The sequence below is a fragment of the Onychomys torridus genome, chromosome 3, assembly GCF_903995425.1.
Source record: "Onychomys torridus chromosome 3, mOncTor1.1, whole genome shotgun sequence".
Classification (NCBI taxonomy): domain Eukaryota; kingdom Metazoa; phylum Chordata; class Mammalia; order Rodentia; family Cricetidae; genus Onychomys; species Onychomys torridus.
In genome coordinates this window covers 150,426,738-150,570,916 of record NC_050445.1, presented here as the reverse complement: position 1 = coordinate 150,570,916, position 144,179 = coordinate 150,426,738, and positions in this window count along the sequence as shown.

The window sequence follows — 144,179 nt, the reverse complement described above, 5'->3', positions numbered from 1 at the left end:
ACTATTTCCCTTGTGTTTCTTTATGTGATATTTCCATTCATACAACACCTAACATAGTAAAGAAATATTAATGAAAACCATGATAAATGTTGATTGATTTGAACTGGATTACTCCCAACAGACATCACTAATCTTAGAAAGGATGTTAACTGACAGAGAGTATTTGTCTTTAGTGAGCATGTTAGTTCCACTAATTTCTGATTATGTTAGACAGAAGGAAATAATGACTGGCTATTTGTCAGGTACTGTGTTACATGCTATGTAGTTATTATGTGATGTGCTTCTTACAAAAATGCTGTGAGATAGGTATTCTTCATTTTCTAAATATAAACAAAAGTGATATTTTATATATATATGTATATATATATATATATATATATATATATATATATATATATATAATGTTTTTCCATACATTATTCCAGTGTACAATAGTATAACCCCAGAGCACTCAGGCACCAACATGGCCTCAGGTGGTGGCCCAGACCTGAGGCATTTTCATGTTTTCAGTGGTCACATGGGCCAAGGACATCATCAGAAGTTGCAATTTTCACATACAGAAAAAGAAAAATTAGAGTGAATTTAAAAAGTGAAACAAACAAAAACAAAAATAAACTCAGAAAGTTTTGAAAACTTTTGCATTGAGAAATTGGCTGCTTAAAAATGACACCTGGAGATGTAGAGAGATGGATTAATCTACAGAAAAGTATCATTTGATATGTACTTACTGTGGATAGAAATCATAGAATAATAGTTAATGGTGACACTTACATGGTAACTGATGGAATACTAGAGGCTGGGCATGCTAATGTCAAGTGTTAACAACCTAAAGAAGTTGCCAAGAGAACCACCATGTTCCATGGGTTTTCCTTATAGAGGGTCAGTTTGGCTTTGGCAAGTAGAAAGGAAGAGGAAGAACTATGAAAGGCCCAGATTTTCTCTCCATAACAAAGGTCTATCATGTCAAAATGACCCCTTATCAGCACAACTCTTAACCCCTTTTTATTCAGGCAAAAAGAATCCCTTACTACTTAAATTCTGTGCAGCCATTTTGTTTCATGTAAGGTAAATAATAACAGTCAGTAGGATTCGTGAATTCAAGTGAATTGATTTCAAAATCTTCAGCTAACGTGAATGGGTGGCAACTCTGTCAATTGAGAGACACTGAGTCACATCACAGAGACAAAGGTCCAACTTAAGTCAGAGGTTTGATTATGAGATTATGGAATATCCCATTAACACCCAAATCTCCTACATAAAAGCTTAGAGAAGGTTCTGAATATGGAGTCTGGTAAATCAAAAACAGAGGCTAAAAGTCAGGAGGGAGAGAAAAACACAGCTAGAGGTGAGGACTTGAGTAGCAATTGACAGTTACAGGGAGCGCTGTTAGAAGCCACCCTTACTAGATGAACATAGCTGCTGACAACAAAGGGGTCTTCACCTTGGTTCCTTTTATTCAATCCAACTGTCTTAGTTAGGGTTTCTATTGCTAAGAAGAGACCCCACGACCATGGCAACTCTTATCAAGGAAAACATTTAATTGGGGTGGCTCGCTTACAGTGCAGAGGTTCAGTCCATTATCATCATGGTGGAACATGACAGCATACAGGCAGATGCGATGCTAGAGAAGTAGCAGAGAGTCTTACATATTGCAGACAACAGGAAGTGGTCTGTGACACTGGACAGTAGTTTGAGCATATAGGGGACCTCAAAGCCCACCTCCACAGTGACACATTTCCTCCAACAAGACCAAACTTAGTCCAACAAAGCTACACCTTCTAATTGTGCCACTCCTTTTGGGGCTTTGTTTCTTTCAAAACACCATACCAACACCACAGTTTATACGGCAAAAATTTGGGACACCATGAAAAGACCAAACCTACGAATAATACAGATAGAGGAAGGAGAAGAATACCAACTCAGAGGCACAGAAAATATATTTAACAAGATCATAGAAGAAAACTTTCCCAACTTAAAGAAGGAAATGCCTATGAAGATACAAGAAGCCTATAGAACACCAAACAGACTAGAACCCCCAAAAAAGTCCCCTCGCTACATAACAATTAAACAACTAAATGTACAGAATAAAGAAAGAATATTAAGGGCAGCAAAGGAAAAAGGCCAAGAGATTTATAAAGACAAACCCATCCGAATAACACCCAATTTCTCAATGGAGACTTTGAAAGCCAGAAGGACATGGACAGATATAATGCAGACACTAAGAGACCATGGATGCCAGTCTAGACTAATATACCCAGCAAAACTATCAATCATCATAGGTGGAGTGAACAAGACATTCCAAGACAAAGCCAGATTTAAACAATTCTTATCCACAAACCCAGCCCTACAGAAAGCACTAGAAGGAAAATTGCATCCCTCAAAAACACAGGCAATAGATAACACCACAGCAGTAAACCCCAAAGAAGAAAAGTATACACACACTGCCACCAAAAAATAAAAATAATAACAAGAATGAACAATCACTAGTCATTAATATCCTTTAATACTAATGAACTTTAATTCACCTATAAAAAGACACAGACTAACAGAATGGATACAAAAACAGGACCCATCTTTCTACTGCATACAAGAAACACACCTCAAATTCAAAGATAGACACCTCCTAAGAATAAAAATCTGGGAAAAGACTTTCCAAACAAATGGTCTTAAGAAGCAAGCTGGTGTAGCCATCCTAATATCCAGCAAAACAGACTTCAAACTAAAATCAATCAAAAGAAAGGATGAAGGACATTACATACTCATCACAGGAAAGATACACCAAGATGGAGTTTCAATTCTGAACAATTATGCCCCAAACACAAGGGCACCCACATATGTAAAAGAAACATTACTAAAGCATAAATCACATATAAAACCCCACACATTAATAGTGGGAGACTTCAACACCCCACTTTCACCTCTGGACAGATTGGCCAAATTGAAACTTAACAGAGACATAATGGACTTAACTGATGGTATGGCTCAAATGGACTTAATCAATATCTACAGAATATTCCACCCAAACAAAAAAGAATATACCTTCTTCTTAGCACCCCATGGAACCTTCTCTAAAATCGACCACATACTTGGCCACAAAGCAAATTTCAACAGATACAAAACAAGTGGAATAACCTCCTGTGTTCTATCAGACCACCATGGTTTAAAGTTAGATTTGAACAACAGACAAAACTACAGAAATCCTACAATCTCATGGAAACTGAATAATGCTCAACTGAATCACCAATGGGTTAAGGAAGAAATAAAGAAAGAAATTAAAGACTTCCTAGAGATTAATGAAAATGAATACAGCACATACCCAAACTTATGGGACACTATGAAAGCAGTGCTAAGAGGGAAATTCATAGCACTAAATGCCCACATAAAGAAGTTGGAAAAAATCTCACACTAGTGACTTAACAGCACACCTGAAAGCTCTAGAACAAGAAGAAGCAAAGTCTCCCAGGAAGAATAGACACCAGGAAATTATCAAATTGAGAGCTGAAATCAATAAAATAGAAACAAAGAGAACAATACAAAAAATTAATGAAATGAGTTGTTTATTTGAGAAAATCAACAAAATAGACAAGCCCTTATCCAAACTAACCAAAACACAGAGAGAGAGCATCCAAATTAACAAAATCAGAAATGAAAAGGGGGACATAACAACAGACAATGAGGAAATCCAGAGAATCATCAGGTCATACTTCAAAAACCTCTACTCCACAAAACTGGGAAATCTAAAAGAAATGGTTAATTTTCTGGATAGGTACCACATACCTAACCACATACCTAAGTTAAATCAAGACCAGATAAACCATTTAAATAGCCCAATAACCCCTAAGGAAAAGTCTCCAAACCAAAAAAAGCCCAGGACCAGATGGCGTCAGTTCATAAGAATTCTACCACATCTTCAAAGAAGACTTAAAACCACTACACTTTCAATTGTTCCACACAATAGAAGCAGAAGGACTATTAAAAACTCCTTCTATGAGGCTACAATTACCCTGATTCCTAAACCAAACAAAGATGCAACAAAGAAAGAGAACTACTGACCGATCTCCCTCATGAACATTAATGCAAAAATACTCAATAAAATCCTGGCAAACAGACTCCAAAAACACATCAAAACAATTATCCACCATGATCAAGTAGGCTTCATCCCAGGGATGCAAGGGTGGTTCAACATATGAAAGTCCGTCAATGTAATTCACCATATAAACAAACTCAAAGAAAAAAAACCACATGATCATCTCACTACATGCAGAAAAGGCATTTGACAAAATCCAACACCCCTTCATGATAAAGGTCTTGGAGCGATCAGGAATACAGGGAACATACCTAAACATAATAAAGGCAATCTACAGCAAGCCAACAGCCAACATCAAATTAAATGGAGAAAAACTCAAAGCAATACCACTAAAATCAGGAACAAGGCAAGGCTGTTCCCTCTCCCCATACTTATTCAATATAGTACTTGAAGTTCTAGACAGAGCTATAAGACAACATAAGGAGATTAAGGGGATACAAATTGGAAAGGAAGAAGTCAAGCTTTCCCTGTTTGCAGATGACATGATAGTATACATAAGTGACCCCAAAAATTCAACCAAGGAACTGATATAGCTCATAAACACCTTCAGCAACATAGTAGGATACATGATCAACTCAAAAAAAATCAGTAGCCCTCCTATATACAATAGACAAACAGGCTGAGAAGGAAATCAGAGATACATCATCCTTTACACTAGCCACAAATGGTATAAAATACCTTAGGGTTACTCTAACTAAGCATGTGAAGGACCTATATGACAAGAACTTTAAGTCCCTGAAAAAAGAAATTGAAGATCTCAGAAAAATGGAAAGATCTCCCATGCTCATGGATAGGCAGGATTAACATAGTAAAAATGGTGATCTTACCAAAAGCAATCTACAGATTCAATGCAATCCCCATCAAATCACCAATACAATTCTTCACAGATCTGGAAAGAATAATACTCAACTTCATATGGAGAAACAAAAAAACCCAGGATAGCCAAAAGAATCCTGTACAATAAAACAACCTCTGGAGGCATCACGATCCCTGACCTCAAGCTATACTACAGAGCTACAGTAATAAAAAAAAAGTTTGGTACTGGCATAAAAACTGACATGTGGACCAATGGAATCAAATTGAAGACCCTGACATTAATCCACACACATACAAACATATAATTTTTGACAAAGAAGCCAAAACTGTATAATGGAAAAAAGAAAGCATCTTCACCAAATGGTGCTGGCATAACTGGATGTCAATTTGTAGAAGGCTGCAAATAGATCCATATCTGTCACCATGCACAAAACTTAAGTCCAAGTGGATCAAAGACCTCAACATAAATCCAATTACTCTGAAACTGATAGAAGAGAAAGTAGGAAGTAGTTTTGAACTCATTGGAATAGGAGATCACTTCCTTAATATAACACCAGCAGCACAGACACTGAGATAAACAATCAATCAATGGGACCTGTTGAAACTGAGAAGCTTTTGTAGAGCAAAGGACACAGTCAACAAGACAAGGCGGCAGCCTACAGAATGGGAAAAGGTCTTCACCAACCTCACATCTGACAGAGGGCTGATATCCAGAATATATAAAGAACTCAAGAAATTGGACATCAAAATGCCCAGCAGTCCAATTAAGAAATGGGCTACAGAACTAAACAGAGAATTCTCAACAGAGGAAGCTCAAATGGCTGAAAGACATTTAAGGAATCGCTCAACATCCCTAATTATCCATGAAATGTATTCAAAATTACTCTGAGATACCACCTTACACCTGTCAGAATGGCTAAGATCAAAAACACAGAAGACAGCTTATGCTGGAGAGGATGTGAGCAAGGGGAACTCTCCTCCACTGCTGGTGGGAATGCAAGCTTGTACAGCCACTTTGGAAATCAATATGGCGCTTCCTTAGAAAATTGGGAATTCATCTCCCCCAAGACCCAGCTGTGGCACTCTTGGGCATATACCCAAGGAATGCTCAATCATACCACAAGGGCATTTGCTCTGCTATGTTCATATCAACATTGTTTATAATAGCCAGAACCTGGAAACAACCTAGATGCCCTTCAACTGAAGAATGGATAAAGAAAATATGGTACATATACACAATGGAGTACTACTCAGCAGAGAAAAACAATGACATCATGAGGTTTGTAGGCAAATGGGTGGATCTAGAAAAAAATCATCCTGAGTAAGGTAACCCAGACTCAGAAAGACAAACATGGTATGTACTCACTCATAGGAGGATACTAGATGTAAAACAAAGACGACTATACTGCTACACAACTCCAGGGAGGCTACCTAGAAAATGGGACCCTAGGAAAGACACAGGGATCACCCAGTGACAGAGAAATGGATGAGATCTACATGAACATCCTGGACGTGAATGGGGGTAATGAAGGGCAAGGTTCAAGGGAAAGAGAGGTTAGGGGAGCAGGAGATCCTAACTGGATCAAGAACAGAGAGGGAGAACAAGGAAGAAGAGACCATGATAAATGAAGACCACATGAGAACAGGAAGAAGCAAAATGTTAGAGAGGTCCCCAGTAATCCACAGTGATACCTCCATGTAGACAGAAAGCCCGAACTGACCTAGTCTGGTGATCAGATTGCCAAACACCCTAACAGTCGTGCTGGAACTCTTATCCAATAACTGATGGAAGTGGATGCAGAGATCCTCAACCAGGCCCCACGTGGAGTTCCAGGAGTCCCAATGTTGAAAAAGAGAAGGGATTGTAAGAGTGTGTATTGTTGAGACAAAGATTGGAAAAAGCACAGGGACAAATAGCCAAATTAATGGAAACACCTGAATTATGAACGAAAAGCTGTGGAGTCCCCAACTGGAGCAGGCCCTCTGGATAAGTGAGACAATTGAATAGCTTGAACTGTTTGGGAGGCACCGAGGTAGTGGGACTAGGACCTGTCCTTAGTGCATGAGCTGGCTGTTTGGAACCTGGGGCATATGTGGGGACACTTTGCTCAGTCTGGAAGGAGGGGACTGTACCTGCCTGTACTGAATCTACCAGGTTGAACTGAATCCCCAGGGGAGTCTTGGCCCTGGAGGAGATGGGAATGGGTGTGAGTGGCTGGGGGGAATGTGGGGTCGGGGCAGGTGGGAGGAGGACAGGGGAACCCATGGTTCATATGTAAAATTAAAACACAAATATAATAAAAAATCATATAATTCAACAAAGAAACAGTCATGTATGTGAATGTCTTATTTGTGCCCATCAGCAGAAATGAGAGAGTATGAGTAGATTATTGAAGGTAGAAAAAACAAAGACATACCGAGATAAAATGCAATGATTTTTTAAAAGGCCATGTAATATCAAAGTAGAACAGCCAGTAACTGAATAAATATAATATAACTGAATTTTTGCAACAAAAATTAAAGAGCAAAGCCAAGTAAATATTTTCACAAATAATGACTGTGATATTCATAAATTAATGATAACTACTAAATCCCAGAACCAACAGGCAAAGGGAGCAGAAGTCCCAATCTATTCAAGTGAAACAAACCCAACACTGTTCATGTATACTGTATTCAAAGTATAGTTATAGAATGCAAAGACAGAAAGACGATTGAAAGGAGATCAATTTACTAGCTAAATGACATGAAAGACTCAACAAAATCATCAGATTATGCAATTGGAAGCTGGAGAGATGGCTTGCCAGTTAAGTGATTATATTGATCTTTCAAATTACTGGAATTTATATCCTGGCATCTACAAAATGTAGCTCCAGATTCAAGAGTTCTAACACCATTATGGCCTCAGTGGGCATGGACATGCACATGTTAACACACACACATACACACACACAAACACACACAAATACATACAGAAATAAAATAAATCAACCAGTACTCATACAATTAAAATAAGTATTAAAAGAAAGAAAACACATAACTACAATTTTGTATATAGAAATAATTCTGCAATTTTCATGAATCATAAACACTACCTTCCAAAAGAAGACAAATATAAACAAAACAAAACAAAAAATTAATTGTAGTTCTTGCCTGAAAAAAAAGTACTGAAAGCTCCTTATGGAAAAAATAAAATAAAGATCAATTACTTGGATCTGCATAAAGAAAAAAATTATCATAGAAAGATTAAATGAATGTAAAACAACATCCGTATGCCAAAATAAATGTATATGTTTCCTTTATTAATTTACTCCTGTTAATTTAAATAACAACAGACTGACATAGAGTAACAAAATATACTCAGTGATTATAGTCGATTTCAGGAAAATTAATAGCAACAGAGTCACAGATGACAGAGGAGGAAGTAAGAAAATTCCCTGACAAGTTTTCTATACTATTCAAGAAATTGCATAATTATTTAAAAGTTATTTTTAAAAATATAAATATAATTTAAATATAAATTTAAATTTAAATATAAAACACCAAAAGAGCATAACATATTTTGTGAAGTTTAAATTGTCAGATAATAACAGTTGACAATAACTCATATAGAATAATTAATTAACATCCAATGGGTAGGAAATCACTTGAGAAAGGCAAACAAATAATAATAGGAGATGGTCTTTGTGCTATCCAGTCTCTGGATCCTGGCTCTCCATGCAGTGTCTGGCATGGGCTCCTTCTTGTGGTGTGGATCTCCAGTTGGACTAGTCGTTAGTTGGAACTTTGACAAGTTATGTGCCATTATTACCCCAGCACATCTTGCAAGCAGGACAAATTGTACATCATAGTTTCTGTGACTGGTTTGGTATTACACAATCTTTCTACTAGAAGCCTTGCCTGGTTACAGGAGATGGTCAGCCCAGGTTCTACATTCCCCATTACTAGGAGTGTTCACTAAGGTCACCCTTGTAGATTCCAAGGAATTTCCATCACATTGGGTTTTTTATCTTGCCTCAGAAATGCTTCCCCATCCCAGTTGTCTCTCCTAGTACTCTCTTCCTCCACACCCCACCTGATTCCTCCTGTACTCATGTCCACCCACCCTCAGTTCACCCTCTAAATCTATTCTATTTCCCCTACCCAGGGATATCCATGAATAGCCAAACATAACTGATTTAAAAAATCCTAATGATATTCTGCTATACTCATAGAGCAGAACCAAGCATAATTATCATCAGAGAGACTTCATCCAGCAACTGATAGTAGGAGAAGATGCATAAACCCACAACCAAACAAGAGGCAGACCTTCAAGGACCCCAGAAGAAGGGAAGGGAGGATTATAGGAGCAAGAGGGATTAGAACACCACAAGAACATGGCCCACAGAATCAACTAAGCAGGCCTCATTTAGTCACTTAGAGACAGATGCAACACTCATGGAGCCTGCTTGGAGCCTGCATGAGTCTGTGCTAGGCCCTCTGTATACATGCTGGTTTTTTGTGGAACTCCTAACAGTGGAAGTGGGGCTGGCTGTCTCTAACACTTTTGCATACTTTTGGTACCCATTTCTGTCTACTGGGTTATCTTATTCAGCCTTGATATGAGGTTATGTGTCTAGTCTTATTGTATTATGTTATGCCATGTTTGTTTGATATCCCTGGGAGGCCTGCTGTTTTCTGAAGGGAAATGGAGGCAGAGTGGATCTGAGGGAGAGGGGAGGTGGGGAATGTTGCTGGCTTCTAAGGGCTCCCTTGTAGGAGGGGTTCAGAAGGCAAGGCTTCAAGGACAAAGACACCAGGAGTCACTGTCACCAGTGTCAGTAGTCTCAACTCCTCCCTGGAGGGAGCCCTTAGGATCCAGCAACAGGGGAGGAGATACTGGGAGGAGAGGAGAGTAATATAGGAAATAAGAAAAATAAAATAAAAAAGAAAAGGAGATAGTTATGACAAAAAAACAATGAAAAAAAACCCCAAAAAACTAACAACAATAACAAAAAACAACCTGTGGTGGTATTGTGTTCCCCAAAATACTGTGTGTTCCCCGAAATAAACTTACCTTGGGTCAGAGAACAGGACGGCCACAATATTAAACATGAGGATAGGCAGTGGTAGCACACGCCTTTAATCCTAGCATTCCAGAGACAGAAATACCTCTGGATCTCTGAGTTCAAGGCCATATTAGCAACAGCCATGCATGGTGACACATGCCTTTAATCCCAGAAATCCAGCCTTTAATCCCAGGGAGTGATGGTAGAAAGTAGAAAGATATATAAGGAGTGAAGACCAGAAACTAGAAGCATTTGCCTGGTTCAGAATTTGGCTGTTTAAGCATTCAGGCTTTGGAGCAGCCCAGTTCAGCTGAGATTCATGTGGATGAGGACTCAGAAGCTTCCAGTCTGAGGAAATAAGACCAGCTGAGGAACTGGTGAGGTGAGGTAGTTGTGGCTTGTTCTGTCTCTCTGATCTTCCAGCATTCATCCCAATAACTGGCCTCGGGTTTGATTTTATTAATAAGACTATTTAAGATTCCTGCTACAACAACCCAGTAAAAACAAATCAAATGTTCCCTAATGGATTAATTGTTAAGTAGAATGCACTATAATCAGAAACAGATTTCATTAGGAAATGAAAAAAGGAAGAAATTGATGACACATGCTCTATCAGTAATAAACCTTGAAAGCATTATGCTAAATGGAAAAATGTCATGAAAGGTCAAATATGGTGTGATTCCATTTTATATGAAATATTTGGCATAAGAACATCTGTAGAAAGAGAGCAGACCTGGGGAATTAGCTGGAAAGAAAAAGTGTTTACTGGTGTTAGTAGTTTGCTATTGTGATAATCAGCATATCCTAAAACTCACCATGATGAAAATCACATGACTGTGTTTAAGAAATGAACATGATTTTCTAATATACATTTTGTGATTTGTACAACATATTTTAATAACTCTATAAGGAATGCAAACAGAAGTTTTAAAAGGGGAAAGTGAATGTCTTCTAAAATAAATAAAAAATATTTTGAATAAAAAATTAAAATATGTTGGATATAAATGCAAATATTTGGGTCACCATCATTAGTGTGAAGTCTGTTAACATCAATACAATATAAAGTATTGTCAACTGAATGAAATATCTGGGGTTTGTTATATTCTATCTATAAAATATGCTTTAGGGACTGGAGTTGCAGCTCATTGGTAGAGTATGTAACTAGGAAAAATGCCCTATGTGAAATCCTCAACATACCAGAAATAAATGAATAAGAAATCAATAAAATCAACATAACACAAGAAACAGCTTTAAATGTAAGAACCCAGGTAGGGTAAAAGCAAAGTGAAGGAAGCAGTGTAAGTTAACACCAATCAAAGAAAATGTGGAAATATGACATAATTGATGCAGAGGGTTGTAGTCAGACTTGTCTTTGGGCCACCAGCTCACAGATAATGATTCAATGAATTATTAACTCTGAACCTTGGCCTTAGTCTTATAACTTTAATTAACATGTTTCTTTTAATCTACATTTTGCCACATTGCACAGTTACCTCTGTACTGTATGTCTGAATTCTTCCTTGTCTCGCTGGTGCCTCTCTGCCTTTCTTATTCCCAGAGTTCCTCTCTTTTTCCAGAAGTCCCACCTTTGTTCTCCTGCCTAGCTATTGAGTATTCAGCTCATTAGTAAACCAATCACAGTGTCACATCTTCACAAAGTGTAAACAATTACTCTGCAATATTTCCCCCTTTTTTTCTAAATAAAAATAATAGTATTTAACTCTAACACAGGAAAACTATATATAACAAGAATAATTATTAGGTAAGAATTACATTCACAATGTCCAGTCCATTAGTATTTGGCAAATTCAGGGAAAATATTCTATTATCTATAGCTATCCTATCTTGATGAGCCCAACATTTTATACCTAAACCACTATCTATCATATGCTGTATAACCATTCTAAAAATATCTTTTTAGACCTTAATACATTGTCTTAGAAAAACAACTTAAGCTTTTGCCTCTCAACCTTATAAACTTTACATTTCATTTGTAAGTTTCTTTTCTGAATTTGGTAAAAATATGGTATAACTATCTAGTCTTCAATCCCTATCAGAGTACTGAGAAGGAGAAAATTTTACCTGGGCAAACAAGAAGTGAAGAGGAAACAACTTCCAAAACTATAGAAATGATGGAGACAGCTGGCTTCCTGTGCTGTCTGCAAGGTTACTTTGCAACATTGGGTCATCCATCTTCAGCCTACAGGTGTATAATATCTGAAAGACTTTTCTGTGAAGCAGGAATTTTTGAAGGACTACCCTACCATGCCTTGGCAAAGTTCGGCAGTCATCTTCTTTTGGCCTCTGCTTGTCCAATTTGGACAGCATATTCCCAGCAGTCAAGGCAAGGGCAATTTCTTGCCCAATGGCTAAATTTGCCACAAATAAAAGCAAACTCCACATGTAGGTTCTTCAATGCCTATCATTATTTTTTGAAGTAGATTGGTGTTGTTAGGAGCAGAAATATCTCACTGTCATAAAAGCCTTATGTTATTAAAGCATCTTAAATGCCATATTCTGTAGGTCTCTGAAGTATTTGAAGACCATCTGTCTACCTAAAATATATCTCCATTTTGCCTGAAAAAATACATATATGGCCACAAATTTGATTGTTAGGTGACTAACCACTAATCAGTATTTTCTAATTATCCTAGTTTGCAACAATAACTTTCAAGGACTAGAACTTTACATTACATTATTAAATGAGCTGCATAGGTACAATACCTTAAACAAGAGTGGAACATTTATACAATATAACAAAAAACCTTCAATTTGTATCAATATACAGAAATCTGTATTTATGTAAAATATTCAAGACTAGTAGTTGCTTTATTATTTTAAAAGTAGATTCAGTAATCTACCCTTTTATCCTATCATTCCTGTATCACCTTTTTTTTTTCTTTTCCTCTAGAGAGACCTGATCTAACCTCCTTTGTTTAATTTTTTCCCTGACCATGACCAATAACAACTTGTAACCAATGTCCCCTAAATGATGATAAACATTCATAATCCACAGATTGATTAAAAAAAAAAAAAACACCCACCCCATCTATAGAGAATGTAAGTTAGTGTTCTTAAAATTACTTCCTGTTGTCTGCAACATTTTTAGGGGACTCTGATGAAAATTAAAATAATAAGTCCTGAGAAGCTAGCTGTATCATTTGTTGTTTAGTCTGTGTGCAATGGGAAAGTACTTATCTGAAGTCCTGTGTAGAGAGCTGTGTGTAGCCGCACCCTAAAGATGGCTCTGGCTTCTACCCTCTGCCTTCCTGATGGCAAACACTCTTTATGGTAAACAGCTCCTTATTTGGCTATGGCTGGATTCGTGTGCTGCTGGCATATGCGTGAACCTGTGGACAGTGCCCACGTGGCTGCTTGGGGTTGGCAGCCCAGCCCTACTTAGGTTCTGGGAGAGGCTTGCCCCAGGAGAGAGAGACACAATGCAATTAATCAAGGGCCTGATTAAACTGTGATAAGAAGGATCCCGGTGTTGCATCTTCCTTGCTGGTCGAGGCGGGCGCGACAGTCCTGGCTAGAGTATTGCATGATGCTGGACCTTCTCAGCTAGCAACTTTGAAGTTTTCTTGGATGTAGATTTTGGAGGAAACTACAACATAAGCATTCTGAGAAGTTTGATCACCTGGACTACATGTCTCTTTTTGTATTCCCCCCCCTTTTTTTTTTTTTTTTTTGGAAACACAAACTTTTTTTTTTTTACATTATATAAAATATTTATTGAAAAGAAATTCACATAGTATACAATCTTCCTGTTTACAAAATTTGATAGACTTTAGTCCACCATCCTCATAGGCCACTGACACCATCACCACTTTCTATTTTAGAACATTGCTGTCTTCAGTTTCCTACACACACATAATGTGTGGTGATTACATTCCACATTAGTTTTTTCTAATGAACCTAATATTTGCAGTTGTAAGCATTTTAACGTTAATAATTCAGTGGCATGAATTACATTCCAGATATTAATTACACTCATAATATTCATTAATTACACTCATGATATTAATTACATTTGTGGTATTCATTGATTACATTCACAGAATTCATTAAAAAACACAAACTTTTAAAGGTAACATATACATCAGCATTAACACAAATATGAAATGTGTGGTGTGTGCAAGTCAGTAAAAGATGGTTCTGTGTTTGAGCAGGTAAAAGGTATCTGTGAACTTTATAAGTCCATTTGGATTGCATAACCAAACTGTAATATAAATTTCTATTCATGCCATATGAAAGGATGAATGAGTCTATAGCCAACAAAATTTATTATGTTTCATCCAGTCTGAAAGTTCCCATGTCGAGGGATCAGCTTATACATAACCTGTCTTGTAGTTTTTCCTTTACGTTTGCAGCCAAGATTTTCAGGAGGTATTCCTCAATCAAATCTGTCTTTACTACTTTTGAAGAAATCCATAGGTTTTTGTTTCCTGTGAAAACAAAGACATGACCTCTCTCTTAATATAACCTATTTCCTGACTTCCATTCTGAATTTAAGATATTCTTAAAATATATAGGTTGGGTTAAATTAGCAGTTTTTTCTACAATCCAATGTCTCTCAGCAATGTTTGCCCTTTGCTAATCAGCATTCAAAAATTTAACATTAATAAAGCAACGTGCAGGATCTAGATACCCTGTGTATTTTCCATTCTTACATTGCTTTTTTCTTTTCTTTAGTTTACTTCACTCCTTTTAAAAAAACTTTATTATTTTTAAACTATTTATTTATTTATTTATTTATTTATTTATTTATTTATTTAATATATGACTATATCTATTCTTTTCTTCAGCAGCTAAGCACATTGTAACCTTTCCAGAGGTTTTCTTAGCTTGAACGTGTTTATTATTATTATTATTATTATTATTATTATTATACTATTATTATTATTATTTTCCATCTACATAATTTCTCTGACCATTGTATGTCTCTGCTTAGCTTTTGCTGGCAGCTAGATCAGCTCACTTTGAGTATAGCAGGCAGTGGCAGGAGCCCCACCTCTGTTCACCAGGAGCACTGAGCTTATCAGAGAGACAGAAGTTGCTAGGAAGCCATGTCTGACTATTTGGAATTCATTTTTTCAGCTTTCTCATGCCTTATGTGGATATATGTGGCCAGATGTTGGGTACCAAAGGTAGTTGGAATTTTTTGTAATTGCTTTTCATTTTTCTTATTAAGAAATTTTTTACTCACTCCACATATCACCCCCCCACACACCCCTCCTCCCTCTTCCCACTCCCCTCCCAGGCCTTGTAGTTGGACTTTTATTTGGGCTGCCAGCTCACAAATAATGACAGATAAACTTATTATTAATTATAACTGCTTGGTCTTATCTTAGGCTCCCTCCTAACTAGCTCTTATAGATTAAATTAACCTTGTTTCTTTTAATCTGTGGTCTGACACATAGCTCTCCTCTATACAATATGTCTGACTTCTTCAGTGTCTTGCTGGTGTCTCTCTGTCTCTCTTCTTGCCAGAGTTCCTCTCTCTCCCAGAAGTCCCATCTACTCTCTCCTACCTAGGTATTGGACATTCAGCTATTTATTAAACCAATCACAGTGGCACACACTGTAAACAAATATTCTGCAAGAAAGGATCAGTCACAACTGGAAGATTTGAGGTGCAGAGTCATCACTTAATCATGAGGAAAGCTTGTCTCTAGAAAGATGTTATGTAAGAAGGTAGGTATTGGAAACATGTCAGTACAGGGAAGGTACAGAAAAGAAGATATACTTTCAAAGTCATCATTGATCACAAAGAGAGTAAAGACCAGCCTGGACTACCCAGGTCTCTATATGAAGCAGAGGAAGAAAAAAGAAGGCAGAAGAAGGAAGAACAAAGGAAGAGAGGGAGGAGCAGGAGGAGGATAAAAAGCATTGCCCCAGTGGTTGTAGAGGAGGAGGAAGGAGGAGAGCAGAAGAATGAAAAGAAAGAGGAGAAGAAGGCAATAGCAGGACCAGCATCTGAAAACTGCATCTTATTTATCTTCTCCTGAATATGTGAAACTAAATGCCTGAAATTTTCTTTCACAAAAGGAAGTCAGAGATTTCCTATCATCTCATAATGAAATACATATGGGACAGGGTTGTGGGGGTTCATGGTCCAGGAGTGCATCCTAAAGTTTGTGAGCTAGTAGACTCTGTGTTTCTCTGGACACAGTGAAATTACCTTTGCAGCACAGTTGGTATCACGATATGTTTGTGGTATGTCCCTCGTGTTGCTGTTCCTAATAGGCCCATGCTTACTTCTGAATGGAGAGTATTCACAGAGAGCAAGGAGGGCAATGAGTGACAGAAGATGCACTACCCCAATAGTTATAGAGTTCCTAAACCAGTACTTTTTCAGATTATAAACACTGTGTAAAGATCAACCTTCCTGTGCACACTCTGCAGTGTGCCCTCAAAAAAAATTTAGCATTGTATATCCTTGAGATACTGCTAGTTATTTCTTAGATTAGCTAGAAAATTTCATGGGGTTAAGTGGTTTTGTGCCATTCATATTCACATTCATGTTGAAACCCTGATTCTCCTCAATATATCATTAATAATTATTACTTATTATCTTTTCTCTTCCCTTATCTCAGTTTTGAATGATGCCCTTGTAAAAATTCAATGTGTGCTTAGGTGTGGGTTTTTTTTTTCTGTCTTAACATTTTTCCCCCCAATGCTTTCTCAATTTTTATCTGACATGGAATGTCTAGGATATATTTCCCGCTCTTTTAGGCCTGCCATGAACTAAAACAAGTTTGACTATCTCAAGCATTTGGTCTTTGCCCTAAATATGCTGAGGAAAAAGAACCATTCTTTATTAATAATTCTAGCTTTTAAAGCAAATCATTATACAAGAAATTCAGTACATTAATTAATACATGCACCTGAGGAAAATTAAACAGCTGAAATAATAAATGTGTGCATGCCTCTGAATATTTGAATTCAATTTCATTATTTAAGTTACTATCAAATTTAATCTGTAGTCTGAGGCATGATAACATTGTAGAGGGATTTATTCTTAGAACAGATAACACTGGATAGCTAAAAATATATGCTTTTTCACTTTAAAATATATCTCAGATTCTTGGGGTGAAAACAGTTATAGCAATGATCAATCTGTACTTTTAAAACAGAATAGAGTACATTCTTGACAGGCTACTATTTTGCGCATGTATGTTGATATTTGTGTACATTTTGAGAATCTTTCAAGAGGGCTTCCTTTATCCATTTAAAAAAGTTTTTAGAATATTACATTATTGAAGGTGCTATGAAATTGCTGTTAACAACACCAGGAAAATTAAAAGGTGGGCTGTGCTTAGTTTTGTGCATGTTCTTTCTGTCTTTTAGAAAAATTAGAAAATTCATTTGAGTTACAGGGAAACAGGTAAGGCACAGGTGTCATTAAATCTATTAACGTGCTGCTTGTGTTAGACGTACAACTCACAGCCAGTCACATTTCTCAGCAGAGAGAGGTACTTACCACCATGGCTTATTAGTTGAGTTCAGTTGCAGGGACCTACTAGTGGAAGGAGAGTATCTGCATCCAAAGGGCAGGCTCTCTCTCTCTCTCTCTCTCTCTCTCTCTCTCTCTCTCTCTCTCTCTCAATGTGTGTGTGTGTGTGTGTGTGTGTGTGTGTGTGTGTGTGTTCCCAAAAGGCTGTTTCATGTGTATCCCCTACTCCAACAATAAATAAAGTTTAATATGTTTGTATTTATAACTTCTTTACAAATAATAATTGTTATGAGTATTTGAGTAAAATTCAGAAAAATATTTTCTGGTAAGAAAAGATTTGACAAATCTATAATGTATATTAGGAATAAGGATATTAATGATAAACACTGCAAACCACTAATAAGCAAGAAATAGAACAGTGAATATTTATATAACTACGAGTGAGAGAGTCATAGGGAGAAGAAATATGTACTCTCCATCGGTTGTTAAGCATAGTGATTTTATTAAGGCAATAGTATATATATTTCAAAAACATACACTTCATTTTCTACCTTTCCTTAAATCCAGGTAGGTATTAGTTTTATCACCAAGTTCAGTGAACATCTCCCACCAAAGCCACTAATTTTACAGGTTCATGTATCTAAGGGCAAGACTCAGTCAGTCTCCACGCAGGAGCTGGCGATTGAATCCAGAACCGTAGGCATTCTAGACAAATTCTTCACTTCTGATAGCTATCCAAAGCACATAACAGAATCCTGCCTTGGTTCCAGACATTTTATACTGTTGTTATATGTCTACATTAAGTCTCCCCCTCCTCTTTCTCTGTGCATGCAGGAGTGTACATGTGCATGTTCATATTTTTGAGAGTGGCCACATCTGTATCACTCCTCAACCTCTGGAGACCTGAGATAGAGACTTCTGTTTAGCAAACCAGGTTACCAGGAGATTCTGTGGATTTTCTTAAGGGCTTTTGGATTACAGACTTGCCCTACTACACCATCTTTGCATGAGTCCTCGGGATTTGAACATATTTTCTTCCTCATACTTCTGCAGCAATTCCTTACCTACTGGGTCATCTCCAACAATCATGCAGGATTGATCTCTTATCTTCCATACTTGTTCCTTCTGTGCTGTTTGCTGTCTCAACACAAATTCTACTTTCAGCCATGACAGCTAATAAATACCTTACATGAATCAAGACTTTTCTTTCTCCTGTGTCAGATCTGGGTCTTCAGAAATTACCATTGACTCTACACTTAAGACAGGTTAGCCATAGACCACTGCTGGAGACTTTTGGCTATGCTTGAACCACCCTCACCCGACACAGATGTTATTAACATTGGGGTATCTTGTTTCTTGTATTTTTGCCACTTTCTGTTGTCTGTTGTTCACAGAACTTATTCAAAGGCATGGCAACTGGCCATTGTTTTATTTCCTTTTGGGTAAAGAGAGGATATTATTAGTACAAGTCTAAAGACATGTTAAATTGGGGGCTCTAATGATTTTTAAAGTAGAGACAACAGGAAGAATTGAATGATTGGGCAGATGTTGTTAAAAGAATTGAGTGAATACATAAATCAGCTCGGCATTAGCTGAGGAGGGAAGAACCCCGGGGACAGAGGGCTTCTGGAGGGAAACAGGGAAGGAGGCTGGAACTCCATGTATGGACCTTTTAGCTTTTAAGAGTTGTGTTAAAAATACAAGTAAATATGTCAAGGATAAAAGTGTGAGAGCTGAAAGTGGAGATGTGGTAGGATTTATAGCTCCCGGCTTTGCTTGTAAAGGCAGCTTTGAAAGTCAGGACTCTGGCACCAGGCCACTCCTTTCCTGAAAGCTCACAGTGACACTCCCTGCTGCCCTGACTCACCTCAGCCTGGCTTCTGTCTCCTTCTCATCCATAGCTGTTTCCCAAGCTGTTCAGCCACCGTCATGCCTGCTAGCTGTTCCTCCACACACCCACATTGTTCATTCTTTTAAAGGCCACCTCTTTTTAAGCTTCTCTCAAAAATTAAAACAACAAAACAAAAATCACCAGATCACCCTCTGACTGCCCATTTCACCCTGCTTAGTTTCTCTTATTCAACTTAGCACATAGCACTTTCTCATTTTTTTTAAATTTTAAAATTCTTTTTATATACTAACCACAGATCCCCCTCTCATCCCTCCTCCCACTACCCTCCTCTGCCCCACCCCTCATCTGCTTGGGGGTGTGTGTGTGGCAAAGCTTGGTGCAATCAGTTGAGGCAGGACAAACCCTCTCCCTGCTGTATCAAAGGTGAACAAGCTGTCCGACCATAGTTAATGGGATCCAGAAAACCAGCTCATGTACCAGGGATAGATGCCACTGCCAGGGGCCCCTCAAACAGACCCAGCTACAGCACTTTCTTGTGTAGTTTGTTTATGTTTTATTTATTGCCAGTATCTATTCTTATTATAAAGAAAACTCCATGATAGAGTTGATTTTTTTTTTTTTTTTTTACTATGTATTTGTTTCACGACTTTATCAACTGAATATAGCTGCAAGTAAACTTTCTGAATAGACATGGCTTGGGTTTGTTGATTGGCCTAGAAGCATATTTGGTGAATAGCTATTGTAGCTAACAATGATAAAATCCTAATTATGTTGATATTATACAATCATATTATATTATTGCAGTGGAGAGAGTGAGTGATGAGAAAGAGAGAGAGACCGACAGACTGAGAGAGACAGAAAGATTTTGTGATTTCGAGGTGTAGCTGGAAATGGCCTGTCTAAGCTTGCTGTTGTCCTGCTACCTCTGAGACCTAAACTCTAGAATTGCAAATGAAAGACAATGTCCAGCGTAGAACAATAAACTTTTGGTTGAGAACTACAGCTAGAATTATATTCATGATAATGAAAAGGATTGGTCAAATTCATAACTAATAAAGAAAAAGTGTCAGCTTTTGTAACTTTTAAAGTGTTTGGTGCTTTACTAGATAGGTTTCTTTCTCTTTTCTTTCATTCTTTTCTTTTTTTCAGCTTAACACAAGCTATGGTTATTTGGGGAAAGAGAACCTCACTTGAGAAAATGACTATCTAATTGGCAATAAGAAAGTCTATGGGGGGCGGATGGGATCTTCTTGATTATTGATTGATGTAGGAGAACCCAGGCCACTGAGGGCAGTGACATCCTTGGATAGGTGGTTCTGGGCTGTCAAGCTAAGAAAGTCAAGAGCAGCAAGATATTAAGTAGTATGCTTCCATGACTAAGCTTCCTCTGCTTGAGTTCATGCCATGACTTCCCTCAATGATAGACTGTGATCAAGTCATGTAAGCCAGTTAAACCCTTTTCTCTACCTTTTGATTTTTTTCCCAAAGGAATAGAAAGCAAATCAGACAGACAGTTATCAGAAGAATTGTATTTTTAAAATAAAATTAGATGGTATATTTCTGTTATCTCCCCTAGGTAGTAACCTCCATATCTGTACAATAATAATGACACACTGTTATTCTGAAGTGAACTATCAGATAGTTCCTTAGATTAAAATCTTGAAATGAGAGGAAGTAGGTTTCCAGAGGCTGGCACAATGAGCTTACACTTGCCCTCAGATCTATTATAAAACTATATGATTAAATAACAGCATTCGAAATTATTAGATTAAGAATTAAATCTTTTTCTTCTTGGTCAAGGCTGATAAACTGAGGAAGATAGGCCTATTTTTCTCCCTGAAAGCGTTTAAAAATAGATTCTCATCTTTCTACATGGATAGTTATGATGGTCTATTTTAAGATAAAATGAACTTGTGTTTTCAAGTGCTGCGATTGTGACTTTCTATCTTGGCAACAGTTATGGAGGGTGTGGTATTGCTCTTCAGGCAGTATCAAGCAAACGTCACTCATGTAGGTAACCTCTGACTGTCAAGAGAATCAAATGAAGTCCTACTAAAAGTTGACTTTCTTGCCTACATTTAAATGAAACTAGCCTTTTGCATCTCTTTGAGATAGTGATATAAAAGCCTAGGCCTGAGCAAAGTCAGTAATAAATACATAAACCTTTCCCCACTGTTTGATAAATTATGCTTTAACACTTACAAAAAGGCATAAGTTTTATTCATTTGATTCAATAATCTGACTATTCACACTTCTTTTCTGAGAATTAAGTAGAACATTTGTACTCAACACACTGATAATCAGAGATAAAAAAGAGAGATAGAAAAAAAAATCATTTTTTTCTGGACATTCTCATATACTTCCTCCTCTTGGGGTTTGATATTTAAATAAGATCTTAACTTATTTTAAAATATCAGTGATGAAAACATTTTCCTTTACAAGTTTTAAAATTAGCAAATAGATAAATAGGACAGTAGGTTAAGAATCAGATGGTAAAATGATTATTTTCCTATCAAGCATATATACAGAGTCTTACTTAGTATTTCCAATCCTGCACTGACACATATATACAGATCTTTCACCCAGTTATATCCAGAGCTAGTTCACAGATGAGGCATGGTAGTCTGTTCATACATAACTGGGCATTGTGTGCCTGTGTGACATTAAACACTATTTTAAAAGAACAGCTACAAAAATCTGAATTGAGGGGCAAATTTTAATTTCAGTTATCCAAACCAACCTTAAAATGTGAATTTAAAAATTCAGAATCCAAAAGTAATATCAACACTCTCATAATAGAATGCATACTTTCAAACTTCCCGAAAAACCTGGCAGCATAGAATCTGATTTATAAGAGAATTTGGGGCAAATTTCAGACTTTCAAGCTGGGATTTGTTTATTGCATTTTCTACTTACTAAAGGAAACATACTAAGCCTGAACCAAAGACCCATGCTATACATACTCAAGGTACTTGAAATGCTGTGAGCAGTAGGGACACTTTTCCCTCTTCTATCACTGATGACACCAGTGCTACTCTCTCTTCATGTTTATTTGTGTTAGTGCAAGAAATTTTGAGCTGTGGAGACTGAAGTACATGCAGGCTTGTTCTCCAAAGTCCTTAAATGAAATAACAAACTCAAGAAGCAGTTTAGCAGCCAGCTGCTTTTTACTAGAATGTGAGAAAAATGTCATGGCTTTATCTTGTACAAAAATACAAGGACCACATTGTTAATATAGAGAAATGAGTAAAAGAAATCACTGCTAATCTATCAGATTAGTTTATGTTTCTCTCTGTGATCATTGTGTAAGTCAACTGATTTCATTAAATAAAACATACATGCTAGACGCCCTTTCTCATTGGGCATGAAAATTTTGACATTATGAAAACATTGCGGTTAGATGAAATGCTAATTGAAGATAGAGTAAAATAGTAAAGAGCCAACATAAGTAACTCAAATTTCCACCCCAAGTAAAGACAATTCCATTCATTAGCTCATAAGCTACAAGGCTTTTGATAAGAAAAACAACAAACATCTAAAGAAGGCTCTTGCATTCAACATTTATTACCCATTTTTATGCTTCACACCAGTTCTTTGTATTATTATTACATTCACGGGAAAAATCTGCTAGTCTAACAGGTTAAAGTACAAACTATGAATTCATACATTTGAGCATTGGAGGGGAATTCCATATCCTCTCTTGACAGTAAATCCTATTCTTTGGTGCCCAAATAACATGGGTACCTTGAAGTTCTTTGTGTCAGAATTTTTCATATTTCTAATTGTTAAAAATCTTCTTAATTTGTATTAAAAGCCTATGACAACTACCAAGATATTGAAGAGGTACTGTGCTGTAATAGATTCAAGGAAGAGCATTCCCAGATCTCCCTGCAGATAATTTGTCCCCCAGTTTAAGAACCATATAGTTTCATACTCACAAATGAGGTCAAGAGGAGTTGGAAGCATGGCTTTCTGTCCTGCCACAGAGACTGCTGCTGATGGATATCCCACTGTTGGGACCTTCTGTCACTTCCAGGTAGTTATTGCCTGGAATCTCTTTGCATCTCAAAACCTGACTAAGTCTCTGCTTTTACAATACATTTGTCATTTTTATTGTCAGTACAAAAAGGAATCTCAAGGTTTTTTTTGTTGTTGTTGTTTTTTAAGACAAGGTTTCTCTGTTCTCAAAGATATTTTTTATTTCTGACTTGTTTAAAAAAAAATCTTTGAGACACAATAATAAATAGCCCAGGCTAGCCTAAAACTCACTTTGTATCCAAGGAAGATATTGGACTTCTCAGCCTTCTGCTTCCACCTCCTGGGTTCTAGGATTACAGGCATGGGACCCATGCCTGGTTGATGCCATGCTGGGGATTAAAGCAAAATCCCTCTGCAAACTAGGGATGTACTGTACCAATTTAGCTACATGCTCATCCTGACAAGCATTTTAATCACTAAAGGATTGCAAGCTCCATAGTGAAAGTCCTCCTTGCCTTGCTTTAGTGCAGATAGGTAGGTTCAAAGGCAGAAAATACAGCCTCCATGCAGAGAGGTTGGCTAAGACTCTTTGGATTTACTCTGCATACCAGTTCTGCTCTCTTCAAATACTCTCATTATGTGAGAATCCTTCCTTACTCAGCTGCAAGATGTTTGTTATGCCCAGTTGATCAGGGAGGCTGGTCTGCTTGGTCTGCTGGTTGAAGGACATAGTACATTCTTTGTTCCTTATGCTTCTTGTCCAGTGATTATAAAAATCTCCATGTAATTCAATGAGAAAGCATGTGGAAAAGTCCTGACTTCAACCTCCATCACCAAAAAGATGAGAGAGAGAGAGAGAGAAAAAGAGAGAGAGAGAGAGAGAGAGAGAGAGAGAGAGAAACAGAGTAAGACAGAGAGATAGAGAGAGACACTCAGAGAGACAGAAACAGAGAGAGACAGAAACACACACACACACACACACACACACACACACAGAGAGAGAGAGAGAGAGAGAGAGAGAGAGAGAGAGAGAGAGAGAGAGAGAGAGAGAGATATTAAGCTTGCAACAATAGAGTGCTAAGGTATGACCAGGTTGGGCCAAGTCTACTCTGCACAGGGTCCTCCAGTGCAGTTGTGCAGATGCTGGTGTCACATGAATAGAGCCAGCTGTGGTCACACAGACCTAGCCAGCAGCTGCAGCAACTTCATCTTCATACGCTTCTGTTATAGCCCTCACCTTGTTCTTTTCCATTACCCACTCTTCTGACCATCACCTCTGGGCTTCACCCTTAATTTTATGTGCTATCATCGTTTTTCCAATTCTATTTTTTGCCACCTCTTAAGAAATGAAAAATCTAAAAATGGTCATTGACTTACACGTTAATATAGTCCTTGCTGAGTGCAAAGGGGATGCCATTTGTGAGTGTTGGCATGCTCTGTGCCTGTGCCTGAGGGAGGCACAACCCCAGTGGACCCCCATTAGCCAGTCTGAACTTCCTACTGCTGCCCTCTCCTGGTGACAAAGTCAGCACTTGTGATTTCCCTGACTTTCTCACACTTTCTGAAAAAAACAAACTGTAATTAAACCTCACTTCCCACTTAAGCAAGACTGGATGCTCTACACCTGGACATGCTTGCTTTCTCAGTTTTAATTCATAATCATTACTTTCAAGTAACCATTAATTTTCTCCTCTACTGGGTCATCAACCCAGCATAGCCTGGGTATATGTGCTGCATTTCCTTCCATCTTAAAAAGAAAATCACCCTGGTAAGCCTTTATTTCCTTTATTTTCTCACTTTTAAAACAAAATTCAGAGTTGCTTGTATTTTATTTCTACCTTCCTTTGATCCACTTTACTCAGGCTTTTGTCCTCAAGATTTTACTGAATTTATGAATGGGATCTTCATTATTAAAGACCAAAATTTTCCTGAAATTGCAATGCTCTTTCTTTCCTAAACCATATCTTGTAAGTTATCAGATATTCTCTATAGTAAATAGCATTTGGTTTTCGATATCCAAAAGGATCTCCTGATCCAATTTGTTATCATCATTTGATTGGGCAAGTCATAAATCTCTCTAACTAGTCTTTGAAATAACCCAGTTAAGAGATTTTTCGATCCAGAAGTCAAAGTCATCATGTTTAAACCAAAGTTAACCTGTTACTTCATAGTCGAGATACTCAGATGTCCTCCGTCTCACACAGAGAAAGTGTTAACACTCCTCTAGTCTTCGGGAAGTCACAGACATCCTGAACCCCAACACATGCTTCCATGCCCCCACTCACTCTTTTTCAGCCACTCTCATTTATCCCAGTGCTTCAGACGAGCTGCCCATGCCCCTGGATCACAGCTTTTGTGTTTGTCACTTGCCACACTGCCTTCCAACACCACTAAAATTAAAGTAGCAATGTTCTTCTCAATTCTTCATCATAACTTCACAATCAGTAGGCTCTTTGGAAAACATCTTTTAAAAAACTTTTTCTATTAGATGAAAAAGAAGGGAAAGGATAGATAAAGGATAGATAGGTCACAGGTAGGTGAGTAGATAGATATACATAGATAGTTGGATGGAAGGATGGATGGATAGATGAATAATTTGTGTACTAGTAATCCAATAATGGCTGGCAACATCATACAAGTAGGATACACAAGATTACTCTAACTAATTAATCAAAGTATATCTTCTGATAAAGCTCTTACAAAACTTTATTTAAACAAATAAATATAAATATATAAATATATAAAACAAATATTTAAAACTGCTAAGACACATTTGGCATCATATTAATGACTTGTCAAAAAAGGGAAAGTTTTGTAAGACAAATATACATACTGAAACATATTTGAGGAAAGCTAAAGAAGGAGGAAGTGAATTTTCTGAAAACACGGAAATTACATGTTAATGAAATAAATAACTAAAAACATGAATTTTTCCTTAAAAAGGATGATATATAATGATTTTAGAAACCAACACAAAAAAATAAATAAAAATGAGATGAGCTGAATTTGGTCCTTAAAAAAAGTGTTTGTTAAATACTGATGAGTATAAAGAATCTGCCCATGGTGCCCTTAGCATAGCCGGCTGCTCCTGGATGCCCGGTAAAGAAAGTGCGATGACATTCACTGTGCTATTACAGTTTGTGGTGCTCTGTGCGTGTGTATGCATGTCTACAAATATGTGGAGGCTTGTGAACGTGTGTCTGAATGTTCATTTCTTACTTGTATGCATATGTGTGTATGTGGGTAGGAGACACACTTGTTCACATGTGTGTATCCTTGTAATTAAACAAGTAGTTCATAAAATATTACCAAGTAAACTGGATAAATCCATGTTCTTGCTAGCATGTTGTAAAACACATGTCCTTGTCCACATTTAGAAACAACTTCCTCTTGCAGGTTGCGTCAAAGCTCTTTTCTATTGTTTTGGCTACAGTGTGAAAAGTCTGATTGTTGTAGTTTGATATTAAAATATGGACACTTCTCTCTCACAGTGTTCTTTATACTGAAGACAGTCCTAGAAAAAAAGATGTTGCACTTTTTTAAGTAACTTCAAGGCAGGATACCTCACAGCATTCAATTATGAGCTTTTATCCAGTTAATCATCAAGCATTACCTACTTTCATCAATGTTCAGGAGCTTAATTCCTGGATTACACAGCCCTCAAAAAGCTAAATATGAAAATCAGAATCACAGACCCAAACAATAGAACTCTTATACCATGATAATTAGAAAAGGAACCTGTTACCCAGGATGATAATTAGTGACTAACATATTAAATGACCTTTAACATTTACCTTAAGCCCTGGATTTCTGGAAAACCAGCAAGGTTATGAATGCCATATTAGTAATCTTTAATCTTTATTACTGCTGTGGACAGAATCTTAATGATTTTTAAACAGGCAGTGGTCACTAACATATCCCTATTAAAATAAAAAAAATCTCATAAAAAATTAAATGGATTAAGACTTCAAATGTAGCATCATCAAAAGTATTATCTAATTATGAAGTTCAGTGAGCAGGCCAAGTGAAATGGCTGGTGATATCAGTTACTTGCCACATGGGAATGCCTAGGATTTATGCACAAATAGATTCTGCTTCTTTTGCAACATAGTAATTAAGAATTTGTCAGGGAAATTTGACCCTCTAGGGTAGAAATTACTTTGTAAAATAAGAATGGCAGTGCACTAGTCTCCTTGCTGCCCATAATTTAACTTGATTATTTATACATCAAAGAGTGTGCAGTAACTGCAGTATAATCTTTAAGTGGAGGGATATTAAAGAGAGAAACACCCAGAGAAATCGTCTCCCAAATCTCCGTGAGAAAATAGAAGAAATTTTCATAAAGCATTTCATTTTGCATATAAATTGGGGCCTAGATTGTGCCTGTGAATTTACTGCTGTCAAATTTAATTTTTCTTTAATTCTTCAGGCCCAGATGTGAAAGGCTCAGTGTGCAGGCTGCAATTTTCAATGCTTACAGGTAGCTCCCGGATCGATAATGTGTCTTTATGAGAAATTACCGTTAATGTTATCGAGTATGCATTTTGTTTTATAGGATAATAAGGTAATATGAAATGCCAATTCATTCATTAGAAGAGAGCTAAGTGCTCAAATGAAATGGGTGACAGGTCTGAAAAAAGATGTAGCAATGGTCAGGAGAGTAGGAATGGATTTTTAATGACCTAATACTTAACGGTTTGAATGGGATTTAGCATATTCTTTTAAAGTATGATTTAATCTATGAGCTAAAGACATTTTTTTATTATAAAATGAGCTTGAGATGAAAATACTCTCCAAATATAAATAGTAAAATAAATAAGTGGTCAGAGCAAAGGATTTTTTTTTCTGATTCACAGTCCCCAAATTTGCTAAAAATAAACCCTGGACATGAATTAAACTTTAATTTGCATTCTAGTGAATGTAATGTAAAATGTAATGAAAAGCTATAAACAAGACATCTTTCACCTTGTAATAACATGAAAATATACTTACTAAAGTATGGTGCTTTAGAGCTAATTTTTTAAAAAATAATACAATCTGTTAGAAGTTCAGCCTTCTTACTGGCTCTGGGTTTCTCATCATCTGGAAAGATGGGCAGACTCATTCATTTTGTGCCTGTGATTTTGTAGTGATAAGTATTCTAGAAGAGAGTCATGCCACTAGTTCAGAGAAGCAGCATTTTTAGCAAAACAAAAACATATCTCTTACTGAATGATTTGTATTAACCTGTTTTTGATTACTTGCCAGCTTACCTAATTATTTACTGGTAATCCTGAAGCTTTATTGTATCATGAAACAAACGTCATCAGATTGTGCATTACAAAAATGGGAAATAATGCTAACATCTTTGAAGACTTTTCTACATTACAACATTCAGACTCAGAAAAAATGAGTACAACCATTCATAGTTATAAATTGAACAAAATGATTAGGACAAATGAGTGTCAGAATCACACTGAACCCCCAAAGAAGAGGCTTGTAATTATACAAGTTCCTTCCCTGCAGTATTTAAAAACACAATTTGTAAGAGCCAATGACGTTTAATGAAAATGCAGAGGCACTGGAATCAGTAAGATCAGGGGTTCTTTAAACACAGGTAAAATATTTATCCTCTGTCATTCTTGCTTCTTACTTTCAGTCAGGAAGCAAAGTTGGTGGGCATTCGAATCTTAGAAGCTGAATCCAAGTTACTCCACACTTGAGCTGGGAAGTGCTGATGCATTAGGTGTTGATTTGTACTTTTTCTGGGCACCCTTGCTAAACAGCTTTCCACATCAAACAGGTCCTCAGTTCTACCTCTTCTCTTCAAAACTTACTGTGCTCAGCCTGGAATTCAGGAGTCAACACATGAACTATTTCAGTAATAACCTCAGTTCTGTTCAGTTGTCCTCAGAGACATCCACCAAAAGTTTCATGGAGTTGTTATTTTCTCATTACACTGCGGAGGAGCAACCCTGCTATGGAAGAGCCACCACTTAAACATCCACGTAGTCACAAATTTACAGTATCAAGTTTCTGTTAATTCCTTAGACTTTGACAATCTTCTGCCTCCTACATTAATTCCCTTTCCCCTTCTTTCAGCAACTCCTCTATCTTTATGCTCAAAGCCCCTTATTCCCATGATCCTTGATCCTCATCATCAGACATCCTGAATTATTAGGAATTTGAATCATGAAGCATGAATGCTTCATTTGATCCTCTTATGTGCTGACCTTCAGACTATTCTACAGACACCTTTAGCTGACAGTTATATTTTCCACTTAGGACCAGTGATTCCCTAAACATCGTGTTTGTTTTTAATTTTCTGAACAAATTGCCAAGGATTTTCTTCAGATGCCACATCCTTCCCATGTCCTCCTTCTTCATTTCCCTTGGCTTATTCTTGTTATATTTCACACATGCACATTCTCACTAAACAACTTTAGGAATAAAATAATTAGAAACCACCATATTTGAAATTTACTGGATGCAACCCTCATGTTGGATCAGATTTCTCTTGGCCCTTCAGCACTGTGTTATTTGAAAGGAGCTTGTATCTGCCTTTCCCATTCATTGTTCAATAGTGTGTAATTTACAATTTACACACTTTTTAAAAATATTCTGGAGCCATTTTGTCAAAGTAACCAATAGCTTCCTGATTCTAAGCCTGGTGGACCTTTCTCATATTTGATTGGCTCCTAGAAGAGTGGGTGGACAAACAATTCTTCCTGATACTTTGACTGATACATAGGAGCAAGTTTGATTGCTACTTTTTCTTTTTGCTTTGCTTCCTAGCCTCATGTGTACAAAGTTTCCTATTCTGTTCCCTCTTTAAATATCTCTCAGCGTTGAGCTCTGGCTATTTGCAGTGGTCTTCTTCCCTGGAGGATTTGTTTCTAATGTTACCTCTAAGCCAATGTTTATGACTTTGTTTATGCCTTTCTGGACTCCCTATGTGTTCTGAAGCTCTGAATTGTGTATGTGGTTCTCTGGTAAAACTTTACAAAAACTTTACAAGCGGTGGTAGTGACGCCTGTAATCCTAGCACCTGGAAGGCAGGGGCATGCAAACCTCTGAGTTTAAGGCCAGCCTGGCCCAGGGCTCCAAAGAGAAATCCTGTCTCAAAAAATCCAAAATAAAATAAAATTACAAAACTATCTCATACCTATCTTGAGCTCTTTTCTTCAGATTCATTATTCTGGTTCTGTTATAATCTACTTCTCATAAAACAATTTCCTATTTAAGTTCTTTCTTTGTCTTACAGAAACTTCCAGCTCATCAGTCACTAAATTCACCTTCTGGGCTATTTGTGCAGGTATATTCTCCCCAAGTCTCCCCATCCTTCTCTGAGATCAGACCGGCTTCATTGCTATCTTTTAATAATGGGTGCTTAACCATTTTTTTCCACCTGGGGTATTTCTCCAATCTATCCTTCATGAAATTACCAATCACATTTCATCTAAACTTGTATCTGAACGAGCCACTTGCCTGCTTTAGAAATCTTCAGTGCAACCTCTCGGTCTCTAAAATCCTCACACTTTGCTATTATATCTTGCCTGGCCTTCTGTGACCTATCTAACTCTCCCACTTTATCTTCTGCCATGTCCTGCCTCTTACTGTATGCACTTGACATCCAATGGCTTGCTGCTTTTCTCCTGCACCACGCTGCTTCTCAGCTCTGTGCGTTAACTCACGCTGTTAACTGCCCTGAATGTACTTTACCACATTCTTTGCCTGGCTAACTCTTACTCCTCCTGAAAACTTTGCCTCCCACTATGTGGTCTTCTTAGGAAATTTTCCTGTCTCCCCTCCCAGCATAAGTGTAAATACTCTCAGCTCTCCAGCAGCTGCTGCATCCCCATGCCTTACATCTCATGCTGAAAACTTTGTCTTTTTCCTCCTGCTAGATAGAAATATGTCTTAAGTAAGTGTTGAGTCTTTTCCTTTGAGATGAATTCACTTAGGATTTTTGAGTTGCCAAAGTGAGAAATTTAAAAAACAACAACAACAACAAAACTTTTATTTTTCTAATCACTGTCATGAACTAAGTCAACACCTCCTTCATTCTCCCTTAGTGGTGAGAACGCTAAGAACACTGTGTTCCCTTCTGCAACTTTTCATTGGGTTTTACCATTAGCAAAGCAAACTTCTAGTTTCTAAGACCTGGACATAGCTGTTTAAAATGTTAATTTTTGATGAAGTTTTCCTTCTCTTCCCATTCTGTTGCTGTTGCTCTTGGTAACAGTGATATTTATGCCTGTTGCCTGTGGGGCAAGAGTCTACATAGGACATATTTTGATGACAGTGAAGCAAGATGTGAGTGGACTTTAGTGTACCCATTTAATTGCTCATCAAGGGAATGGATATGTTTTAATTTGTGTCTGACCTTTGTATATGTACATGTTCATGTTGCAACTGATGTTAGATTTTGCAAAAGTTTGTAAATTCTGTTATTTGGAGAAAGGTTACAAGGATATAGCAGACACTGTATGGAGCATCATCCTTTCTTAGAAGCTTCAGAGCAGATTCAACACTAGAGATTTCTCTATAATCTATGCTCCCATTCCAATACATTTTACATTTCATCTTTCTTAATAGGGAGGGATGAGTGTTGAGGCAGTATCTCACACTATAGGCCAGGTTGGATTTGAACTCATAGTCTTTCAGCTCTAGCCTCCCAAGGGCTAGAATTATATTCAATAAACTATAATTGTATTGTTCTTTTAAAATTTGTTCTTTCTCTGGCCCTGGGAGTATGAAGAACTCATTGTCTACCAACTTGGATACCTTCAAAGGTAAGACAGTGAATGTCATTAACCAGCCTCTTCTATGGTTTCTTTCATTCTCTCCTTTAGATTTTGTTTGAAGGTAGAATTTTAATTTTTTAATACTGCTGTATCCTAAAAACATATATTCTCTTCTCACAGCCACATTAGCTTTACTGATTAGTCTGAAGAGGCCCTCTCAGCAAAAGTAACTTAAAATTTGGGTAGCTACTAAACACATTATCTTTGAATGTATGCTGAAAATATCACTGGGAAGGTGAAGTTGAATTTAACAGGAAAAAAAGCAGAATATTTTATCTGGTGGCAAATGGGCTTTGATTACATACAGTTGGAGTTGCTGTTAGTACCCAGAGGTCCCCAGCTACACCAGTTCAGGGTAGTGGGAAACACAGATAATAATCAGTAACTTTCAGTGAGATGAATGCAGGCAAATTACCTGACTCACAGTAGGGATTAGGTAACCACAGATTTTCTTAATCCTGCTCGAGGAAGATGTTAATTTTAAACTATCTTCAACGTCAGTTGAACTGAATTGCATTCCAAGGCAAAAGAACCTATTTTAAAACTTTAATGAATGTATTTACCGTAAAAATTCATTTTGTTCCAGAAACAAAACAAAACAAAACAAAACAAAAAAAAAACCACCAATATCAGTCTTGATTACTTCAAACTAGAGTCTCTAACTAAAGCCACACTGACTGTTGGGATAAATACTACACAGAACACTGAACAAAAAGGGTTGAGATGCTTCTGGCCACCAATAGAGGCTACAGATGATCAGCTTACAGCCAATTGAGCGGAGCTAATCATGATCCATCAATTAAAAAATATAAATATGTTCATTAAATATCCAAGAGGCTAATTACTTTCCCAGATTTCTTTGTTCATTTTATATATTTATCTTATTGCTGTGATAAGATATTATGACCAAGGAAACTTAGAGAAGAATGACTTTATTAGGCGTCTGCATTTTCACAGGGTTAGAGTCCTAGACTGCGGTGTTGAAGATCAGGGTAGCAGACAGGCAGACATGCCACCAGAGCAGTAGCTAAGAGGATCATCTACAGGATGATCCACAGAGGGCTACCTAGGAATGGTGAAATCTCAAAGCTCCTCCAACAAGGCCACACTGCGCAATACTTCCCAGACAGCTCCAGCATCTGGGGCCCAAACATTCAGATTTATGAGCCCATGGGGGCCATTTTCATTCAGACCACGATACCAAGTTTCACCGTGTCCTCAGTCTCCTGGTGACCTTGTCCTGTGTCTCTGGCACTATTAAGATTACAATGTAAGAAAAGACAGGCATTAAAGATTGAACAACGATCTTATAGTGTCCTATAAAAACAAATCTAAACTCATTCTGTTACTTCAATCATTTTGTTATTTCTGTGTGAACAAACAGGCTACTGAGTAGAATACGAACTCTTATTTGAAATGGACACAAATGCTAAAATTCATATAGGAAGCAGGTGAGTTACAACAGGGGTGATCAGTATGAGAATTACTAGCATTTTGTCTGTATCATTCTTGTTTGGGGAGGAGGCTCCTATACATCTTGAAATGTTTAGGGGAGTCCTTGCCTGTGCCCGCTAGATGCCACTATCACTTCCTACATTTTGTGTCAACTAAAGTTGTATCCAAATGTTGTCATTTGTCCCTTGCCAGGGCAAATTTCCAGGGGACAAATTACTGCTCTCAGAGAACCACTGACCTAAAGCACTTATTAAAATGCTGGAGTATTCTCTGCTTTTCTCATTGCAGTGGCAAACGCCTAACAAGATGTAACTTACAGGGGGATGTATTTTGACTTGCAATTTAGGAAGGGCTACGATGAGGAAGGAAAAGGAACCTGGAAGTGAGGCAGCTGAATACATTGCAGTAGAGGTCAGGAAACGGCCAGCGGGAAATGGGGGCTGCCTAGTGCTCTCCTTCCCTTACAGAGAGAGAATCAACTGCGTAAATGTTCCACAACCATTTAAAACAGCTTCCCCGGCTGTGCAAACACCCACCTCTGGAGAATATGTCACACTGAAACCACAATAGCTGCTATGAAAATACGGTGACCCTCATATTATTTATTTTCCGTTACAAACCAGTAATGTCATCGCTTGGATTCTTCATTACTAGAAGAACCTCTCATGCCTCTGGAATTTTGTGGCATACAGCCTCTGGATCAGAGCCCTCTTCCATCATAGCAGAAGATATTAATGACCAAGACACTATCAAGTCACTTTTCATTTCTGGAACTAGTATCATAACTATTTTTGCTTGCTTTCCTCAGGAGCCACAGGAGCTTATGTATTCTTTGCAGTGTGCTCACTGTGTCCCCCACTGGAGGAAAACAGTAAAGAATAAGTTTAAGAAGTGTTTTCAGCTAGTTCTATTAACGATGAAGAGAAACCTACTCAAACTATCTTAAATCTTAGAGAAATGTGTAATCTCAGAAAGCAGGACTTCCAGACGAGACTGAGCTCCATTATTGGAGCATCGTTTCAACGATGTCAGAAGTCCCCTGCTCTTTTCATTTTTACAGTCTAATACCATTAGATATCACTGGGAGTGAGTGGCTTCATTCATTTTAAGTGTTATAACAGGGCATAACAGATCAAAAGCAAGAATAGAGAATGTCTCTGTGGCTCTTGAGTAGAAGTAGAAAACATCATGAGACAGCTGGTGCTGGACTGGGAATTAGCAAGCCAAGGTTACTCAGAGATGCCCTGAGTCTTGGAGGAAACAAATTACTAACTCTGGGATTCAGTCTTCATGTCTGTTAAGTAAAGATTAGATCAAATTGTCTTCAAAACAACAGCAACACCTGTCTTGATTGCTGTAAAGCTGTTTGATCACATGTGGATGCTTGCTTTCCTAAGCTTAAATATATAATTGGGAGAATTAAATAAAAAGGAAGCAGGCTCTCTTTCCCATTGTAGGGTGGGATTTATTTCTCTTCAGGTGACTTCATTGTTAACATTGCTGTGCTCCCTTTTGTAAAGTAAATGGCTCTCAGCTCCTGAAGGTGTTACCAAGTGGAGGAAGGGAATTTCCTCTGAGTATCTCTAAGGTCCCAGAGGCACTACCCATCTCCAGCTCATCCAATCAATAGCAAGTTAGAGCTAGGGAGAAACAGTGAGTAAAAATTACTGAATCGATCTGCCCTGCCCCACGTGGACCATCATTCACTCTCTGCGCTTCCAAGGTTGTGAAGGGACCACTCAGGTTAATGGGAACACAGTGGCAGACCTGATCTTGTGTTTTCTCATTTCTCCTCTCTTGCCCTGAAGTAGATGCTCAGGACTAAGAGAGTCAGACAGGCCAGGCAAAACCTGATGGAAATTCCTATCAAGAATCCTTTCAAACTATACCATCACTAATAATGGCATCTGTTCAGTCTCCTAGGAAAAAAGAAATCTAAATGGAGAATTGTGGGGAAATTTTACCCTACTAATACAGATAATGTAATCAATATCTAAAAAAGTGAAAGGACTTGAGAAATGGACACTCTACCCCTAAAAGAACATCTACATAAAATTCTGATGACCTTGGTGCACTTGAATATGGGCATTAAGTGTCACTCATAGAAAGTCCATCATTATGTTTGAACATTAAACAACTTTAGTGATAATTGAGGTTCACTTTCAGTTTTGTAAAAATAATGAAAATCATCACATATCGATGAAAATCTGAAAGTAAACATAAATTTTTAGGATGTTCAACAAGTGATTTAAAGGTTGTAGTCATTCTCATGCTTGCAGAATATTTATTTATTTATTTGTATGTAAGTGGAATATGCACATGTATGTGGGCTCCTCTGTGCAGGCACATGTGGAGTTCAAATGTGAGAGGTGCACTTGGGGATTTCTTCTCCAATGTTTATGCTTACATAGTTATTTGCTTATCTAGAGACAGGGTCTCCTACTGAATAAGAGGTTCACTGTTTGGACTAGTGACCCCCCACAATCTACCTGTCCTTAATCCAGCACTATAGTATACTACAGGCTCCCAATGTTTTATTGAGCATTTGTATGAGTGCTAAGGATTTGAACTCAGATCTTCATATTTGAGCAGCAAGCATTTTACCTGATAAGCTGTCTCCTACCTTTAGCTCTTCTTCCTTTAAGAGATTAGCAGAGGAGCTGGGGATTTATCTCAGTGATAGAGTGCTTGCCTAGCAAGCACAAGGCCCTGGGTTCGATCCTCAGCTCAAAAAAAAAATGATTAGCAGAGTTTTGTATATAATCTTTTCTGGCTAAAAATTTCATAATCTGTGATTGTTTGATTTAAGTTGAAAGAAATGGTTAGGGTGTCATTTCTATTTCTTTACAGAATTAGATAATATGTAATATGTATTGCAGCTTGCTGGATATTAACAGCTGCCGATTCTCAAATAAGAAATCTGCATCAGAGGTTACCAGTGTCCAGCTGTTCGGAAGGCATCAGAATTAGAAGGTGGTTACATCCACTATTAAGGAAGGCTGTGGACAATTTCCTTGGGACCAGAAACAGATGATGGAGGAATACTGGACTTACAGTTGTCTTGATGCTGTTTTCATCTATCTTTCAAAGTATGGTGTCCTGGCCTGGATAGAATGCTCAATCATTTTGAGCACTGCCTGCTCTTACAGTGGACTTGGGATGGATTCCCATCATCCACATGGAGGTTGACAGCTACCCATAACTTTAGTTCTTGGGCATCTGACGCCCTGTTCTGGCTTCCTGGGGCACCAGGCATGCTTGTGGTGGACAGACATATATGCAGCCAAAACACCCATAAACATATAGTCAAATATTTTAACTATAAATAAAGAAAAGTAGGATGTCCTCTTCTAGGTGATAAAACATTTTATTTCTGCAGTGCTAAGAAAGAGACTGTAAACAGTAAACTAGAGACATTGCCATCATAAGATAAATTTACTATAAATTATACCTAACTAAGGATATATTACAGATGGATTTATGTGTGACAGTATAAACCACTAAGAGATTCAGTAAAGCCGAAGTGCAACAGTGCAATTCTAAACCTTGTGCTTGTAGCTCCTCCCTTCCCATTCCAATCTCTATGGGAGAAAGTATAAAGCCACAGCCAGAAAAAAAGTGGTGAAGGGGAAAATAGACAGAAAACACAAGATGTAAGTGAGAGGGGCCCAGGGATATCTCTTCTCATTATATAATCATCTCCAACAAATGAAGCCAGAGAACAGAAAACATTTTGCATTAAATAAAGTTCAAAACTCTGAAAATTGCAAAGTAGTGATTGCATTAATGATAGAAAGCAAGATTTTCAGCGTAAGCTAGGGTAACTAGAAAGTCAAGTTTAGCCTGAAAGTGCTTCTGGGAGAGTGGAAGAGTAGAAGAACTAGCCCCACAGAACCTTTAATGGTGGCACAAGCCACTATAGATTAGACACAAAAGCCACCCATATATTCGCACTCTAGAAACAGCAATGGCTTGCTGCTTATAATATACAGTCAAGAGCTTCTCCAGGGTCTCCTCTATTTTCAGGCTCAAGGGATGCCATATGTTCACTCTTCTTTATCACAGCAGTGTGAGCTTTTAGGGAAAATTACACCATGTAGCTTGCAGAGTCTTTTCAAAGTGACAAAAGTAACTCCTACTCAGATTCCATGGGTCAAAGCGGGAATCTATACACCTTGACATTTCAGAGGAAGATATCTGTTTTCTTCTGCATCCTAGTGAAGACAAAATATTAATTATCTCTGAGCAATGCAAACATATCTCAAAGTAAAGTAAGAAGACTAAAATGGATCTTAATGAGAATTGATATTTGTGTATCTTACATATATTGTATAAAATCCTTCAATGTTCTTGGATACTATTGGTTCTCTACCTCTGTATTTTCTACCTTCAGATTGACCAACATCAGATTGAAAATATTAAAAATAATCAGAAAGTTCTCAAAGGAAAAATTTAAATTAGCTGCTCATCAAAAATTACACTATATTTGTGGGAAGGAAGAGAGGTAATGTCAGTCTTCCTGTGGCCTCCTTTGCTTCACAGAACCTCTGTGTCTCTCTGTCACTCCTGCATCAAACATTGTTTATCTCTCAACCATGGTTCATATGCTATATCATTAGAAGGTAGCACAAGCACTGAGATATACACACTATTTTCTTGTCATCATCTTCCAAACAATAAGCTGTGATAACCATGTTCATGACATTTGCATTTTATTACACATCATTAGTGATCTAGAGTTGATTTAGATTATACAGGAAGCTCTGCAGACAATTTGGCAGTTTATATAAAGGCCATATTATAGCCTCCACAGAGCATCCTGGAGCCAGTTTTCCATAGATACCAAGGGACTGGCAAGAAACTACAATAATAGGTTGTGTGTTTTTTGCAGCTACAATAATTTTATTGTGGTATGTCTTAGTGGTATTTGTCAAATATTCTCTATTGCATAATTTTTACTCCTGGTCCTAGAAGAAAGATTAAGTCTTCAAAATGCAATTATGTTTTTCTATTGAGAAATTCCTAAGACTGTGCTAAAGCGTGGGTGTTTTTGTTGAGAAAATTTCAATTGTTAGTACTTTGGGAAGCTTGTCATCTAATTAATTCATCTTCTATAAGATGAGAAACTAAGCAAAAGATTCTACTAAGCAGTAACAGATGCCATTACAAAAGAGTTCACCCACAACAGACTGGAATCCATTCCAAGATGAGAAGAAATGGACCATCTCCAACAGTCCCCAATCTTATTACACAAATTTTGTATAGGAGAGAAAACATTTGATATTTTCTCTCCTCCATTCCTCACTCATTCTCCTCCTTCCTCTGGACTTACTCATCCTCTTCATAAACCAGGTTTTACTCTCCTTTACTTTATTTGTATATGCAGGTGTGTACATATTTAAATCTGGATTCAGAATGAGAGAAAACATGGCATTTGCCTTTCTGAATCTTGCTTACTTTGTTTAACAAATTCCTGCAAATGACATTATTTCATTATTTGTTGGTTAATAAAATTCCACCGTGTACACTAACATTACTTTTTCCCTATCCACTCACTGTTGGGCAACTGGACAGTTCCATTTGATTGCTATCATGAAGAAAGCTTCAGTATACACAGATGTTTAAAAATCTCTGTGGTGTATCGACTTAGAGTCCTCCAGGTGTGTACCCAGGAGTAATGTACTTGGCTGATAATATATGTGTTAACAGACAATACAACACTAAAATGGTTTTTGTATCATCAAGAAGTATTAATCAGCTGGATTTTGTTAATATTCCTTAAATAATTTTGAGTATAGTTGAATAATTTTTGGAATACTTAGCATTTTCCAACTATTGAAACTTCATATGAATATTTATTGTTAACTTATCTTAGATTTGAACACATTCTCTCTGAACATTAATATGGATACAAAGCTGCTTAAAAATTCTCAGAGGTCCAATATATTTTGCATTTCCACACTTGTGGACTTGGAATACCTCATTATTATTTTTATTTTGTCTACAATATAATATAAACACATACAAATTTACACATAAATGTATTATTTTGACTCTTTCACGCATGTATATAATGGATCTCAGTCATTTTTACTGTGTCCCTCATTGAACTCACACATCTGGTGCCTGAACATCCAAGAGGCATGTGTGGGGTCTGATGACGGCACTAGATGACAAGAAAATGAGCAGGAGGGATGACATCACTGAAACCTGTCTTCCCAACATGCTACACCCTTCAATCCATGTGTGTGTGTGTGTGTGTATGTGTGTGTGTGTGTGTGTGTGTGTGTGTGTGTGTGTGTGTGTGTGGTGTGTCTGTGTCATGCAAGTGCATGCACTCACTCATCTAGTGCACTAATATTAGTTAGTGTTGCATCCATAAGCCTGAATGGGAGATTATTTACTGGGGCATTGGCAACTAATTTGTGGTTATACCACATGGGGTACTTCTGGGCCTATCTACCTTGGATCTTTCTGTTGACAAAAATACATGTAGTGTAACCACACATAAGTTGCATGTATACATGTGGTGATACTTTATTTGTGCTGAAATGTGGTGATATTTTATTTGTGCTTTAATAAATAAAGCTTGCCTGGAGATCAGAGGAACTATCAAGCCATTTTAAGTAAATAAAGAAGTCATGAAGCAGTATCACACACCCTTAATCCTATCACTTGGCAAGCAGAATCTCTGTGTATTCAAGGCCACACTGGAAACAGAGCTAGGTGTGGTGGCACATGCCTTAAAATCCAAAACTAGTTAACCATGGAGTTCTGGAGGTTTGTACTGACAGACAGGAAGTGACAGAGCTGTGTAGGAAGAGGAAGTGATATAGCTGAACAGAGAGAGCAAATCAGATGGCAGAACATAAAGGTATATAGGCATGGGTAAACAGGAAGTCGCTGCATTTGGAAGCTGCAGAGTTGGTGTGGTAAGGTTGGCTGGTGATTTTCCCTATTTCCCTGATCTCTCTAAGGCTTTCAACCCTATATTTAGATCCATGTTTTTATTTAATAAGACCATTTAGCAGTTCATCTACAATTGGTACCCAACATGGGTCAAAAACACACAACCCTGAGATTAAGAGTCTCATGCTCAACTGACTGATCTATCTTGGCACAGAGGAAGCAAGATGACAAGACAGAAATGAGAAAAGGTACCAAGCCATATGGGTAAACAAAAATAAGAATTATGGGTTAATTTATATGTAAGAACTAGTTAGTAATAAGCCTGAGCTAATGGCCAATTAGCATTTTATTTATCAACGAATTAGAGCAATACACATTCACAGTATACAGAATGACATTTCACAGCATACATATATATATGTGTGTGTGTGTGTGTGTGTGTGTGTGTGTGTACACATATATATTACTTTGCTAAAGATATAATAATGTTCTTTACCACCATTGATTCATATATTTCTATAAGCATTCATTATGTTGAATGTCAACATATCTTTGATGCCATTATGTAAAATTTCATTTAAATATTATTGCTTCTAAAAACCTGGGATCTCTCTGAAAGAGTATTATAATTTTTTGTTTGTCTGTTTATGTTTTGTTTTTTTCCTGTACAACTCCAACACAAATTGTATTCAAGAACACAGTTTGTAATAAAATATTTGTGGAAATGAATCAAACTTGGAGAAATATGTTCACTTTATTTGCTTTGTCGCTGTGAACCTGTGAAAGGACCACTCTGTAAGAAGTGGGCCTGGTTGGACATATTTTGACCATTTTGGTGCATGCACTTGTGGATCATGTGACTTCATTTTCTCTCTGGCCTTCAGTCTTTGCCATGTAGTCATTCTTGAATGTGTTTCTGTCAACTGCCATGAGGCTATCACCAGCCACCAGCGTTATCACCATGCTTCTTGACATTCAACCTTCAGAAATATGAGCTGAATAAATAAGTACCTTTTCCTTTTATTACCCTGCCTCAGGTAATTTATTATAGTTACGAAAATCTGACTAATATACCATCTATACTTTCTCTGTACTTTAGTTTAAAAATTATTAATAATGTTTGCTATTCATTATACGAAGATAATTTAGTTTTATTTTCTTTGCTTCAGGATAGGATAACAACATATATCAACCCATCTTGAGAATTGTCCATAAGCATTATGTTCCTTTAAGTTAAAGGGAAGCAAGTTGAGAATGACAGTGAAGAAGTGGTGGTGTGTCTATCAACCAGGTGTGTCCACTGCGTTGCCCTTCTGCAAACAAAACATTAACATGGCTACCATTTCAAATAATGTGCTCCTCCCCAAATTCTGGAAAAATAATAATGACAGTTTTTAGAGGAACACTGTTACTCGGGAAAATTTAGTCAAACTTCAATGCAAATGTTATCTTCAAGAAGTCTTAATACAAGTCACACTCCTCCATCTTATCAAGTTCAGCTTTTCCTTTCAGCATTTGACAAGAAGCCTGGGCTATTACCACTTGATTTCCTTCTGTCACCTTTGATACTAAGATGTTGATCTTTTCATGGACTCTTGTTTCTCTGGTTGTCACCTATGAGTCAGTATATCCACAGTTTGATTTGTGGCCTTTTCTCTTCTCTTTATGCTTACTGTCAAAGACCATGGAACCATGGTTTTGATGGCTTCTATATGCTTTGACTTACAAAGCTGTGCACATAAGTGTGATCACTCCTCAGAAGCACAGTCCCATTCTTCAAGGTTGGCAATGACATTGTTCTTTTGATGTCTAAAATGCATTCCACATCCTTGCCCATCAGTGACTTTTTAAAAAATTCATTTATTTTAAGTATATGAGTACATCTTTATTTCAAAGAGGACATCAGATCCCCCTATAGATGGTTGTGAGCCTCCATGTGGTTGCTGGGAGTTGAACTCAGGATCTCTGGAAGAGTAGCCAGTGCTCTTAACCACTGAGCCATCTTACCAGCCCCCATCAGTGACTTTTAATCTTCGGCCTACACTTAAGCTTGTATTTTTTATGTTTTGTAGTGACATTTGGAACTTGTTCTTGATTACTCTCCTTTTTCTCCCCTCCCTAAGCCTCCAACCTATTTTCAAGCTATATTTACTTATTTACCATATTATATTCCACACATGATCCTATTTTTCTTCTTTCCAAAACTAGCTTGTTTTCCAGTTTAACAGTTAACTTTTTTTTTTTTTTCATTTAGAACTCCACACCTTATGCTAACTTCTCCCTTCTGTCACCCAGTTATTCAATATGGTGGGTAGCAATGTCATTAGATGAAATAAGATCTTACATCATCATGCTAACAACTATCCAGTTTGTTACATTCTGTATGAGAAATAAAACTTCATATTTGCTTGTACTCCAACATCCTATCAGGGATGGGGTGCCATGGCTATAGTTTCAACTTTCAGGAGGATTAAAAGAACAAAGATACATAGACTACATAGATAGACTACATAGCAAGACTGTATTAGAAAAATAAATAAGTTAAGGCTGACCAGACCTGGTCTTTCTAATATCATCTGCTGTTCTTCATCATAAAATTCCATTTCCGGCAGATTGACATTTTTCACCCTCTTCCTTGAGTACATCAGGCTTGTTTTGCCCCAAGGACCTCTGTATTAACTCTAGCTGGAAAGATCTTCAGCTTGAAGTTCACATGGCTGGATCTTAGATTAAATTTCATCTCCTTAGAGAGGATTTTGACTACTTAATTTAAAGTAGATTACCATCATTCCACCATGTATCATTTTTACACCTACCTCCAAATAATGTATTTGATACATTTGAATTACACACTGTGGATAATTGTTTGGTTTCTATTTGCATATCCTATTTTAAATTTCAGTGCCTGATATTAAGGATTTTGTGTTATTCAATGTTACACACCCCAGATCCTAAGATATTATCTATTTTTTACTACATATTCAATAATAAGGTGAAAGAGTTATGAGTACGATGTTTAGGATATTCATGTTCTAATTTTTAGTACAAGCTTCCTTTAAAATAAAGACTATGACTTAGGTGAGTTATAATTTTTGAATACTAAGACTTATGTGAGTTATAATTTTATTTCTATTGCTAAATACGGACACTGTATTTTTAATTTGGAGATAACCAACCTCACTAACACACAATGTTTGTAATAATGATAATTGAGACAATCTCGTTATATGCATTTGTGAGGGAGTTGGCAGGGAAAGGGAGGGGGATATAGGGAGGGAAGGATAGGATAACTCACACATAGAATTCTCTAAAAATACTAAGACACTTAAATTAATAACAGTACAACAATTTGTATATCTGAGTCATGTTGACTTTGTGCATCCTATTATTAGTTTAGCCTTTTAATTTCTAACATCTCCTTTTTCGTCAAAGCCACTTGCTAAATGCACAACTTCCAAAGCAAGTATTCTCTGGGGTGGAGCGGGAGGATGAGATTCTCTATGCACATTCTTTAGGGATTCAAGCTTATCTTTTATTTCCAAACTTTGTTTGAACCCCAAAGATGGATGTTGTTACACTTTAAGTTTGTGCTCCTCTCACTTAAAACCCCCCAAAAAGATTTTAGACATCGTATGAGCATAATAATCTTTTTAGTACTTTTTAACATTTTAAAATTTACATCAAATATTTTTATTAATTATTTGAGTACAGTGGAACAACAAAAGAATTCTATAAATCAGTCTTTGAATTTTAAAATGTGTAGAATTTAAATATCCTGTATACCTGTGGAGGACATCACTAATTATTTATTATCATGTATTCTCCCATGTGTGGTAGCTGAACTTCAATTTCTCCCACATTTATCTGTGGGAATTATGGTTGCCTGCCAAGTCTTTTACTGTACACCAACTTGCAGTGTCTTTCTCCCTTTCCTATTTGTACAGCAAACAAATGACACTGGGCTATGCCTTTGATCTCAGAGGCATCAACATTCATCTCAGACAGCAGATCGCTCTCTATTACAGAACACTTTTCCATTTCACGGGACAAATGAAACATCTAGCTTAATGAAGGATTCTTATTGGAGTTGTTTGGTTATTATTTGCCCTAATTGTGCCCTAAACAACAGGGCCTCATGTGGCATGTGGGTTGTTTCCTCATGCCAAATTTCAAATACGTGAGTGTGAGTGAGTGTGTTTTAGCTGAATACCTGTAAGTAGAGATGCCTTCAACTATTGTGTTGCTTTAGGATTGAAATAGTGTCAGTTACTTCGTGGCTGCAAATAGAAGTTGAGAGAGCTGGAAGAAATGGAGGAAAGGATGAAAATTTAAGTGAAGGTCACAGTGGCACAGTTCTAGGTGTTTACTATTAATTGCTGAATTGCACACTTTAAGATGAATTCTTTGAAAAAAATGTATACTAATAGAGTCAAGTTCAAGTTTTTTTTTTTACTTTATTTTACTACACACAAGTATATTAATAATATTTAAAAATAGAGTTAGTCCATTTGAGACTAGGGAAGGACTGCAATTAAAATTTGTGGATTCATTTATCCTGAAGAACAAAATTCAGTCATCATTACATACAAATTATCTTCCACTGTGGAAGTCATTCTTGCTTTACTGAATGCATCTCCCCCATACACCTGTATTTACTCACCCAATGATTGTCTATTGAGTTAAACCATGTAGCACTAATTCCTATATATAAATCAATTAGAGAAGTTTGACTTGGGGGCTTGATGGTAAAACACTACACAAAAGCAATAGATAAAACGGACAAGGCTGTTGGAAGAGGCAGGATGAACAAGTGATTTGGTGAAACATTCCTGTCCACCTTAAGTGTAATTTCTCATGGTTTTGTACATCAGTTTTGCATTTACAAAACATAGCTCAACTTTCTCAAAGGGCAGCCTCAGGTCATCCATTAAAAAAAAAGACAGTTAAAAACGGTGTCATTTTGCTTTCATGCACATGGGCAGAAATAGTGTTCCCACTGGCTCAGGAAAACACCCACAAAAAGTCTTCCAAAAAATCCCACCAAAAATGCATCATTGCATCTAACTCTATCCACATGCTTACATGAAAGTTGATAATTATGATAATGCCTCTTCATAAGATGTGATGATTATTTGCTAACCTGTCCACTTACTTCATTATATATGCTCCTAAAAGAGGAGAAATCAAGGGCAAGTGATAGTGTACCAGGTAAGACTGCACGTGACACAAGCATTAAGAGGTGAGTTCACATATCCAGCATCCATGCAGAGTCAGATGTGGCCATCCACCTGTAATCTGAGTCCCCTTGGGGTCAGTGGACAACAGAGTTGTTAAGGCTTTCTGTCTGCTAGACTAACTCAACGTTCAGTGAAAAACTCTACTTCAAGAACACGACTTAGAAAGTGATCTAGTTGGAAACCCAATGTCTTCTTTGGCACACAGATGTGTGTATGCATCACACACACATATGCCACATTCATAATGTAAATACAAATACACACAAAATAGAAATAGAAAAATATATAAATAAACTGAAGAATCATTTATTTTGTTTAGCTTGGACTTGATCTTTGAGGCTCTATGTATACTACAGTACATGCAAAATAGTTTGCACATGTAAATCATTACCAATGTTGCATAAAATTTTCAGGAAAACAAGCAGAAACTAGCATGTTAGTTAAGTGTTAAAGTCTGTGTGAGGTCAGTTCTACTCAAATGCACAGAATTCTACATGCTAATTTAAGACTTTTAATAGTATAAAGAAGATATTGATACCACTACAGTTATGTGCATTGTCACCAATTTTCTTTAGACAATGAATTAAAGCAGGATCTCATTCATTGAGCACCATCTAGGTTTTAATTTCACTTCTAAAGAATTAATACAATCAAGAAAACACTGATTTGGACATGTTAAAAGTGTTTTGGACATAATGATAAGTAGTATTTGTAAATAGATACAAAACTGTTTTTAAATTTCACCAGGACAAATAATAATATTTCTATTTATACACAGTAATGTTTTATTTCCATTTTTGTTTAAGAAAAAACCAATACTATTTTCGGTATTCAGAACTTCAATTCTGTTAATTGCACAGATTGTTTGAAATATACATATATCCTTGTGTGTGTCCATGTGAATATGTGCACAAGTATGGTACATATTTTCTTGATTATGGAAGCAGGGGATTTGGCTATTAGCAGCAGAATGATAGGGGTGAGCCTGTGAGCAGCACGAGAGAAGTGCATGTCAGCAAAGGGTCATCACTGGCGTCATCTATCGCAGTGAAGAATATAATTTTTATCAATGTTCCTTGTCCCAGAGTGGCAATTCAATTGTAAATCATACCACTGATTAGAGTCTATAAAAAGATTTTGGAGTCTTCTAATGGGAGTAATTATTTTTCCTTGTTCTTCTGTGTAACAGAACTCAGACATACTGATTTTCAGTCATACTAACTTAGAAATAATATATGTTCAGCTAAGTTATAGCTCTTGATCATATCCCTTGAAATATGTGCCCTTGATGACAGCCTATTGGAAGGATTTGCCTGCTGTTATAAAATTCAATACCAAATTATAGGAAATGCATTTTGCTTTCATTAAAAATAAGTTATAATATTTGAAACAAATAATACATTTTAACTCCCACATAATGTCACCAGGGACGGCAAGAAAAAAAAAACTGTCAGAAACACTAAGATTTCCAGAAGAGTTAACTAATTGTAATTTTCTCTTTATGTTTCTTAATTCTTGTGTGTGTGTGTGTGTGTGTGTGTGTGTGTGTGCATGTGTGTGTGTATGTATGTGTGTGTATGCATGTGTGTGTAGGCCAGTGAACAATTTCAGGTATCATTCATCAAGTATTGTCTACCTTTTGTTGAATCAAGGTTTCCTAATGGCCTAGAGCTTTCCATGTGGCTAGATTACCTAGCCAGAAAGCTTAGGTGATCCAACAGTCTGTCTCTCCAATCCTGAGATAACTCTATAAATACACACACACACACACACACACACACACACACACACACACACACACACAGAGAGAGAGAGAGAGAGAGAGAGAGAGAGAGACAGAGAGACAGAGAGACAGAGAGACAGAGAGAGAGAGAGAGACAGAGAGAGAGAGAGACAGAGAGAGAGAGAGAGACAGGCAGACAGAGACAGAGATACACACATAAGTAGGGTCTGAGGTTCAAACTCAGAGCCTCATACTTGTCAGGCAAACATCTTAGTGACTGTGCCATCTTGCCAGCCCCAAGCCCCAAGGTCCTAAATCTATGGAGATGCTTCTTAGTTTGGGTCTTGCTGAAGTGTACGGCTTTTTCAATGAAGATAGTCGCCCACACACCCATAACTGACACCAAGCAACCCAGACACCCAAGATACTGATCTGCAAAGAAGTCAGCATCAAATTTTGGTGAATATTTAATTGGCATGAAATATAATTATAAAAACTAAGTAGATAAGAGAGAGCCAGGGCCGTTTTCTCGTTAGGATCGGTACCAATCATCTGAAAGAACCTCTGTCTGTTCTACTAGCCTCTGGAGCACTGAAGATGTAGCCTGGGACTGGAAAATAGAAATAAAAGGATAAGGGTCCTTGAAAATAGTTTCTGAGCATCAAATATCATTGAGATACTTGGTGCCAAAGCCTAAAAGCTAATGCTGAATGTTATGAAACATGGGGTGCCTAAACATGATGGAATGAAATCATCCCAGTTTCTGTTGACTCAAAAGTGGATTTGAGGCTAAACAAATGTACCTTCCTGAAAGAGACAATTTTCAACCCAAGTCTGTAACTGAATGTGCCTGACATCTGAAGATGAAGGGCCACTGAGGTCTAGGGGAAAGATATGCTTGTCTTGTTAAGAGTCAAATTGTACTCACTGTCCAGCTGGGTACTTTTGAATTGATAATGAAGTAGGAGAAAGAAACATAGAATGAATAAGAAAGAAAAGAATTGTAAAGTAAAATCTTTCCTATTCTGAGAGAGAAAGAGGAGAGAGAGGGAGAGAGAGAGAGAGAGAGAGAGAGAGAGCGAGCAAGCAAGCAGGAGGGAAGGAGAAAGGGAAAGAGAGAAATATCCATTGCCCACTATAATATTTAAAAACCTCTTGGTCTTCAAAAGTAAAACTCAAAGGACTGATGCTTATTTATATATATTATTTCATTATTTATTGAAATCACTTTATTTCTGTTTTAAATTTGAGAAATTGCTTTCAGATTGAAGGAAAGCAATTTTTCTTTTTTCTATTTTTTTAGTCTGACTGAAATATCAAATGTCTCGATGTCTATTTTCCCTTATGGGAATTAAAGGAATCTTGCAGTTTTGTTGCAATGTTGAAATTTGAGATTTGAAAATTCAACACCACAGATGTAATCACAGCCAGACACTAATTAAGCATCCAGCCGAATTTGGTCCAAGAATGCACTGCGTATTTCTTGACTTTGGTGGGTGCAATCTGTGTGTTTTCAAGGGCAGATTTTGGTAAAGCATTTATCTGACAAATCTAAAAAGAAAATTATTCTAAAAACTATGACATTTTTATTTAATAATCTTCTTTAATTGCAAATTGCTTTTAATTTTGGGTTAATATGTATCATGGGTAAAGCTGTAGCAATTTTCTTATATTCCCTGTGTTCAGAAAAGGCAAAGCTCATCATTATAATATTTCTCCCTTTCTTCCCTCCGTTCTTCTTCTTCCCTCTCTATCCCTGTCTCCATCACACTTTCTCTTCCATTACCGTCCCTTCTCCTTTGCTATGGAGTAAGAGAGACTAGGCATAGGCAGGAGATACAGTCCTCTCCATAAGATTTTATTTTTCATATTTTTACTGCTTCTAGATTTTTCTCATGGTAGATTTAGGGTGATGAAGGCATGTGTGAAAGAAAACAGGGCAGTAGTTCATAACCAGAAACTTTCGCTGGGACACATAACCTAGAAGAATTGTTCCATTTCTCAAAAAATAGTTTCATTTTTCTCTCTATGGATTTTCTTTAGTATCTAGAGGCATATGAGGCAAATCCAAAGCTTGCAAAAAATTCTATAGAAAAGATTTGAGAAGTTGTATTTCATTTTATTTATAGAAAATCTGCAGCTCTGTCTCTTGTCTCTGAATCCAAGCCAGGCAACACTTCTGAGAGAGTTGCTCTGCACACGGAAAGGATCTGAACAGTTAGTTAGTCTCTACGTGAAAGCCAAATCACAGAGCTAGCTTTGCACTTCACTAACTTTCCTGATGTTTCTAAGCCTTCCTTTCTTTATTTAGCAAGAACAAATAACATGTAAGAGACTTACCATAATAGCCAAAGCAGCAACAAAATTCTACAAGTGCCTAGACTCATCTTCAGCATACAAGGTTTCCAAATATATATATATATATATATATATATATATATATATATATATATATATATATATATGGTTTTATGAGTGCAAATGCAAACATCAAAAATTAAAACATCACTTTCATAGCCTATCACGTTAATGGTACAACAATAATAAACTCAAATAACTTAAAGCTGTTCTATTAAATCATATATAAAAATTAATTTTCCACATTAAAGATCTCTTTTACATGTCGAGTTTTTTATAGCCTGTGATCAGAAAATTCATGGTTAATGCTTTCCTACACACTTTCTCATTGAGAAATTAATGGTCTTTTGGGATTCACTGAGTCTCAGCTGTGATTTTTGTGAAGCTCCTATGAAAGTGTCTTTCACAGGCCTGAAAAGATGGTTCAAAGTTTAAGAGTATTTGCTTGTCTTGCAGAGGACCAAGGTTTTGTTCACAATAGCCATACCAGTTAGTGCACAAATGCTTGTAACTCCTGATGTCTCAGGCTTCCAAGGGTACTTGCCCTCATATACACACACTCACATGCACACAGATGCCTACACACAATTAACAAAACAATAAAAATGACTCTTTAAGGGAAAGAAAAGCATCCATTCACAAGTAACACTCTCCTAAGAAAGGCTGGGGTTGCATAGCAAATAAGTGGGTAGAGTGGCATGCCACAGCCGTGAAGAGGAAGATGGCAGCTATCCTTGAGTTCTGAAAACTTGGTCTTGGGACCCATTTAACTGGCAAAAAATTGATCTTTCTTCTATAGTACTGAATGGAGTATTAATCTACTAGTTTCAATATTTTGAACACTTTTCCTTCTTCCTATTTTCTGCTTCAGAAGGCACACTATAACTCTCATCTTTTCCTTAGTGTGTAGCTAAGAGTACATTCCTACAAAACTTCTACTAATAGGGAGACAGATGCCAAAGACAACTTTTAAAGCCAAGGCTAGAGACATGGCTCAGTAGGTAATAACTCTTGCTGCAAATCATAACTTTCTGCTGCTATGATAAATGCCATGACCAAAAGAAACTTGGGAGGAAAGGGTTTATTTGGCTAACAGTTTATGGCCCACCATAAAGGTAAACCAGGAAAGAAGTCCAGCTGAGCAGCAAATGAAGCCAAGTCTATATGGAACACTGCAAAATGGACTACTGTTCATGGCTTGCTGGGCTTTTCTTCTTATATCACCAGGACAAACAGCCTGTGGTGTCACCACCTATGATTGGCTGCACCCCACAGCATCAATCATTAATCAAGAAAATATCCCACATACTTACTTTCAAGCCAAGCTGATGGAGGCATTTTCTCAACTGAGGTTCTTCTTGTATGACTTCAGCTTGTGTCAGTTTGACAGGAACCAACCATGTCACAGTTCTTTCATGGAATAAATTAGGTTACCAGCATTTATACTCAGCATCTCAAATGCCAGTAACTCTAGCTGCAAGGGATTTTACATATTCTTCTGGCCTCTGTAGGCACCTGTACATATGTCCATGAGCACCCACATACTGACTCATACGCATGTATATATGTATAACAAAATAACAAAAATAAAACCTAAAAATTTAAACTCTATAATGACTGTATGTTTAGGCCACCACATGAGTCAACATAACATGACCATTTTGATCAATACTACAATAACTTACTACTGTGTCCATACATACCTATCATCAATTAGTCACTTCTCAAGAGAATACATTTATAAATATATGTTCTCAGAGGCCATATACCAGGAAAACACAGAAAAATAAATATGGTGAATTAGATATTCCATATTATAGACCATTCTGCTTACTCCAAACAGCAAATACATTTTAAAATTAATTTTTGTTATTGTTAATATGACTATTGTCATGTGTTATTTTTCTCTAAACTTTTTATTTATAATTTAGATAAGCAAAAACAAAGGCATCCTAAGGAAATTGGTAGTCTTTTGCCAAAGTGTAACTGAAAGTTCTGTTAATCACTATCAAGAATTAATTAAATTACTGCTTGCTGGGTCTTATCTTTAGCTTTTACACCATGTAGATAACATCACTCATTTTTCTGTTAATGTTATAATACCGGAGATTTGAGACAGGAAATGTAAGGGCCTGGCTCTATCCCTAAATGTCACACACTTAAGTGGTTTGACTTTTATTTTCTATTTACTTTGGTCAGTGTAAATTTCTGTGGGTTTTGCTGGTTGGGGGAAGAAGGATTTAAGGATCTGTAGTTCTTGGTTATTAATATTTGACTTTGTTAGTTCTATCTATTTACTATATGACTTGTGAAAAAACACAACAAAATTAGATATCTATTCACAGTCCTCAGACACATGGGGAGTGTGATCACACTTTCCACTGACAGTCTTTATATCTTGCTTGTGTCTTCAGCTTCCCATTTGAATAACAACAGCCTTTGAGCTTTTGTAGGTTTCATTACTGCTTACCATCATCACACATGTGTGTTGACTTTGTCTTTCTTTTTTTTTTGTTCTTTGCATCTTATACAAAGAATATTTAGATTTGTGCTTAAACAATCTCAAAATCCTCAAAGAAGCATGGGAAATTCATCCCAGGACCACCACACCCTCTGCAACTGTCCTGTAAAGCTGAGCATGAGTTGATTTCTAAGACATCAACAACTGAGATAAGTGCAGAGTCTCAGTTCCCCCTAAACTGAATGAAATTCTACTGCCAAGCCTTTCAGGAAACAGCCCAAAGAATAGTAAACATGATATGCTGGCATCTGCTATTCATATATTAAGTCAGTGTCCAATCACAACGCCTTAGGCCAAGTGTCTTTAGCATTGACAGATGTGTCCCACAGAGAGCCATGGTAAGAAGAGCCCATGGGCATGTCTAAGGTTTTTCCACTATGCACCAGGTCTATTGGGCTTGTTCATCTTCAGTTGACAATCTGTACTTGCTTGATGATACAGCCTATTCATGAACTACAATGAATAAAGAGAAATTACTTTTTCTCTGTTTTGCGAATTATTTTCATAAGAATCATCACTTTTCAGTATCTCCCTTTGTACCAAGCAAACAATCCACCCTCTGCCTACTGAAAACTATCTGTGGTACACATACCCAGACAATTATTCTAGGTTTTTTAAGTGGGAGGCAGAACTTTTGAGACCTCTGAGCTCCCAAGCTAAGAGAACCCGGCAGTACCCAGTATCTCTAGGTTGATTGTGGAGTCTCCATGGGTATTCTGACCAATGTTCTCTATTACTACTGGCAGGCAGAGATATAATTTCCTTCTCAAAGCTTGAGAGGTGATTGTTTCTCCCGTTGCAACATTTGCACATTTCATGGTAGGGACCATGTCCTGAGCCCTAATATTCAGTATGTTTGGCATACATCACAAACAATAGGAACTAAACACCGTATCCTCTGAGTAGCAGATATCACATCACCATGAATACAGTGCATTAAATTATGTTAAATGGTCATTAAGTTCATGACTTATTTTAAATTATAATGGTACAACTATAAATTCAAGTATGAATGTATAAAAGGAATACACTTATATAAATGTTTTATAAAAAAAAATGTACTGTGTCTGGCTAGAACCCACAGTGAGTGGTGGAGAAGAAGCCCATTGTGGTTCTCTATCCATTGTATGTGATACTCCTAGTACTTCCTGTGTAGTGTTGGATGTGGCTAGAGGGGACATTATTTAGTCCTTGATAATGTACTACACCTAAGTCATCATTCACAATCTTCCTAGGTGTTGACTAGACAGGGCTGTTAAAGGGAAACACAAAATACACTGTACTTCCTGTATTGCCAATTCCTTATTTATGGTGTCCAAGAAAGATATGGGCAGGTACTACTTTGCATTTATCATGAGTGTAAAAAGTTAGAATCCAGCTGGGCAGTGGTGGTGCATGCCTTTAATCCCAGCACTCAGGAGGGAGAGCCAGGCAGATCTCTGTGAGTTCGAGGCCAGCCTGGGCTACCAAGTGAGTTCCAGGAAAGGCACAAAGCTACACAGAGAAACCCTGTCTCCGGAAAAAAAAAAAAAAAAAAAAAAGTTAGAATTCCTAACTGACACATTCAATTGAATTCTACTGTGCATTTAATAGCTGGAATACAACCACTGGGTATTGAATATTCTCTGTATTCTCACTGTCAAAATCTGTACCAGGATCATCATTGTCTCTATCTTCTACCACAGAATCACTGTTTCATTTAAATGCACTACTAACTGTGGTGGTATTGTGTTCCCCAAAATATTGTGCACCCTAATAAACTTATCTGGGGTCAAAGAACAGAACAGCCACTAGATACTAGATACAGAGGCTAGAAAATGGTGGCACTCACGCCTTTAATCCTAGCATTCCAGAGGTAGAAATCCCTCTTGATCTCTGTGAGTTCAAGGCCACATTGGAAACAGGCAGGCATGGTGACACACGCCTTTAATCCCAGGGAGTGATGGCAGAAAGCAGAAAGGTATATAAGGAGTGAAGACCAGAAACTAGAAGCTTTTAGCCTGGTTAATCTTTTAGGCTTTTGAACATCAATTCAGCTGAGAACCATTCGGATGATGACACAGAGGCTTCTAGTCTGACGAAACAGGATCAGCTGAGGAACTGGTGAGGTGAGGTAGCTGTGGCTTGTTCTGCTTCTCTGATCTTCCAGCATTCACCCCAATACCTGTCTCAGGTTTGTTTTTATTAATAAGAACTTTGAAGATTCATGCTACAACTAACCTTTCAAAATGCTTGCTTCCTGTACTTACTACTTTTTTTGTGGCTGTGGTAAAGTACCAACACCAAATGAAACTCTTAGAAGAAAGTGTTTATCTTGGCTTGTAGTTCCTGAGGAATAGAATCCATAAAGATCAGGAGTGCATGGCATGGTGGAAGGAGCAGGAAGCTGGGTAATTACACCTTAACTACACAGAAAGCCAAGAGAATAGTCTCTCTGCCTTTCCCCTCAACCATCTTTTCTCCTTCCCTTTTCTTCTCCTCTGTCCTTGCCTCCCCCTTTCTTTCCTTTCACCCTCTCCCAATCTCTCCCTTCTCCCTTTCTCTTGTCCATTCTTTATCTCTTTTCCTCCCTTCCCTTCCCTTCCCCTCCCTTTCCCTTTCTTGTCCTCTCTTTCTGCTCCTTTTGTGCATAGCTAATTATAAATCTTTATACCAGCCATTATCTGTATGAAGAACACTGGATTTGGCATGTTTCTCTGACAGGAACCAGGTCAGTCTTGAGATTTCTATTTACTGTTTGGATGCACTATTCCATTTGTCACAGAGTGTGTACCTTTGCTGGTATAAGCCTTCAGAAATCTCACCTTTATCTGATTTAACACCCCATTCCCTCCAAGTTTCCTTCTCTTTCACACTGGTGCATCCTGGTGGGATATTGACATCTCCGGTGTATGAGTGATATAGACAGAACTATTAATCACAAAAAAATGATCATTACAATTTTACAACATTCCTGATTTGTATTCTAATTAAACAACAATGGGACACTTACCAGTTTTCTGGCCATCTACAATCATTAACCCTTAAATTTTAAGTGTTTAAAATAAATTTAAATTTCCTGACAATTGTAGTCTAAATCAAACTCATATATCTCCTTAAAGTATTTTGGAGCTAAATGCTCCTGGTTTTTCCCCACTATTTCAGTCAATAATTCTTGAAGAGATCTGGCCCAAAACCAGTGAGATAATTCAGTGAGTAAATCTGTTTTCCACCAAATCTGAGGATCTAATTTCAACCCCAGAACCCATGTTTGTAGTAGAAGAAGAAAACCAACTTCCAGAATTTGTCCTCTGACCTGCACAGGTTCCCCACGGCACACCTGTTACCCACACGTGCATAATACCTATGTGAACAAACAAATGTAGTTTAATAAGATGTCTAGTCAAGTCATGTTCTACACACATCTCTTATGTTTTTGTGAGTAAAAAGAAGCCACACACTTTTTCCCTTCTTCCCCTTCTTAGTAGATCTGTGCTTTGATTATGTGGTTCTAAATATTACCATGGAGAGCAATTTTGACTTTTAAAGCAGAAGTCACCATCTTTATAACAATTTGTAAATCTCATAATAATTTCAAATAGGGAAAAACTGTATTTTTTATCTTACATATATGTTAGCAGCTACAACTCCTGTTTTAATGAGGAACATCACTTGGCTTTCATGCACAAATGACACTTAGCTGCAGCAATCATCTTTCTTTTATTTATTTATTTATTTATTTATTTATTTATTTATTTATTTATTTTTAGCCAGGATTACCCATTATAGCTTTGCACCTTTCCTGGAACTCACTTGGTAGCCCAGGCTGGCCTCGCCTCGAACTCACAGAGATCAGCCTGGCTCTACCTCCCAAGTGCTGGGATTAAAGGCATGTGCCACCACCCCCCGGCCATCTTTCTTTTTACCAGATCATGTTGGTTACATCAGAACCTGTCTTAGTTAGGCGTTTTATGGCTGTGAAGAGACACCATGTGACCACTGCAACTCTTATAAAGGAAAACATGCAATGATGTGGCTTACAGTTTGAGAAGTTTAGTCCATTATCATCAGGGTGGGACATGGTGGAATGCAGGCAGACAAGGCTGGAGAAGGAACTGACAGTTTTACATATTGATATGCAGACAACTGGGAGTGAACTGAGACACTGGGTATGGCTTGCGCATATGTGAGACCTCAAATCCTGCCTCCACAGTGACTCACTTCCTTTAACAAGGCCACACCCACTCCACAAAGTTACACTTCCTAATATTGCCACTCCCTTTGGGGCCATTCTCTTTAGAACCACCCCAGAACCCATCAAACAGTTGTCTTTGGTAATAATCTTTTTGATTAACAGAGTAGATTCTGACAACATTGTAAATTGGTAGATGAATGTGGAACCCATTTCTACTTCCTTATACTCACATTTTTTACTTCAATTTTGAGACATTGTTTTATGAGCATCTCATTTTTCCTCAATGTGCTACTAAATGGCAGAAATTCCAAATGTTTTGTGTAGTTTTTCTCTAAGTGTCTTGTGTCAAAACACCAGACCTAGGGGTATATCATACTCAAGTAAGTTAAATAAAGTAAACTAAATGTCAACCTTATTAATTCTACAAGTCAAATATTTTCCCAATCCTTTAAGGACAAAGCCTTTGAACAAACAGGATGTTTTGGCATCTTCTTCTGCACCCTCCCTACAGAATGGTCTCTAGTAAGGTCTAACCTGCAAGAATGCCCCCACCTACTCCTTCTAGCCTTCCAGGCCTCCAGAGCCTCCATCTAGCCAGGCTCACTGCCATGCTTGTCCTCACAGTTGAATCTTTTGTTTCCTGATCAGGCCTCTTGTAGGCTTTCTTCCCAGCCTGCTTCACACAGCCTTTATGGCAGGAATTCTGACCCCTTTGTTATTCTATCCTTCCTTCATGATTCCACGCCTCCTTTGAAGCCCTAGCTCTCCTTCCTCTTGTTGCTCTTATCTAGACCACCCCTTAGCTTGTTTGATCTAACATCTATTTCTTTCCATTTCTCATCTCTGTCTGTTCTTCATTGGAAGATACTCATATTAGCAAGCTGCATCTCCTGATTCATTTCCCCCCTGACTTCTATGATTCTCTATTCCACTGGAGCCCCACTCCTGTGACCCCATGGATTGGTGGGCCAGGATAAAGGGAATATCAAAGTTTTCCTATATCTTTTTCTAGTATTAGGTGTATTTTCTCCTAATATTCTCTTTTTTGCCTAGATAGGTTCACTGTGTAGAGCTTCAGTTTTCTGGCCTTTGGTCTCTTCTTTTGGATAACATTGAACATGTCTTTAGTGATGAAATACAGAGTTAGTATTGTACTTTCAATTGTTAATCTTTGGCTTTGGGTTTCTCATGTAGTCTATCACATGTATCATGATCTCCATGTTGATGTCTCTCTCTATTTTGCCTTAATTCCGTACTGCCCATGTACTTACTGAGTTACCTTTCTATTCTCATTTTATATCTTCCATTAATTTTTAAGTCATGTGATTTCAAGACCATATTGTTAGAAAAAAGAGTCACACACTGTGAATATATACAGCTATATTTGCAAAACAACAACAAAACAAAATGACAAAAAAAAAAAACAAAAAAAAACCCCAAAAAACCCAAACACAATACCTGGTGGATGTATCAGAATTTCATGATTTGAGACAGAAATGACAGGGAATACTGGAATTCTGAGAACACAGTCCCTGCTCTGTTGTATATAGTGTATCAGACCTTTGCTTTTGTGTTCATTGTAGATGTAACCTTCTTGTTAAATAAGAAACACAGAACCAATTGCAGAGTTAAAAACCAAGAGGTCAGAGCAGGAGTGGAAAACCTTACCCTTCACTGCTTCTGCTGTCCTTCCTCTCCACAAGAGACCTACTTCTGTGTGTCCTGTCTGTTTATAGACTTTCTGTTCTGTTTTCTCATTGGTTGTAAACCCAGCCACATGACCTCCTCATCACTGTCTGTTTGTACAGACCTCCAGATCTTCTATGGTTGGTATTGAGATTAAAGGCATGTGTCTGCCATGTTGGCTGTGTCCTTGAACACATAGAGATCCACCTAGCTCTGCCTCCCAAGTGCTGGGATTAAAGGCGTGCACCACAAACACCCAGCTTCTGCTCTGGCTTGCTCTGACCTCAAGGCAACTTTATTAACATACAAATAAAATCACATTTCAATACAAATAAAATATCACTATAGTTCATTTTGTCTTATATTTTTCTAAACTTCCTTTCTGGGATCCAAATGCCAGTCTCCCTTCATGGCAGTGGTTTTGTATTCCCTAAGAAATGTAATGAATTTGAATCCTGTCTTTAAAATTTCTCTGAATTTTCCTTTTTTTTTTTTTTCCGTCTAATCATTTACAACAGTGTTGGCTCTTTTTTTCCACCCAGGGAGCTAGTACTTAATCCTCTCTGCTCATTGTGGAATATAACTAGAAGATGGGAAGAGGCAGCGATGGGACCCCCACCTTCACTACAGGACGTAGACTCTAACAGGCACAGCCCAGTGAGCACCTCATCTCTTTCTGCTTCTACTTTGCCCTCTCCATGTTGTAAGGTCCACGCAGATGGTTTTACTTTTCTGAAACTTCCCTCAAAGTTTATCGGACTCTCTCACTCTCCTTGATGAAGGACTTAGTATTGATTTCCGTAGCAGATATATTTCTTACTCTTGTTAAGTGGCATTTCTGATGTAAACACAGCTAAGGCACCTAGAGGATCATTTTGACTGCAGGCTGCCTTGGAAGCCCCTTAGAGTTCAACGCGCAGAAATAAGCGGGTAGATTTCTTCGCACTTGCCACTAGGTGGCAGCAGCAAGGTGAAAAGCACCGAAATTGGAAAGTTGCAGAGGCTTAGGGCTCAGGCTTGCCTGAGCTAGACTGCACCTGAGTGTTCTGGCCATTTCATTTTGCCTCCTTGGGTTGGGAAAGAAATCAACAACAACAACAAAAACAACAACAACAACAATAATAAAATAAACGACCTGTGAAAGGATCTATTTAACATAACTTATTTGAATGTGTTCCACTTCTGTGAATCAGGACGCTGGTGGGAACGCAGCTCACTTGGGGATTGGCCAAGATGATGCCTGAGGCCTCTAGACTGAGAAGGACTAAGAAAAAAAAAACCGGAAACAGAACATTACTCCTTATCCCACGGATTGTGGCTCAGGACTCAGCATTCTGATAATCATGTGTTGAGGACACTGCCAAGCTGAATCTAGTGTTTTGACAGAAAGTTGTTAGAGCCACCTCCTGGATGCCAATGCCTTTAGCACTATTCCAGGGACTTAAAACAATGTCAGGAACCATTGAAAAGTTATATGGTACACAATACTTGAATTGTTTATTTAATGTAATAGTACACATGGCAAAAGTAAATGTCAGTGGTATTCCATTCTATCTCTACGTGTACCAAATTAGACACTGAAAGTATAAGATTTAATGTTAAATTTCACAACTTTTGTTTCACATACCTATTCTAACTGTGTATAAATTTATGAAGTTGTTTAAGATCTTGTTAATTTTGGTGTGGATGTTTGTATTTATTTTCAAGTTCTCTAAAATAATAAAGTTTATAAATACATGTGTCAGTGAATTTGAAAACACAAATGATAGCTTCTTTTTATTATGTTAACATATAGACTTTATAAACTAATTAACAAAATACATATGTCACAAAACATTGAACATGTGAAATTTGTGAAAGTTGACTTTGTTATCCTAAATTGTGTTATAAGCACTTATTGGCTATTATTTTTTAGTACAAAAATACATGAGTAACAATGGAATGAGCTGCAGAGTTGATTCTACGTGATAGATGTTTTGTTTTATTTTTACAAATTGACACATTTTATAAACTGTAATTCATTTTCTGAATACAGAATTAAAACTGGCAGTTTCACACAGGCCTATCCCATTTGATGTTGTGTTGACAGTCCTAAACATCTCCAGAGCTTCTGAGATGTATGTGGCAGGTACACTGAACATACTGCCTGTGGGTATTTTGGCAGAGGCAGTGTTATAAAGAGCAAAGGATAGGTAAATGGATTGATTCTCACCAACTTTTTTCAAATATATTTTCAGCACAGTAGAAATATATTAACACACAAGGTCAGTAAGGTGCTCATTCGTATGCAAACACTGAAGAATCTCCTCAATTTTGACTTGAAGTCAGTAGCCCATGGTAAGTATAAGTTCTTGGAATTCACAGGAAAACGTTAAAGTTGAGCTTTTTCCTTGGTTTCTTTTCCTGGTGCTGTGGTGTGATGCCTTGGCAAAAGCAACTCAAGGTATAAAGGGTTTATTTAGCTCATGGTTCAAAGGAACAGTCCATGGTGGCAGAGGTGGCAGGATCTTGGAAGAAGCTGGTCACCTTGTATCTGCTCTCAAGAAGCAGGGAGTGAAGGGCCAGTGCTTCTGCTCTCTCTTCATGTTCCTTATGCACTCCAGGCAGGGAAAGGTGCCAGCCACTTCTGTGGAATGTCATTCTGTATGCTGTGAATGTGTGTTGCTCGGATTGGCTGACAAATGAAATGCTGATTGGCCAGTATCCAGGCAGGAAGTATCGGCAGGATAAGCAGACAAGGAGAATTCTGGGAAGACGAAGGTTGAGTCAAGAGTTGCCAGCCAGACAGAGGAAGCAAGATGACAAGGCAGAACTGAGAAAAGGTACCAAGCCACATGGCTAAACATAGATAAGAATTATAGGTTAATTTAATTAACTAGTCAGTAATAAGCCTGAGCTAATGGCCGAGCAGCATTTATTTACCAACCAATCAGAGCAATACACATTCACAGCATACAGAATGATATCCCACAGCAAGCCACAGTAGGTATTATGCTTACCTCAAGATAAATAAGATGGTCCCTCACAGTCATGCACAGAGACATATAATGTGCCTAAGGCTTGAGTCCAATATCATTCTAGATAGTGTCTGGTCAACAATTAATATCAATATCCACAGCTTTTCTCAGAAAAAGCTCTGTATTGCTAGCCTTTTTTTTTTTTCTAGGCATGCTTGTGGATTTGAAGACATACCTGCTTGTGCACCCCAGCTAAAACTTCCTTCAAGGTGAGTCAGGCTGAGCTATGTCTCCTCATTCTCTAGAAAGATAAGCATCCACACCACATCTCCCAAATTATGGTTCATACTATTGTTTCTCTAGAAGTCTAAATAACCATCCATTCTTTTTACCTCCTATGGAAAGTGATAAATAGGACAAATACAAGAAACAGTAAAACTTAAGAGTTTCAGAGATGGGAATATACGTTAAATATCAGGGTGACTTTCTTCATGTTTATCTTATACCAATTAGAAGAACAAATGCCACCACTGTCTCAGTTAGGGTTTCTATTGCTGTGAAAAAACACCAGGATCACAGCAACTTTTATAAAGGAAAACATTTAATTGGGGTGGCCTCCTCACAGTTTCAGAGGTTCAGTCCCTTATCATCATGGTAGGGAGCATGGCAACATGCAGGCAGCTGTGGTGCTGGAGGGATAGCTTAGAGTGCTCCATCTTGCAGGCAACAGGAAGTCAACTGACAGTAACACTGAGCGAAGCTTGAGCAAAAGAGACTCCACAGCCCACCCCCACAGTGACACACTTCCTCCAACAAGGTCACACCTCCTAATAATGCCACTCCCTTTGAGGACCATTTTCTTTCAAAACACCACATTCCACTCCTTGGCCCCCAAAGGCTAACAGCCATATCATAATGCAAAAAAAAAAAAAAAGTATTTAGTCCAACTTCAGAAGTCCCCATAGTCAATAACAGTCTCAAACTTATTTCAATGTCCAAAGTCTCTTTTAAGATACTTGACAATCTTTTAACTGTAATCGCCCTGTAAAAATAAAAATTAAAAGCAAATCACATACTTCAAACATATAATGGCACAGAATATACTTTAACATTCCAAATGTAGGGAAGGGAGCATAGTGAGGAAATACTAGATGCAGCTGGGCAAACTCCAAACACCGCATATCTGCATCTAATGTCAAAAAGTTTTTCAGATCTCCAACTTCATTCAGGTTTGACTGCAACACACTTCCTTCTCTTGGGCTAATTTCACTCCCTGTTAGCAGCTCTCCTCAATAGCGATCCCATGACTCTGGCAGCACTAACATCTTGGAGTCTCCAAGACAATCCAGGCTTTAACTGCACAGCTTCACACAATGGTCTCTCTACTAGTACTCTATTCAGGGACACCCCTGACACATGCCTGGCCTCAGAAGCTTTATTTCACAACTCCTTTCTTCTATCCTTAACTCTAAAGCCAGAACTACATGACCAAAGCTGCCAAATCATCTGCTTCTGGGGGCTGGAACATGGCCCGTTAATTCAATTACATCTTCACCAGCTTTCTGTCTTTCACTGCCCAAGCTTGGCTGTCCTGAAACTTGCTCTATAAATCAGGCTGGCCTCAGACTCAGAGAGCTGGCAGTCTCTGTCTTCCTAGTGCTGGAATTAAAGGTGTGCCCCACCACATCGGACTCTAAGATTTTCTTCAGTTCCTTTTCACAAGTTGGAAACTTCTTAATCTAATTATCTCCTTGAACAGTTCCATTTTGCTTTCTTGTGCTCTTTTTCTCCTCAAATATTTTTCCTTTCTCAGTTTGCTCCTTTTCCTTATATATCTTCATTAGAATTAACACTAATAACCACATGGCAGAGTCTATACTAGGTTGTTTTGAGTTTTCCTGTGGCAATGGAATTTATCCAAAACTCTTCACTTTAGCCTCAAGCAGACTCTTAAGGTGAGGGCAAAAGTCAGCTGCTTCCTTCACCAATATCGGAAGAGTTATTTCTAGGCAACATATTAAAATTCTTCTCCTCTGAAACTTCTTAGTGAGCCCTGTTCCCTCCCCTCCCATAGTTCAAATAACTCTTAGCTCCACTCTCTTCCATGCTCTTATTTGTATGGCCCATTAAGCAGTGTTTAAAGCATCCCATTGCTTTTGAAACCCAAAGCATCAAATCTGAAATTCCTCCAAACAAACACATGGTCAGGTCTATCACAGCAATACTTCAATCCCTGGGACCAATTTCTATCTTAGTTAGGATTTATTGGTGTGCAGAGTAACCATGACCACAGCAACATTCATAAAGGAAACAGTTAATTGGGATGGCTTACTTACAGTTTTAGAGGTTTGGTCCATCCATGTTAGCTTGTGGGCAGACTTTGGTGCTGGAGGTGCTCCATCTTGCAGGCAACTGTAAGTCAACTGACAGTCACAATGAGGGAAGTTTGAGTAAAAGATTCCTCAAAGCCCAACTCCACAGTGATATACTTTGTCCAACAAGGCCAGACCTCCTAATATTGCCACTTCCTTTAGCGGCCATTTTCTTTCAAACCACCACAACCATCTACTATTGTTTATTTCTGTCAATTTCAAAATGTACTTGTAACATAAATGTGGTTGAGGTAAATCAAAATTTCTAAGTACGTGCATGAGTCCATGAGCCAAAACTGCTTAGATTGGGGAAGGGTATGCCAGGTTGTATTCCACAGTTTTCATTAACAGATTGCAATTGGGGTAGCGATCACTTTCTTGCCTGGATTGATTATTAGAAATACAGCCAGTTCCTATAAAAATGCTCCTTGAGATAGGTATCATTTGAATGTATTAACAGTGAGGTTCTCATTAAAAGAATTGAAACAAGCAGTAAGACAAAAACAATAACACACATACACACATACACATACATACAGAGAGAGAGAGAGAGAGAGAGAGAGAGAGAGAGAGAGAGAGAGAGAGAGAGAAACAATCAGATGGAGGAGAAGAGAAAGCCAGGCATTGGTAGTAGGTTTTAAAATGACATGCAAAATATAACCACAACCATGAAGAAACAAGTAATTTTGCTGATGGCCAAGAACTCACTTGGGCACTCATTACTCCATATATAAATCTCTTGGTGCTTAATGAAGATCTCAATATCTTTAAACAGCAGGAGATACTTTTTTGATATTTATGTTACTTAAGGCAAAACTGAATTAGCATAGGTAGTCAGACCCAGTAAGACAGAAGTCTAACTCAAATTAGCCCAAACCTTCAGAAGAAATATGAAAATGAAAATGTTAAAGTATTTTGAGAAAGGATGACTTGGATTACTTTTTCATATCTGCTTAGTTTCTCTTTTAAAGACTTATTTATTTCATTTTGCATGTATGAGTATTTAGTCTGCATGTATCAATGTGCACAATACACACTGAGCTCCCTGAAGTCAGGAAAGCTTGTTAGGTCCTCTAGAGTTGGAGTTACTAATAGCTGTGAGACAGCATGTGAGTGCTGGCAATGGAACCCAGTTCTCTGGAGGAGCAACAAGTACTCTTAACCACTGAGCAATCTTTCCATTCCCAGTTTCTCTCTCTTTTTAAACTAGCAATTTTTAAAACACTAAAGCATACTTATAATAACAAAATCACCATGCTATATGGTTTGTCTCAATGGTCACATGGAGCCTAGAAACTATCCTTCTGACATGTTTTGTTTGTAGTCCAAAAGAGAAAATAGAAAGCAGAGCATTGATTTCACAGACCCTGCGTTGCAAAGATTGCCTGGCAGCATACATGTGGGTTCTCAGGTGACTGGGAGAAACTAATTGCACAAATCACTGCATTAGGAGAAAGTCACGTATCTTAAACCCTATAAAACTCTAGAAATATTGTCCAATAGATTTTCAGGATTCTCAATAAAAGTGTTAATGAATCAGGAGACTGTGGAGTGTGGGGGTTACTTCAGAGATAGAAGGTATTTCAGTCTGAGTTTAAAGTTTGTAGTTCATTTAGCCACAGCAAAGTGTCCAGACTTCTCAGTTACACATATAAACAAAACCAGAATATGATGATTTGTTTTGTTTTGTTTTTATTTTTTTGAGACAGGGTTTCTCTATGTAGTTTTGGTGCCTGTCCTGGATCTCAATCTGTAGACCAGGCTGGCCTCAAACTCATAGAGATCCACTTGCCTCTGCCTCCCAAGTGCTGGGATTAAAGGTGCGCACCACCACTGCCTGGCCCTTGAGAATATGATGGTATTTTATTTGTGCACTCCAATAAAGCTCATCTGAGAATCAAAGGACAAAGCCAGCCATTATATTAAACATAGAGATCAGGTAGTGGTTGTAGCAGAGTCCTTGCTGTTGTTCCCTTTGGGGGCAGGGCCACGTAGGTGCAGAGTCAAACCACACAGACTCTGGGAGAATGTCGAAACAATAAGCCCAGTTTATTCAGGAAGAGGCAAGCCTTATATACCCTCCACTCCACCCTGGGGGGAGGTCTGATGAACATGCATCTGTTGGTATGACATGGCTGCCTTTCATTGGTCCAGGTAATCTCCAGATCATGTTTCAGCTGCTGTTGCTAAGAACATCAGGCTGGCTCTCAGAAAGTATCTTTTCTACCTGTTTGAGCCCTCTGGCCCTCAAACCCATTAGGGATGAATCATCCCACAAGTGGTAGCACATGCCTTTAATCCTAACATTCGGGAGGCAAAGATTCATCTGGATCTCTGTGAGTTCAAGGCCATACTGGGAATAGAGCCAGGCATGGTAGCACAAGCCTTTAATCCTAACACTATTTAACCATAGAGGTCTGGAGGTCTGTAAAGACAGACAGGAAGTGATAGAGCTGGGCAGAAAGAAGTGATGTAGCTGGGTGGAGAGAGGAAGTCAGATGGCAGGGCACAGAAAGGATATAGGTGTGAGTACACAGGAAGTAGTTCTCACTGGAGGCTGAGGAGTTGGTAAAGTGAGGCTGGCTGCAGCTTGTTCTATTCCTCCGATCTCTCAGTTTTCATCCCAATATCGGGCTCTGGGTTTTTTTATTAGTAAGACCATTTAGCAATTTGTCTTATATGAGAATGATGAACAGCCCAAAGAATAGGTCTGAAAACATATCTTGACTATAGTAGAGCAATGTCTGAATCCTGGGATCATGATAAATTCTGATTTTCTCAATGGCATGTAGGTTTATATTAATAAGAAACACATGAATTCATTGTGTAGCCCAACTGAATTAAAAATGGGGCAACAGGTAAGAGTTACTCATCAGCAGGTATAGGAATAAGTATCAAAAAGTAGTTGGAGATTATATCATTTTGGGAAAGTGGTAGTAGCAGGTCCTCTTCTAGGTTCTATGGACTTTCTAGTTTGCAAAATATCAGGGAAGCATAATTCAAAGAGGGGTGATGAAATCAGCTAGAAATGGACACATTGTCAATAGTGATGGGAGCCAAATGAGTAAAAGGACTCCAGGGCTCAGATTATTCTTTGAATGCTATTTTTGTGGTGTTGAGGAGGGGATTGTAGTTTCTAGATGACTCTACTCTGAAAAGCTGGGATTATGTAACCCTTTCTCGCTGAGTGAGTCACTTCTGATAATGTTTCTGATTTTAATCATATGCACCCCTGCTTATGTATAGGCAAAGATGGTAAATAGGAGTTTCTCCCTAAAAGTACATTTAGAGGACATAGTTTATCTTACCAAGCACATACCCCAACATAGATTAGGTTAGTTTGGCTCATTCCTCTTCCTACCCAGATCAAGGCTGAAAACCATGTTTCTAACTGTGATGGTTATTCAGGTGAGACGAACCACAGTATTATTCAGAGGGGCATGTGTAAGTTTTTGCAGGTGGCTATCCTGGGTTTCTAATAGGTTGCTCAAGGCCCTGTTCAGAGAGCAGCATATACAAACATGATAGTCTTAGACTACTAAGTACATTACTAGAAAAGAGGTGTGGGCATAGCACAAGACAAATAAAGTTCCAGTTGTCAAGACGTGGCTTATGCTTATGTGCCTCAAAATTGTGCTAGGAAACCAGGATATCCAAATGCATAAAAATAAAAGTACATCCTAAAGCACAATGATCTCATCATGTTTAAAACAAATCAAAATGGATCAAAGAGCTTAATGTAAGATTTGAATGTTTGAAATTTCTGGAGAAATATAAAGAAATCCTTTCAGACATTGGCATGGACAAGGACTTTCTGAACTACTTTACTAGCTGAGGTAATAAAGCAAGTACTGGCAATGAAGACTGTATGGAATGAAAAACTGAACAGCAAAGGGAATAATTATCAGAGTGAAGGGAAACATACATATAGGGAGGAAAGTGTTCAACACACACAGACACACACACACACACACACACACACACACACAGACACACACACACATGGCAGAGGAATAATAACTCCAGTATAGAAATAGCTCAAGAAATTAAACAGCAAAAACAAATTAACCAAATAAATAGGCAAACAAATTGGATGGCTGTCAATAGGAGATGTACAAATAGCCATTAAATATGTGAAAAGACTCAACCATCAGAGAAATAAAATTTAGAATTCTTTTAGATTCTAAGTCACACCAATCAGAATGATAATATCAGATAAATTGGTATATGTGTATGAAGATATCCTGCCTGGCGTTGGTGGTGTACACCTTTAATGCCAGCACTTGGGAGTCAGAGCCAGACAGATCTTTATGAGTTCGAGGCCAGCCTGGTCTACAGAGCGAGATCTAGAAAAGGCGCAAAGCTACACAGAGAAACCCCGTCTCAAAAAACCAAAAAAAAAAAAAAAAAGATATCCTAACAAACCCATGATTTTGTACACTAGCTCTTTTGAATCTCCATTTCTCTGCAGCAACCTTTGATTGGTCTAGATATGAAAGCTACCTAAATGACCATCAAGAGTTGGAAAAAGAACAATGAGATATACATACCTATTGGAATATTATTGACCTTTTAAAAAGAAGAAATTTTCACCTACAACAACTTGGATGCACCCAGAAGGTATGATCCTAACTTATTCTATATGCTATTTAGAAAATGATCACCATAACAACTAATTTCAACATTTTACACTTCCTGGAGTCCGTTTTGACATGGCCATGAGTGAAAACTAAAAGCAATAATATACTAAGGCTACTAAAATGCTTTCAATGTCCTGTAATGGCTACCTCTTCTCCCTTCCATACTTAAGATTCACCTGCCTCAGAAAATGGTACTAGTTATTTGCATACAAAGATGTGATTGAAGAGTTTGTCCTCAGCCATAGTAGTTCATTTGCAAATCCATCAACACACTCAATAAACTTGATACAGCATATTTTATAAACCCAGAGGACAACTGTCTGGACAGTTCATTTGGGCTGTTCTCTAGTAATGGTTATGTTCCTAAGCTTTGCTGACATGCCATGAAAAATCAGATAAGCAGCTGGTTCTGTGAAATCTCTCACTGATGAACTCCCTGAGACTTTTAGTGTGACCAAGCACTTTATCAAGAGAGCCTTGTGAAGGGGAATGAATGACCTGACATGCAAACTTGTCAGAATAAACAGGATGACAGGGGCAGCATAGCATAGTTACACAGAGAAGCGTGACAGTGACAGCAGCATTCTCTGCTTTATTTTTCAGCTTTGTAAGGTATAGCTGTAGGCCATCTTTCCATGATGCATTCACTCCTGGCAATGGGATCTAATATGTATGAGTTCAAAGAGATGTTATCATTTGACTTCCAGACCTGAACAACTATCATTGCTCAGAATCTGGAGGGGAAATAAAAACGAGCGACTAAGCCCCAGATATTTAGAATTGTCAGCGATTCTGCTCACTTTTGCTTCAGGAAGTTTGTTTGGTGAGGTGCAAGGCCCAGAAGAAAAACCCTTTAAGCTTTCAGTGTCATCTAGTGTCTTCAGTCTCTATCCCACCCTTCCTACTCTGTTTTGCCCACTAAAACAACACAGTAGCCACACTAAAGGTACCACCACGGACTCTGTTCACAGACTTCCCTTTTGCTCTGCGTACTATGTATACATAGGCTTCTTTTGCTTATGAGTGTTAGGCCCATGTTTCTCCTTATTTTCAGCTTTTATCTTTCTGTAGTTTTTTTATGATTCATTTGTTTGTCTTACTCCACTTTATCATCACCCTGTTTAACAATCTTTCTTTCCAATTAATGAACCAATTATCTAATTAAACATCTAACAAATGAAGAGCCTTTATATACATGTATATTGAATCTACTCTAAAAAGAAAAAGGGGAAGATATAAAAATGACAAAAGGTAGATTACTGAATCTATTATGAAAAGAAAAAAGAGAATATGGATATAAGATAAAAAGGTCAATTTTTGAATCTACTTTTTAAAAAGGAACTACTTGTTTTACATAGGATAAGTAAAGAATTTTTTTGTCTGAGTTTATCAGTGTTATTGGACTGGACATTGTTAGTATATATAATGGAATTTTTTGTCTGAATCTGTCAAATGTTAATGAAATAGACATTTTTAGAAAAACTCACTAAAGAGGTATGCGTATAAATTTGAAAGACATTATAAGATAGTTCTGTTACTAATGTAATTTAGGATAGAAAATGAATTAGGTACATTTTGAACTTACAAAATAGGATAGATAATGTAATTATTTTCTCTGAATTTGTCAAATGCAAATGGACTAGACATTGTTTAAGTATTTATTGCTTGTATACACTGTATATTGTTATTGTACTTATTGGATATAGTTTTTTTTATTAGTTATAAGCTTTTTAAAATTTTAGACAAAAAGAGGAAATGTAGTGGTATTGTGTTCCCCCAAATATTGTGAACGGTAATAAACTTACCTGGGGTCAGAGAACAGAACAGCCATAATATTTAACATGGAGGTTAGGTGATGGTAACACATACATTTAATCCTAGCATTCCAGAGGCAGAGATCTACCTGGATCTCTGTGTGTTCAAGGAAAGCCAAGCATGGAGACTCACGTCTTTAATCCCCGGGAGTGATGGCAGAAAGCAGAAAAGTATATAAGGCGCGAAGACCAGAAACTAGAAGCTTTTAGCTGGTTAAGCCTCTAGGCTTTTGAGCAACAGTTCAGCTGAGACTCATTCTGGATGAGGACTCAGAGACTTCCAGTCTCAGGAAACAGGATCAGCTGAAGAATTGGCAAGGTGAGGTAGCTATGGCTTGTTCTGCTTCTCTGATCTTCCAACACTCACCCCAAAATTGGCTCCAGGTTTATTTTTATTAATAAGAACTTTTTTATATTTATTATATTTGTGTTTTAATTTTACACATCAGCCATGGGTTCCCCTGTCCTCCCCATCCCAGACCTATCCTTAATAAGAACTTTTAAGATTCATGCTATATCAAATTTATTGAATCAAATTTATATTTCTCCTCTCTCACTATCTAGTTATTAATGTACATATATATATATATATATATAAAACATGAATAATTATGAATATGTATCCTTTAATCTATGGATTTACAGATAATCTACGAAATGGCAGTCGTCGATGTTAGTAATGGGGATACTGCAGTTGATAAATTTCTTAGGAACCTATAAATTACATTCTTGTGAGGAATACAGATTAGTACTACACAGATATACCAGAAGAAAAGGAAATCATCAATGTAATGGAATGGGGGGAATCCCCCTTGTGCTAGCAATAACCATGAAAGAACACTTTGAAGACACAAGTGTTGATCCAAATGAAATTTCTGGTCTTTCTAATATCTTCAGGAGCAGTCTATCAACTGGAGCAGGGAGCTGGAAGAGATCATGACCAGAAAAAAGCTGGATGGGGGTGAAGTTGAACATTTGATCAAAATCTAGAATACGTTGCCCTGGAAAAAGGTAATTCCAGGACTTAAATAAGATAATAACCCAGAGTCAGATTTATAGCAAGTGGTTAACATGACGTTGTTTTATTATAAATGGTTAATTCTAAATACTAAACTGGAGTAAAACAGAAGTGTCGTGGCAGTGAGGTCTGTAGGAGGCTACTGAAAAGACTGAGTTGTGTGGGACCTAGGCTGGGGACTTGTCTAAGTGCTGAGGATAAAGGCAGGTTCTGGACTGATTTCTTAACTAAGAAGTGACATGCATTAATTTTATGCAAAGCAAGAAAGAATGAAGAGATAAAGAATTCAAGTTTTAGGGCTATGAAACTGAAAATATGGAATTGGTATTTGATGACTTAATCAAGATTGGGAGGAGATGACTTAGGATGATGCATCAGGATGCTGAGTGACATTGAAATGGAAACACCTGTAAGATGTCTTGTATGGAATGCTACAATCCCACATACACAAGTTTGGCTCAGAGGATAGTACATTTCTCCAGAGCTCTACAGACAAACTCATTAGGAAAATGAGTAAGCGGTTCTCAACAGTCTACAAGTCCTACCACTTGTGCTTGTACAGACACCTTCAAGGAGAGAGTCTTTAAAGTTAAAGTATGCTTTTTTTCACCCTAGAATTATACAATTAAGTATTTAACAGTACATGGTCTCTCCACTCCTACTAGAACTCTAGAGGCCTCATTATAGATCATTCTTTCTAAAATGTCTAAACATTCCCAAACCATTTACATTGATGGCTCCATAAGCACAATAGTGACAAACTGATTAGGGGAAGGGTGATTTGACATGGAACACGATTTGCTTATATTGGTAGAATACTTCACACATGAGGTTAATTGCTAAAGATGCAGCCTGGTATACAGGAAGATGGTATGAAGTTGTGGCTTCAGGGGGCCTTGGATTTGTCTCCAATAATGTCTATATTTCCTGTGTTTGTGTTAACTTTCTGCAGCTGGAGATAACATCTAAGAACACTTCAAAAGTAATGTTGTCACTATATCTAAACAACAAGACTGTCAATGGTTGTGTTACATAGACTTATATATTGATGGAGGAAAATGGTTTTAATATCAAGCAATACTTCAGAAAAACTTTAAGATTATGTTTTGAATCATCTCATTAGCCCAAGACTAAAGAACACACATCATTTTACTAACTGAATTTTAACTTATAGCATTAGCTAGTTGGGAAGTAAAGACAGAAGGAACAGTTCTATCTATTATGGAGTTAACATGTTGAAGATAAAAAAAAAAAGCTTTGATGTATGCTCAAGCAAACGCCAATGTATAAACTGTGAGAGATAAATGTCACAAAATGGAACAAGTAAGACATACCAAAAAGTAAAAGACAATTTAGCGTCCTCTATGGCAGTTTCTAATTCAGAAGAAAACAAATAAAAACATTATCCCAAATAATGTCTAATAGGCAATCATTTTCCTCCCAGTAGCATGAGATGTGATTACCATTTTTTAACTTATATGAAGACAGATGTGCCCAGTGGCCATAAAATTGCCTGGATGTTTGAAGAATCCATCCGCATTATTCAATGATATTACATTTTGTAGTAGGATATTCTGTAGGTTGATTGCATGCTTGGTTATACCATTTGAGTTTATTGGCTCCATATTTACTGCCCTTCAACTCTAAGTATCCTTTTCTCTCCTATTACTGTAACAAGGCAATAGGAAGAATTGATTCATCAGCTACCATCATTCATTTTAAAATGGTGCTCTTTTGGGCTGTATTGACTTATGTTTCCTCTGTTATAAAACAAAATGGTATTATACCCTTGGCTAAATTCACATGCTGGCTAGAATCCCTGAGTGGGACTCTCATATTTAGAATATATTTGAAATAAAAATTCGTCTTTTCCAAAATAATGTGTGCTATAATTATGCTACCTTCTCTCTGCTAAGCATGTAAAAAAGATATAGACACTTTGCCTGTGGCTGGGCTATTGACCACATGCAGTCTGGTGATAATTCCTTGATAGAGAATAACTAGTATGCAGAAAGCTCCAAGATGATTTCCTGGGTTAAGTATAATTTGAAGATGGTACCAGGAAAACAGTTAGGGAAGAAATTAATAATACTATTTAGTCTTCTTTAATTTATTCTATTCATGAAAGTATATACCATGTAAAAGGGTCACATAACACGATACTATAATGCAGGAGATAAAGAGTGACTATTTTGGTGTTGTTAGTTGAACTAGGACCACACATCCTTTCTTTTTCAAATGGTCACAAAATAATATGCATTTGTAGGAGTTGAATGGAGCATTGCCCAAGTTATTTCAGAGAAGTGTGTGGAATAGTGTGTATGTTAGTTACATTAGCCATTGCTCAAGAAAAAGCTCTCTGCTGTGTTTATGAGAATAGCAGATATGGTCAAGATAAATGACTCATTGATGCCCTGAATATCACTAAAGTTCTCTGGGTGAACACTTTGCAAATGTGTAATTCAGATAGTGAGATAAGGTGCACATGCTAAATTGAGAGTTTTGACTCATAGTCTAAAGAAAATACCATAAAAACACACAGACCTACATATATATGTACTTGTATAACTCATTAAACTTTACTCTACATTGATAGGTAGAAAATATTAGAAGTAAAAATGTTATTTAAATATTAACATATTTTCAAATTCCAAGGAATCTGTTAAATGTAATACTAATGTAATATATATTGAGTAATGTTTTAGAAAGGTCATCTCCTCAAAATTTATCATTTTTAATGGCAAAACTTTGAAACATTTTTATGATATTCTTTAAAGTGCACAGTTCACTATGATTTGTAGTTGATCTATTACAAAACTGAAGTCATCAAAACAGAATGGGAGTGGCATAAAATACAGACCAGCAAACTAATGGGACAGAATTGAAAGCTGACACATACATCCACACTTTCCCAATCAATTGATTTTCAATGGATTTGCTAAGAATATACATCCGACCAAAAGCTCTTTACATTGACACTTCTCATAAAGTGTGGTACCCAATGCAGAAGAATAAACCCAGGCTCCTCTCTGTTTGAGCAATTGCAAAAGGTAACTCAGAAGGATTAAACAGTTCAGTAAAAGGCCTGACACTGAGAAGTGACTCATGAAGTACTTAGAGAGCCTCTTACTGGAAGTTGCAGTGAGTGGAGACCCACTGGGAAGACACCCCACTCCCACCCCATTAAGGGTTTTTAGTCTTTGAGACTCAATTTAGAACACACTTTATCTAAAGACATTTCTTCAAGCTACTCGTTTCCCTTTTACCTTTTATATATACATTATATATATATATATATATATATATATATATATAAATTTGTTGCCCTATCAGAAATGAACATCTTTGTGGTACAAAGACACTTTCTCATTCATGCTTTCCTAATAGTATCTAGCACAATGTTCACAGAAAATAGAAGTGAGGACAATGTATGCCAGGGTTTTTGAGGTAAACTTTCATTCTTTTGCTTCAAATTGTACTGTGATTAATCATAAAGATTGAATTGAAAAATTAAAGATATGTAACTACACAAAAATATGACTACACATTTATGTCATGGGAGTTAGACAAATACAATATTTTCAATAAAATAAATCTCTTTTCAGTGTTTGCAAACTTTTTTAGAGGCCAACAATGTCTTTTTAACCAAGTGCATGGAGAATAGAAGCAAATGCTGATTTTGTACTCTGATACTTTTACACGTTCCATTAAGTTTTATTTCTGTCTTCTAAAAAATGTCTGGCTCTGCAATTTTCATTTATTCATTTTCTACTTATGTCTTTTAACCTTTGCTTTGCTAGTGAATACTCACTATAGCATATTCAACTTATAAAGTTGTAATGGTAGAGGCATATCCAATCATTTGTGATTATATTTTAATTGATTATATCTCTACTTGTAATTTATTATCTACATATCTATCTATATGTACCTATCTGTCATCTATGCATCTATCAACTATTTACCTATTTGTCATCTATCTGTCTATCTATCTATCTATCTATCTATCTATCTATCTATCATCTATCTATCTACCTACCTATCTATCTATCTAACTAACTAACTAATCTATCATGTCTTTATGGGCAAAAGACATCAGCAGGTAGAAGAGGCGTGCTGTTGAAATCACAGGGTAGGAAGTTTGCTTATTCACTTTCCTTTCTTAGGAATATGGACAAAACCAATAAATGAAGCAGATGTTAATATCTGGGATCATCTAACTACATGCAGTATCATGCAAAAATGCACATTACAATTCTAATTTTGATTAGCTTGCATTCGATAATTATTGTTTTGTAGCTCTTTTCTCTAGATTGAAATATTTCCTTCTGATATGAGATTCCTTTAGACTCAGAAAATACATGTGCTTTCAAGGCTCAGAAGTAAACTAGGCTCACAGTATCAGGAATCTCCTAAAACAAAATTTTTCACAAAGCTCTTCCTCAAGGACACTACTGATATAACAGTAACAATCGTGTGTGTGTGTGTGTGTGTGTGTGTGTGTGTGTGTGTGTGTGTGTGTGAGAGAGAGAGAGAGAGAGAGAGAGAGAGAGAGAGAGAGAGTTCTGATCAAGATCACTTCTGGTATAGCAGTAATGATTGCAAAGCAGGCAGGGCTCTGACCAGCCATGATACCTGCAGTCCTGCAGGGAGCTCCAGGTTGCACTTTTCATGAGTCATCAATCACCTAGGGAAGGGATTTTGTAAGGCAGTTACTGTGTCTTCCTTCCATGTTTTCACAAACAGACTTTGTAAAGATTCTCAATGGACTCCTTGGTCCCCTTTGCTAGACTTGTATGTAATCACACCTTTTGTCTGTCATAGTTGCCCTGTTTGAGAATGAATAAACATTTGTTCACATCTGTCCATGGGTAGTCATTTAAAAAATATAAATAGAGAGCCAAGATAAATTGAAAATATAGAATACTGAAGAAAATAGGAAGAAAGTCATAATAAAAACAAAGTTTTAAGGTAATATTCTTAAAAAATTTATGAAATATAGTTTCCAGTGAAGAGTTGAGTAAAGTTAAATAATTATTAAAATATTTAATTTTGATTATAAAATTGCATTAATTCTCACAAAAGAGATAAAAACATGAGGAGATGAAAATGGAAAAAATTAGAAAATAAATTATTATAGGAAGACACAAAGGCAATCAGAATTTCAGAAGAAAAACAATAAGTAATAGAAAATAACTAAGAAATATTTTAATGCCTCTTGAATTAAAAGTCATGAATTTCCTGTTTATAATGTCCTCAATAAACATAGGTAAGAACATGGCTATGGAAATTTTGTATCCCTTTATATTGAAGATTATGCTAAGTAAATATTTTAGAAGTTTTTAAGCACAAAAGAGACAGAATAGTTAATGTGCTAAGGGAAAGCCAAAATGAAGTCACCATTAAACTTTTTAGCAGCAACCAGCTCTGCACATCATAAACAAAGGAGAAATTAAGCAAACACTGAAAGTGAAAATTATTTAAAAGAAATTATCTACCCAAGTGAACAGCAAGCAGTTTTGAGAGCTTTACAATATTAATGATTTTCAGCAATTATTCTGTATAAACATACTCACAAAATCTTTTTGCAAGCTTCATAGAAGGACAATGTAAAAACTAAAGATGGGAAAGAAAAGAAAAGATACTGAAAAGGTGCAGAGGATAGCATCCCCAAGTATGATCTGTCAGCAGGATGATCTGCAATGGGCTTTGACACAAATGATAAGAATTTGTCCTGTACATGCCTCTGACATCCTCATGTTCATCTTACAGTCCTCTCAACAGAGAAACCAAGATTTTTGTTACTATCCAGATAGCTGTACTAACTGTCCATGAGGTGAATGCTTCTCCACTCAAACCTAATAGTCAACTGTCCCTGTTTGAAACCCTTTCATCTGGAGTGATTTCCATCTATCAGTGTAATACAGGACTTCATTTTCAGTACACAGCACCATGTTCAACTGAACAGAAATGAAACAAGACCAAATATTTTTCACTTTAATGTATCCTAAGAACAGTGTTATAAGCAGTTTATGGGGGAAATGCTGCTCATGTAAGACCTGACTAGGCCAAACCAGTATCAATTTTCCCATTTATAAGGTAGATTGCAACCATTCTTTGAAGATGGTGATTATAAAAAATATCCAGATAATGAAGAGCAACTGACATCAGAGTAATATTAAGGTTTTCACTTCAAACTCCACCAGCACCTCAGACATGCTTTCCTTGTTGTCTTAGTTAGGGTTTCTATGGCTGTGAAGAGACAGCATGACCATGGCAACTCTTATAAAGAAAACATTTAATTGGGGAGGCTTGCTTACAGTTTCAGAGGTTCTGTCCATTATTATCATTATGAGGAGCATGGCAGACTGCCAGCAGATGTAGTGCTTGAGTAGCTGAGAGTCCCACATCTTTCAGGCAACAGGAAATCGACTGACACACTGGTTCATATCCTGAGCATAAGAAACCTCAAATCTTGCCCCCACAGTGATACACTTGCTCCAACAAGGCCATACTCACTTCAACAAAGCCACACTTTCTAATAGTGCCATTCATTGTGAGATTAGGGGGCCAATCAATTACATTCAAACTACTACACACATAGTTATTAGGTTTTTTTTTTTTTTTTGATGGAATGGTTTTGCTACATGTATTTAGGAAGTATTGACACAGATCCTGTGATATTTGATGTATGTCTTATTCTTTCCAGTGAGGAATGAGCTACCTATATGTCACTGGATAAAAAGTCACAGCAGAGTTCCAAGTGAGGTATTCCTAGGTCCAACAGACAATGGTTGACAAAAGTTATGAGGCAGTTAACTGATGAAGTATGTATCAGGTGTAAAAATGTATTCTGTGCTGGGGAGTGTGTTTACTAATATATGTCAGATTGCCTAACTCCCATGCATTGTACTGACACTTCAAATACCTTAATTTCAAAGGTTTATTTTCACCTAGGATGTTGAGCATATGCATCTTTCTATGACCTGTGAGAAATGTAACATGTATTCTTAGTATATTCACATGATTCTGGAGACAATTGACATATTTTACAAACATTAAGATAATATGAGCCCATTTGAATTATACTTTTGTTTCAAACAAATTGTACTAAATTACTACACACATATATTATTTATATATTTACAAATTTTGTAATACATATATAATTTATTGATTTGGGAAAAGGCTTCAGAGTAATTTCTCCAAGGAATTTGGCTCAATCTTCAGTCAATAAGGTGGAAATTTATTTAGATCTCAAAACTGAAGAATGCATTACAAATTTCCATTTTGACATCTAATATCAAACATCAGTTCACTCTTTCAGTTATACAAGGTAAGGCTATCTCTGTTTACCCAGGTTTCTTGCCCTACAGTCTGTTGGTCAACACTATTCAAATATGTGGATAAATGTCCTCCAATAACTTTCCAATCTTGAAGTGACTTATAGAAATTTTCGTCACATTTTCTGTGTTAGATGCTGGCACATGACCTTTAATACTCTGAAATTGTTAACTGCATTGGCATTGAGTCCAGTTGTATAACAGACACAATAAACTACCTGTGCGGTATGCATGGTCATCTGTCATTACACATTGCTCATCTCACAAGAGCCTTAAGGTCTTCTTGGAGAGTATTGTCTGATGCAGTCTCCCATCATAAATACACTCTGACATGTCCTCTTGTGATGCCTCTATGGCCTCTTCTTGACAAGAAAATAAAATAGTTATGATTCACTTAAACAGAAATCCTTGTCATGTCTATTGATTAAAGAACCAGATCAGTAGTTGGACTGATCAAAATATTTCAGGAGCTCAAAATATTCAGTCTTAAACATTCTCATATCCATTAGTTTCAAATTGACCTCTTTGCAACACAATTAAGATGTACTCACATTTATGATTTAATGGCAAAACATATTTAATACTTTTGTCCTTACATTGGTTAAAGAAATCAAAACTAGTGGTTGGGGATTTAGTTCAGTGGTAGAGTACTTGCCTAACAAGTGCTAAGGCCCTAGGTTTGGTCCTCAGCTCAGAAAAAAAAAACCAACGAAATAAAAACTATTGTTTTCCATAATTCAAGTAGTGGTTTAACACCAGTTGTGTGCCACTATCTGGTCTCAGTAATATATTAAGAACAATTTTTCAGATATTACATTGAATCAGAGCCAACTGGATGACTTAGTTTAATATAGATGACCAGGCTCCATTGAAGAATGAAACAACTTTTGTACTCTATTCTGTTCCATTATATGATTTTTGAAGGTACCATAATGTTTAATCAATATTGTTTTGTTACATATTTTGAAATCAGGTAATATAGAACCATAAGACTTAGTTCTTGGTGTTTAACATCGCTTTTCTAGATTAGATTATTTTTATGGATACAGATAAGTTTTAGTATTCTGTTTTCCTATTTCTATGAAAATAACAGTGTTATCTTCTTAAATATTGCATTGATCTAAATGTGACTTTGGATTTTATTAATACATTAAATATAACCTTATTATTAATATTTTAACAAGAGTGATTCTTATATCCTATAAACATAGTATGTACCTTTGTATTTATTTTTGCATTTCTCAGTCTTCTTATTATTTTATAGACTTTAATGTATTACAGATGAACTTGTTCTCCTGCATATACTTTATTATCAAAAAAGAATTGTTAATAAGCTGGGTGTGGTGGTGCATACCTTTAGTCTCAGAATTCTGGAGGCAGAGGCAAGAAAATCTCTGTGTGTTAGAGACTAGCCTGGTCTACAAAGTGAGTTCCAGAACAGCCAGGTCTAGATTAAGAGACACTGTCTCTATGAACAAACAAACAAACAACAAAAACCAAAACTATTTGTTACTATGTTAATATTATGTTTCACCAAAGTGTGGCAGTAATTAGTTGTGATTAAAATTAAATTAGCTGATTAGTTGATGGAATCTGTAGGAATTTATGCATTTTGTCTTTTATTGGCAAACAGTGTCAAACCCATTTCTTGTTGTTTTTGTGACTTCTATTTCTTTTCTGTCCCACATGTTTTAGTAAAGAGTGACTAGACAAATGAGAATAGAAGTATCAGGAGTGGCTATCCTAATCTCATTCTAGACCTCAAAAGAAAGGCTTTCATTTGACATCTTTGAATACAACAGGAATTGTTGGCTTCTCAGACATGGCCTTTATCTTGCTGAAGAGAAAATACAGAGAAATGTCCAATTATATGTAATCAATGTTTAACATTGTTAATGAAAGAATTCAAATTGAATCTTTAGTGGAATACCATCTTATCCTTCTAAGAATAGCTATTATCAAGGTAGATTGAAAGAAATGTAGAGAGGTAGATAGATGGATGGATAGATAGGTAGATAGATAGATAGATAGATAGATAGATAGATAGATGATTGATAGACAGACAGGCAGATAGATAGAAGTGCAAGGAGCTGGAGAAAAGTGACCCTTGAACACACTGTCATTTTAACACACTGTAGGAGGTAAAAGGAAATCTTGAAAACATAAAAAAAAATGAAATTGAGTATTACCCAAAAGATGTGAAAACATTTTGTTGAAGAGATATCTGTACCCACATATTCACTGCTTTGATTTTCATAATAGCTTTGGTATAAAATTAACCTAAGTATCCATTAGCAGATAATAGGAAAAAATATGTGGCATATATATATATATATATATATATATATATATATATATATATATGCAACAAAATACTATTCTAAGACTATGCAACCCCAAATAAGAGAATTTGGTTGTATTTGATAATATGAATGAGAGACTGGAGATTATGTTCCATGAAATGGGCTGGGTACAAAAACCCAAATGCTATGGGTCCCATTTACATGAGAAATCTAAAGTAATTGAACCCACAGAAGCAGAATAAAATGGAAACTAAGAACTCAGGAGCAGAGAATAGTGATCTGAAGCTCAAAGGTCAAGATCTTAGACAAGAGGAACTTGTCAACTATTTTTTAGTTATTCTTCAGCAAGATAAATATAGTCAATAACAAAGTAAGGTCTGTAGTGAATGGTTGAGATTAAACTTCAAATATGCTTCTCACAAAAGTATATTAAGCATTCATGGTGATGGATTTGTTAACTGCCTAGGTTTAATTAATCCACATTCTTTTATAAATCATAATGAATGATGAATCATTATATCACATAAATTTAGACAAATATAAATCATCAATTTGCAATAACATAGGTCATAATGAGTACAGAACAATGGTGGAAAATTGTCCAACATCAAGTAAAATGTTAGTGTAGAACCCCATAGCATACAACAGTGAGTATATACTGTCACCTCTAGATAAAGATAGAAAATATTGATATAAAATCATAAAGGATAGTTTAGAGCCAAACATAAGTATGAGACAACATGAAATCTTTTTAAGATTCTGTGAAATAGGAATCTCACTCAAATGTAATGTTAAACTAAAGCACTTAGGCTTAAATTAAAAAATATATTTCCTAGCCTTCCTTTCTCTGAGAGAAAAGGAGAAATGGTTGACTTTTGAGTGAAATTAGAGGGAAATGACGTAGAGGAAGCAGAGTCATAACTTAAGCTAGAGGTATTCAGTTTCCAGCAGCATCACAAAATACTGGTTTACTCTTCTACTTTTTTTCTTTTTTCTTTTTTTCCTTTTTTTTTTTTTTTTTGAGACAGGGTTTTTCTGTGCAGCTTTGCACTTTTCCTGGAACTCACTTGGTATCCCAGGCTGGCCTTGAATTCACAGAGATCTTCCTGCCTCTGCCTCCCAAGTGCTGGCATTAAAGGTGTGTGCCACCACCGCCCAGCCTACTCTTCTAATTTTTAATACACTTACAGCAGATTGTTTGAGAGCCTTTGGTGCTTTGACAAACATTTTTAAATGTTATAGATTAATTATCATTTTCATTTTAGTTATTAAGCTACTTTACTTCTCTGTTGCTATGAGAAAGCATTGACCAGAACTGAGTTGAGTAGGTAAGGGTTTATTTCAGCTGACATTTTTTTCTCCATTATTGAAGGAAACCCAAACAGGAACTCAAGGTAGGAACCGAAGCAGAGCAAAGACTGCAGAGGAACTCTTACCTACTGACTTGTTCTCTAGCTCACCTTTTATATACAGACCCAACTCTTCAACAATGAGCAACAGTGGGTTGAGCCCTCCTACATCAATTATCAATTAAGAAAATGCCCCACAGACATGCCCATGGGACAATCTGGTGGAGAAAATTCATTAATTGGGGTTGTCTCTTCCGAAGCATATCAAATTAACACCTGTTGTTAACTAGGGCAGTTATTAACATGGCTATATACAGTTTCCCTTTGAGCTCTCATTTATTTTGTTAAATAATATTCTTATTTATTTTTGAAAAATCTCAAACATTTATACAATATATTTTGATCTTATCATGTCCACCATACTTCTTTCCTACTCTCTCTGGAACCATCAACCTGACTCCCTCTAGACTTCATGTCTTATTGCTATTAGCAGCAATTTCCCCAATTAGTTTGGACCATGTATGTTTGTTTGGTTGTGAGACACTGCCTGTTCAGTGGGTCAGTACTACTGAGTCCTCTAAAACATACCATTTTTGGAAATTAACCCTTATGAAATTTGGATTCATTATAGAAAAGTAGTAAAGGGCTGTTGTTCCTGGTAAAAGTCTTTGCTATTTTAGGTGATCTTAAAATTTGTAACATGCATACAATTAATAAATACTTAAAAGTGAGAAAACATACTTTAGAAAGTTTAATAAAAAATTTTAGTATAATACACTCATTGGAAAACAGAAGACATGGGATTTACTGTAAATGATACTTTTAAAATGAGGTGATGAGTGTTCTAGCTACTAGCCATGCCATACATTGTATTTATACATGTGATCCTATACTGGAGTTCATTTCATAGCAGTTGTAAAAACCATAATTGACAGTATTCATTAAATAACATATAAACACCATGTGTCCTCTTCCATGTAGTCCTCCAAGGCACTCTGAGAGGTGGTTAGTCCTATTATGATTATTCTAGAAGCTAGTAATCGATGGTTAAATTTCCTTAAAATCAAAGAGCAATTTTTAAGTAGAGACAAAAATCTAAAACTATGAAATCTAACTTTTGGATTTGGATGTTATTTATTGAGGTCATGATTTCAAGCCATTTCTGAAAATTACAGTGACAGCTGGATGGAAATTAACATGTACAACAGTAGCAACAGTAGATAAATAAAGACAAGTGAATCAGTAACTGAGTCCACATACACATCTAAAGCACATAGACTTTTACACACTTCACTCCCTTATGAAACCTAAGCGTTCCTGGGGCTCTTACCATTTTTTCTAAGTTGACAATGTATAAGCTGAAATAAATAATATTTTAATAAGATTATTTATTTCAGCTTATATATTCATTTTTCATTTTTCTTTATTAAGAAATTTTCTAATCACTCCATATACTACCCACATATCCCACCTCCTCCCTCCTCCCATCCCCCAGCCCTTTCTACCAAGCTACCCCACATCTCCACATCCCCCAAATCAAGGTCTCCCATGGGGAGTCAGCAGAGCCCAGCACACTGAGCCTACTAGGCAGGTCCAAGCCCCTTCCCACTCCATTAAGGCTGTGCAAGGTGTCATACCACAGGCACCAGATTCCAGAAGCCTTCCCATATACCAGGGACAGATCCTGAACCCCTCCTGAGTGCCCCACAAACAGTTTCAGCTAAACAACCGTCTTCCGTATCCAGTGGGCCTAGTCCATTCCCATGGCGGCTCCACAGCCAGCAGTTTACAGTTTATGGGCTTCAGCTAATGTGGCCTGTCATCTCTACACATCCTCCCATCATGATCTCAATGTCCCCGGCCTGCAGAATCCATCCTCTCTCTCATCAATTGTATTAATGGAGCTCAGCTTGGTGCCTGGCTGTGGATCTCTGCATCTGCCTCCACCAGTCACTGGACAAAGGCTCTAAGATGACAGCTAGGTTATTAGCTAGACTGGTCACCAGACTAGACCAGTCTAGGTACCCTCTGGACCACTGCTAGCAGACCAAGGTGGGGTCATTCTTCTGGATTCCTGAGAGCCTCCCCAGGACTCCTCCTCTTCCTATTCCCATGACGTCATCTATCATGGTATCTCCCTCCCTGCCCTCCCACTCTGTCCCTGTTCCAGTTTGACCCTCCCATTTCCCTATGTTCTCATCCCCGACTCCTTGCCCTCTGCCACCCCCCACACCCAGTCTGCTCATGTAGATCTCATCCACTTCTCCTTTGCAGGGTCATCAAATGTATCCCTCCTAGGGTCTTTCCTTGTTAGCTAGCCTCTCTGGAGTTGTGGGTTGCAGTCTGGCCTTCCCTTACCTCATATCTAGTATCCACTTATGAGTGAGTACATACTATGTTTGTTCTTCTGAGTCTGGGTTACATCACTCAAGATGATATTTTCTAGTTCCATCCATTTGTCTGCAAATTTCATGATATTGTTTTTCCTGCTGAGTAGTACTCCTTTGTGTATATGTGCCACGTTTTCTTTATCCATTCAGTTGAGGGACACCTAGGTTGTTTCCAGTTTCTTGCTATTACAAATAATGCTGATATGAACATAGTTGAGCATGTGTCCCTGTGGTAAGATTGAGCATTCCTTGGATATATGCCCAAGAGTGGTATAGATGGGTCTTGAGGAAGACTTATTCCCAATTTTCTGAGAAACAACCATGATTTCCAGAGTGGATGTACAGGCTTGCATTCCCACCAGCAGTGGAGAGGTCCCCTTGCTCCACATCTTCTCCAGCATAAGCTGTCTTCAGTGGTTTTGATCTTACCATTCTGACAGGTGTAAGATGGTATCTCAGAGTCGTTTTGAATGCATTTCCCAGATAATTAGGGATGTTGAGCAATTCCTTAAATGTCTTTCAGCCATTTGAGCTTCCTCTGTTGAAAATTCTCTGTTTAGTTCTATAGCCCATTTATTAACTGGACTGTTGGTCATTTTGATATCTAATTTCTTGAGTTCTTTATATATTCTGAATATCAGCCCTCTGTTAGATGTGGGGTTGGTGAAGATCTTTTCCCATTCTGTAGGCTGTTGTTTTGTCTTATTGACCATGTACTTTGCTCTACAAAAGCTTCTCAGTTTCAGTTGGTCCCATTTATTAATTGATGCTCTCAGTGTCTGTGCTACTGGTGTTATATCTAGGAAGTGGTCTCCTGTGCCAATGCATTCAAGACTACTTTTTACTTTCTCTTCTATCAAGCCCAGTGTAACTGGATTTATGTTGAGGTCTTTGATTCACTTGGACTTGAGTTTTGTGCATGGTGACAGATATGGATCTATTTGCAATCTTCTGCATGTTGACATCTAGTTAAACCAGCATCATTTGTTGAAGATGCTTTCTTTTTTCCGTGGTATAGTTTTGGAAACTTTGTTGAAAATCATATGTTCATAGGTATGTGGATTAATTTCAGGGTATTCAGTTCAATTCCATTGGTCCACATGTCAGTTTTTATGCAAGTACCAAGCTGTTTTTATTACTATAGCTCTATAGCAGTGCTTGAGGTCAGGGATCATGATGCCTCCAGAGGTTGCTTTATTATACAGGATTCTTTTAGCTATCCTAGGTTTTTTTTTTTTTTTGTTATTCCATATAAAGTTAAGTATTGTTCTTTCCAGGTCTGTGAAGAATTCTGTTGGGATTTTGATGGGGATTGCATTGAATCTGTATATTGCTTTTGGTAAGATTGCCATTTTTACTATGTTAATTCTACATATCCGTGAGAATGGGAGATCTTACTATTTTCTGATATCTTCTTCAATTTTTTTGTTCAGAAACTTAAAGATTTTATTGTACAGGTCTTTCACTTGCTTAGTTAGAGTTACCCCAAGGTATTTTATATTAGTTGTGGCTATTTTAAAGGGTGATTTTTCCCTGATTTCTTTCTCAGCCCATTTATTATTTGTATAGGAAGGCTACTGATTTTTTTTTAGTTAATCTTGTATCCTGCCACCTCATTGAAGGAGTTTATCAGCTGAAGGAGTTCCCTGGTAGAATTTTGGGGGGTCACTTATGTATACTATCATATCATCTGCAAATACTGAAAGTTTGACTTCTTCCTTTCCAATTTGTATTCCCTTGATCTCCTTTTGTCATCTTGTTGCTCTAGATAGAACTTCAAGTACTATATTGAATAAGTATGGGGAGAGTGGACACCCTTGTCATGTTCCTGATTTTAGTGGAATCACTTGGAGTTTCTCTCCATTTAATTTGATGTTGGCTGTTGGCTTGCTGTAAATTGCCTTTATTATATTTAGGTATGTTCCTTGTATTCCTGATCTCTCTAGAACCTTTATCACGAAGGATTGTCAAAGGCTTTTTTAGCATTTAATGAGATGATCATGTTTTTTTTTTTTTCAGTTTGTTTATATGGTGTGTATTACATTGACAAATTTTCATATGTTGAAACATCCTTGCATCCCTGGGATGAAGCCTACTTGGTCATGTTGGATATTTTTTTATGTGTTCCTGGATTCAGTTAGCCAGTATTTTATTGAGTATATTTGCATCAATGTTCATGAGGGAGCTGTAATTCTCTTTCTTAGTTGCATCTTTGTGTGGTTTGGGTATCAGGGTAACTGTAGCCTCATAAAAGTATTAGATAATGTTCCTTCTGTTTCTATTGTGTGGAACAATTTGAAGAGTATTGGTATTAGCTCTTCTTTGAAACTCTGGTAGAATTCTGTGTGGAAACAATCTGGTCCCGGGCTTTTTTTGGTTGGAAGACTTTTAATAACCATTTCTATTTCCTTAGGGGTTATTGGTCTATTTAAACAGTTTATGTGGTCTTGATTTAACTTTGGTATAGGTATCTATTCAGAAAAATCATACATTTCTTTCATATTTTCCAATTTTGTGTAGTACAGGTTTTTGAAGTATGACCTGATGATTCTCTGGATTTCTTCATTGTCTGTTGTTATGTCTCCCTTTTCATTTCTGATTTTGTTATTTTGGATGTTCTCTCTATATGCTTTTTGGTTATTTTGGATAAGGGCTTATTTATCTTGTTGATTTTCTCAAAGAACCAAGTCTTTGTTTCATTGATTCTTTGGATTGTTCTCTTTGTTTTTATTTTATTGATTTCAGTCTTCAATTTAATTATTTCCTGGCATCTGTTTCTCATGGGTGAGTTTGCTTCTTCTTGTTCTAGAGCTTTCATTTGTGCTATTAAGTCATTAGTGTGAGATTTCTGTATGTTCAATGCCAGAGATCCACTCTTCCATCTCTTGCATTCTTTTGGTTATACTTGCATCTGTAGTTACTGTTTGTTTACTCAGATTTTCCACTTCCAGCATTTCCTCAGTTTGTGTCTTCTTTATTGTCTTGATTTCAGTTTTCAAATCTTGAACTGTTTCCCTCACTTGCTTCATTGCTTTCTCTTGACTTTCAAGGGATTTACTGATTTCTTCCCAGTTTTTGTTTGACTTTTCCTCGTTTTCTTTAAGGGAATTTTTATTTCCTCTTTTAAGATCTCTAATATCTTCTCAAAGTCATTTTTTTCTTTTTTTATTATTATATTTGTGTTTTAATTTTACACATCAGCCATGGGTTCCCCTGCCCTCCCCCTCCTGCCCCCACTCCCACCTTCTCCCCATCACCTCCCCTCTAGTCTCATCTCCTCCAGGGCCAAGACTACCCTGGGGATTCATTTAAACCTGGTGGATTCAGTACAGGCAGGTCCAGTACCCTCCTTCCAGGCTGAGCAAAGTGTCCCTGTGTAAGCCCAAGGTTCCAAACATCCAGCTCATGCAGTAAGGACATGTCCTGTTCCCACAGCCTGGATGCCTCCCAAACAGTTCAAGCCATTCACTTGTCTCACTTATCCAGAGGGCCTGCTCCTGCTGGGGGCTCCACAGCCTTTGGTTCATAATTCATGTGCTTCCATTTGTTTGGCTATTTGTCCCTGTGCTTTTCCAATCTTGGGCTCAACAATTCACTCTCTTACAATCCCTCCTCTTTCTCCACAATTGGACACCTGGAGCTCCACCTGGGGCCTGGCTGAGGATCTCTGCATCCACTTCGATCAGTTATTGGATGAGAGTTCCAGCATAACAGTTAGGGTGTTGGGCCATCTGATCACCAAACTAGGTCAGATCAGACTTTCTCTCTACCATTGCCAGCAGTCTACAGAGGATCTTTCATTGTGGATTTCTGGGGACCTCTCCAGCACTCTGCCTATTCCTGTTCTCATGTGGTCTTCATTTATCATGGTCTGTTATTCCTTGTTTTCCTTTCTGTTCTTGATCCAGCTGGGATCTCCTGCTTCCCTAAGCGTTCTTTCCCTCAAATCTTGCCCTTCATTACTCCCACTGTCGTCCAGGTTGTTCATGTAGATCTAATCCATTTCTCTGTCATTGGGTGATCCCTGTGTCTTTCCTAGCGTCCCGTTTTCTAGGTAGCCTCCCTGGAGTTGTGTAGCAATCTAGTCATCTTTGTTTTACATCTAGTATCCTCCTATGAGTGAGTACATACCATGTTTGTACTTCTGAGTCTGGGTCATCTCACTCAAGATGATTTTTTCTAGATCCATCCATTTGCCTGCAAACCTCATGATGTCATTGTTTTTCTCTGCTGAGTAGTACTCCATTGTGTATATGTACCATATTTTCTTTATCCATTCTTCAGTTGAAGGGCATCTAGGTTGTTTCCGGGTTCTGGCTATTACAAACAATGCTGATATGAACATAGTTGAGCAAATGCCCTTGTGGTATGTTTGAGCATTCCTTGCAAGGATGGTTCAACATACAAAAGTCTGTCAATGTAATACACCATATAAACAAACTCAAAGAAAAAAACCACATGATCATCTCACTAGATGCAGAAAGGGCATTTGACAAAATCCAACACCTCTTCATGAAAAAGGTCTTGGAGCAATCAGGAATACAGGGAACATACCTAAACATAATGAAGGCAATCTACAGCAAGCCAATAGCCAACATCAAATTAAATGGAGAAAAACACAAAGCAGTACCACTAAAATCAGGAACAAGGCAAGGCTGTCCCCCCTCCCCATACTTATTCAATATAGTGCTTGAAGTTCTAGCCAGAGCAATAAGACAACATAAGGAGATTAAGGGGATACAAATTGGAAAGGAAGAAGTCAAGCATTCCCTATTTGCAGATGACATGATAGTATACATGAGTGACCCCAAAAATTCAACCAAGGAACTGATACAGCTTATAAACACCTTCAGAAACATAGAAGGATACAAGATCAACTAAAAAAAATCAGTAGCCCTCTTGTATACAATAGACAAAAGGGCTGAGAAGGAAATCAGAGATACATCAGCCTTTAAAATAGCCACAAATGATATAAAATACCTTGGGGTTACTCTAAGGATGTGAAGGACCTATATGACAAGAACTTTAAGTCCCTGAAAAAAGAAATTGAAATAGATGTCATAAAATGGAAAGATCTCCCATGCTCATGGGTAGGCAGGATTAACATAGTAAGAAATGGCCATCTTACCAAAAGCAATCTACAGATTTAACACAATCCCCATCAAATTACCAACACAAGTCTTCACAGACCTGGAAAGAATAATACTCAACTTCATATGGAAAAACAAAAAACCCAGGATAGCCAAGAGAATCCTGTACAATGAAACAACCTCTGGAGACATCACAATCCCCAACCTGAAGCTCTACTATAGAGCTACAGTAATAAAAACAGCTTGGTACTGGCATGAAAACCAACATGTGGACCAATGGAATCGAATTGAAGACCCTGACATTAACCCGCACATCTATGAACATATAAATTTTGACAAAGAAGCCAAAAATGTACAATGGAAAAAAGAAAGCATCTTCAACAAATGGTGCTGGCATAACTGGATGTCAACATGTAGAAGGCTGCAAATAGATCCATATCTGTCACCATGGACAAAACTTAAGTCCAAGTGGATCAAAGACCTCAACATAAATCCAGTTACTCTGAACCTGATAGAAGAGAAAGTAGGAACTAGTCTTGAATACATTGGCATAGGAGATCACTTTCTAAATATAACACCAGAAGCACAGACACTGAGAGAAATAATCAATCAATGGGACCTGTTGAAACTGAGAAGCTTTTGTAGAGCAAAGGACATGGCCAGTAAGACAAAGCAACATCCTACAGAATGGGAAAAGGTCTTCACCAACCCCATATCTGACAGAGGGCTGATATCTATAATGTATAAAGAACTCAAGAAATTAGACATCAAAATGCCCAACAGTCCAATTAATAAATGGGCTATAGAACTAAACAACAGAGTAAGTTCAAATGTCTGAAAGACATTTAAGGAATTGCTCAACATCCCTAATTATCTGGGAAATGCAAATCAAAATGACTCTGAGATACCACCTTACACCTGTCAGAGTGGCTAAGATAAAAACACAGAAGACAGCTTATGCTGGAGAGGATGTGGAGCAAGGGGAACTCAAAGTCTTTCTTAAGGTTGATTTCTTCTCTTTCTTTTGTGTTGGGATGTTCAGGTCTTGCTGATGCAGGTTTCGATGAAGCCATATTAGTTTCTCTGTTTTTGACTGTATTTTTGCACTGGCATCCACTCATCTCTTTCTCCACTTGGTGCAAGCAGTATCTGTGTCTGAGGGAACCTTTTTTGGTCTGATCGATACTCTTGGTCCAGTGGGAGTTCTTGGTCTAGTTGGTGCTGTTGGACTCTTTGTCTCTTAGTTCAATTGGCACTCATGGGCTCTGTCTCAGAGAGTAGCTGTAGTCTTGTCATGTGGTAGATGGTAGTAGTCTGATCTGTTTGCAGGAGGTCTGCCTGCCAACTGGCCTGAAACTGGGACTACAATGGGTGGGGCTGTAGGGGCTAGGGTGTTAGGATATGAGGATAAAGACTTATCTCTTATTCCAATGGGGTGCTCAGATTATATATTTTCAATATATAAGCTAAAATAAATAATCTATCATTATATCGTGTATATGTATCTATCTATATTATTTATATATGATATATGTAAATGATACAATGATAAATAATTTTGAAGAGGTTATCTATTTTTATTTGCCATGGTTTTCAGTTTATTTTAGAGTCAAATATTAAGAAAGCATAGCCTGCAGGCAGAAACTTAGATAAATCTTAATGAAAGTAAAATTAGTTCTCTTTACTTCTAAATTAGAGCAGTTTCTGGCAATGAAACACCAGGGTTTCACATGAAAAAAATTCTTTAGATTTGTGCTTCCTAACTTAGAATGACATTAAATCTTGGTGCCTTACACCAAAAGGATATATCTACAATCCAACCCAGTACCCAAGTCTCTGGGAAGTTGTGTGGAAGAGAAGGCAGAAAGACTGTAAGAGCCAGAAGTTCAGACATTGGCTGTGAAATAATGTCTTCTGGACATGACACTGGAAAACTGAACCCATGAAACCTCAATAATATGGTTGCTGGAAATAGACCTGTCTAATGACTCTAGCAGTTAAACTGCCAATGTGGTGGGGGAAATTTCACAAGGTTCCACCTCTAGGGCATCCAATGGCTGCTGAGAGAGGGAAGATCACTTGGACATGATATGATATGATATGATATGATATGACAAGATATGATATGTTGTGATATAATATAGTATAATATATGTACACATATGTAAATATGTGTGTGAAATAATAAGAAATAGGGAAGAACCCATACATTTTAGAGAGAGTGACAAAACACGAGAAACTTTGAGGATAGGAGATGGGGGGGGGAGTAGAAGTGGTATAAACATTTTAGCTGTGTGTGAAATTCTCAAAAAATTCTAAGCTCTGCCCAGGCTATGAGGTCCTCTAAAACTAGAGGTTTAGGAACAATAGCAAGGGAAAGGAGGTTGGCTATGAGGGTCTCTGTTTAACATCTGCGACTTTAAAGTTTGTTTATATTTTATCAAAGAAAATTTTGTCCCATTTTGGAAAGAAATCTAAGCCTTTCCTTCACTAGACATTAAATAGCTTTACCAGGAAGTGTACTGTACACATTTAATTCCAGTACTCATAAGGCAGAGACTGGTGGATCTCTGTGAGTCCAAGATCAGCCTGATCTATATAGTGAGTTCCAGGATGGCCAGTGATACATAGTGAGACTCTGTCTCAAAAAATAAAGTTTCACAGTGTGGCCCTGTATAAAAAATAATTAAATATTTTTATTGACCTGATATGTAATAAGCCATACTTCTTTGATACATACAATGTGAATGGTTTAGACAATATATCAGAGACCCAGAGCAGTTGAGGTGACAAGCACAGGCATCGTCTCCCAAAGTTCTGCCATTGTTTCTCTGGTTTGCTTGTTAGTTGTATTTGCTTGTTTCACAATGAGAAAATTACTGTGAAATATGCCTTCTTTTCTTTTCTACTATTTTTCCTTTCCTTCCTTTCTTTCCTTTCTTTTTTCCTTCCATCCTCCCTCCCTTCCTCCATCTCTCCCTCTCTCCCTTCCTTTTTTCCTTCCTTCCTTTTTGTTTTATTTATTTATTTATTTATTTATTTTCAAGAAGGGATTGGCCTCAAATTCTGAGATCCTCCTGTCTCTGTCTCTTGAGTGCTGGGTCACCATGCCTAAAGATTGCCTTCTTAATAATGTTTTACAGTCACACTATGATATTGTTAGCTGAAGGGTTCTATGCATTTTCATGTCCAATGTGGACACATTTTCCATCTTGTGACTTGGGTTGATGGGTTACAAATCTGAGAATTGTGTGAAACAATTTAGGAATGTTTCCTAAATCTCAAAAGCAGTTTCTAAAACATTTAAAGAAGTTTTTATCTGACCAGTGGAAACATTGGTGCCAATAAATGTGTCACTCAAAAACTTACATTGGAATGTCCCCTGTAAAGATGGACTTTGGCAAAAATATCATAATCAATCAATAATGAGAATTTTTGTAGTTCCACCAAGGCAATTAAACTCAAGGGAGTTAATTGGCACACATAATGAATTCTGCATGTTCATTTCTAAATAGCATTGTTATGTTTAGTTAATAAGAAATAATTACTTCTTAATCTTTGTCATAAAGAATCTTTGGAATTGTGTGCAATGGGAGTATTATGTTTGTATTTACAATATTAGCTGAATGTGATGGTCTACATTTATAATCCCAGTTGTGTGGGAGACTGAGGCAGGGAGTTTGTGTGTTCCATATCAAGCAAGGTAATTTGGGAACAAATTTAGGGTTGATTTTTTAAATAGATCTGGTGATATAGTTCAGTGGTAGAATGCTAGCCAGGTACACATAAATGGTTGATCTAATTACCACGACCCCTAAAAAGAAAAGAAGCTGTATCTATCAATTTCAAAGCTCATTCAGGAAATCATTCAGAAGTTCCAATCAATTATTACTTCCTATATCAATGCATGTATTATTATTTGTATTTATGCTCATGGCTGCTTTAATATATAAAAATACATAATTTTGTATAAATGTATTTTAATTTTAGGGTAAATAAAGAACATTTATCAGTGGAAAGATGGATCTTCCATTTCTTAATCATATAAACTATTTTAAAGAGTTTTGATGGTCTATATTTCTCAAAATAGGACAGGTCATAAAATAAATGATGTAAAGTTGTATTAAACTGACAGACATCTCCAGAAGACATTTTGATTGAGTAGTAACTATGTAAAGTATTTAGTATCAAGACAAGGGCAATGTGTAAAGAATTTCTACTCTGTAGGAGCATATCAGTTTCAGATTAAGATTTAAATACTAAATTTTAAAAGCTGGTATTTTATCTCATTTCTAGGATTTCTGGTTAATTTTCTAAAATATATTTTAAAATAACTCCTATTCATTCTTTCATTTCATGTGTGCATACAGTGTATCTTTTTCAAAACCCCTGCACCAATATCCCCTTCCAGTTTCCCATGGCATCTTCAAACACCTCTGGTCTTTCATCCAGGTTTTCTCTGTCTTTTGTGGTTGTAACACATGGAGTATAGTTAATGCTATCTAGTGCATTAGCAGGTGTTGTTGCCTTGATATTCTGGTGTGAGTCTTGTGCAGGTAAATGTAGCTCCAGTGAGTTTGTTATTCTAATGGTCATATCATACTAAAGACAGTAATTTGTAGCATAGCTTGTCATCTTCCAGGTATTATATTCTTTCTGCCCCCTCTTCTACAATGACTCCTGAAACTTGTAGGGTTATGTTTATATAGATGTCTCATTTATGGCTAAGTACCCATAGTCACTTATTCTCTGTATATGGACAAGTTATGAGTATTAGCAAGAACTGATGCCCCTGAAGAATCTTCTCTGGCCAAGATTGAGAGCACTATCAAACTAAGTGTATAAACTTAAATATTTTGGAGGCAGTGTGATAGGCTGTCTGTTCAGCAAAACAGCAGTATTAGATTCTCCCTAGACACATGAGATATAGTCTTTACCTAATAAAAGATCTTATTTCAGTTTTCACAGTTGTGTGTCACCTTCTGTGCATCATTTTTGTGAGCTATACCACCTGTGAAGTAAAAACAGAAAACATGAATCTCACACTTTTAAGAATAAGTGTCAATATTGTTAATCGAAAGCTGCTCCTATTAATAATAGCATTTTATGCCATTTGTCATGTTGATCTGACATGAACCAGATATACTATGGTATTTTGAAATGAAAGAAGAGCTAAATGAATTCCCAAATTTTAATGATGCTGTAGTGTAAGCAGTGCCTGACATAAAATGGTAGAGTTCACAATTGTGCACAAATACTTGACAAATGAATAAACACACTGATTGTTCATGGGAATATTGAATTACATATATTCACTGTAGTAAGTTTTGCAATGTTCCTTTTATTTATAAAAAATTATTTGACTGTTAAGGAACCTAGGGAGGTCCTGGGGAGGGGACCTCTTAGATGCTGTCATTGCAGAAGAGGGCAGCTGTACATGTTTGACCTTTTAATGGGACAAAATGTGGAAGCAGAAAACACAGCCACTGATGATCCTAATTCTGTCCTCGTGTGTATTTGTGCTACAGTTTCTAGCAACAACATTTAGTGAAACAAACAAACAAACAAACAAATAAAAATTAAAACTCAATCCACCCTGGAACTCCCATCTGGACCAGAGGTGAGTGCCTGGGGTCAGACCCAGAGAGGCAGGCACCTAGTTACCAGCCCTGGGCACCAGCCATTCCAGGGAAGACCTGCCCAAACATGGCCCCAGGTTCTGGCCATAGGGAAGGACCCCCCAACCAAACCGGGAAGGTTCCCCCTCTCCAAGACCTTCCAATGGAGCCTACAAACTCCACGCCCTGCCACCCCCCACCCATCTGCCTGAGATCACAGTCACTTCCTGAGACTCAGAAACCAGCCCCCCAGTTTCCATCCTGCCCTGGAACTTCCATTTGGACCAGAGGTGAGTACCTGGGGTTATAGTCAGAGAGGCCCCCACCTCTAGGTCCCACCCCTGGGCACCATCCATCCCGGGAAGACCTGCCCAACTTGGCCCCAGTTGCCGGCCATTTTGGCGGGCCCTGCGGAAATGTGCCCCTTTTCCAAGATTGCACGCAGACCCTGTAATTTCTACACGCTGCCCCCACACCCATCTGCCCAAGACCCCAGCCACTTCCTGAGACTCAGAGACCAGCCCCCAGCAACCATCCACCCCTGAACTCTCATCTGGACCAGAGCTTCCATCTTGCCCCGGAGCTCCCATCTGGACAAGATACAGAGACCCCAGCCACTTCCTGATACTTAGAAACCAGCCCCCAGCTTCCATTCTGCCCTGGAACTCACATCAGGGCTGGAGCCCCTAACTCTCATCCTGCCCTGGAGCTCCCATCTGGACAAGATAAGGATACCCCAGTGACTTCCTGAGAGTCAGAAACCAGCCTCCAGCTCCCATCCAATGGCCAGCACTCCCATCTGGAACAGAGCTCCCATCTGGACCAGAGGGAGCCACCCTAAATCTGTCAGCTCTGTCTGGACCAAGTGCACTAATAAGACCAAGAATGAATCCACAAGGAGATTGGCAGATATCAAGGCAGAAGTACATACAACAAAATAAAGAGCAATACAGCATCACCAGAACCTAGACCTCTTCCAACAGCTAGACCTGAACATCACAGAATGGAAGAAGCAGAAGAAAGCAACCTAATAAATAACATCATGAAGAGGTTAGAGCCTTATATAGAAGAAATCAAAAATAAAGTGGAAGAACAGACAAACCAAAAATGGGAAGAACACTATAAAAAACTAGAGGAAAGGACGAATAAAGCAGAAGAAAACAAGTCCCTGAAAGAAAATCATGAATAATCAATGAAACAGATGAGGGAAATAGTCCAAGAGCTGAAAAGGGAAATAGAAAAAATGAAGAAGACACAAGCAGAGGGAATGCTGGAAATAAAAAATCTGAGTAAATGAACAGGAACTTCAAATGCAAGTATAACCAACAGAATGCAAGAGATGGAAGAGAGGATCTCTGGTGTTGAAGAAACGGTAGAAGAAATAGATTCATCAGTCAAAGAAAACACTAAAGCCAACAAAGTCATGACCCAAAATGTCTAAGAAATTTGGGACACCATGAAAAGACCAAACCTACAAATAATAGGGATAGAGAAAGGAGAATACCAACTCAAAGGCACAGAAAATATATTTAACAAGATCATAGAAGAAAACTTTCCCAACTTAAAGAAGGAAATGCCTATGAAGATACAAGAAGCCCATAGAACACCAAACAGACTAGACCCCCCCAAAAAAGTCCCCTTGCCACATAATAATTAAACAATTAAGCGTACAGAATAAATAAAGAATATTAAGAGCAGTAAAGGAAAAAGGCCAAGTGACTTATAAAGGCAAACCCATCAGAATAACACCCAATTTCTCAATGGAGACTTTGAAAGCCAGAAGGACCTGGGCAGATATAATGCAGACACTAAAAGACCATGGATGACAGCCTAGACTAATATACCCAGCAAAATTTTCAATCATCATTGATGGAGTGAACAAGACATTCCAAGACAACTCCAGATTTAAACAAACAATTCTTATCCATAAACCCAGCTCTACAGAAAGCACTAGAAAGAAAATTCCAACCTAAGGAAGTCAGATATACCCTCGAAAACACAGGTAATAGATAACACCACAGCAGTAAACCCCAAAGAAGAGAAGTACAGACACACTACCACTAAATAAATAAATAAATAAAATAAATAAATAATAAATAAATAATGGGAATGAACAATCACTGGTCATTAATATCCCTTAATATTAATGGTCTTAATTCACCTATAAAAAGACACAGGCTAACAGAATGGATACGAAAGCAGGACCCATCTTTCTGCTGCATACAAGAAACACACCTCAAATTCAATGATAGACACTTCCTAAGAATAAAAGGATGGGAAAAGACTTTCCAGTCAAATGCTCTTAAGAAGCAAGCTGGTGTAGCCATCCTAATATCCAGCAAAATAGACTTCAAACTAAAATCAATCAAAAGAGCTCATGAAGGACATTATACACTCATCGCAGGAAAGATCCACCAAGATGAAGTTTCAATTCTGAACATTTATGCCCCAAACACAAGGGCACCAGCATATGTAAAAGAAACATTACTAAAGCTTAAATCACATATAAAACCCCACACATTAATAGTGGGAGACTTCAACACCCCACTTTCAACACTGGACAGATCGGCCAAAATGAAACTTAACAGAGAAATAATGGTCTTAACTGATGTTATCACTCAAATGGACTTAATCGATATCTACAGAACATTCCCCCTGAACAAAAAAGAATATACCTTCTTCTCAGCACCCCATGGAACCTTCTCTAAAATCGACCACATACTTGGTCACAAAGCAAATTTCAACAGATACAAAACAATTAGAATAACCTCCTGTGTTCTATGAGACTACCATGGTTTAAAGTTAGATTTCAACAACAACAACAACAACAAAACTACAGAAAACCTACAGTCTCATGGACACTGAATAATGCTCAGCTGAATCACCAATGGGTTAAGGAAGAAATAAAGAAAGAAATTAAAGACTTCCTAGAGATCAATGAAAATGAATACAGCACATACCCAAACTTATGGGACACTATGAAAGCAGTGCTAAGAGGGAAATATATAGCACTAAATGCCCACATAAAGAAGTTGGAAAAATCTCACACTAGAGACTTAACAGCACACTTGAAAGCTCTAGAACAAAAAGAAGCAAAGTCTCCCAAGAAGAACAGATGCCAGGAAATTATCAAATTGAGAGCTGAAATCAATAAAATAGAAATAAAGAGAACAATACAAAAAATTAATGAAACAAAGAGTTGGTTCTTTGAGAAAATCAACAAGATAGACAAGCCCTTATCTGAACTAACCAAAAGACAGAGAGAGAGCATCCAAATTCCCAAATCAGAAATGAAAAGGGGGACATAACAACAGACAATGAGGAAATTCAGAGAATCATCAGGTCATACTTCAAAAACCTCTACATATATGCACAATTAAGATATTATGCCATAGTTCTATTGAAACTTTTCTATGTTCATCTATGTTTAAACATACAAATACTTTGAGTTCTAGTTGCATAAATACAAAGGAAGGTCTTGTTTTAGGAGCAGTAGGCTGAAGGACTTATCCTAGTTATGTAGTGGACCCTGAGGTATAGAAATGTGTATATATAGCCTGATTGACATGCAATCTAGAAATCAATTAATAGCATGTTTTTTAAGAGTTTCTGTTGTTCTTAATGATTCATGGTTAGATATCTATATACACTGATAAGTATTTCTGTAAATAATAGGCACACATATGCACAGACATGCGCAGATATATGTATTAATCTATATATAACAAATTTATATTAGAAAACAGAATTCTAATAAAAATATCCTTAAGCCAATAAATGGTCTTTTTATCACAGATTTGTACAAATTAATATATGCATGACTTTTCTTTTGCTTGTATACAGTAAACTAAATTTTAGTGAGAAAACTTGTAGTAACATTAACCTCCTTTAATATTAACCTCTTGTGCTACCTAGACAGTCTTAGTCACGTGACTCACAGATAACAGCAATAACAAAGACAGAATGAGTTTTAAAATCTAAAGAGAGATTTCACACGAAAACCAGCAATCAGATGTGAGATGTTCATTTTACTTACAGTGTTATAGATTAAACAATAAATATCCACCATAGATGCATGTATTTGAATACTTGGTTCTCAGTTGTTGGCACTGTTTGGGGAGGTTATGAATCTTAGGTGGAGCCATGATGGAGGATGTACATCACTGTGGGTGAACTTTGAATGTCTCTAGCTACACCCCACTTCCTGTTCACTCTCTCTGCTTTCTGTCTGTGGCTGAAATGTGATCTCCATGACAGCCTCTGTACCCTGCCTTTCCCTCTATTACAGATCTAGCCCTCTGACACCAGGAGATAGAACAAACTCTTGGTCCTGTCATTTTATTGCATCAATAGAAAGTAATTAACACAGAGAACTTCATCTGAAACCTGCTACTATGTTTAAAATCTAACGAGATGGCTCAGCAGGAAGAGACACTTTATTACCAAGCTTGATGACATGGGTTTGACTCCTAGGACCCACATGGTAGAAGTACAAAATGGACTCCCACAGTTTGTCCTCAGACTTCTACATGTATATGGTACATGTGAGCACATGTACATGCACACATACAATTTAAAAAAATGAATGACACTTGCCAACTATAGGACTTAAAATGTGGTAACTTTAATTAGCATTGTAACTAACTTTTTTTCACCCTGAACTAGGTGTTACAGTTCCCTTTTCAAATTTAATCCCCATAGTTTCATTGTGAATGTGTCATACTAATTATCACTAGTTTGCAAATGAGTGGAAAGAGGTACAGAAAGATTAAGGAACTTGCACAAAGTTTCATAATTAAGATGTGTGAAAGCCATGGATCAGTGCCCAAGCCTCTTTCAGGGCCCTTGGCTAATATTTCATATTTATGTACAATACATATAAATACAATACATCATTATATAGAAATATATTTGGGGCACTGCTTTTAACTATGGATATTTGTAAATATTGGTGCCTACCTAAGTAATAAAATATTTGTAAATAACAAAGTATTTTCAGTTCCAATTTTACAGTAAAAGGAAGATATGAACTGGCATTAGTTAGCCAAGAAACCTGTGGAAGGAAAGAGGCATTTTACTGCCAGAATGGATTTAACAAAGACATCTGCTTATTAGAGTGGCTGTCATTAATTTTAACCATGCATTATGTAGTCACAATAAGTGTTAGTTATAAAAACAAAACAAAATTTTATGATGGGGGAAAATGTATGTTTCAAAACTTCAAACTTTCAGAAAAAAAACCCTTCATCATCCAATCAATAAGTGGCAGTAATTTAGAGGGTTCTGATACACCTGTCCAATATTTGTTTCTTCCTGGAGGAAATAACCACAAAAATGTGACATTACCTTGATATTGAAGGACAGTGGAGTTCTTATTCGGGTGGAAGTTTGTCTTTTATCCACACTAATTACCTAGAAAAGGTAAGGTTGACTGGTATCTACATAAAAATTGAAGATGGTATTTTCAAGTTTTGCACATTTGTACTAAATTATGTATATTATGAGTTCTTTGTAATGTTTGAAAGGATTAGTCACTTATACATTGATGTATAAACTCAACAGCAAAGCTGTTACATAACAGATACATTTTTATTATCTTTTTTTAAGAAGGCAATTCAAACCCAGTTACAGTGGAAAATATCTATCACCCCAACCCCTGGCAGACTGAGGGATTGCTGCAAGTTTGAGGCTGACCTAGGTTGCATAATGAGTACTAGGACAGTCAGAAATATGTAGTAAGACCCTGTTTTAAAGAAAATGTGTATACAATTCAATGTTATCATCAAAATGACCTTAATTGTCATCATTATGGAAATGTCTATATATATAAATTTAGACATGAATTTATTATTGTTACATTATTAACACTTTATTAATCATGCAAATAAGGACTCACATTTTCAAAAAGTAGAAATCAGAATGAATGAATAGAAATTCTGATTTCAGTCTAGTCATCTTTGTTTTCAATCTAGTATCCTCCTATGAGTGAGTACATACCATGTTTGTCCTTCTGAGTCTGGGTTACCTCACTCAGGATGTTTTTTTCTAGATCCATCCATTTGCCTGCAAACCTCATGATGTCATTGTTTTTCTCTGCTGAGTAGTACTCCATTGTGTATATGTACCATATTTTCTTTATCCATTCTTCAGTTGAAGGGCATGTAGCTTGTTTCCAGATTCTGGCTATTACAAACAATGCTGATATGAACATAGCTGAGCAAATGCCCTTGTGATATGATAGAGCATTCCTTGGGTATATGCTCAAGAGTGGTATAGCTGGGTCTTGGGGGAGATGGATTCCCAATTTCCTAAGAAAGCACCATATTGATTTCCAAAGCGGCTGTACAAGCTTGCATTCCCACCAGCAGTGGAGGAGAGTTCCCCTTGCTCCACATCTTCTCCAGCATAAGCTGTCTTCTGTGCTTTTCATCTTAGCCATTCTGACATGTGTAAGGTGGTATCTCAGAGTCATTTTGATTTGCATTTCCCAGATAATTAGGGATGTTGAGCAATTCCTTAAATGTCTTTCAGCCATTTGAGCTTCCTCTGTTGAAAATTCTCTGTTTAGTTCTATAGCCCATTTATTAATTGGACTGTTGGGCATTTTGATGTCTAATTTCTTGAGTTCTTTATATATTCTGGATATCAGCCCTCTGTCAGATGTGGGGTTGGTGAAGACCTTTTCCCATTCTGTAGGCTGTCACTTTGTCTTGTTGACTGTGTCTTTTGCTCTACAAAAGCTTCTCAGTTTCAACAGGTCCCACTGATTGATTGTTTCTCTCAGTGTCTGTGCTACTGATGTTATATTTAGGAAGTGATCTTCTATGCCAGTGCGTTCAAGACTAGTTCCTACTTTCTCTTCTATCAGGCTCAGAGTAACCGGATTTATGTTGAGGTCTTTGATCCACTTGAATTTAAGTTTTGTGCATAGTGACAGATATGGATCTATTTGCAGCCTTCTACACATTGACATCCAGTTATACCAGCACCATTTGTTGAAGATGACTTCTTTTTTTCCATTGTACAACTCCAGGGAGGCTACCTAGAAAACACGACCCTAAGAAAGACACAGGGATCGCCCAATGACAGAGAAATGGATGAGATCTACATGAACAACCTGGATGTGAGTGGGGGTAATGAAGGGCAAGGTTTGAGGGAAAGAGAGCTTAGGGGAGCAGGAGATCCCAGTTGGATCAAGAACAGAGAGGGAGAAAAAGGAATAACAGACCTAGAGAGGTCCCCAGAAATCCACAATGATACCTCCATTGTAGACTACTGGCAATCTTCGAGAGAAAGCCCAAACTGACCTAGTCTGGTGATTGGATGGCCAAACATCCTATCATGCTAGAACTCTCATCCAATAACTGATGGAAGTAGATGCAGAGATCCTTAGCCAGGCCCCAGGTGGAGCTCCAGGAGTCCAATTGTTGAGAAAGAGGAGGGATTGTAAGAGCATGAATTGTTGAGACTAAGATTGGAAAAAGCACAGGGACAAATAGCCAAACTAATGGAAACATGTGAAATATGAACCAAAGGCTGTGGAGCCCCCAACTGGATCAGGCCCTCTGGATAAGTGAGACAATTGAATAGTTTGAACTGTTTGGGAGGCACCCAAGCAGTGGGACCCTGACCTGTCCTTAGTGCATGAACTGGCTGTTTGGAACCTGGGGCGTATGTGGGGACATTTTGCTAAGCCTGGAAGGAGGGGACTGGACCTGCCTGTACTGAATCTACCAGGTTGAGCTGAATCCCCAGGGGAGTTTTGGCCCTGGAGGAGATGAGAATGGGTTGGGGAGGCAAGGTCGGGGTCGGGAGCGGGGAGGACAGGGGAACACATGGCTCACATGTATAATTAAATTAAATTAAAAAAAAGGATAGAGGAAAAAAAAGAAAAGTAGTCAGAGAGCAAAGTGTTGAGGGGAGAGAGAAAAGAGCATTTGCTCAATGCAAGTGGTGAAGAAACACTCAGAGGAGAGATTCTCTGAGTATTCATGGAAACCTCAACCTAGATCCTGATTAGAAAATTTGTTTTCTGCTTCTCCCAACTCAGTCTTTGAATGTTTAGGTGATAAACAAAAGCTTTATGGAAAAACAAATGATATTCTGATTTCAGGGTTTTTTTTTGTTGTTGTTTTTGTTGTTGTTCTTTTTTATACATTGTGGCCATCTTTTTTACATTAACCTCTGTGCTTGAAGACCATCTGTAGTACAAATAGAATTGTGTCAATCTCTGTGTTAGAGAGAAGACTAATAGGAAAACATTTGTCAAACATTTGAAACACTATATATAACATGTAATAGATGCTTAGTGGGTATGCTGCTTTCCTTTCTACATATGTATTTGTTATTCTTGGTTGCTTTTTATAAAGTATTATGTATGACTAGGCATAACTTATGGAACAAAGAACATGTTTTGGCTTATGGCTGCAGAGAGACCAGAGTGCATCTTTGTGTGGAAAATCTCTTCAGGCAGTGGCCAGAGTGTTGGAAGCAGGAAGCTGAGAGATCATGTTTTCAATGGAAGCCACAGAGCAACTCGGAAGTGAAGTGAAGCAAAGCCATAACCATCAAAACGTAACCTCAGCCACACACAGCCTCCAGCAAGGCTTCATCTCCTACATATCCCAAGCTGTCTCCAACTTGTGCCACCAACTGGGAGCCAAGTGCTCAAATATCAGAAGGGCAATCCTCATTCAAACCATTGTACCTTACTAAATTCAATACAAAAGTGTATTAAGCAAGATGCCATTACTAATTTTTATAAATCTCCATTTAACAGGTCTCATTTTTACACCATCAACAAAATATTTTAAAAGTAAATATGAAAGTATAAAATGTAGCTTTGTGTTCTGTTTATTTCATTATGTCTTACCTAATAGCACCAACTTAGTAACAAGGATGTGTCCATTGGTCAAAGGATAAATTTCATGGAAGAGTCTTTAGTTTCAGTACTATAAAATGTTTTTGAATTTTTGTGTGCTAATAGTAGCTGATTAATAATGTCTTCTTTTCCTCCTCCTCTTTCTTCTTCTCCTCCTTGTGTGGTGTTCATACATATGTGTGTGCATGCTCACATGTCTGAGGGCACATGTGTATGCAGATATGTTCATGTGCAAATGCATGTGGAGACTGTAGGTTGATGTTGGAAATCTTCCTCCATTGCTCCTCATTGTATTCTTTTGAATCAGGTTCTCTCAGTAAAACTCAAAGCCCACCAATGACACTATTCTCCCTAGGAAGTTTGTCCCAGGGACTTCCCTTCTCTACCTTCAATTTTAGGTTGAACCCCCACACATACCTTGCACTTGCATTTCTTAGGGGATCCAAACTCTGGTCCTCTTGCTTGCCTGGCAAGCACTTTAATTGATGGGGTATCTCTCCAGCCAGATAAGCATTTTCACACCCACAAAGTGATTAATGAGTGAAGTCATATGTGCAATGCTTTTACCCTTATGATTTTGCCTTCTTTTGGGCTAAGAACTCAGTTTCCCAAAGGGTATCATGTCTTCTTGTACTCATCTCTTATACTAGTTTTGCTTTATAAAATATGTTTAGATCATAACCCACTTTAAAGTCAAGCAGAAGAAACTATGTAATAAGGACTGATACCCATCCATGCAATGCTGAGCCTTCCATTCATAAAGTCAAGTAGAAGAAAGTATGTAATAAGGACCAATATCCTTCCATACAAGGCTGGGCATCCCATCCATCCTCTAGAAATGTAGCTACTCACAAAGTAAAAGTTTTGAGGTTCATACCTCTTTCCAGTTCTCTGAGAAGGGAGAACCCTGATGTCCACTGTGCAGTGGTCATTGAGTGGATGTTTTCTACTCATCATATCATTAATCAAAATATTCACATGCTAGAAAGAAATATTCCACTCTTACAATGAGGCAGGGGCTGGGTGACTATGTTATCATGAAACAGTTTTAATTCCCTAGCTGGGAGGAGACAAGAATAAGATGGGAATGAGAGAACACTTAAGTCCTCATTACCACACAGCCTCTCTTTGCCCAGAGCCCCAGCCTGCCCATCATTGTCCTGCCTGTACTTTCTGTGGGACTTTGAAAAGGTTCAAAGAGCAAGACTTTCAAGCCCCCCTTTCCATGTCAAACACTTTCAACTCCTGATTTCAAAGTGGCACTCGGTTTCTGTTCAAAGGCCTGCGGACTCGTAGGGGGTGAGATTGGAGCTAAAGGTTGCACTACAAAGCACCCTGCCTTCACAGTTATTTCCAGCTTGGAGATACAAGCGGTAATACAAACTCAAGCGCCTATCAATAAACCTGCCGATATATGAAAGGGGGAGCAGGCACATTCTAAATGGCCCTTTTTATTATTTTTTTCTAACCAGAATCGTGCTGTTATCAGTTCAGATGAAAGCCTAATTGATATTTTGAAGTATTATTTCTTTCTCTCTTCACATTAGAACTAGGGGGACTCCAGAAGCCATTGAGATAAAAAATGAGAAAGAAAAATAAAATACCCACAAACCCGAAAGAAGTTAGATAAGAATAGCTAAAGAAGTCCCTTCCAACATCTGACAAAAAGAAATCTTTCTCTCTTCTAGTTGAGTATTCATCCTCTTCCCCTTAGCTTGCTCTCTCCTTTTTATCTGCCTGCCCACAAGATTTGGAGCACCATTAATTGGTCCTCAGGGAGGCTAACAGGCCTCTGCTTTTATGACTCAGTTCTTTGTATTGTACACATGTGGGCATCTCTCAGGAGATAAACAAAAGAAAAATGTGTGGAAAGGGGCAAGAAATTGCACAGGTCTAAACACTAAATAGTCCATTGTCTTGATTTACTGTTAATGTTTGAGATTACATGAATAATTCTAATGCTCCATCCCAGTTGCTGTCCCCAGTCTTCCTAAGCTAATGCATGTTTTTCATTACTATGGGGTCCTCATTGGAGGGATTCTATTTCCTATGTGAAATCAAACATAAATAACTCCTTGGCCCCCACCTCCCCACCACATCCTTTGCAGCAAACGAGAAAGGTGGTCTTATGGGAAGATAAAAAGAATAGCTGATCATAAGAACTAACCTGGAGCCAACACATTGCCCTTTCGTCCCTTCAGCAGTTTCTAAACCCTAAGCACCTGCAGCTAATTCCCGTGACTTCCAGCCTGGTCTTAGATATGATGAGCTACTGACCCTGTAGCTCACTTCTCCCACTTCATGAAATGTTTACATCAATAGAGCACAGGATCCCCATTATGTAATATGCCATTCCCTTTAATATAGTTAGACAGTGTTCATCAGTCATAACATCTATACCAAGCTATTTCATATGAGAATGACTTGCATCATTTTACCACCACTAACAAAGTAAGTTTGAAATATCATGAAAATGAAACCATAGTCCATACTTAACATACTTTATCAATGAAAGGTGTTTCATTTATTGGAGTCTAAATCCGACTCAGAAAAGACTATGGTAATATTCAGGGGTCATATGAGGGGCCAAATGCTTCTTCACAAGCTGAAACTTTTAAATATAGTAAACTTTAGGCTCGTAGAATCTTCGGAAAGCACAATAGCCATAGGATAGTTCAAAGTCAATGTCCGAACTTGAGGTCAATCCCACTTTGATCTTGGGTTGTGCTTGCCAACGATCAGGAATTCCTGAGGATACTTAGATGGTTCATTCAGTGGTTAGTCTCCAAAACTTATAAGCTATGGTGAGCAAGTCAGAGAAATGGCAATAAGTGTAAACATGTGAGAAAAGGAGTGATGGGTGAGAGAGGTGGAACAAGAGACTTTGCTACTGTGTGAGCCACAGACTTCATATAGGCACAGCTGGCTAACACCATTTCTGATTCTTTTGGATTCCAAGAAAGTCTTATAAAACTGTTGCATTTTGCTATTTTCTGTCCAGAGAAAGAGGGAGTCTTCCTGTTGACTCCCTCTCTCACCTTTTTTTAATCATCATGAGGCACAAGACTATGAAAATAAATAGAAAGTCAGCATGAGAGACCTCTGGGTGTCTGCTGGAAGAGTGGTAACTATCACAAACTCAGTCCCATTTCAGTTCAAGCATTGATGGCTCTTCTTGTGCACAAATACCACCTTGGGCATTTTTTACTTGTCTAATATCCTGGTTCTGTCACACAGTATCTGACCTCTCAAGGGAAAAGGTTAAATTCTGAAAGAGGCAGAAATTCTCTTTACTACCTGATGTTCCAAGAATCATTCTACTGTGAATAAAACCTCAAACTGAATTGTAGCACATTCATGATCAAAGAGACAAGACAATATAAATATATGGGTGCTGAGAGCTGCAGTTCATTCTAAAACTCAATAGATATATCATATATTTCTATTGTAAGAAAACCTAAGACTCTTTAGGTAGAAGATAGCCTAATCTGAGTACACTATAAGAAGTCTCAAATTTTCTGAATATTCATATATATCTATCTGTGTATGTGTGTGACACTGAGAAATAATCATTAGAATTGCACAGTGTGAATTGCATAGCATGGGTTCAATTTCCAAAGTTACATTTGTTTCCTTTATAAAACATTAAATAAACAATTAAGAATGATATACAATTGAACTCCTGGAACTCAGCCCAATCGATGAGAGAGAAGGGATTCTATAGGCAAGGAACATTGAGGTCATGATGGGAAAACATACAGAGACAGTCAACCAAACTAGTGGAAATGCATGAACTGTGGACCAATAGCTGTGGAGCCCCCATGGGACTGGACTAGGCCCTCTGGATACACGAGACAGTTGTTTAGCTTGAATTGTTTATAGGGCCCGCAGGCAGGGGGATCAGGATCTGTCCCTGGTGCATGAGTGGGCTTTTTGGAGCCCAGTGCCTAAGGTGTGACACCTTGGTATAGGGGGAAGGGGATTGGACCTGCCTCAACTGAATGTACCAGGCTCTGCTGGGGAAGCCTTGACTTGGAGGAGGTGGGAATGGGGGGGGGGGTTGAGAAGAAAGCTGGGGGTGAGGGAAGAGAGAGGAGGGGAGATCTGTGGTTGGCATGTAAAATAAATAGAGAATTTCTTAATAATAAAAATTTCAAAAAAAAAAAAAGATTGACAAGCAAGCATGAAAGACAGAAACCGCACTTCCAACCCTAGCTTAATTAAATTTCAATTTTTTACACATAACAGGTACTGACAATACTTTTCTGTTGCCATGTTAACTTTGACATGTTGATTATTAAGCAAGACCCTTCCACTAATCATTCAGTGGCAATGCTTTTTGTTTTAGGTGAAATATTATTCTAATTAACCACACATAGTCATAAGTTGAAAAAAAAAGTTCTCAAAAATACTACAGTTAAAGCATAAGACACATAATAACAAACAAAACAAAAGCACATGAAAGTCTTGGAGTCTGTTGTATGTTTGCTAATTAATCCTGGATATGGGGCTTGCCTTGAAGTGTGGTTGATATATCCAGTAATACTCCATTGGAGAAACTAATTTTACCTTTTCCAGAAAGTATCAATTTCAAGTACTTTATTTTTGTTTGGATTATTTTATTTTATTTTTTGTTCTTTGTTTCTATTTTAGGTAAGAGAGAATGGGAGAGAGAGAGAGAGAATGAATCTGGGAGAAATTGGAGAGAGAGTAATATGATAAAAGTATTGTATGTGAAAAATTTTAAATGAAAATAATAAAAAAAAACACTTTAAAAAATGAGTATTTTAAGGCAGGCAGTAGTGACACATGCCTTTAATCCCAGCACTCAGGGAGACAAATGGAAGTGGATCAAGGAGAGCTAGAGGCCAGCTTGTCTACAAAGCAAGCTCCAAGACAGCCAGTGCTGTTATACAGAGAAACCTTGTCTGAAAAACAAAAACAAAAACAAAAAGAAGGATGATGATGAGGAGGAGGAGGTAGAGGAGGAGAGAGCATTTTGAGCATTTTAGTCAGTTTCAGAGTGGTACTTGTTTCCATGTCTTTTTTAACCTGTGGAAATAAATGAGAGAGAAAGACAGAGAATCAGAGAAAGAAATACAGGCACACACACACACACACATACACACACACACACACACACAGAAACAGAGAGATGAGGACACACAGACACACACACATGAACACACACACACACACGCACACACACAGAGAAACAGAGAGATGAGGACACACAGACACACACACATGAACACACACACACACACACACACACACAGAAACAGAGAGATGAGGACACACAGACACACACAAATGAACACACACACACACACACACACACAGAAACAGAGAGATAAGGACACACAGACACACACACATGAACACACACACACACACACAGAAACAGAGAGATGAGGACATACAGACACACACACATGAACACACACACACACACACACACACACGCAGAGAAACAATGACACACAGACACACATGGATGGACTGATCTATTTTACAGTAATTGTCAATAGACTCATAACTCCACTCCTCTCCATAGTAATCACATAACTACAGGCACCAGGTGCCTCACCAAGGACTGTTGGGTAAATTATAAGACCCAGTTTTTGTTGCTGTTTATAGGGCGTGGCATTTAAGCAGTTGTTACATTAATAATTTTTCTGTTTTCTTAATCCTACTATAGGTCTAACTCATTGCATCAAATAAGTATAACATGCATTTTAAATTCACTTTAACAAAAAGGCAATATTAGAGCTGGCATATAATTTAAATCAATCTCAAATAGTAATATAACTCCTTTGATTCCAAATTGGCAAAATGAAAACTTAAAGAAAATATAGTAGCTGCTGAGTGGCTGCTAAAAAACCGAAAATGTCCCGGAGTTTCTGAATTGTACCTCTGGATTTGAAGGATGGATTATGGTTTTCAACTCTTTTTAACAAGAAGAGTTCATCTCTGCTGAATTATGTAGCCTTACCCCCACATGGCATCTACTCCCTATATATTTTATGACTGCCACATAAATCCAGTGTGGACTAACTTGCATTACCTAGAGAAAATCTGATATTTATTTGATTTTCTGTTTTTGTTCTTTTGAGACAAGGTTTCTCTGTAGCTTGGAGCCTGTCCTGGACTAGCTCTGTAGACCAGGTTGGCCTCAAACTCATAGAGATCCACCTGCCTCTGCCTCCCGAGTGCTGGGATTACAGGCGTGCGCCACCACCGCCCGGCTCATTTGATTTTTTTTTTTTTGATATTCAACATTTCTTCATCTCATAATTCTCTGCTGTAAGAAAAACAATGTGTTCTTTCTCCAAAATATTGAATCACATTGATTGCAAATTATATTTTTGTCAAACTTATATTTCTTAAGTCTTTGAACCCATTAGGGCTTTTTCTGTATATCTAATCAACATTAATTTGATTTTACATGTGAGAGAAAGCATAGCAGGCAGTTTCCAAACAATATCTTTTCTGTTTTATGCATAAAATTATTCTAAGTGCATCAGCAAAACAAGTGTAAATATGCTGAAACACACAAAGGCTTATGTTCACCTATGTAAAGACCTTTTGTTCTTTATTATATGGCAGCAACAGTAATCTGCTTCTCAAAATACTAGGCAAAAACAATATGACTCATATCCACTTCAGCTCAATATTGTCTAAATGTCCTAAGAGGTCTGCAGGGATTTTCATATCAAGATCTCTGTAGAAATGTTTATGGAAATAGGTCATTGTGTGTGTGTTTCTAATAGATAGTAATTAGTTATGTTTAAAAGCAGATCTTTCAATAATGGTTATGAATCAACATTATGGTATCAATTACTCGAAATACAGATCCTGAATATGTTTCTGCTATATTAGACATAACTCTTACACAAATGCAGAGTTTACATAATGTAATTACTGGGAACTCCCTCCACATAAGTGAAATAATAAACAGTGAATAGAAGGTGATTTGAAATTCATCAGAATATGTTAAATTGGGTATTAGTTTAAAAAGAAACAATGCCAGGCGGTGGTGGCCCATGCCTTTAATCCCAGCACTCAGGAGGCAGAGGCAGGTGGATCTTTGTGAGTTCGAGGCCAGCCTGGTTTACAGAGTAAGATCCAGGAAAGGCGCAAAGCTTCACAGAGAAACCCTGTTTCGAATCCCCAGGCCCCCCAAAAAAGACACTACAAAATCCTTTAAAAAAATTATTCTAAATCCTTACCACATCTTATACTTCTGTGAATGTATGTTTATGTGTGTATATATGCGTATGTGTTCATATGTGTTATGTGTGAGTGTGTGTGAATGTGTATATATGCATATGTATATACATGTGTATGTGTTGGTGTATGTGTGTATATGTAGATGAATGTATGCCCTTTTGTGGTGTTTATGTATGTCTATGTGTGTATGTATGCATATGCATAGGTATGGGTATGTATGTGGTATGTGTTTGTAGTATGTATAAGTATGAGTGTATGTGTGTGTGCATTTTCTAAGACATATCATTCTGGCTATTCCAGTTTCAGTGGCAGTAAAAGTGAAAGAAATATGAAACATCCAGCCAATTATTTCAGTTAAAATACGAGCACTAGGCATTGAAATTCCTAATTAAGAGACAACATGCCCTGTCAGACATCTGCATGGGCTATTGAACATTGTTTAGATTGTTTCGTAATTATCCTAGCTTAATAGTTCTAAAAACACAAGCAAAATGCACTCACTGCAGGGAAGTGTAGATTGTCACACAAGAAGGCACAGCACCCAGAACACAGTCTAGTTCTGTGTGCTCACACTGGAGGTCTTTATTGGAACATGTTTTAATTAATTCTGGAAGGGAGAACAACAGCAGACAGCAAGTGAAGTTGTTCAAACATTCTTTATTGAAAAAGATCCTAGCCTGCGGGATGGAGTGGATGCTTACTGGTTGTAAGGTCTGTGGACCAACCTCGCCTCTTGCTTTCCCATATGTATATTCAGATGGGGGATGAATCAGGCTTATTAGCCATATAAACACAGGCATAGATAAGAGCAGATTATAAGATGATTATTTTCTAATCAGAGATTTTTGATGGGTACATATTACTTTTATACATTTATGGCATAAGATGTGAGGTCTAAAAACATATTGACACTGAGCCATAGAGAGTTACATGGCTACTATAGCCATTACTTGAACATTTGTAACTTCTTAGAAAAAAATATGAATTTTTATCATGTTTGAAAATTGTGTGCATGCTTATAGTAGTATGTATATAGTGGTATGTACACCTCAGTCCAGGAGTCAATTGAGGCCACAAGTGTCCAATTCCCTGGATCTCGAGATGCAGATGATTATGAGTTGCCCAGCCTGTGTGCTAGGTACTGAACTCAGTGCTCTTTACCTTTGTGCTATCTCTCTAGCCTCCATTTATAATTCTGGTGGAAGTCTAAAAATCACCTCTTATAGACTACAATAATGCACATCTATTATCATGACTATAGTAAACATGTATACCATGAATATTAAAGAGTCTTATTAACAAAATCAAACCTGGTGCCAGGTATTGGGGTGAATGCAGGAAGATCAGAGAAGCAGAACAAGCCACAGCTTCCTCACCTCACCAGTTCCTCTGCTGATCCTGTTTCCTCAGACTGGAAGCCTCTGAGTCCTCATCCAAATGGGTCTCAGCTGACTGTTGCTTGAAAGCCTGAATGCTTAACCAGCCAAATGCTTAACCAGCCAAATGCTTAACCAGCCAAATGCTTGTAGTTGTGGCCTTCATACCTTATATATCTTTCCCCTTTCTACTATCACTCCCTGGGATTAAAGGTATTTGTCACTATGCCTGGCTGTTTCCAATGTGGCCTTGAACTCACAGAGATCCAGAGGGATTTCTGCCTCTGGAATGCTAGGATTAAAGGTGTGAGTGCTACCATTTTCTAGCCTCTGTATCTACTGGTTGTTCTGTTCTTTGACCCCAGATAAGTTTATTAGGGTGCACGATATTTTGGAGAACATAATACCACCACACTTGTGCCCTGAAGTGTACTAGTAATGGTATATGTTTCCCTTTCTAATCTTGACTGTTTAACCATAGGCTAGCTACCCACCTTCCTTCCTTTGGCCGTCCTGCTGTAGATATTTCTCTGTATAAATAAAATGCTGTTTGGCCAGTGGCCAGGCTGGTTTGAGCTACTATGGCAGGTTCCTGGCATGTGCATCTGACCTGCAGTGTGGCAGGAATGAGGAATCTACAAGCAGCACTTTACTCTGCTATGTGGTGGATTTAGTCTTTGCTAGTTAAAAAAAAAAAAGAAGGTTTCTGCTCTATGTGCTGCTTTGGTAAAACTGCTTCTGATAGTTGATGGTACACATGGCTCCAGACCCAGAGCTGATGGTAAACTGTACCACCACCATTTTGGGAAGCTGACTGGGGCAGAGCCAGCAGCCACAGTGCCTTTTCAGTCTTAGAAATGCTGCACTTTAAAGCAATTGATTCACAATAAGACAAATTCAGATGGAACAAGACTTTAAATGGTTTACATTGTGTATAAAAATGTACGTAGGCTTGGAAGAGAGAAAAAAGGAAATATATGCAGTTATATAAACAAATAGATAGTTTTTAAAAATAAAGTCTTTAAAGAGACAGTAAAGGTAATATAAAAAAAATAAGCCACATAAAGATGGATATTACACAGAGAATCTGGATTGTGTTTCCTTTGGGATTTTTAACTAAAGAGAGATATTTGATTGTAAAGGCAGAGAAGTTAAGCCAATGTGTATATTTTAAAGACACCTTGACTTTAAAATTTGAATATAAGGATATGTTGCTTTGGAAAAGAGGTTCTGCTTTTGTTTCCACAGAAAGCCAGAGGCTATGGATTTGTTCCAGATTAAAATACATCAGGTTTGATCAGCCAAGACCCTCTGGAAGGTCTCTGATGACACCATGGCCCAGATGACCCAACATCCAGAATGGTTTCAAGGCAACTGGCTCAGAGGTTTACCCTCACGGACTACTTCATAATCCTAAAATTTTCTTTATGTCCCCATAAGATACAACGCCCCACTCTGGCAGGAAGTAGTAAGAAAAACTATGCCCAATTTCCCAAAATTATCAAGCTGGCTTTGGGGATGGAATTGGCTTACTCCTTCTCTAAACCCAGACATATTGCTTTAAAAAAAAGGGTTAAGAGATTCTTGTGCCCCAAATCAGAAGAGCCTTCTGATGTGGGACAGACAAAAAACAATATTTTTTATTTAAATCAGGTTGATTATAAATGTGATCTCTTTCTAAAGAAAGAAAAAGGACATATGATATAGATATAATAAGATGAAAGGGTAGATTAATGAACTTACTTTTAAAGAACAACAACTTACATTGGTATAGATTTTAGTCTATTGATACAAACTTAAAGTTAATTTTATTATTCTGTATATATATTTCTACTCTTGTTTGAGGTATTATGTTTATGCAACTCATTTAGATTGTAGTGGATAATTAATAAATACAGATCAATTAGTCTTCTATGATAGTTAAACTTATAGTCATGTTAAGTTTTCTAGGTATACATTGATATATTTCAGACAGACAAGTAATCTTCAGACACTTCAAAAGTCTACAAAATATGGCATTTAAAATATTGTTAAAATTTAGACTTTCTGGACATTGTGACATATCTGCTCCTGGAAGCACCAATTTACTTCAGAGAGGAGAATGGGCATTGAAGACACTTCATATGGAGTTTCTATTCACCTTGGCAAAAATAGCCATTTGGGCAAGAATCTGTTCTTGCCTGGATTGCTTGATCAACTGGACATACAGGACCCATAGAAAGGTGAGCACTGAACTTTGCTTGACACAATGGTCCTTCAGGTTCCTGTTTAGCAGAGGAAACTGCCAGACATCCTACACCACACTGAAAAAAGTGGCCAAGAGACTCTAGCTCTGTGGGCTTAAGACAAATGCCCCAACTTTACAAAGGAACATTAGGTGACTATCCTGGCTGCCAGCTGTCTCTGTCTACCCTACAAGACTCCGGAAAGTTGCTTGCATCCTTCTCCCAGTTCTCAGGTAATAGTATATCCTTCTGAGGTCTTTGATGTGGTTGAAGACTAGATAGTTATAGTTTCCTCAATTATGATAAAAGATAAGTTAGATATAAAACCTTAAACTTACAAATATAAGCTAGGATATCTTCTTTAATATTGTAACTGTAATTCTTGCTTGATAATTGTTTCATGTTATTTTACTATGCAAAAGTTAAAACTTTCCTTTTTTAAAAAAATAGAAAAAGGGAAGTGTTGTGGATATCGCTCTGTATAAATAAAATGTTGTTTGGCCATTGGCCAGGCAGGAAGTATAGGTGGGACAAGAGAAAAGAGAATTTTGGGAGGTGGAAAGCTGGGGCAGAGATACTGACAGCTGCCACCATGACACGAAAGGGATAAGGTACTGGTAAGCCACGAGTCATGTGGCAAAGTATAGATTAATAGAAATGGACTAAATATAAGAGTAAGAGCTAGACAATGGTAGGCTTGAGCTAATGGCCAAGCAGTTTAAATAATGTAAATGTCTGTGTGTTTATTTTACAAATGAGTTGTTGGACTAACAGGGCTTGGTGGCACCTGGAGAGAAGCTCTCTAACTACACGTCCTCTTTCCAGATGCTGGTGACCACTATACTCTCAAATGCCTTGAAGTCAACGTTATTAAGTTTCATATATGGGTAAGACCCCACAATACTTTGACATAAGATATTAATCCTACAGGTTCATCCATTTTTTTTTTTTACAAAGGACAGGATCATAGGCAAAACACCCATACATATAAACTAAAAGAGTTAAAAGAAGTAAATCTCCATTGCCCCCCCTTATCCCCAGTTTACTCATGGAGATCTCATATATTTCCCCTTTCCAGGGCAGTCCACGTGTCCCTCTTTGGGTCTTCCTTGTTAGTTAGTTTCTCTGGAGTTGTGGGTTGTTGCCTGATTATCCTTTCCTTTATATCTAATATCCACTTATGAGTGGGTACATAGCATATTTGTCCTTCTGAGTCTGGGTTACCTCACTCAGGATGATATTGTCTAGTTCCAACCATTTGCCTGAAAATTTCATGATGCCATTTTCTTAATCCATTCTTTAGTTGAGAGGCATCTAGGTTGTTTCCAGGCCACAGCTATTATGAATAATGCTACTATGAACATAGTTGTGCATGTGTCCTTGTAGTATGATTAAGCATTCCTTGGGTATATGCCCAAAAGTGGTATGCTTGGTCTTCAGGTAGATTGATTTCCAATTTTCTGAGAAACTGCCATACTGATTTCCAAAGTGGCTGTACCAGTTTGCATTCCCACCAACAGTGGAGGAGTGTTCCCCTTTCTCCACATCCTCTCCAACATAAGCTATCTGCAGTGATTTTGATCTTAGCCAGTCTAACAGGTGAAAGATGGTTTCTCAGATAGGGGATGAAAACATAAGGGAATGGGATGCTTGAGCTAGAACAGGGAGGGAGGGGAAAAGAGATACTGTGATAGAGAGAGATATCATGGGGATGGAGAGAAACCCAATGCTAGGAAAATTGCCAGGAATCCCCAAGGTTGACCCCAGCCTGGACTACTAGCAACAGTGGAGAGGGTGCTTAAACTGAACTGGTTTGGCCCAGAGATCACACTGTTGAATACCCTAACTGTCATCACAGAGCTTTTCTCTAATGACTGATGGAAGCAGATGCAGAGATCCACAGCCAATCACCAGGCAGAACTCCAGGAGTACAGTCAAAGAGAGAGAAGAGGCATTCTATGAGCAAATACATCAGGATTATGATGGGGAAACATGCAGGGATGACCAAATCAAACTAGAATGAACTCATGAAAGTTGTATCAATGGCTGTGGAGCCTACATGGGACTGGACTAGGCCCTTTGCATGGTGAGACAGTTGTGTAGCTTGATCTGCTTGGGAGGATCCCCTGGCAGTAGGATCAGAATCCATCTCTTGTATATGAGCTAACTTTTTGGAGCCCACTACCTATGATGGCATACCTCATGCAGACTTGAGGCAGGGGGAAGGGCTTGGACTTGCCTCTACTGGATGTGCCTCCCCATGGGAGGCCTTGTCTTCTTGTGGGGGAAGAGGGGGTGCTTAAGGAGGCAGCTGGGGGGCAGGAAGAGGGAAGAGAAGGATCTTTGATTGGTGTGTAAAATGAATGAAAAAATTTTCTTAATTAAAAAAAGGAAAAAAGAAGAAATAAATCTATTTTACCTGATGAGATGATCATGATGCTGGAGCCAGAGAGGAAATATTATGGTTTAAAGAAATGAAGTTCTCTATCAACTTAACAAGGAATATGCTTGTGGTGGTTAAGCTCATTGTCAACTCAGTTGGATTTTGGATCATCTTAGAAACATACCCTGTTAATTTCTGCAAAGATGTTACCAGGAGATTAACTGAAAAGGCATGCCAATCATGAATGAGGCTAGCCTTGTCCAATTGCTATGGGCCCTGACTAATAAAACAGAGGAAGTGAAAAGAACACAATTATCAATCTCTCTGCTTCCTGGGTGAAGATGCAATATGGTCTGCTGCCCAGCATCTCTTTCTTTGTAGTATCCCCTCAATCCAGGAGTCAAACTAACATTGTTCTGTTAAGTTGCTTATTTTCAACTATTTGGGCACAACAATGAGGACAAAATTATTATACCTTCTATCCATGTTTCATTAATGAAATAATTTTTTTATGAGAGAACATTACATTTTGATATGTTTTTCTTTTTCTGTTTATATAATCAGTTGGATTTGTCCTGTATTAATGATACAGTATAATTTATTAGCTGATGTTTGGAAGCTAAAACAAACTTGAATTTCTGACCTCAATCCTTCTTAATCCTCACACATTATCCTTTTTATGTGTTGATATATTCAGTTTGCTTATATTTTATTGAGTATTTTATGAATACATTTGTATAACAGTTGCTCTGCAATTTTTACATGATATGTTTGGTTTTTGTACTAAGGGAATACTGGCTTTAAAGGGTAAAATATGAAGTGTTATCTAGTCTTTTTCTTAGAAAGGTATATGGAAGCTTCCCAATAATTCTGTAGGTATTTGGTAGCAGTCACAATTAAGACATTAAGCTCAAGTGAAAATCTTTGATATTTCTTACCATCTATTTGCTTGAAATTTAATTTTAACTTACCTTTCCCCCAGTACTAAGGTAAAAAGCTATGATAATGATGTAAAATTTCTCATTTTTAATAAGAGCTATTGCAATGGAAATTTAAGCCTAAAGCATGTATTGGTTTTCAAACATACAAAAAAACTGTTACCATGAATAAAATGTGATATTCACAACATTTATATATATATTTGTTAATTGTATGTATTATTTATATTCCAAATACAAGCTTTAATATTTGTATTATATTGATAACACTTACAGATGTCCAAAAGACTCAAGTTGGGAAATAATCATGGGAGGCAGGCTGCAAGCATCACAACTGGCAGAAAAATCAGACTACATAAGGTAAGAAGGAAATTCTGTTCATCATGACTTAATCTTTCAAACTTGTCGGATTTATTTTAGACATATTTAAGTCTGGTATAATTCTAGAAAAAAGTTTCCCAGTAACAATTATCCTCATCCCATATACACAATAGAGCTTGACATATGACCACATCAAAATTCCTTTGCAAAGTATATTTGACTTCTACCATGAAGATGGGTTCTATAGCTTAAGGGCCTAGGATCTGGTGTGGTCTCTGACAGAGGTAGTGCAGATCATCAGATTGCAAAGAACACATGGTATCTCCCCTAAGGGTGGATTCCATTGACAGAGAAACAAAGCCAAAGCTACAAGTCTAGGGTGGGAGAGTCTGGGATAAACATTCTTGGGGATTTCAGTGAAGCCTGGCCCTACATATAGCAAAGGACACCAGGTTACTAAATAAATCCACTCCAGCCTCTTGGTGGAGAACAAGTATTCATTTCTTTCACTGAGGAAACAACTGCATGATTAATATTCGTGCTTTCTCCAATGCTTATCTGTGACCATGCCTGCCATCCACAAAATCGTTTTTTATCTATTGTTGATTTGGTTTTCAACAACTTGAGACAAACTAGGGTCATCTGAACAGAAGAAATCTCAATTGAGAAATAGTCATTATATGATTTGGTTGTAGGCATTTTCTCAATTTATGATTAACATTGGAGGGCCAATTGCACTGTGGTTGGTGCCAACCTGGGCAGGTGGACCTGCAACCCCCTTTGCCTACCTATATATGCCTTGAGAGAAAAATAAAAATTTGGAGCTTGATCAGATGTCCTGTCTTGCTCTCATTCTTTGTGTCTCTTGTCCCTCTCATTTGCTGGCTTTCCCTTTAGGTCCTCATTGAAGATCCTGCTGGCCGGGGCAAAGTACAAGACAAAAATTTTGTAAAATTGATGGATAATTGAATGAGCATTTCTCTAAAACAAAATAATCATATAGAAAAATTTTATATACCTCAAGACACATGGGTATCCAAACTAGAATGACATACTACTTAATATTCAGAAGTAGATGAAATTTCAAGACAAATAGTTATACATGCCATATAAATATCTAGTAAAAGTATATAAATAAACCTGAAAAGATTTGGCTTTATTTTTTATTATGAAAATTTGAAATAGGAATGTTATTCTTTCCTTCTTATCCTCATGGGGGTAAAACATTTACTCATTAAAACTATTTCCTTGTAAGATGCATGCTAAAGTACATTTAAATGTTGGTGTGGAGAAATGTAATCTCCCACTCAGTGCTTATAAAAGTAAAAAGTAGTACATATGTGTTTGAAAGTAATTCCTGTAATGGTTAAACTCAAAAATTCATAATTAAGCATTTAGCCAAGGAAAATTAAAACATATGTCTGTGTAAAAAACGTTGAACAGGGAAGTTCATACCAGCATTATTATCAAAGTCAAAACTGAAAATATTCCATATGTTCGTTAAGGAATGAATATAGCAACAAAGTGTGTTACAAATAAAACTTGTTACACAATAAAAATAAATGAAGAAACAATGTATGATTTATTAAGGAACCTTAAACTACTACACTAAATGAAAACACAGTCACAAAAGACAACAGAGTATAAAATTCTGGGCATGAGAACAGGTAAACAAGACACCCTGCCTTAAACAGTGCTGAGGAGACTGAAATCTGAGGTTGTCCTCTGATCTCCACATGTGCTTACTTTGCTTACACCCCATCTCACCCCATCTCACACACACACACACACACACACACACACACACACACACACACACACCATGAACCTTAAAGGGTCTTATTAATAAAATCAAACCTGCAGCCAGATATTGGGGTTAAAGCTGGAAAACCAGAGAAACAGAACAAGCCACAGCTACCTTGCCTCACCAGTTTCTCAGCTGATCCTGATTTCTCAGACTGGAAGTCTCTGAGTCCTCATCCAAATGGATCTCAGCTCAACTGCTGCCTTGAACTCACAGAGATCCTGATGGATCTCTGCCTCTGAAATGCTAGGATTAAAGGCATGTGTTACCACTGCCTAACCTCTGAGTTTAATATTGTGGCTGTTCTGTTCTCTGACCCCCAGATAAGTTTATCAGGGTGCACAATATTTTGCAGAACATAATATCACCACACATACACACACACACACACACACACACACACACACACACACACACAAAACACCTGCATGCATGTTCTCTCTTCTCTTTCTTTTTTTCCTTTTCTCTCCCTCCCTTTTTCTGTCTCTTTCTCTCCACAAACCTACACAAATACAAATGAAAGTGAATTTTTGGAGTTTGATAAGGGTAGAAAGTGCAGTGACTGATAATGAATGTGTGGTCTGTTAATGATAGTGAAAATCAGGAGATACGGCATAATGGTCATAGAAAACTACTTGTTGATCCCCTGATCTAGATATTTATATAATTGTATGTTAAAGTATGTTGATTATATCTGAACAAATTTGCTTTTGTAAAGAACATAAACACAGCAAACATTCATTTCCATTAAATATGGGTTAGTATCTCTTGTCCTATAATAACTGCACTGTTTTGCTGGAAATTGCTTGGGAAAACTCCAGGGTTACACTCTATGTATGTACTTTGTGATTCTGAAATTGTCTCAGTACTTATGTAATATGTTAATTAAAGATAGTTTTAAAATTATGCATATGTGGAGAGTATGTGAACGTGCCTGTAGGTGCCCAGTGAGGACAATGGCTTCAAATTTCTCTGAAAGCAGAGTAAGAGAAGATTGTGAGCCACCATGTAGGTGCTGGAACTTGAACCCTCTTCCTCTGCAAGAGCATCAAGTGTTTTTAAGTACTGAGTCATCACTCCAAACTGAGATATCATAATTTTTAATATTACATTCAATCTCCTTCACCTAAAATATTTTGGGCTTACTTTTATCATAAAATTTTGAAATAGTAGTGTTCATTTTTTTTATTATCTTTTGTTTTCAAAACATCTTCCCACTGTAACAATTTCCTTGAAAGACATACTTAAGAAAAGCAGTGCATTGAGTTCATATTATCTTTTAAATTAATAATATTATCACACTGACATAAAACAGTGAGAAAATTGAATACATATTATTTTTTAAGTCCTGTAAACATTTATTGGCTGAAAAGTGCTTAATTACCATAAATTGCAGCAACATTGACTATTTGCAATAAAATTAGGTATTTAGTGTGGTTTTATAGTATTTGTCTATTTTTGATTTTGTTGCCTCTAATTTGGGAGTTTTTTTCCAAAATGTCCTTGCCAATTACAAATTCCTGATATTTTTCTCTGCTTTTCGTTTAGTATTTTTGTTGTCTCAAGTCTTTTTTTTTCCCCCTCATAGTATTTTTATTGATTATTTGGGAATTTCACATGATTAACCTAAGCATACTCACTTCCCAGTCCTCCCAGATCTGCCCCTATCCTCCAAACCTGAAACCACTCCAAGACCCACAAAAGAAGAAAAAAAAAGCAAGTATAATTTGTGTTGCCCATATACTCACTGGAACATTGTCAAACTCCCAGTATCCATTCCCTTAAAACAAAACAAAACAAAACAAAACAAAACAAAAGACAGTCCTCCCTCACCTGCACTCCTGCCAGAGCCATCCACTGTGGAGAGCTACACTTCAGCATCCTTATCACAATTTTTTAGTCCTCTTCACAGTTTTCTGTCTGGGTTGCTACTTTGAGGGTTTAGGTTGACAGTAAGAGTTGTCATAGAAGCCTTTCATGTCCCTCTTTGTCAACTGTGAGTCTGAAGTCATCAATACCACTGCAAGGGTACTTTTCTTGTCCTTTACAGTCATCAGAAACACAGATCATAGACTTCCACAGGGTTTCTGGTGATAGCATGGACCACATCTACATGGTCTCAGGGGTTAGCAGATGCTATAGACCTCAAACATAGTCTCCAGTAATAGTATAGGCCATGAACACAGTCCTTTGTGGCTCTTCAGGCAAGTAAACATAGGCCATGGACTCCATCATCGCCCTCAGTGGCAGCACAGGCTACTCACATCAACATGTCATTAGGTTAGATGGCATGAGCCAGGCATGCAAAGCAAAGTACCATGTGAACTATTTCATACATGGAACCTACACAAGTCATTTTCATAACTGGTAAACTTAGAATGGTGATTGGAAGAACCTAGGGATAGTAGAAAGAAGGGAGATGTGAGGAAAGTTTAATCTAGAAACAGTACAGTCTAATTTTGATGTCCATGTGTATTTCATAGAAGCATGACTACAGACAATTTCATATTAAACCTCATGTAAAAGAGGACAGATTTGTAGTATCTTCACCTTATAGAAAGAATAAATATTTGAGAAGATTGATATTTAGCACAATTTAAACATTATACAACATGCATAGCTATTGAAAGAACACTTGGTATTGAATTTAAATGTACACTTTTATGTTATGTAAAACATGTATATATCTGTGAATAAACTTAATTTAAATTTAAAAATGTATAAAGTAAACATCATAATTGCCAACTGGTAGAATTTCAAAAGGGAAACTCCACTGACAGTTTTACACCAAATTAGATATAAAATACTTGCCTTTATTCATACATATTAATACTTAGGTCAACAGTACATTGAACTTACTGAATTGTTTTCATTATTATTTACCATAAAGTTATTCACGAAGTTTCAAAGTCAGCAATGAAATATTGCTTCGAGTCTTTAGAAACAATACAAAGTAGGCATTAGATGTTTTGGTGTTTTAAAGTTGGGGTCTGAATTGGCTGAAGACACACTAGGCACATTAGAAGTAAACACTCAAATCACACTTCATTCCAAAGCAGTGACATGATTTCCTCAAATCTGTATTGCAGTCTAAACATCAGTGCAATTCTCTTGCTTTAAGACTTCTCTTACTTCTAAATATTTGTAGGGTGTGTTTCACATGTTGTCAGTACTAAAATGCAAACCCAACAATAGTGCTGGAGAATGAAGGCAGGCATAGGAAATTAAATGAGCAGATTTATTAAGTATGCATGCAAGATGGCAGTAGAAGAATAAAGTCTAGCCTGTGTATTTAGGAGGAGGAAAATTATAAAGAGGGGTTAAGTATACATTGAACAATTACCATACGGAAATCACTGGATTGGATTAGTTGCTAATGTGCAGGATGCTCTATACCATAGGCGGGACAAAGTACAAACAGAAAATAGAAAGTACCTATTCTAAAATTATTAAAAATATCATGACAGCAAGAATAACTCATTAACCAATGGAGAAATCTCAGCACATGGCTCTTTGTAACTGTGCAGGTCACATGTTTATGAATTCAGCACTGTTAATTGACTTCTGATACCACTGTCTGGTGGCACTTAGAAAGAGCTAACTGGTATACCCACAATAGCACATCTTGCTAAGAAAAGGCCAAATGTAACTACAACTTTATTTCTAGTTACTGCATTTTACCATGCCATATTGTGAAATACTTTAATGAAAACAATAGAAGTAGACACTACCTGAGATACACACTATTAGTGACTATTTGTTCTACATTTATTACTGTATTATGATATGCTAGTTGCCTTTATGTTGACACAGCTTTCTCCCTTTTGTGATGGCTCTGTTGATAATTTTCCCATTTAAGGTGTAGTTTTACATCCACATGGATTATATATAGCAAGGATAAACAGAAATCTGAAGTTTTATTCAGCATGTTTAGAGCTAGAACTCCATTGAATAATAAGGCCACAGGTCTGGAATTGCTGATTCCACGGGTTCAGTGGATTGTATCCTGGATGCCCCTTTAAAATCTCAGTAACTGATGTACATAATACTGTCATAGTTGCATGGTATTCTTTGGCACATTTGGAGGATGAAGGTTATGAAGGAGAGGTGGCCTTTTAACCACAGGCACATCCTCCAGGAATCAGTATACATTACTCTGGTGTGAGAGGACAACTGTAGTCTATATCATCTTTTAAGTTATTTGAGGAAGTTGGGAGAGAAAAGGGCATACTACAAATAGCATGTGTGACTTTGCTGTGAACAAACTGAGGCCTGTGAATTGTATAAGTGAGCAAATCTAATTTTAGTGAACAAAAGAGCCTGTGAGATGCTGAGTGTAATTTTTATGTAAAAATAGGAGTCTCCAAAGACATCTCTCTTTAAACAGATGAATGCAAATTACTGAAGTCATCCAAATTGAGGTTGATTTATGCATTTTTCATTGTACTCTTTCACAACAGAAAAAGCCTTTTCTGTTTCCAAATAGGATGCATTTGGGGTAAAGTTTCACATGGTGCAGCAAGAATGGCTTAGCAAAGAGAGATCCAAACCAGTCATGTAGAGAAATTATTTCTGAATCTTTTTTTTCACTCAAACACAGCTTCTGCCAAATAGGCTGGCCAACTGTCTACTGTATCCATTTTTTTAGACATTTGAATTTTAATTACACAAATAAAAGTGTTAATGCTATGTATCAGAATATATGATATATGCTCCACTGGCACCCAGCATATTCAGCAGAGGACAGAAACAGTAGGAAAAAAACCCCTCAAATTCCACTTTAATATAAGAAGAAACTCAGTTCTCAAATCAGTGCCAGGCATGAATTTTATTCAGTTACTATTTGAGCATTGTTAGTGTCATGACATAGTTCAGCTTTACAACTGCAAAACTCTTTAAATTGACAATAAGTTGTTGGCTTATATAGCATCGAAAGAAGATACCCGTTTTGAGAGGATATGCTGTATGGTTTATATTACTCTCTTCTTTAATTTTGTTTTCTTTTTCTGATCATTTCTACTGATCCTTAAAATGTTTTTAAATTTTGATTTATTTTACTTTTTTTTTTATGTGTATCAGTGTTTGTCTGCATGGAAATCTTTGTGCTATATGTGTGCAGTGCCTATGAAGGTCAGAAGAGAGCATTAGCTTCTTCGTTACTGGGATTTTAGAAAGTTATGAGCAGTCATGAGGGTTCTGGAAACTGAACCCAGGTCCTTTGCCAGAAGAGAAAGCACTATTAATAATCAAGCCATCTCTCCAGCCTTTGTTAAAATAGTTTAAGATATACCTTTTACATTTATATATATGCATGTAAGTATATTTATATGTGTGAATATATGCACCATATATATGCTATATGAAATTTAATTAGTCTATACATTGTTGTGTATTCATCCACATAGTCAGACAATCGCTTTTTGATTCAACAGATTTTGACAAGTGCTAACTAATGTAAGTTTCAGTTCTATACACTGAAAATCTTAGACATCAAGCTCCACAATTCAAAGAGTGGAAGGTTTCATGTCATTGAGGGAACTTACATTTTTATTTAATAGGTTGGTAAGTTTTGTTATCCTTTCATTCTTCTATTATTTTATTTACTCATTTTTTTAATTATATTTGTGTTTTAATTTTACATATCAGCCATGGGTTCCCCTGTCCTCCCCCATCCTGCCCCCGCTCCCACCTTCGGCCCAACCCCTTTTCTCCACTCCCATCTCCTCCAGGGCCAAGACTCCCCTGGGGATTCATTGAAACATGGTGGATTCGGTACAGGCAGGTCCAGCACCCTCCTTCCAGGCTGAGCAAAGTGTCCCTGTGTAAGCCCAAGGTTCCAAACAGCCAGCTCATGCACTAAGGACAGGTCCTGGTCCCACAGCCTGGATGGCTCCCAAACAGTTCAAGCTATTCAATTGCCTCACTTATCCAGAGGACCTGATCCAGCTGAGGGCTCCATTCGTTTGGCTATTTATCCCTGTGCCTCTCCAATCTTGGTCTCAACAATTCACAATCACAGTCCCTCCTCTTTCTCGACAATTGGACTCCTGGAGCTCCACGTGGGGCCTGACTGAGGATCTCTGCATCCACTTCCATCAGTTATTGGACGAGAGTTCCAGCATGACAGTTAGGGTGTTTGGCCATCTGATCTCCAGATATGGTGCTTCCTTAGAAAATTGGGAATCCATCTCCCCCAAGACCCAGCTGTAGCACTCTTGGGCATATACCCAAGGAGTGCTCAATCATACCACAAGGGCACTTGCTCAGCTATGTTCATATCTGCATTGTTTGTAATAGCCAGAACTTGGAAACAACCTAGATGCCCTTCAACTGAAGAATTGATAAAGAAAATATGGTACATATATACAATGGAGTACTACTCAGCAGAGAAAAACAACGACATCATGAGGTTTGCAGGTAAATGGATGGATCTAGAAAAAATCATCCTGAGTGAGGTAACCCAGACTCAGAAGGACAAACATGGTATGTACTCACTCATAGGAGGATACTAGATGTAAAACAAAGATGACTAGACTGCTATAGAACTTCAGGGAGGCTACCTAGAAAACGGGACCCTAGGAAAGACACAGGGATCGCCCAGTGACAGAGAAATGGATTAGATCTACATGAACAACCTGGACAACAGTGGGAGTAATGAAGGGCAAGGTTTGAGGTAAAGAAAGCTTAGGGGAGCAGGAGATCCCAGCTGGATCAAGAACAGAAAGGGAGAACAAGGAATAACAGACCATGATAAATGAAGACCACATGAGAACAGGAATAGGCAGAGTGCTGGAGAGGTCCCCAGAAATCCACAATGATACATCCTCTGTAGACTGCTGGCAATGGTTGAGAGAAAGCCTGATCTGACCTATTTACTCATTTTTTATTGAAAAATCATAACAATATATTCTGATCACATATTTCTGCTCCACCAATTCCTCTCAAATCCTCCCCACCTCCCTACCCTTCCCATCCAATTCCATACTCTTTATTTATGTCACTTTGGAAAGTAAACAAACAAAAATATGAACAAAAATCAACAACAGTCCCCAAGAAACACACACACACACACACACACACACACACACACACACACACACACTACAAAACTGGAAACCACAATATGTAAGCAAATGACCAATAAGAAAAAAAGAAAACTCCCCAAAAAGAAATATGTGTTTATAATAAAATATCTACAAAAATACCATTGAGTTCATTTTGTGTTGGCTAAATACTCCAGGGCATGGGGACCCCTCTGAAATGTGGTTCATATACGTAATGAAACTCCAGGGAAGAAAACCAATCTTTCCTTCAACAGAGGTTATCAGTTATTTGGTGAGGCAGGATTAGCCCATGTCCACTTCCTCCTTTCAGTGCTGGGTCCAGGCTTGAAACAGTGCAGTCCTCTGAGTGCTATCACAGTCTCTATGAAGTCATATATTTCATATGACGATCAGTCTGTTGCCTCTGGAAGACATGTTTCCTTGGAGTCCTCCACCACATCTAGATTCCTCTTCCACATTGATCCCTGAAGCCCAAGTTTGATGGAAATAACCCATTTAGGGAATTACAAATTGACCTAAATAATTCCAAGGGGAAAATCTTCTCTGTTCAGAATTTACTGTGAGATGTGAACATCATAACAGCTATTTGATGATCATGTATGATACTGAAAACAGGACAAAAACCTTCTGTTTTGGTATTCTATCCAGCCCTAATCCTGTGCTCAAGCTTTACAACTCAAGATTTTGCTGTATACCCTTATTTCTTGGCTTTTTCAGGATATCTACTTGCACTACCTTATACCTGCTACCCTTTTTCTTCTACTAGAATCTGTCTGTCAAATGTTTTAAATTCTGTATTGCTTTTGATCTGTGTTTTTCTGCTGTTGTATTATAAGAGATTATTATTATTATTATTATATTCTATAGTTTATTATAATTACAATATGGAGTTCTCCAAAGACTTCTAAATTTAAATTTTTGTAATTACCTCTGCTTAGCGATTCATGCTGCCTCTGTATTCTCAAGAGATATTGAAATATTTTATTCCTTGTCTTCTGCTCCCTTTCTTTGCTAACTTTGCTCATGAGGATTATTTCTTTTTTCTTTTTCATTGTCTAAAGTTCTTTGAGGAGTTTCACAAATGCCTAAGTGTTAAGCACATAACAGCACCATAAAAATCCATCAATTAATAAAATGATCTCTGTGTAGCATAATAATTTAGTTAAGACCATGCTCTGAGTGGAAAGAAAGGGAAATGTCTTCTTGCCTGAAAATCTTCATGATTAGCCCATTATGTGTCCTTTTATCCAGAAAAATTTTCTGAGGTTCAAACTTTTGTATTCAAATTATGTTACACATCTTTGATATTTTAAAATGTCTCAATTTCAATTACCAACACCAAATTCATGGTCTTTCTTTCTAGAACAAAGCAAATTTCAGTATGTCCTATGACTGGATTATTGTGACTTTGTTTTATCTTTTGATTAAAACACACACACACACACACACACACACACACACACACACACACACACACCACATACACACATTTGGTTTTAAATAAGCTTATATTCAAAGGAACTCAAAGTGAATAGAGCATATAATATTATTTACTTTAAAAAAAAGATAATTTTAGGGGTAGTTGGATAATAGCTCTAATATAGATCCCAGTAAGAGATTCTCTACATTTTATTTCCAACTCAACTTTGTATTCCACACTATTTTTTTCACTTCTATTTTTTCCTATGCCTTAACATGATCACATCTACTTCTAGTCAAAAGTGCCCAGATGGTATTTTGGCTTCTATGCTTGTGCTTGTGGCCTTTCCTTCTGAGCAGGCATTAAGCAAATTGCTCCTTCACAGAAACCATTACTTTAATTCCTTACTCCTATTTATATTGATCATGAAATAATCAAATTATACCATCAAGTGGACTAAATGTAATTTGTAAAAATGGCTTCAGACATGCTCAAAATGAGGAGCTGTAATTAGTAAATCTGTAGATCGATGGTATATTTATGTAAAGTTGACTCAAATGGGTTGTTCCATTTTAAAGCATTGATTATACAAGTCCTGTGTCTAATCTGAGCTTATTTCTAGAGCGTTGAAGCCCTGAGAAATGCTATGCAAATTCTTTCCAAGCCAGAGATCTTTATTTAATGATGTTCAAGTCATTATGTCACCTGAGAACTTAGGAAGTCAACAAAAGCAACACACTGAAGGGAAGCAATGTGAGACAGGAACAAAACTTGACTCAATTAATTACTAAAACAAATATGATTATTAGACACTCAGATATGAAATTGCACTCATTTTTGTTTTGTTTTGTTTTGTTTTTCAAGACAGAGTTTCTCTGTGTAGCTTTGCGCCTTTCCTGGAACTCACTCTGTAGACCAGGCTGGCCTTGAACTCACAGAGATCTGCCTGCCTCTGCCTCCCGAATGCTGGGATTAAAGGTTTGCACCACCAACGGCCAGCTGCAGTCATTTTTTTTATAATTGTTGAATGTTTTTAAAATTTTTCTTACACCAATGGTCAGAAAATGTCTCATCCTGACAGTTTTAAAAATATGTTGTATCTTTTAAATCTAAAAAAAATTAAACACAAATATAACAAATAAAAAAGGAGAAAAAATAAACATAAAGGGTATATTTTAGCAATAAACAAATGAATCCTTAAAAAAAAGAAATAGGCATACTTTAATAAACTTGGTAACTTCAAATTCTTAATAAAACAAATGCAATCTATAGAAATTTAATTCTTGCTAGGTGGTGGTGGTGCATGCCTTTAATCCTAGCACTTGGGAGGTATAGCCAGGCTGATCTCTGTGAATTAGAGGCCAGCCTGGTCTACAGAGCGAGATCCAGGACAGGCTCCAAAGCTATACAGAGAAACCCTATCTTGAAAAAAAAAACAAAAAAGAAAAAAGAAAAAGAAATTTAATTCTTATGGATTCTTTTGTTTGTTCATTTGTTTGTTTGTTTGGTTGGTTTTTTGACATACGATTACTCTATGTAGCTCTGAAAATCCTAGAACTCACTCTGTAGTCCAGCCTGGCATCTGATTCATAGATCCACCTGCCTCTGCTTCACAAGAGCTGTGATTAGAGGTGTGCAACACCACTTGTCTGGCTAAGAAGTATTCATTTTGAGTGGGATTAATTACTCTTGAGGGTTTGGGTGGCTTGGAAAGCATGGGAAGAATTAATCCAAATCCTTGAGGATTTTGTTTGCATCTTTGTTTGGTGTTTGGATAGAGTGTTTCAAGCATCCAAGCCTAGTCTTAAACTTATCATGGAGCTGAGGATCACTGTCTTATTTAGGGTTTCTATTGCTGTGACCAAACACCATGTCCAAAAAGCAAGTTGGAGAGGAAAGGGTTTATTTTGTTTATACTACCACATTACTGTTCATCACTGAAGGAAGTCAGGACAGGAACTTCTGCAAGCAGGAGTTGATGCAGAGGCCATGGAGAAGAGCTGATCACTGGCTTGCTTCCCATAGCTTGCTCAGCCTGCTTTCTTATAGAACCCAGGACCATTAGCACAGTGATGACACCACCCACAATGGGCTTCTTCCCTCAATTGTCACTAACTGAGAAAATGCCTTAGAGCTGGATCTCATAGAAGCATTTCCTTAACTGTGGCTTCTTCCCCCTGATTACTCTAGCTTGTGTCAAGTTAATACATAGAACTAGTCATAGAATCTCTCTGAACTTCTCTGCTCCCTGATGAAATCTCCTGAGTCCTGGGTCTCCAGACTTGTAGCACCATAACTGCCTGGCTTTATGTGTTTCTGGAGATCAAATCCAGGATTTCATACATCCTCAGCAAACACTGTATCAACTAAGTTGTACCCTTATGCTGTAAGTCTTATTTTATGTTGTGGTTGTTTTATTTGTAGGTTAGTCTCTTTTGATATGTTTCTGTTTTTATTTCTAAAAATTAGACATCTCAAACTGTTATACAATAGATATAAGAAAAAAACATATAAACTTGGAAATTTTAAGTGTGTATATATAAATTAACTTACTTGACCAGTATTGATTTTATGTAGTCATTAAAAACATATAATTTAGTATCAATCTATCTATGGTTATTTCATTAGTATAAGTCACTTTATTTTTGGTCTGAGTAGTGGGTGAATTGTTCCCATGTATGACACTATATGATACTATTTGTGTAAATTGCCAAGTTCATTTGAGTCTTTTTTCCTATATGTTCTTTGGTAGTAGATGGTGAGTGTTTTCTTTCTGGCCCTATCTACATCAACAGGAGGAGTATATCAAAATGTATTCATTTAAACTAAGAAAATATTAGTAACATTTCCTTATTCTTGTAAACCCAACACAAAACATTTTCTGTAAAGAGAGGAAAATAAATCAAGAGACAGTGCTAGTTTCCAGAAACTTATTAGTAGAAGAATAACATATCAAACAATAATACTTATTGTTATTTGTCATGAAATGACTCAGAAAATTAACCAGGAAACACTAGTTACTTATAATTTAGAGTCTTTCATGAGTCACTGTTGATGGCAACTTGAATGCCTAATGTGGCCCATGCATGGAGCTGGACCCCGGTCATGGTGGTGGCTTCTGGGTTCAGCTTCTTTCCACCATGTTGCTATCCTGATATGATTGAAGAATGTCTGTCAGATGGTTTCTCACACAGCAATTGATTCCCATCCTTTAGAAAGCAACATAGAAATTGCATTGGGGTTTGTGACTCATCTTTGGGAGGCAAACACAGTGGTTAGCATTACATTGTGTCATATAAGAGTAGCCATGATTCAACATTGGAAGAAGCCAAAGGCCCATCTTAGAAGCTGGATTCCAAAGGCTTACAAAAATACACCAATGGAGAAAAACACTAAATATAGGATAAATACATGGTCTAGAAAGAATAATGCCACCTTTGTGTCTGAAGGAATTATAGGAATTCAAAATCAGTATTGCAAAAAGTGAACTTTCTGAGTAAAAATAATAAAGGTGTAAGAAATAGAAACTTCAGTGTTACCATTTGTTTCCTAATCAGTACTTGACAGAGAAAATGGGTTAAACTACCATACTGCCTGGTTTAAATAAACGGTCTTCAATTTTGCTTAGTATGTTTTTCACATGCTACGTTTAGGTAATAAAACTTCATTGGGAATTTTATATATAAGAACAAAACAGTGAATATGCTTTAAGAGCAAACTACGACCAATTATATTGATAAGGAACAAAATCATTTTTTCTACTCTCTTGTTCAATGCTAATAAACTCAATAAAAGCTGAATTCAATATAAAATCTACAAAATTTTTGAAGGAAAATTTTTTCTGAGCATCAATTATAAATCAAAATAAATTACAATGGATAATACTCACAAATTTTGGACATATAAGAAGACTGGTATTGTATTGAGTTCTAATATTTCAAGCCTGATAATTTCAGTTAAGTTATGGAGAGCCTTGATGTATTTAAAAATCCTAAAAAATTGCAAATAACAATTACATTTCTTTTCCTAAATCTGCAATATGATATAATATCCATACATTCCATTTATCAGTAAACATAGTGATTTACACTAAGAAGACTTGTCTTTGAAACTTCTGAAGAGATTCCAATACATTTACAGAGTTCAGTTAAAAATAACTGGGCTCTGTAGCTCAGTTGGCAAAGTGTTTAGTCCAAGGTTATAGTCTCCGTTTCTATAGTAGGAATGAGACAAGGTGTCCCTGCTCCTCTTTCAGCAGTGACTTCTAATGAAGATGACAGCTATCATTTAAATACACATCATTAAGTAAAGAACATAAATGTCAATAAAACATTTCTTATTAAGTAACAAGCTGATGGCACCATAAAAGTGAAAAATTTTCGAGTTGTAAAATATAGTCAAAGTCATAATGGAGTGCATTAATACAGTTTGACATTCTCTCAGTATTCCTCAGTGAACTAAAAAGGGGCTTTAATTAACAGTGACTTTGATCACTTTACACTTACACTCTGAATGACATAAGAGTGTTTTCCTGGAAACTGATCTTTTCCAAGCATTAATTTAGATATCTCTTCAGTGACACTCAGATGGAGATGCTCTCCAGAAGCTCTGGGTATTTCCATCTGAATCTTTCAAATGTTCCCATAGTGATACTTGTTTGGGTGGTGTGAGTGTGTCCACTAGGCACTTGCTTGGGTCCTTTTAAGTTATGTGTATTAGTGATTATAAGTGCTATGTGTTTACTGCTTTGAAAACCATATTCTTTCTACCCAATCCTATATAGCTCAATCTTTTAACAAAATCATGACATAAAAATTGAAGGTCTATGTTGTTTTTACCTCTAACACTGTCCCAACCACAGCACTTACTTATGATCTTCCAAATATATCCATTATGAATGAAGAATTCAAAAGCATTTTCTAAATATAGAGACATGAATGATTTGTTTTGAAATCTGTATCTGTAGATACAGACACACACACACAGAGAGAGAGAGAGAGAGAGAGAGAGAGAGAGAGAGAGAGAGAGAGAGAGAGAGAGGGAGAGAGAGAGAGAGAGAGAGAGAGAGAGAGAGAGAGAGAGAGAGAGAGATACACACCTGTGGTGGGTATTGTGTTCCCTGAAATATTGTCTGTTCCCTGAAATAAACAATTCTGAGGTCAGAGAACAGATAGCCACTAGAACAAAGCCAAAAATGGTGGCTAGAAAATGGGAAGAGTAAACCATAACAGAAGTTGGGTGGTGGTGGTGCACGACTTTAATCCCAACACTTGGGAGTCAGAGCTAGCTGGATCTCTGAGTTCAAGGCCACTTTAGAAACAGCTAAGCATGGTGACCCATGCCTTTAATCCCAGAAACCCAACCTTTAATCCCAGGTAGTGGGGGCAGAAAGAGAAAGGGATATAAGGTGTGAGGACCAGGAACTAAGTGAGTAAAGCATGTAGTTAGTTAAGCATTTGGTTGGTTAAGCATTCAGGCTTTGGAGCAACACAGTTCAGCAGAGATTCATGTGGAGGAGGACTCAGAAGCTTCCAGCCTGAGGAAACAGGATCACCTGAGGAACTAGGAAGGAGAGATAGCTGTGGCTTGTTCTGCTTCTCTGATCTTCCAGCATTCACCCCAATAACTGGCCTCAGGTTTGTTCTTATTAATAAGAACTCTTTAAGATTCATGCTATACACACCCATAATTTTATATATGTATTTATTCATATACATACCTGAATTGTTGCTACTGATAAGTCATATCACCAAGAAATTTTTAAATGGTAAAACAAAATAGATATCCAGAATGAAATCAGTTGATTTTACCAGTTGATTCTGCCTTGACAAAAACATTAATTATATTTTTCAAATACACATTAGTGCATAAAATGAATTTAGGAGACAATTCTGTGATTTTTCCCTCTTTTTATTTATTCTTTGTGTCTTTCACATCATGGATCTCCATTCCATTCATTTCCCAGTCCCTTCTGCCCTTGAAGTCTTCCACTCAATAAAATAAAATAAAATTTAAAATAAAAAAAAACAATAGCAAGAAAGAAAAAAATCAATCTCATCATGGAAGCTGTAGTGTGACCTAGTGAGTCATGCAGTAAACCCTTTATCCATTTATCTTTACTTGCAAGTGTTCATTGCAAAGAGTCATTGGTATAGTTCTAGACCCCTTCTGCTACACTATTTGATGTTGGACCCTCAGTGGAACTCCTCTTGGTTACCCTGGTGTTGTCCTGTATTGTAGTGATCCTATAGCTTTGGGTCTTCAAGACTGGTCCCTCCACATGCTCCAGCAGATCATAGATGGGACTGGGTAGTTGCAGGGTTGCTCAGCCTGTCAGCTCTCCCAAGTTCACATTCCTGGGCTGCTCACCCACGCCCTTGTTCACAGGGTTAACTCTGCTATGCTGCCCCAAAGAAGGCAGAGGTCCAGTTCTTTGGAGTTCTTTGGCTGAAAGCAGGTTAGATCCAGGTAGTGAGGAGTGAGGGGAGGTGTTTTTCCTTTACCACATGGCAGGCACAACCTGCTCTCTGCTTTTTCCACCCTCAGGAACAGCTCACTCTTGCTCCTGTGAACAGGATCAGCTGTGTTGTGCTACCCAGGTAAAGTGCTGGATACTCTCTCCTGAGTGCTTCAGCCAGTGAGGGGCAGATCCAGTTCTTCCTAGTGTTGTCACCAATGAGTAGGTTGGGCCAACTATGTAAAGCCCTTCCTTCTAGACCTTTGGTCGTATCAGGAGTCAAGGACATCAAAGCAGACAGTGCTTGCAACAGAGGCCATTAACCCAGGCATGGGCCCCAGCTGCAGCCCAGCCCAGACATTACCATGAACCTGGGTGGCATGTGTCAGCCCGCTTCTCACTGCCTTCACCTCCTCAGATATTCCTCTGTCTATAGGACACAAACCACTCTGGCTCTCTGGCTCTCTCCCATAGTGTAGCATACATTTGCTCACCATGATAGTGTCCATCTGCCCAATGCTACATTTGGGCCCTCATTGTCCATTCAGTTCATCATGGCATTGGGCAGGAAACTGCTCTCAAGAATTATAATGGTGCCTAACTAGCACTGGTGGACCTGTGGGTGAAATTCTTCTCACTCTGCTGTGAATTATGATAATTGTTAATAAAAGCTGATTGGCCAATAGCAGAGCAAGAAGACATTGGGTGAGACAGTCTGACACAGAGATAATGATGGGAGGAGGAAGGGTGGAGTCAGAGGAGTAACAAGGAGACACAGAGAAGCAAGACAGGCATACTGTACTGAGAAAAAGTACCAAGCCACATGGCAATTAATACATAAGAAATGTGGGTTAATTTAAATGTAAGAGTTAGCTAGTAACAAGCCTGAGCTATTGGCCAGCATTTCTAAGTGATATAAACATCTGAGTGGTTATTTGGGAATTGGCAGAGGGGAAAAAAACATCTGTTTACATATGGTACCCACCATCTGGTGTGGATCCACATAAGATCTGAGAAAGCTTTAAAAAGCTTCTAAATGCACAGAAACAGAGCCACAAATGGCTTCCTAGTTGCTCACGCTGACCTCAGTACAGAGACACATATCTAGACATTGTTCACAAGATGGAGCTGGCCTCCAGCTACCCTGAGCTAAGGGGTATGGTGAGTTTCCCCAAATCTCACCTAGGGTTCTCCAAGCTGCTTCCTTTAGATTTGAGCTGCTAGTGCTAGCTTGTTCCATGACAGGTTTGGGGTTTTGCCCATGAAACAGAAAAGGTTACAGATGCACAATAAGAACAGATTAAGATGACAAAAAGCTGTAAAGGGGTTACAGTATGTTTAAGAATATTACACAGGCTTGGGACAGAGAAGGAAAAGGGTAGAGACATTCATAGATATAAAAAAATAATTTCAAAATAATAAAGTAAAGTCCTTAAACAAAGAGTAATAAAAAACTATAATATGCCACATAAAAATGGGAAATACACAAAGAGTTTGAATTCTATATTTTATTGTGTTGTCTTTGGATTTTTTTAGTGTTAAGGGGCAAATGATAACTGCTGAGAAAAAATTGATTGTAAAAGTGCATAAATTAATCCAGCCTATATATTTTTAAATTATCTTGACTTCAAAATTTAAGTCAAAAGATATATTACTTTGGGGAGAGGTTATGTTTTTTTTGTCACAGAAAATGAGAGGCTATGAGTTCATTCTGGGTTAAGCAAAATAAGGTTCGATCAAGGAAGCCCCCTTGAAATTCTGGCTTTGAACATAAAAAAAATAAACCTAGAAAAACTACAAGGCATGTGACATACATTGTACCTACTTAAACATAAAATAAAAAAATTATCTTTGGCTGGCTTGTGTACAATACACAGTTTATATTTGTATTATTACAGGTATGTATGCTACCTTTGAAAGCTTATATGTTTTAAGAACAAGGGGACCAGACACCGATAAAAACAGCTCAGATGATCCAACATCCAAAATAATTTCAAGGCCTCTGACTGCGATGATCCAGCCTCACAAAATACTCCAGCCAAGACTTAACAATTTTCCTGATTTTCTCATGGTCTCTCAAAGATTACCAGTGCCCACTAATCAGCAGGAAGTAGTCTAGAAAACTACACTCACATTTCCAAAATATTGGTTATAAATATTTGTTTTCATTTAAAGGGGGTTGGTTACAAATTGTAATTAGTCATATTCAATTTTTTCTGAAAGAAGAAAGGGAAATATGATGTAGATTTGATGGCAAAAAAGGTAGATTCCTGAATCTACTTTAATCTAAAAACAACAATTAATCCCAAAATATTTTACATAGGTATGGATTTTAGTTTATTGATACAATTTAAAGTTAATTTTGTTTTATTGTATGTATATTTCTACTCTTTATACAGCTCAATTGAAAATGTAATATATAATTAAGAAATACAGATTAAGATTCATCTATAATGTCAAACTTATATTCATGTTAGTTAGGTTTCCTAGGTATACAAAGGTATATTGCAGATGGATAGGTAATCTTCAAACACTTCAAAGACCTATAGAATATGGAATTCACATGTTTTAATAACAGACTTTTCATGACAGTGAGACACATCTGCTCCTGGCAGTACCAATTACTTCAAAGAGGATTATAGGCATCAAAGAAACTCCATATGGAGTTTGTTTTCTTTATGGCAAAAGCTAGCCATGTGGACAAAGAAACTGCCCTTGTCTCAACTGCTGAAAGGTACTATGCAAACTGGACCAGCAGGACACAAGAAAGGCAACTGCTAAACTTTGCCAAGAAAAGGTAGGACAGCTCTTCAAAATTCCTGCTTCCCAAGAAATTCTGTCAGATATTTTAGGCCTATAAGTTAAACATGGATGCCCCAATGTTTCAGAGCAACTTTGAATGATAGTTCAGGCAGCCTGATGTCCCTCCCTTTCATTAGGCAACATTTCATCCTTCTTGGGTCTTTGATGCAGTTGAAGACTAGATAGTTACAGTTTTCTTTAGTTATGAGAAATGATAAATTAGATATAAAACTTTAAATTCATCAAGATAAGGTTGATAATAGAGTATTTTCTCTAATTTTGTCAAATACAAATAGACTGGATATTGTTACTGTAATTCTTAATAACTGTTTTTGTTGTATATAATTTTACTACACTAAGGTTAAAACCTTCATTTTTAATTAGACAAAAGGGGGAAATGTGGATTATGCTCATTGTTAATAAAAAACTGATTGACTGATAGCAGGGCAAGAAGACATTGAATGATACAGCCTGACACAGAAATAATGATGGGAGGAAGAAGGGCTGAGTCAGGGGAGTAGCAAGGAGACACAGAGAAGCAAGATGAGCATGCCATACTGAGAACAGGTACCAAGCCACATGGCAAATAAATACATAAGGAATGTGGGTTAATTTGAATGTGAAAATTAGCCAGCAACAAGTCTGAGTTATCAGCAAAAATTTGTAAATAATATAAGCCTCTGAGAGGTTATTTGGGAATTGGCAGGAGGGAAAGAATCATCTTCTACACCACCCAAAGTCCAGTGACACAGGGAGGAGCTGTGCTTGTCCTCTTGGGATCTGCCAGGGCCGAGAAGCAGCAGGCGATTTCTGTGCCTTTAGTCAAGAAAATATTGTCATTTTAGAGTGACACAACAAAAAGTAACATAAAATGAGATGAAGGAAGGTGAAATACAGTTATTAAGATACACTGAGTGATTATAAGCATCGGCAACTCCAGCCATGAGAAATCATCTTTTTTTTGTTGTTCTTCAATATTAGACATCAACATAGGCAATCATGGGAAGAAAACAAAGACATTGCAGGCATGTGTCCCCTGAGAAAGACTGAGTCCTAAAGTTGGGTATCAGCAGCCACACATCTGTCAGCCACAAAATACTAGAAATCTTCAATTAAAGATGATAGACAACACAAGCTACCAAAGCAAACAGCTTCAAATCAGTAGTTCTTATTTTGAAAGCAGTCAGGAGCTAAAAAGCAGCCATCTCTTTAATAGAAGTCACTTCTAAATTTAAGTGTGGAGAATTATGCAACTGAGTCCTAAAAATAAAATAATAATTTAAAAAACACACATAAAAGAACAGCATGTTAGAAACATTAAGCAGCAGAGTTTGTGTTTCCATAACTCATCTGACAATTTCTGTTTGGGAAACATCATGTAATTTAATTATCTTTGCATTAACTGAAATGAAAACAGTCAAGTTTCAATGAGTCAAAGATAGCCCTAAATGTCTTTTTTATGTAAGTCCTTCAGTTCATGTGTGAAGGCATCTGACATATGTATACACATGCCAACCAAGAGTCCCAGCAAATGTCACACAGCTTTATTCATGGGCCACACTTCTGTTATGCACAGGCATTGTGAATATATCTCCTTGCCTCTATTCTGCTGTCAGCATTCACTTACTGTTTTGTGTTTGTTTGTTCTTGTCTATAGAGGTTTTGCCTACATATGTGTTTGTACAGCACATGTATGCAGTGTGTATGAAGGGCTGAAGAGGGCATCCCCTGAATCTGTAGTAACTGGAGTTACAGTTGTGAGCTGCCATGTTGAGTCTGAGAATTGAAACAATGTCCTCTGCAAAAGCAGCCAGTGCTCCAAACCTCTGAACTGTCAACCCTAGCCCCAGAATTGCTGTTTTAATATGACTTAAACAAAAGAATAAAAAGTTTCGAGAGAAAGAATAGTTTTGTGATTTAGCATAGTAAAAGTCTTGTACTATTGTGATTTATTTATTTTTGCACGCACCCCCCTTAATCCTGGTATTTGCAAATGCTTTCATCTGGAAAGAACAATGTGTTTCTCTGTTATAATAACTAAAGCAGTTGCCAGTGCAGTCCTGTTAACTAATGTTTGTGAACAATTGTCTATCTTTGGATACTTCAACTTTAAATTTTTTTTTCACTTTTAAATGTACATGTGTTGCTTGTGCTCAAACACAGACACATACTCATGTGTGCAAGTGCTTGTGGAATTCAAAGTCCAGGAGCTGGAGTTATGAGCCACCTGGTATGGATTCTAGGGTCTGAATTCAGGTCTTCTGAAATAGTAGCACATACCTCCTAACTGCTGAGGTATCTTCTGATCCCTAAATGCTTCACTTCAGATTCAAATACTCTGTCCATCACCAAAAGGACTGTGTGTGTGTGTGTGTGTGTGTGTGTGTGTGTGTGTCTGTTCATGTTGGTTCATGTGAAAGCCAGAGGTAATTTCCTGTGCCATTACTCAGGTGCCTTTACCTCATATTGGACACAGGGTTTCACAGCAGGACCTGGGCTAGCCTGGGTTGTAATGAGATCCACAAGTCTACCAATTTCTCCCTGTTCAGGACTGGGGATCTGTGCACACACCACTATGGCTGGCTTTTTGCACAGTCTCCAGTATTCAGTCTTGGTCAGCAATAACTTTACTCACTGAGTTCCCTTCCATCCCTAGACTCATGCTTAGTTCTGGATGGAATCTGCATTCTTCATTTGGTAGGGGTTAAGTCATGGTAACTGTAGACATACAAGCCAAATCATACAACATTCTCTAAGCTTCCTTAATTTAAGATTAATAATTGTGCGTCTGAAGTATAATTCAAAGTCACAAAAATACCATAATTGGAAAACCTTCTTCTGTAAATTTGTAAATTTGTAAAATGCCTTCTGATAGATATCCAAAGGGAAATCAGGAGACTTAGATATTTACGGAGGGTAGAAAATGTATCTAAGGTAAATGCAACAAGCATTCTGTATATGAGGACACAGAAAGTCTTTCTATTAACTTGAGTATTCTTTGTTCTTAGGAACATGGAAATAGTGATTTTTATCTAGAATATAGTTTTGTACTGAATTAGTTGGTAATGAGTCCAGGACAAGGCTACATAGGCAAATATTATTATTATTATTATTATTATTATTATTATTATTATTATTGGTTTTTCGAGACAGGGTTTCTCGGTGTAGCTTTGCGCCTTCCCTGGATCTCACTTGGCAGACCAGGCTGGCCTCGAACTCACAAAGATCCGCCTGCCTCTGCCTCCCGAGTGCTGGGATTAAAGGCATGTGCCACCACTGCCCGGCTAGGCAAAAATTATTAATCAGATTGAGAACTTTCACAATTCTGCTATAATTTTGGTATTGAACCATATGCCTCTTCAAGGGAGTCTTATGAATCTATTGCCCTCTGTAAACAGAGCTCTACATAGAGAGAGAGAAGCACTGTGCCTCATGAAGAGGAATCTGTCTCTATTAGGCATATTTAACTGCTAATAAATATACCTTAAATGAAGTTTAAATATGTCATTTAATAACTTCCACTCAGGAGCTCTATTAACTCCCCGTGGGAGACCAGGCAACAAACATTTTCTTTTGTACACAATGGCCTCTGAAGTATTTGCAAGTAATATGCACATTCCTTCCAGCTACACCCCAATAAAAAAGAAAATATACATTATATTTGTTCCCTCAATTTTATCAGTAAGAAACAATCTTGAAGTTCCTCCTATTGGTATCAAATACATGTTGCTAGAGGTTTTTGATTTTGCATAAGGGACAGAATAAAAACAAAAAAGAAGATAAAGCATGGAAAAATGCTGGTGTCCTCATTAAAATGTGATTAAATGCTTCAACTTCCAGGACATTAGTTCTGACATTTTGTCTTTTAAATGATGTCAGGTAATGAAGGTCAAGAGAAGCAAGTGTCCTGCTTCTGGTCCTTGGCAAGAGGCACACTTGAGCCTCACAGCAGGCTCCTGTCAGCCTGTGCAGCCTCTCTCCAAGTAGTAGCTTGCAGCTGGCTCTAGCATATGGTAGTGTGTGCAGATATTTCTGGGGCCCACATCCTTGATCACTATTTAATGATTAATTACTGCAGCCTGATGTCAGGGTGAGACAGACTATGCTTCAGGTAAAAATCTTAACTATAGAAAAATGACAGCAGGCATCCTTTTGAAAGCAAAATTAACTTTGTATTTCTTCTAATGAATGACATGTTTTTTTTGTATACATTTGTAAGAGTGAAGTGGAGGATAAAAGAGCCAAAATTCATCAAATAAAAATGCCAACAATGACAGGCATGTTGCTCAGCAGAGTGCTCTGATGGACACTTGCATTGAGGAGAGTACAGACTTACACACAATGACCAATTCTCTACTGGAAACAGCAGTCAACTTTCAGTTGACTTTTGGGGACATAAAGGCTTTGAGCTGTGCAAAAGATCCTCTGACAGGGTTCCTAGTAAACAACTAAGAGGTTTATTTTCTAACAATGTATTTTCTTTCTTTCTTTCTTTCTTTCTTTCTTTCTTTCTTTCTTTCTTTCTTTCTTTCTTTCTTTCTTTCTTTCTTTCTTTCTTTCTTTCTTTTAGCTGAGGATCGAACCCAGGACCTTGCAAGCGCTCTACCACTGAGCTAAATCCCCAACCCATATAACAATGTATTTTCTAAAAATGTGTGGTATTGAGGTCCCTAAACCCTGAAAAATAATTTGTCAATATTCTCTTTGTCTATGAGATAGTTAATGATCAAGGAAATAACTTGGCAAAATATCCACTTTGAGGAAATATGAATGTAGCATAATTTTATGATTTTCATCTCACAATAGATGTGTGTAACTTTGATGAAACAAATTGTAGTTTAAAAGTTGAAGAGGAATTTGCCATCTAGTCAGAATCTGAGTTATACAATCCAAATAAAACACTTCAGATTCTCAGAAATTTTGATTAGCATACAATAATACAGGTATTATTAAAAGCATTACTGAATTAAACTACTTTGTTGTTTTCTTCATAAAATATAGACAGGCATAATTACTAATGTTCTAAAGAGCAAATTATTCATCATTTCTCATCTATGTATCTATTTTTTATAACTACAATTATTTTTAAAATGTTAAAATTATTTGCAGGGAAGCAAAAATATCTAAAAAATAATTCTGTAAAATAATGATTATTCAATAATATTGGTCCCCACTCTTGACATGTGGCTTGATAATGAATTAAGAGGTTATTGGAAGTGCTTTAGCAAGTGAAAGAAAAGTTTTAAGGTCAGTCAAGATTGTATTATTTGCCATTGAATTAGTTCATACAGATTATTAATCCCAAAATGGGTATTTATGAGCTTATTATATATAATAATAATATGTTATTTTCATTGAATAATTTTCAAATGCTGCTTCTGTGTCTAGGACAGATTCTTGAAATATCTTTGAATTTCAAATGGAGCATCTGAGGGCTGGAGAGATGGCTCAGCCCATAGGAGAACTTGCTGCTCTTCTTGAAGACACAGGTTCAGTTCCCAGCACCCATGTCAAGTGGTTCATAATCACCTGCAACTCCAGCTGCAGAGGATTTGGCATTCTCTTTTGGCCTCTCTCTATATATATAGTCACCTGCATGCACATGTGCTTATATACAGACATGCGTGCATGGACATGCACAAATTAAAAAGTAACTAAGCATAATCATAGAAGAGCTGTTTAGCTGTGATGAAAATCAAAGCAACCAGTTTTACTATGACTAACACACTCCATTGCAACTATGTGCTACTGGCATTTAAGTACTGTTAATGTTGTACAGAAAACAATTTCCATTTTATGTTCAGCTATCTACTTCACATTTCCCCACACACATACCTAAGTCAACCAATAGGGAGATCAAGATTTTTAATACATAACAGCAATTGGCAAGACTTGTGATCATGTCCAGCTACTTTGTGTCAGCAATATCAAAGTCAAAAATCTCAATTACCTAGGTGGGTAGAAGTATTTGTAAAACAAGGAAGAATTATAATTTCAAGAGAACTTGTTTTCCCTTGTTAGACATAAAACACAAGAGACAAATGAGACTTACCTCAAAACACTGGAGAAATGAATGCTGCCTGTAATTTTCACCTCATTTCTTCCATCATGTAGTTTTAAACTCTGCTAAAAATATAAAAGGCAAATTACTTTGTTTCCAATCATTGTGTCCATATGACCATGAGGGTGCCTAATGCCAATTAATATAACTAGAACACCTGCATTGAAAGCTCCAGGAACATCACAGGAGTGGAGGCAGAAACATCCAGAAGACAAGGGCATCTGTTATGAGATA